The 121,896-nt window shown below is 40.9% G+C and overlaps 1 protein-coding gene across 1 annotated transcript; it reads left to right on the forward strand.

Annotated features, from left to right (window-relative positions):
• The first annotated feature begins 42,898 nt into the window (after positions 1-42,898).
• TBX20 (T-box transcription factor 20) lies at positions 42,899-114,925 on the forward strand. Its single transcript, XM_072598858.1, has 8 exons — positions 42,899-43,611; positions 48,128-48,383; positions 51,443-51,607; positions 63,631-63,739; positions 68,685-68,843; positions 78,374-78,450; positions 106,749-106,861; positions 109,160-114,925. Exons 1-8 carry the CDS (start codon positions 43,482-43,484, stop codon positions 109,498-109,500), a joined length of 1,350 nt encoding a protein of 449 aa, XP_072454959.1. The 5' UTR covers positions 42,899-43,481; the 3' UTR covers positions 109,501-114,925.
• Positions 114,926-121,896: the final 6,971 nt, after the last annotated feature.

Below are 121,896 nucleotides of genomic sequence, written 5' to 3' on the forward strand. Positions count from 1 at the left end.
GATTCTACAAATGTTAAAGTTGCTTTATTTGGAAAGCAACAGAAAGGAACCAGGGCCAGAGAAATCTAAGGCTTCTTCAGCTCATCCAAATTTCCAAACGTTGCGATGATCCCTAGTTCTGAGCATCATGAAGATTCAAGGACACTCTACATTCTCCTTAAGGTGCTCATTCAAGAAGCCTAGTATTTAAACTCTTCAGATTATGGGAACTCTGGCATTTAAGAGTATGAAAGTAAATTGCCTGCACCAGAAAAGACCTTGTCCCAGGCCTATAAATGATTCATGGGAAGTATTATTACCCCAACATGTCTATGATCAATAAGAACAACTTAATTACGTTTGTAAATGCTGCCTGTCTTCTCGGGCCAGTGAGTTCTCCCCCCTCCCCTACACCTGCAGGGACCAAAACAGATTAAATGGGCCTATTCAATACGTCCCATGAAATATTGATTAAAGATCTGGTTGAAATAAGTGTATTAATGTAGTCTCCAAGCACTCAAGTGAGTAAGAACACCCGGGGGGAAACTCCTCCGCAGAACAAGTGAGACCAAAATGGGATACTTTGGAGGGGGTGAGAATGTAACTGAGTGAGCAGATCCTTTTTGCAATGTCACCCGGCTTCCTGGGACTTCGGTGATAAAAGGCTGGACCCAGGAGGGAGGCAGGGGAGTTGGGGGAGAGAATGTAGAATTCTAAGTAAACAGGAACAAAGGTACCAGTCCTGACACTGGCCCCATGCTGAACACTAATGGACCCTTTCTATGCGTCACTTCACTTGATTCTCACGATAGCCCTATCAGATATATTTTCTTAGCCCCATTTTACCAGAAAGAAGATTGAGGTCAAGTGATTTTTCCAAGGTCATACAACACATCAGTGGCAAGTCAGTTGTGTTGACTCCAAGTCCAGTGGGCTCTCCACTACATTATATTGTTTCTTAAATAAAATAGAATGCTTTCCTAAGTTTAACTGAAATCAAGAAACCTCTCCCCTCATCTCTCCCTCCAGATTCACTTAGTTTTTTTTTTCAGCCTTAGGAAAGAAAGACTGAAAATGGGTGAATTGTTGAGGAAAGGTAACAAGTGAGAGGAGAGAACACACTCTTTCCACATCAGGAAGTTTTATCTTGCATGGAGTTTTCTACCTCTATTTTTTTCCTTTGGTGAATACTGTGTGACAATTCCCTTTGTGTTAGCATTTTTGAATCTGGGACTCAAGGTGGGCTCTATCCTTTGTGTGAGAAAGCCTTGAGGCCACTCGCTTTTCTTCAGCTCCTCAAAACTGTTACTCCCCCTGCCCCAATCCCATGATCCCACTGGCTCAGAGGACTGCTGTTCAAACAGGGACTGAAGGGATGAAAGCTTATGTTGGGCAGGGGGCTTAAAGGAGACAACAATTCTGTAGATCCTGTGTGACCTCCAGCAGGTTGCTTCATGTCTCTGGGCTTTAGTCTCTGAAGATCCTCAAAGTCTCTCCCTTGCCCTCCCCAGTTCTACCTTTTTTGTGCTTAGATGATTTCAGTATATAAATATATCTGTTCACAAAGACCTCAGAAAAAAAGCAACCTGGGAAAGGAGGGCAGTTAGTTCCCCTGTAGACCAAAGGAAGAGGTGTTGGTGGGCTCTCCCTGGCTGATATGGGCTCTGGGATGCCACACACATTCTATCATTTGTCAGCTTTGAACCTTAGCATCTGCCACAATACACACCACCCATGGTCATCCCAGCTGCAACTAGAAATTCTTCTCTTGGGACAAAAGACAAAAGTAGTCTGGGATAGGGAATGCAGAGGACAGATTAACTTGGGGGAGAGTCAGAACAGCTGTGGGAAGAGGGGGTGACTCATTTCTCAGAGGATCCCACTCACCCAGGGATTGAGGAAGGGAATGTAACCCCAGGAGAAGGATACTGTAGCAAGAGGACCCAAGGCAAATAGCAGGACCATGAAAATTCTACTTCTCCCATCGCCCCCCCCGCCCCAGGGATGAAGCATGTCTCTCCCAGATATTGAGACCTTGAACACAGCTTCCATCCCTCCTCCCCCCAGTTCTAGGCTCTAGTTGGCATTCAATAAATGTTTAACTGAATGGGATTGAATCGACTTGAAATGAATTGATCTGTGCTGAGTTGAAGTGATAGAATGGCTCCCGGTATCCATTTCCTGAGTTAGAAAATGGAAGTAATATCTTATCTACCTCAATCAGCCAATCAACTTATTAAATGCCTACTTGGAACCTGGCATTGTGCCTCACAGGATTATTGCATCGATTAGACTAATTCAATTCAACAAGCATTTATTAAGTACTTACTGCATACAAGACTTCCAGTTGGTGTCAGATTATTGAAATAGTTGGAAAGTGTAACATATTATGATTATGTAGACTCTACATTGTAGACTATTTGGGAATGGGGAGTTAAAGTATACCCAATCGGCAGTGGTACCTTTGGTTGTTTTACTCATTGAGGGCAAAGGAAATGCAGGAAATACCATTCTGTGGCACCCCAGGGGGTCACAGCTACTTGGCTGTTATTTAGGTCCATGGTTCACATGCTCTTTTTTGTGTGATGCTTCTTGATTTGATAAACTGTTGGACTTTCCAGGAATCCATCCTTCAGTTATCTTGGCCAGAAGTAAAATCTCAATCCAAAGTGTGCTCTAGTTTAGAGATTATTTTGTTGAAGGATAAGATTTCCATTTGAAAAGGACCTTTAGGATCATGTAGCCCAATGCCCTCACTTTTTAGATGAGGAAATCGAAGGCCAGAGAGATAAAATGACATCTGGTCATAGAATTAGATCTGGAAAGAATGAGCTATCTAGTCTAGTCACCTCCTTTTACAGTTGAGTTAAAGATCACAGAGGCAGGAGGTGGCAAAGTCAGGATTTCAACTCACACTTGATTGTCTTCAAAACCACTGCTCTTTCCTTGATAAAGAGGGAGCTTGGTTTAATGGAACAGCTCCAGATTTGGACATAGGAGATGAGTTCAAATCATTGCTCGGGCCACTTGCGTGACCTTGGCCAAGGCAATTGTCCTCTCTGGGTCTCAGTTTCCTCCTCTGTAAAAGGAAGAAGTTGAAGTAAGCTCTCTTCCAATTCTGAATCTCCTAACCCACGCTGCCAAGAGGCCAAGATTGGCCACAGTTGATTCTAATCTCCCAGGATGTTTAGGATGATTTAATTTTCAATAGCAAATTTTTACAGGACATTTTATCCCCTGTTCTGCAGGAAGAACTTAGCCATGGGAGTTAGGGGACCTAGGTAACATATCCTGCTGCTGAAACCTGAGCACCGTTAGCAACATTTAGCCTTTATCAGATACAGACCGGGCATCTGTTGGGCTAAGTAATTATTTTAAACAACAATCAGCAGGGCTGGTGTGGGGAATGTAAAAAAACAAAATGTTGGGCAAAATATTAAAACAAGGCACTCCAGGGACAGTCTTGTTGTTAAAAGCAAAAAATCACTGAATCCTGGCTTACTCTCAATGCTCTATGAATATCTTTAGAAAGCCTGAAAGTGAGTCTGAAAAAACTTTTTGTAGCTACCCTGTCTCAATTTTACTCACCTATTAAAATGGACTTTAAAGAGGGAGTTGGATGTAGTAAAATGGAAATCAGATTTGGAGATGCAAAGATCTGAGTTCAAATTCCTTCTCTTCAACTTGTAAGCTGTGTGAACCTGAAGGTGGGGGTGGAAATGAGTAGGGGGATGGATTAACCTCACTGTGCATCAGGTAACTCTCTAAGATTAAGGAGTTATAAGGCTAAGGCTCATAAGAGAATTTAGAGTCAGAGGTACTGGGTCCATATCTTGGTTTCATCACTTACTTCAACATATGACTGGGAAAATCACTGAACTTTTAAGGGCTATAGTTTTCTCATCTGTAAAATATAGGAGTTAGATTCAATGACTAGTAAGGTCTCTTGCATCTTTAAGTATTAAATTCTATCATCTATTCCGTCATAGATATGTGGTAGTCTGACTTTCTGAGTTGGTAAAGGAACTTCTGACACTGGGAGTTACCCACAATGAGAAAATCACAAATACATAGTACATTCCCCCCAAAAAGATGATGAGGATTGTATGTTTGGGGACACTAGAGGCTGTAGAAAAAAAATGGTTCTTTCAATGAGAATTTTATGCCACGTGACTCTCCAATTTATGGTATCCATTTCAGGTTCTTTGTAAGCTTGAAGAAGGAATCATTACCAGACAGGAAGAATGCTTCTCTCCCACATACTCACTCCCATAACCTCCCCCCCCCCACCCCATCCTTGTGCAGGAACAGAATGGTTCAGAAGGTACACACTTGGTGATGGCCTCCTTGGTATTACATAAGAAGTGATGCACATTGCAAGGCATTCTCTGAGTGACCTGTTGCATAACGTTTCTATGCACCTCCTAAAGACAAGATATTTCATGAGTAATGGCTGCAGGTATACCACACTGGATAAAGGATAATGACTTAACCTGAGAGATGAGGTTAGGCTTGGTGGTTTTTTGCAGAAATATAGTAGGTTAAGGTAAAGCTTTGGTGTCAGGGTTACAGAGATCTGAGAGAACAGAGCTCAGAAGGTATTATCTGTCAAGGATACAATTGTTGCTGGTCCTATGGAATATAGTCATCATTATCCAGCCCTTTGGCAAGGTCTGTACCTGAAACCTCAAATAGCTAATAGAGTAGTCCAACATATGAGTCATTTCCAGTAGATATGTACAATATAGGAGAACACAAACATGGAAACACAAGTAAAGAAGACTATGTAACCAGACTCCTCCTCTCCCTCAAGATCTACCTGGATCTACTGTGAGAAGTTCTCACCAAGTTCTCCTGTCTTCTGTCACATGTAGTTCTGCAGACTTTGTATAATGGCCAGTTTAAGAATACTATCCCTGAATCTTGGGTTGTCTCTGCTTTTCTATGTGACTCTTAGGTCCCTCATTGTAAAGTCAATGAACTTCAACTCTGACAAGAAATATCCTTTGTGGAAATCCCTTTAGTAGATACTCTTTATCAGCGTCATATTGCGCCCCTCCACAGTAGTGCCTTCTATAAACTGTGTTAGGAGAGGAATTATCACAAAGGATGCCTCACTGACCCTCACTGGAAGAGGAGGGAGCCTTGACTAGAAAGCAATGCCATTCATAAAATTTCCCTGTGGATGATGGAATGTGGAAAGGTGATTCTTGAGCATTGAGAAAGATGAGTTTTGTTTCCTTCTATTTTGGCAGATGACACAAAGCTAGAGGAAAGAACTAATCTAAGGGATGGCAGGTTGCAAAAGTTCTAGCCATGTTAGAGTTCCAGCCTCCACTAAATAAAATGAAAGTGAATAGGAATAAATGTCAAGTCTTATACTTGGGTTCAAAAAGTCAACTTCACGAATACAAGATGGGGGAGGGAACGTTAGACATAGTTTGTCTGAAAAAGAACTAGGGATTTTAGCGGGCAAAAAATTCAATATGAGTCAATCAGAAGGATGACTTGGAAGCCAAAGAAATTAATGTCATATCGACCTAAGAAAGGCAGAACTTCCAAGAATAATGGAGTGATAATTCCTCCATGCTCTGGTCCAATCTGATCACAGCTGGAACATTGTGTGCAGTTCTGGGTACCAAGGCTTAAAGGACTTTAATACATTGGGAGGTGCCTGATAAACAACCAGGTTGGCAAAGGGCCTTGAGTTTGTGCTCTATGGGGACTGCTTGAAGAAACTGACCATATTTAATCTGGAGAAGAAGAAGATTCACATGGGACAGGGACGGGAAGACAATGGGGAAGGAGATGTGATGGCTGTGTTCAAATGCTTGAAAGGCTGTTGTGGAAAAGTGTTCAAACATTCTCTGTTAGGCCTCAGGAAGAAGAAACAGGAACAATAGGGAGAAAATGAAAGAAGACAATTTAGATTTTCATATTTAGGACCTGTATTCAAAAGTAGAACTGCAGTATCCAATACCATTCTTAACCATCTGATTTGTCCAACAGGGGAATGAATTGCCTCAGAAGGTGCTGTATGTTCCTTGGGGGTCTCCAAGCAGAGAGTGGATGACCACATGTTGGATATATTGCAGAGGCAATTATTATTATGAGTTGGACAAGGTAGTTGCTGAGGTCTCTCCCAACTCCGAAATTCTGTGATTTAGTTATTCTTTCTTATGTCCATGAGAACCATGAGAGATTTTATCTGAAACCCAAGTTCTGGCTCTGATTTCAAGGTTCTGCTAAAGCAGAAATATGGTCCACCTAATTTTCTATGTTAAAAGGAAAATGACGGGCATGAAAGAGTATTACCATGAATAAAAGACAGCTCTCAGAGCTGATGTTATCACTTCTTGTTATGACATGGTCCCAGCCAGAAACTCAGACATTCTCCTTATAGATTAAGGGGACCAATAAACCTGAGGGGGGCATAGACCACATGGCCCTCTTCCAAGCATCACTGGGCTATAGATTCAAAACTGGAAGAGACCCTGGAAACATGCATGAAACTTGCATGAAAAGCAAACTCAGCAGAACCAAGAGAATGTTGTATACAGTAAAAAGCAGCATTGTTCATGGAATAATTGTGAACAAGCAAGTTTTTTTCTGAGTAAATACTCAAATCAACTATAAAGGACCTATGAAGGAAGATGCTATCCACCTCCAGAGGAAGAACTGCTGAATAGAAGTATGTATAGTATGATTTTGCATATGCTTATAAATCTATGTCAAATGTGTGGGGTGGGGAAGGAGGGAAGGAGACAGTTCAAAACTTAAAATATAACAAAAATAAATAAATAAAATAAAATTAAAAAGAACAGACCATGGAAATCGTTTAATCCAAAACTTTCATTTTACAGAGAGGGAAACTGAGGCTCAGTGAGATTATGTGACATGTCCAAGGTCACACATAGGATCTCAGATTTAGCATTGGAAGTGACATCAGAAGCCCTCCAGTCAAATCTTCTCTTTTTACAGATGAGAAATCTGTGGCTCCCAGAGGTGGAGGGACTTGTACAAGATCACATAAACAATAAGTGAGAAAGAAACAATTAATGCTTGTTGAACTGAATTAGTAATTTCTTAGCCTGTGCTTATCATGAGCAATGCAAGATAAGACGATATTGCCATTGATTGCATGATGAAACCAACTCCTTTATTCTTTCCAAGGAGAACATGTGAGACATCTTTCAATTTACTTACAATTTCCTTATGTCTTTTGGTCTTGTTTATTATGAAAATGTCAATACAGATGTGGCTTAGTTCCTCCAATAGTACATTGACTCATTGGTCATTGGACAAGATCCAACTTATTGGTCATTGGATGTTTAGAGTACCAAGGATGAAATCAGCATTTATAGATGATCTAAAAATAGCAATTCTTAGCACCCTCTGCTTCCTTCTCTCTTATGCCACCATCACTGTGAAAATGGAAACCATAAAGGAACAAGGGCTATTTTGTATTTTTCTTTCTTTCATGAGTCACCAAAACCAAGAGTTTATCACGAGGATGAGTTTTTTTCTACTTAAGTTACTCTGGTCCTGTGGCAGAAATAATCTTTGAGCAGGGTCATAATAGAAGCTTTAAAAAAAAAACATTTGGTAGAACCTGTCAGAGGATGCCATAATGAGTCATTATTGTAGGACTTTGGGGAAGGAATATTAAGAATGTTTGTGAATTATGACTATTGACCCAGCACCAGATAAACAGACTGGATCTTTATACAGGGCCATCTAGGTGGCAGAGTGGATAGAACGCAGGACTTGGAGTCAGGAAGATCTGAATTCAAATCATGTAATTTGGAATACGGAGTCATGCTCTGGAAAATAAATGCATTCTTTACAAAGAAATCTAACCTTCCCCCCAAATAGATGATGCTTCCTGGTTGTCCAAATGAAAGCTATTTCAACACAGAATTTTGATGTTTATGGATTCAATATCTGTGTCTTGGACAACACTGAGAATGGACAGTAAAATGGCCCCAAAGTTGAACAGGAAGAGGAGAGTGAGTTGGATTGGCCTTTGGGAAATGACACCATCCTTTTCATGACCCCAAGCTTCTCCCTGAAACAAAGGCTCATCTCTTTAACAACAATATCCTTCCAGTGATAGGCTTGGCTGCAAGTCCTGGAACATCAGTCTCCAAAGCATTAAAGTCAAGGGTCATCCAAAGGGCAACAAAAAGGCTAATGGGTGGGTGTGAGCAGACTTCAACATATCACCAATGCAGAACTGCACAAGAAGAGTGGTGAAAATGATCTCATTGGAGAGGTGGATGATGAGAAGACAGGGGTGGCTCTTTGTAGCAAAAGTGAAGGATACCTGATGGATAGCCACATGCTGTATTGGCATCCACATCATGGCAAGACATTTAGAGGAGAGCCACAAGCACAAGGGGTGGACTCTCAGTAGAAGACAGACAGGAGAACATGGATGAGAGTGACACGCAATGAAAAGGTATGGTTTGGTTAGATCTGATCATTGGCAGAAGTAACCACATCAGTAAGATCACAAATGGAACAAAATATCCAAATATGGCCAACACCAAATAGAAGACTTCTGTGATGTCCAGTCACTTGAAGAGTTACTTGGAAGTTTGTTTGAAATTGTTTTTAGCTACAATAGCTGTATCTATAGAACATCCCAGATAGTATTGATCAAACACACGGATATACACTGTCATCAGAGCAAACTACCCATGTTGGTTCTCATAATTCATTACCACTTTCTACCTTATTGTATATCTTGGACCTCAGTACCTCACCTGGGGATATTGATTCAGGCTATTTCATGATGTTCCCCATGACAGAGTGTAAACTTCCTGAGAGTAGGGACTACTTAATTTCTATCTTTGAATCCTGGGCACCTAGAAGGGCACCTGACTTATAGCAGGTGGTTAAATGCTGATTCATTGATTGACTGGTGCTCTACAATGAACATCATAGCAAAACTTTAGAAGAAAGTAAGATAGCAGTCATCTATCTTGACCCTTGACAACAAATGTGAATAAGATAAATTACACATTGGTGGATTAGGAAGGAGTTTTATCCAGTGTAAAGTTTGGGGAATTTTGTTTTGGCTAAGAAGATACCTCAGAAGTAAACTCCCCTCTAAGGAGGGACCCAATAGTGAGACTTTAGTATTCAAGGAAACAATTCAGAAAAATGATGACCAAATTGGAAACGAATGACTAAAAACCAGCAGAAAAATCGAAGTATGGGCAGCTAATGAATTTCATTCTGCTCTTCACTCTCAGTCAAATGTCCCCAGGTGCCCATGAGAGCATCAGAAATCCTTCTCTGCTCTTCCCATGGAAAGGGAAGGAGATCAGTTCTACCTTGTTCCTTCCACTATTTTATAACAATTCAGTCTCCTACATGTTCCCCTCCAGTGACCACATCACTGACAGCAGAATCCAACTACTTTCCCCTGTTCTCCCCCAAAGTAAGTCAAATAAATGCTCAGGCTTTCAGTTTACTAAGAGTGCCCAAGGAAAATTAACCCTTAACCCTAACCTTAAGAAAAACAAAAAAGTGTATCTCAGCCCATAGGGCACATAGCAATGTCATACTAGCTGTGTGACCCTGGTCATTAATCTCTTAATTAGAAAGGCCCTTTCTGGCAGAATGAAAATAGTTGGGTATTGTGGTATACTCCATAATCCCAGCTACCAGGGTATCTGGAGCTGGTGGATCTCTTGAGCTCAGGAGTTCTGAGCTACAATGAGCTATGCAATCAGATTTCTCCACTGTTAAGCATTAATGTGGTGAGATCTTGTGAGTGAGTGGGAGGAGGGAGGGAGCTCAGAATGACCATCCCCCTTAGGAGGGAACTTGCTTATCAGAATGCTATTGAGCCCATGAAAAGTCTCTCCCTTTACAGCCTGGGTAAGTCAAGGAGACTATCTTTAAAAATTTCTTCTTTAAGTTTCAAAGAGTATAAACATCTACTGACTACAAAACTTGCAAACATTTGTTGACGCAGCAATTAATTATTGTGTTTTCTAAATGCTGAAATCCTTGACCTCAGAAAGATTTTTAGTAAGAGTAATATAATTTGGGTCCCTAAAGCAGACTTCTACACCCCAAATTTATATTTATATACATTTTGTTGTCACTGTTGTTTAGCTATTTCTGTTGTACATGACTCCTCATGACCCTATTTGGGGTTTTCTTGTCAGAGATAGTGGAGTTTGCCATTTCCTTTTCCAGCATATTTACATATATACCTATGTCTGTATAAAATTATGTCACATACATAAACACGTATCATATATCTGAAATCAGACTGTTGATATGGAAGAATTTATGTTTCCCGTAATTCAATGGACTTGAGACTGATTGCAGGAAAATGGGGATTACTCCAAGGAAGAAGGCAAGCCATGCTTGTGGGTAAGAAGGTACAGATATGGGGCATCTGGCAAGCTGTGGCACTGATCAGTAATGACAGGGCAGAGACAAAGACACCAGCAGCTGGCTCCCCGACAAAGACTGAGTCAGATGATGCGGTGAGAACCACCATGATCTCTTGGTGACAGTGTCAAGTGATGCAGGGCTTGGATCTGAAAAGTGAGCATCTGAACAGGACTTCAGAGGTCATTTCATCCAACTCTCCCATTTTACAGATAAGAAAACTGAGACCAAGAACGGAGAAGCGACTTGTCCCAAGACAGAAAGTTTGTGAGTGGTGGAGTTCAGACTCAATCTCACCAGGTCCTCTGACTCTTGAATCAAATACCTTAGAAATGAATCCCTTTCCAATGTCTCCAGAGAGACTCTCTAGGTGGGGGTCAGGTGCTGTAACAATGTTATTACAAAGGCACTCTTCAAGTTCAAGTGCATGAGTAAATGGGTCTAGGAGCCCTATCTGACACTCAGGTGACATCTACTGGGCCCCAATGGTCTTGGAGGAAGGAGTCCTGGCTCTAACACAAACCAGGGGTACAACCTTGGCTAAGTTATTTATGCTCTCTGGGCCTCAGTTTCTTCATCTGTAAAATGAGGAGATTTGGATTAGCTGATTTCTAGGGTTCCTTCCAGCTACCAAACACTGTGAACTTATACTTAATCTGCCAGCTCTTCCAAGAAGAGGGTGACCCCCTCCCTGGGGCAGCTACCTCAATGCCTCATTCCTTCCCGCCTCAGGCAGGGCCAGTCCTTCTCCTGTGGCTGAGCTCCATGATTCTTGCCATGGTAATAAAACATAGAAATTAAAAAGCTATTAACATTATTGCCCTCACATTGAAGGCATTATGTAAAGTCTGATTATCTCTGCGGCTGAGACTATCATCCATTAAAACCCGTCATTGACATCGGTCTCTCTATGACCAAGATTGAAATGAATGTTTCAATCAATAGTAAATGGGAAATCAACGCCTGATGAACAGATAAATCAGCGGCAGCTTGATTTCTGCCTGGACGCTTTTTCATAAGAAGAATATCCGACTCAATTATAATGACGGTGCAGCCCAATCTTCTTAAAGTAAAACAAAACAAAGTCACTCTGGAAAGGGAAAACCTCATCTTTCTAGCCAGGCAAATCCTTGAAAGGATGCTTTTTATGAGCAACAGAGAATCCACCTCTGAATCCTAATCCTGTTTTTGCTGGTGATAAGTAGAATACAGAATGGCATAGTAAATGAAGTACTAGACTTGGAACAAGGGACACCTGAGTTTGAATCTTGCCTCTGACACTTGCTAATACAAGGCTCCACCCCAATGACTCAGTTCCCTCATATGTAAAATGGCAATTGTACTTGTAGTACCTACCTCGAAAGGTTGTTTTGAGGCTCAGATGTGATAATATAGGCAAACTATAAAAGTTGCAAACTTATAAGTTTCGTTAGTAAAAGATGAATACCACTTCTGGATTCAGAGGAGCTGGATTCAGAACCCATTTTTGATGCTTTCTACTTGTGTGACCTTAGGCAAATTAACCTTTCTGTGCCTCAGTTTCCCCATCTATAAAATAAGAAAGTCAAAACCCATTGGGTCCCTTTCAGTTCTGGATCTACCCTCTTATGAAATGTCAACGATTGTTACTTTTCAATGAAATGTCAGGTCATGACTGGGAAGGCTGCTCTTCAAGCCTCAACCACAACATTCAAGCCTCAATTCTTGAGAGAAAGTAACAGCAATGCATCTGTGAGAGAGTCATTTGAACGATTCCTAGACTGAACGATAACCAACATGGGGCAAACAGAGCTTTGTCCCAGGGCAGAGCCAAAGGAGGGACAAGCTTTGTTCTATTCAAACAGGCTATCATCCCACCAGGATTGCCATCCCCACTCCTCACCTCCTGATCTCCAGCATAAAAATGATATCCATGAGGCATCAGGCTCCATCTGCTCCTACAGAGGTTAGACCCTCTGAGGGAAAAGCGGTAACTGTTCCTCCATTGGATTGGCCTTTCTTGGGCTACCACATCACACCTCACTCATGTCAGTTGGAGTTACTACTAGTTATGGCACAGAAGGGACTGTAAACACTTAATGATGGATAGAAGGAAGAGAATGAAGAGAAGAAAAAAAAGAAACATAAAAATTTAAGGTTTGCAAAGTACTTTACAAATATTATCTCATTTGATTCTTACAACAAGCCTGTGAAGCAAATGCTATTATTACCACCCCTATTTTACAGATGAGAAAATGGAGGCACAGAGAGGTTAAGTGACTTGCCTGGCTATGACGTATATGAGGTAAGACATACTCAGTTTTTCCTGATGTCTTTCCATTCACCACACAACCTAACCAACTGCCTGAGGGCATTGTTAATGAGAATATAGTGACAAGTATCATGACATAATTCATAGACAGCTGGGCTCAGCACCAAGAGACTTTGGGTCTGAGGTCTTCCTCTGACACGTCCTGACTAGGTGATTTTTAAATCACCATGATTTTTTAAAACATTTTTTTCATTAAATATTTCCCAATTACATGTAAAACAATTTTAACAATCATTTTTTTTTAAATTTGAGTTCTAATCTGTCTCTCTCCCTCCCACACCTCCCCTTCCTTAAGAAGGCTGTCATTTTAGTTTTGATTATTCATGTGAAGTCATACCAAACATGTTTTTGTATCAGTCATGTTGCAAAAGAAAACACAAACGAAATAAGACAAAAATAAACTGGACACAGAATTCATCAATTGTCTCTCTGAAGGTATATAGCATTTTTCATCATGGGTCCTTTGGAATTGTCTTAGATCATCGTCTTGAGCAGAGTAGCCAAATCTTTCACATTTGATCAATCTTATAATATTGATGCTACCGTGTACAATGTCTTCTTTTTTCTACTCACTACACTTTGCATGAATTCATACAAGTCTTCCCAGGTTTCTCTGAAACCACCTTAAAATTTTTTTATTCATTTTGAACTTAACTCAAAAAGGCAAAACACCCCACATTTTCATGTACACAGCACAACACAAGAGAATTCAATGTGAAATTATGAATTTTCATTTCACACCATTTACTTTAAAAAGAAAACTATGTAACTAGTACTACACATAATTTCAACTCTACCCTGCTATTCTGTACTTCCTTCTGAATTTTCTTTTGTTCTCTGTCATGCACTTTTTATTTTTATTTTTTTCTCCCTCCCTCCCCACCCGCACTAGAGAAGGTCGCAATTTGACACCAATATGTCTCTGTGTTTCTCTCTCTGTCTCTGTCTGTCTGTCTCTCATTTATCTATAAACCCATACTACGCATTCTTCTATGTGTCAGTTCTTTCCTTGGAGGTGGATCCCATCTTCACTCATGGGTCCTTTGTAGTTGATTTAAGAATTTGTAAAACTTAAAATACAAATGTTCTTTGAACAATATATCTGTTTATATATACAATGTTCTTTCAGTTCTGCTCATTTTACTCTTCATTATTTCATTCAAATCTTTCAATATTTTTTAAAACTCAACCAGCTCATCATTTCTTACTACACGCTAGTATTCCATCATGATCATATACCACAACTTGTTTAGCCATTTCCTAATTGATGGGCATCCTTTCAATTTCTGGTCTTGGACACCACAAAGAGAGCTGCTATAAATATTTTAGAACATATGTCTTCTTTTCCTTTTTCCCTGATCACCTTGGGAAACAAACCTAATGGTGGTATTGCTGAGTCAAAGAGTATACACAGCTTTTATAACACTTTCTACATAATAAAGGATTATTCTCCAAAATAGTGTGATCAGTGCACAATTCCACCAACAGTCTATTAGTATCACAACTTTTCCACATCCCCTCCAACATTTTTCATTTTCCTTTGTATCATTTTAGCCTGTCTGATAGGTGTGAGATTATGTCTCAAAATTGTTTTCATGCATATTTTTCTAATCAATAATGATTTAGAGCAATTTCTCATATGACTACATATAGTTTTTATTTCTTCATTGAAAAACTTCCTCTTCATATCCTTTAATCATTTATCTTGTGGAATGACTCATATTCTTATAAATTTGGCAAAGTTCTCTACATATTTGAGATATGAGACCATTATCTGAGAAACCCTACAAAATTTTTCTTCACTTTTTTTGTTTTCCTTCTAATCTTTGCTATATTACTTTTATTTGTACAAAACTTTTAAATTTAATGTATCCTGCTTGTCATTTTTATGGCACAATTGTATTCCATTATAATCATATAGCATGTTGAGTGATCCCCCAATTAATCAACATCTCTTCAATATCTAATGCTTTGCCACCACAATGTCTAATTCTTTGTTCCCCACAGAAAGAGCTACTATATCTCTATTTATATCTTTTGTATCTATATCTATCTGTACAAATAGAGCCTTTTCCCTTTTCATTGATCTCTTTAGAATACAGACCTAGTAGTGGTGCTGCTGTGTCAAAGGGTATGCACAGATTGATAGTCCTTTGGGCAGAGTTCCAAATTATTTTCCAGATTGGTCGGACAAGTTCACAACTCCACCTACAATGTATTAGTGTCCCAGTTTTTCCTTATCCTCTCCAGCCTTTATAATTATCCTTTTCTGTCATGTCAACCAATCCAATAGGCTTGAGGTGGTATCTCAGAGTTGTTCTAAATTTTCTTTTCTCGAATAAGTAGTTATTTAGAGCATTTTTATGTGACTATTGATAACTTTGATTTTTCTTCTGCTGGCCATGACTTTTAACTTTTCAGTGCCTCAGTGCCCCAGTTCCTCAGTTGCTAGGATTGTAAATTGGAGAGCAGACACTGATCTGCATTGGTGGGCCATTGCTTGTCAGAAGTTGCTTTTATGGGTCTGGTTCATCTCTCCTCACCAAAAAAATAATTAAAATAACAGAAATCTAGATTTAGATCTTGAAATGTCCTTTGAAGTCATTTTTTTGCGGATCCTGAATTGAAAAAGGTAAATTTCAAAAAACTTGTTCTATTTTATTTTCAGTTCCAAATTCTCCCTCCCCCACATGTCTTCCACTCATTGAGAAGGTGAGAAATATAAAACCCATTACAAATATGTATAGTCATACAAAACAAATTTCTGCCTTAGTCATGCTTTTGGAGGGGAAAAAAGAAAGAGGAAAAAATATTCAATCTGCATTGAGTCCATTAGCTCTGTTTCTGGAGGTGGATAACATGTTTCATCATGAGTACTTTGGAATTGTGGTTGGTCTATGTGTTTATCAGTTACTTAGTCTTTCAGAGTTGATTATTTTTGCAATATTGCTATTACTGTGAGAATTATTCCCCTAGTTCTGCTCATTTCACTCTGCATCAGTTCATATAAGTCTTCCCAGGGTTTTCTGAAACCATCCCCCTCATCATTTCTTACATCACAATAGTAATACCTGACATTCATATACCATAACTTGTTCAGCCATTCCCCAATTGATATACATCTTCTCAGTTTCCCATCCTTTGCCACCACAAAAAGAGCTGCTATAAATATTTTTGTACATGTGAGTCCTTTTTATTTTTCTCGTTAGGGTGTAGACCTAAGAGTGGTTTATGTGGACAGTTAAATGACTTTTGGGGCATAGTTCTAAATTGCTTCCCAGAATGATTGGACTTGAATTTCACAAATCAGTGCACTTACTTTCCCACATCCTCTCCAGAATTTTTCACTTTCCTTTTCTGTCACTTTAATCAATCTGATGAGTATGCAGTGATACCTTAGGGTTGTTTTAATTTTCATTTATCTAATTATTAATGATTTAGAGCATTTTCATGTGATTATTGATAGCTTTGATTTCTTCCTCTGAAAACTGCCTGTCCATATCCTTTGACCATTTATCAATTAGGAAAGATCTCCTATTTTCATACATTTAACTTGGTTATCTATATGTGTGAGAAATGAGGACTTTAATAGAGAAGCTTGATGCAAAGATTCCCGTCCCTTTTTCCTACTTTTCTCCTAATTTTAGCTGCATTGGTTTTGTTTGTTCAAACACTTTTAAAATTTATATAATCATAGCAGTGGCAGATAGGTGGTACAGTGAATAGAGTGCCAGATATGGAATCCGGAGGACCTGAGTTCAAATGTGGCTTCAGATGCTTACTAGCTATGTAGTCCTGGGAAAGTCATTTAATTCTATTTGCCTCTGTTTCCTCACCTGTAAAATGAGTTGGAGAAGGAAATGGCAAACTACTCCAGTATCTTTGCCAAGAAAACCCCAAATGGTGTCAAGAAGAGTCAGGTTCAAAATTATCCATTTTATCTCCTATGCAACTTTTTCTCTCTTGTTTAGCCATGAACTCTTCCCTTGTCCAAAGATCTGATGTGGTGATGACTGATGGAGCACCTGTGTTTTCTTGGTGTTAATTATTAGTTCAAAATTAGCACAGGCAGCAGAGAATTGATCCTTACTTTGTTGTATCTCAGCTTCAGAGGCTGCATTGAGTGCACAATAATCTGCAAACAGAAAATCATGCACCAACACTTCCTCACTCCCTTGGTCTTGGCTCAAAATCTTTTCAAATTGAAGAACTTACCATCAGTACGGTAGTTGACCTTGATGCCATGTTCATTCTCATTGAAAGCATTTGACAACATGGCTGAAAACATCACGCTAAAAACAGCATGGGAGCAAGCACACAGCCCTCACTCAATATACACCTGCCAAAAAGACTATTTTATGGAGAACTCGCATGGGGCAGGTGATCACATGGTGGTGAGAAGACGTGAAATAAGGACACTTTCAAGGTCTCTCTCAAGAACTTTGGATTTGACTATGCAACATGGGAGACGCTGGCGCAGGACCACTCAGCATGGTGTGCCCACATCAGAAAGGGTGCTGTGCTCTCTGAGCAAAGCAGAATTAGGACAGCACAAAGTAAACATAGGATGTGCAAATTTGGAATATCCGCTCCAAAAATTCATATGAACTATCTGCACCCAACCTGTGGTAGAACATTCAAAACTTGTATTGGTCTGATCAGCCACAGTTGGACACACTGAAACTTTACTTTATCATAGCGATGTAATTTTGGTCCTCTTTGAAAACAAAGGACAACAACCAAAAACCAATCAAGATCTGATAGCTCATTGTCCTATGCTCCACTAATTTGCTAAGGATATCATCTAAACCATGTACACATATTGAGTTTATCTTGGCATGTGTTGTGAGATATTGGTCTATGATTAGTTTCTACCAGACTACTCAGCATTTCCAACAGTTGTCAAGTAATGAATTCTTTTTGTAAAATTTTGTTTTAGACTCAAACACCAGAACACAAATACAGAATAAACAAAACATACCATAAACTTAAATGTTGGAACTTAAGTACAAAGTAAGAAAGGGGGAAAAAGCATGTCATGTGCATAGCAGAACACGAGAGCATTCAAGATGTGTTACAATAGCATTTTCATTTCAAGAAAACTTGTATAATAAATACTACACGTTGTGTTGAGAGCTGTCCATCCTTGCTTCTTTGTAAGTTTTCTTTCATTCTCTGCTGTACACATTTCTACTTTGTTCTTTTTACCCCTCCCTCCGATCCCTTTTTCTTTCTTTTTTTAAATTTTGAATTTTTTATTTTAGACAAAGACTAAAATTTAAATACGTAATAAGAAAAGAAAAAGAAACATTATAAACTTAAATATTAAACTTGAATATAACAGAAAAAACATCACTTACACAGCAGAACATAGGAGCGAATTCAGAATATATGGCAATAACATCATTTCAAGGAAGTCTATATGTTAAATTCTGTTATGTTGAAAGCTGTCCATCTTTTTTTGTTTCCTTGTAGGTTTTCTTTTGTTTCCTGCTGTACACTTTTTACTTTGTTCCCTTTCCCCCCCTTCCTCTCCCCTACCCACCATCTCAAAGCTACAATTGAACATGGATACATTTATATATAAGTATTGATATACACATACATATATAAACATAGACTTTTCCTAAAATATTCTACTCCTAATCTTGTTTTTATGCTTGTAAATCCCCTTTTTACTATGCTGATTCCTCCCCTTTACTTCTACCTGCTCAACCTTGCCTTCTTATTCCTTCCACTACAGCAGTCTCTCCCTTATCCTCCCATTTCCCTAAATCTAAAGGCCCTTCTATATTCCTCTTTTAACCTATTCTCTCCCTCTCCCCTCTAAAGATACCTCCTTTATTCTTCCCCCCTCCCTATTCCCTTAGAGTTTTATTACTTTTTTAAATATAGAAGACATTTATACTCTTCTAAATGTATACATATTTCCTCTGCTTAAACCCATTCCCAGTGAAAGTAGATTACCAGAACTATCAGCCCTCTTCCCCCATCTAATTCCTCAGCATCAGTTCTTCCTCTTGCACCTCATTTGCATAAGATAATTAGTCTTTTAGCTATTCTTCAATGGTTTTACTTTTTATAGACATATCATACTTAGGTCTACCCCAATCTTTCTTATAAGCTACCTAATTACTGGTAACAATCTTAGACATAGGTTTTACATTTTCTGTATATAAAAGGTAAAGATTCCATCCTTATTTAGTCCCTTATAATTGGTCATTGGTATATACCTTATATTTCTCTTGGCTCTTGTATGTCAAATATTCTCTTGAGTTCAGGGTTTTTTTTTAAAACAGAGTCCTGAAAGTCTGACAGTTGATCAAATGTCCATTTTTTTCCCATTCAGAATTATGCTTAGCTTTGCTGGGTGTATTTTTGACCAGCGGCCCAGTTCTTTTGCTCTTTGATATGTAGTGTTCTAAGACCCATGATCTTTTAGTGTTGCCAAAGCTAGGTCTTGTGTGATTCTAACCGTGGTACTATCATATGTAAATTGGTTTTATTCCTGTTGCTCATAATATTTTGTCCTTGATCTGGGTGTTTCAGAATTTAACTATCACATTCCTATGAGTTTTCCTTGTAGGATCTCTTTCAAGTGATGAGTGGATTTTTTTTTCTATTTCTACTTTTCCCTCTTGTTCTAATGCTTCAGTACAATTTAATTATTTCTTGTATTATTGTATCATTATTCTTTTTCTGATCAGAACTTTCAGATAGTCCAATTATTCTTATGTTTTCTCTTCTTGATGTGTTCTCTAGATCCATTGTTTTTCTTATGAGACATTTCATGTTTTCTTCTATTTTTTCATTCTTTATATATGTTTTTCATTTCTTCATCTCTTATAACTTCACTGACTTCCCCTTGCTCAATACTGATTTTCAAGAAGTCATTTTCTTCCTTAAGATTCTGGATCTCCTTTTCTAATTAGTTGACTTTCTTGTCATAATCTTCTTGTTTTTCTTGTATTCTTTTTATTTTTCTTTTTAGTTTTTTCTTAGTCCCTCTCATTTGATTATTAAAGTCTTTTTTAAGTACTTCAGTGAATTCTTTTTGGGCAGGTGACCATTTGACATTACTCTTGGGGGTAGAAGAAGGTTTCTTTACATCAGTATCCTCCAGATTTGAAGACAAATCCAGGTCTTCTCTATTCCCACAATAGCTCTCAATGGTTGAATTCTTTCTCCTTTGCCTGTGCATTTTTTTTTTTTTGCAATAATTTAGTTTTTATAATCACCTGTGGTCCTGGGGTATGGGAGATGGTGCCTCTGATCCTCTTCAGTTCTCCTCTCTGACCTTGAATTCAAACCAAGACTTCCAGCCTCCTAATAGTGCCCACAGTCAGAGGGGTCCTGCTCCACTACTTCTGCACTCACCTTGTGTGTTCTGGTTCTTTCTCACACCTTTCACTCTCTGCAGCACAGCTGGGTCTGGCATTCCTTGTCAGAGAACCTCCTGGCAGAGGTTCCCTTGGTCTTCCACAGGTCAGATACCCAACTCCCTTCACTGTCCTGGGGTAAAAGTTCCTGTGGCTAGGGATGAGGTAGCTCTGCAACCCAGCTAACCCTAAGGCTTACCACTTATTGTTAAAGTGGACCCTAGCCTGGAGGTGTTTACTCTTTACAGGGAGGAAGTCTAGTCCTGGGATTTTTCTTCAGATATTCTCAGATTGTCCCAGGAGAACTCTTGTTCTGCCCCTACTCTTATTTGCTTTCATCGCTCTATGTTGGCCCAGAGGTGCTATTTTATCTCTTTTGTGGAGGAAAATCTTGAGAGCTTGAAATTTTCTGACATACTCCACCATCTTCCCAGAATCCTCTTGAAAATAGTAAATTCTTGCACCAGTAGCTGGGTTCTTTGGGTTTATCAAACACCAAGTTCCTCTGCTCATTTGCTTCAATGTAATATGTACCTAATCATTTCCATCGATCAACTACTCTATTTGTTGTCCAATTCTAAACTGTTTTGAGGGTTACAGCTTTGTGGTATAATTTGACATGATATTGCTAGGCCCCCATTTCTTCCTTTTTTAAAAACTTGATTCTCTTGATAGTCTTGACCTTTTTGTTTTTCCTGATGAATTTTGTTACTGTTTTTTTCTAGCTCTATACAGTAATTATTTGGTAGTTTAAGTGGTATGGCATTGAGTAAGTAAATTAATTTAGGTAGAATTGTTATCTTTATTATATTGACTTAACTTACTCATGAGTAATTAGCATCTTTCCAATTATTTAGATTTGTCTTTGTGTGAAGAGTGTTTTGTGATTGTGTTCATATAGTTCCTGTGGGGGTGGGGTATAGGTGTGTGTTGACGGGTAGACTCCCAAGTAACTTAAGCTGTTTGTAGCTATTTTAAATGGAGTTTTTCTATCTCATCCTGCTGGATTTGGTGAGTAATATAAAGAAATATTGCTGATTTGCATGGGCTTATTTTATATCCTGTGACTTTACTGAAGTTGTTCATTTTGGCTAGTTTTTAGTTGATTCTCAAGGGTTCTCTAAGTAAATCATTATGCCACTTGGAAACATTAGTAGTTTTGTCTCCTTTCTGTCTTTGCTTATTCCTTTAATTTCTTTTTCTTGTCTTATAGCTAGCTAGCTATAAGACAATAGCTAGCATTTCTAGTACAATATTGAATAATAATGATGATAGTGGGCACCCTTGTTTCATAGCTGATCTTATTGCAAAGTTTATCCCCATTATAGATAATGCTTGTTCTTGGTTTTAGATAAATACTACTTATCATTTTAACAAAATCTCTGTTTATTAAAGCTTTTGTTTATGTGTGTAATATCGATCAGTATTTTTTGCTTTAGAAATAAAAACATCATAATATTATTATGAAAATGGTTTTAATCTCACAGACCTCCTTCAAAATCATTATATCCAGAGTAAATATATGAAACAGGCTTCTTCTGACTTCAGGTGCATCTCTCTATCCACTGTGCCCCTGAGTTGCCCAAGTAATGTGGATGGGACCTGTGGCTTCCTCAGTGTAGGGCAGCAGTTCTCAAGGTGTATTCTGGAGGACTTCAAATGGAGTTGATGAGGTCAAAACCATTTTCATAATAATACTATAATGTTTTTATTTCTAAGGCAATAAAAACTGATAGACATTGCACACATAAACAAAAGATTTTGAGAAGTAATTTTTAAGCACATAAAGGAGTCCTGAGACCAAAAAGTTTAAGAACTTCTATTATTGGGGAACTTCCAGGTAAGGAAAGTTCCTCCCACAACTCAGGTCTCTGCAATTCCTTGTCTTAGAGAGTGGTTTAGAGCCCTGAAAGAAAAAGTGACCTGCTCTCCTCACGCAAGGAGTGTGTCAGAGGCTGGATTTAAGATTTACAAGGTGATTTACATATGGTACTTTGTTTAACTTGGTGTTGCCATTCGAATCCTCATTTACAGATGTGGAAATTGAGACTGAAAGGTTAGGTCACCAGTCCACAGTCATTTAGCTAGCATGTGATTTTGAGGTCTCCCTGCCTCTGTGACTGGCTCTCTGTCTACCGTACCACATTGTTACTCTATTGCACATGAAATTCTGCTAATTCGGAAGATCGTGGGAGCTCTTAAAGATCCAAGGGTAAGGCTTGCCTCAGTTTCCTTGGGCAGTTTTCTGAACCATTGTTGGCTCTCTTTAGTGACAAACACAGTCCTTTGAATTCTGTTCATTGCGTTCCAGTCATTCCCATTCAACAACTTGGAAATGTTCCCTCTAAACTGCTCTTCCTCCTCTAACTCCTTGTCACTTCGAATCAGTCCAAGGGCAGGAATGCTAATGCCCAGCCATTTGAACTCCCCCTCCCCTGACTGAGGAACAAACTAACAATTAGTCCCGGGACGAGCATCAAAAAGAGCAGCCCAGCATGGCGTCTGTCTAATTAGTCATATGAACGGCGGGTTTCCTCTTGGCTTCCTCATGCAAGCATGCCTGTCAGATCTCATACAAGGCGACTTTCTCCTCTGACATATGACCCAAAGGCTAGTGGGAAGAACAGGTAGCCCTGCTTTAAAACCATGATGGTCCCTCTTGGGGCCACCAAAGAGAGTCCTCAAGAAATTTCAGGTATTGTTTTTTCCAGAAGTTTGATTTGCAAATGAATCAGTAGGGAGAAGAATTTTTGGTGATGATTCCCAAAGGTGGGGATGAAAGCCACACTGGCTTTCAAAAAAAATCTACCTGTGATTAATAATTTTTCCTGTATTAATGAAAAACTGAGCAAAATGAGAGATTCAAAGTGAAGGCTGGCCCATTAATCCTGGGAAACTGAGCTGTTTAGGCGGCTGCACTATTTTTCCCCCACTCCAAAGCTTGAATATTGCTGAAGGTCAGCAGACAGATAAAAGTCTGGGGACCCCAAGCCTCCTGCTCCCTTCAGGGGGAATTAGAGGACATTGTCAAAGGCCCCTGCTGGACCATGGCCAGTGAAGTGGTCCATCCCCCTTAGCCAACTACCTGGGCTCTGGTCTCATTGAAGGATTCCAATACAAGAGTGTGATGTTTGGAAGACTAGCTTTTGACTCTCCCAAATGTGCTTTACATAGCCCCAGCCTTCGTTCCTGGGGTTAATTTACCCAGCTGTCAATCTACTCATCAAGAAGATGTGTGTGTGTATGCACCCTTGTGCACACTCATACACATGTCTCTGTCTCTCTTGGATATTGCTCACTCTTAGCATTTTTAAACCATCCTGTTATTATTATCCCTGCTACGTATCATGGAATGAGGTAGGCAGATCTTTTTTTCTGGGGTTCAAATGCCTCCAGGGAGACACGGCTCCATCTGGGTGATCTTGAGATCATAAGTCTTAGAATTGGAAATGATCTCAAGGGTGATTTAGTCCACCTCATTCTCCATCCCTATCTTGGGGCAAAGAGACTTACCTGAAGTTTATAAGTAATTAGAAATGGGGATAGAACCAGCATCAAGGTTTACAGTTTTCCCAGCATTCTGAACTGCTCTTCTTTCTTGGCATTTTGATAAACAGCCCCAGGTAATATGAATAGCCCAGCCCGGATGCCTCAGGAAAGAGAAAAGTATGAAGGGATAACCACATAGATGATCCAGTGTTCTCCCCCAGGCTCCTAGACTGGGCAAGAATTATTTATATGAGCAAAAGATACAGAGATGAGAAGCCCAGGGGAAAGTAGAACCAACAAGAAGAAGTCATGCTGAGGCAATTGAGACAAAGGATTTAGAGAAATTGGAGATGCACCATCATCCTTGATGTCCTGAAGGCCTCAGAAGAGCCTTAGGTGGCACCAAACTTCAGCAGTTGCTTATGCCTTAAGGAGACATTCTCAAATGGGGACCCCTGGGGTTCCCTGAGACCTTCAGAAGGTCTAGCAAGTCATAACTATTTTCATAATAATACTAAGATGTTTCAAACTCTAATGCTGTAAATATCAGTAGTCACAGCCCATATGAACCAAAGACCTTCTGGGCCAGGGGGGTGGGGGGGCAGGTCCATAGATAATTTTTAAGAGTCTAAAGGTGTCCTGAGGCCAAAAAGCACAAGAACCACTGTCTTACAGGGAATTATCAATGGCAGCATTGGTCCAAAGTGAATTACCCTCAAGCAATATTATTTTTATTATCACATGGCACCATGAATGGTGAATCACAGTTCTAAGACAGGAATCCTCAAAATCCATTCTTATATGAAGCACTTTAGAAGGGGCCTGACTTTAACTTACCAATTCCTTCATATTCAATTAAAGATTTTTCAGCGACAACATCTGTATGTTGAAGTCCTGGGGCATTCTCTGGTCCCTTAGAGAGGGGGAATGGATTAATGAACTGAACGTGGAGTCACAAAGACCTGGGTTCAAGTTTCACCTTAGTTACTTACTAGCTGTGTGACTCTAGATGAGGTGTTCAATCTCTTTGGGCCTCAGTTTCTTGGTCTGTATAATGGGAGGTAGGATGGAGCACATGGTCTGTAAGGTCCCTGAGAGCTGAAGCTCTCAATTTATGCTTCTATAAATTTCCACGACTCAAGTACGTTGGTCAGTTCTGGTTTCTGAAACTAGAAAGTGAGTACAGAAAACCTTGAGAAAATTTGGTGGATATTCACCAAAATGAGTCAAAGTTGCACAATGATTGTTGAGGTCTCTTCCAATTCTGTAATTCAATGATAGCCAAGATAAACAGGGAAACTAAGAAAAAACAGTTCAAGTAAGAATCCTCCCAGATGAACTTTGCCTTTTGTGACTGATGAGGCATCACCACAGTCTGGAAAGGAACCACAAGGCAGCCCTGGATGACCTGGTGCTGAGGCTTGCTTCCTCTTTTGTCCACTGGAACTTCAAGAAGCAGAGGAGAATGGAGTGAGTGTAGAGGGAAGAGGCAGGACCATGGGGGCAGCTGAGACAACCAGGGATTCCCCTGAGGCTGGGAAGACCTTTATTTCCCCTGTTAGGCCAGAGAGGCCTCAGTAGTCCAGAAGTGGGCAAAGGGATGCTATCATATTGAGGTCTTTCTGTGCATACACACCTAGGAGTACCTGATGCTTTCCTTTAGAGCAGGGAATGTGTGTGTGTGTGTGTGTGTGTGTGTGTATGTGTGTTTGTGATGGATGCCTTTGGTGGTCTGGAAAAGTTGATGAACACCTCAGAATAATGTTCTTAAATGCATAAAATACGCAGGAAAATAATCATATTGAAATAGTTGTCAAAATTTTTTAGAAATGAGTTTACAGATGTCAGGTTAAGAACCACTGCTTTAGAGGAGCTTCTGTGGCTTAGATGTTTCTTGCCCAGCTCTTTGCTCAGGAATCAGAAGACCTGGTTTAATTGACGCTACCTAAAGTGAAAGTCTAACCACATTGCCTCACCATTGCCCAGTAACTTCCACGGAATCCCTCTTACCTGTGGGATCAAATACAAAATCCTCTGTGGGTATTTTAAGCCCTTCACAAACTGACTCCAAACTGCCTTTCTAGACTCATTATACATGACTCCTATGGTCCAACTGAACTAGTGTTCTCACTGTTCTTTACATCCAACATTCTAACCCACCTCCATGTCTTTGCAAAGTGATGCCCCATTGATAGAGCACACCTCTTCCTCCTTCCCTTTGCCTTCTAACATCTCTAACGTTCTTTAGAGTAGAGCCTGGGCTTTACCTCCCATGTCTTACACCAGACTTTTCCTGACTTCTCCCCCTCCCCCTCCCTTTTCCCCAGCTTTTAGTATTCTCTTTCTCTTGAAATGCTCTTTATTACTCTGAATGTACTTTGTATTTAGTCATGGACAGGCTGCCCCCACAATTAAATGTGAGCTCTTCCAGGGCTGCAAGTATATGCACAGCACTTAGGTTAGTACTAATAGGAACTTTTAATAAGTATTTATTGAATTGAATATGCAATTGTGAAGTTGTCTTCTTGGAACAAATTGGGGTAGTTGGAGATTGGACACTTAGTCTTTCCCTTCCCTAAGAGAGGCATCGTAAAGAGAGGGAGGTGATGACAGAGAGAAAGGCAAGCCCAGTGGGAGACTGGTGAGGAGTGCTTGACCACCGCAAGTTCAGACAGAGTGGACAGGGAGGTCAGGAGGCCGGGATCTATCTTCCCTTAACCCTAGCTGTGTGGGCTTGGCCAAAAGTTTATTTAACCTCTTCCATTTGTACTTGGGCATGGTTTCCTCATTTGTAAAATGGAAATTAAAAGCAAGATGGTCTTAAAGGGCACTTTTGGATCCAGCATTCTGTGATTTTAACAATCCAATGATATACGCCCATTTTGTAGATGATGAAACTTAGGCTGAAAGTTTTGAATATCTCAAAGAGGGTCCTAAAGCCAGGGAGTGCGGACCCAGGACTTTTGATGCTTAATCTAACATTCTTCCTACTCTCCTGAGCTGTGATGTTTTTGAATATAAACCAAATGCAAGAATTTTCTATGTGCCAGGCATCATGCTAAACACTGGAGATACAAAGTCAAAAAACAGGACCTGCCCTGAAGGAGTTCACAACCTAATGAAAGAGAAAACATGCAAACAACCGTGTTCATCCTATGTAAATAATATAAGGATAAACTGGAGATGAAATCAGAGGTAGGTACTAAGCTTAAGCAGGCCTGGAAAAGGCTTCTTGCAGCAGGTGGAATTTTAGTTGGGACTTCAAGGAAGCCAGAAGATGGAGAAGGGCAGATTAGTAATTTTCTGTGCTATGACAACCTCTCCCCAAGTTGCTGAGGCTCAAATGAGATTGTTGTAACATTTTGCAAACTTAAAAAGAGTTCTCAAAGTGTCTGTTGTTATTATCTTTTCCTTTCGTGTTTCGTGTAGATACTAACCTAACCTTGTCTTTTCCACGCTGTAAGATGCCAGAGGGCAGGGAGCATGCCCAGTGGGCTTGCTTTGTGTAGTTCTGCACCCTGGTGGAGCCTGGGGCAGCTTATGATAACTATGCCATCTTTGAAGGTCCTTACTCCTTGGCGACTACTCCTGAGAACTACCAGTGATCTGAACCATGTGTAAAACAGAACTGGGTGGACATTTCTGATCAATAAATCCCACTGTCCCAGAGGCTGCAGGACCCTGGGGAAATGATTCAGCCCAGACTCCACCTTCATACAAATGAAAGGGGGTCATCCAAGACTGATGTGTGTGGATCGTCTGTACTGTCTTTGTGAATGAAAATCAATCAGAGCATTAAGGAAGCTTCCTGGTGATGGGGGGAGGAGACATCTGAAAAATCCAAGTTCCCTGTGTCAAAGGTCAAAGGAGCCAAGAAGGAAATGGGTTTGTATGGGAGGATTTGTTTGAGGCAAATCCACCCTGACTACCACTTAACATCTCATTATCCTGAAGGTGTTTCTGAATGGATTTGTGGACTTCATGGCTCAAAGTCTGACCCCTGACTTAATTGGTCTGTCATCTCCCTCTGCTGCCACATTTTTCCTGAAAAAAAAAAGGGATACAGTTTTATTGTCAATTTTTTCCATTCTTTTTTGGAAGGGAAGAGGGATTTCATTGGTAAGGATGCCCAACATGGAAACTCTCTCCATGGAGGCAGCTAACAACTCTGTTTTAGAGAGTTGCCTGGAACCATTGAGAAATTAAGTGACTAGACCAGGGTCACATATATGGTCAGTATGTGTCCAAGGCAAGACTTGAGCCAGATTTTTCTGATCCCAAGGCTGACCCTCAGATCACTATGCCATGTTGTCTCGTAGAAAATCTTGCCAAAAGCAATAAAATAAAGTCAGTGAAGTAGTCAACCTGACAACTCAGAAGTTCCATGTAGCAGATAAGACTTGGTCTCATCGAGTTTTAGGACTTGGTCTCATCTAGTTTTGCCTGTGAGGAGAGAGCACTTTCCTCTCTTACTGAGACCAGATGGGGCCATGGTTCTAAACCCAACTGAAGCTACTTTTCTTAGGGTACAATATTTCCATGTTCATTTCTAAAAATCCTTGTCTATCCCTCTTTGCAGAGGTGGAGGACTATGTATATGTAATGTACTTTCTGACTGTTGTGTTGGATAATTTTACTGAATTGCCACTTTTTTTCTTTCTTAAAAGGGATGGTTCTATAGACTATGAAGGAAAGAGATACACCTGGAAAGGAAGAAGATGGAAAAACAAAAGATGTTGTGAAAACTTTTTACTTAAAAAATTATTGTTTTATATCCTACATGGGATGTTATTGTAGCACATGTCAAAAGGCTGTGTAACCTCACTTCTCAGAGCATGAGTTTCTTCATCTTTAAAATGAGATCTGTCTTTAAGTATCTGATGGATTGTCACATGCAAGAAGGGTTAATTTTATTCTGCCTGGCCCCAAAGAGCAGACCAGAAGCTATGGGCAAAAGCTGCCCAGAGAAAAAGTCAAGAAAAGCTTGTTAATAATAAGCAAAGCTATCTCAAAGTGGAAGGGGTTGCTTCAGGGGCCAGTGGGAGGTTTATCCTCTTTGATGGCCCTTAGGGAAAGGCTGGACTAAGACATACTTATCAAGTCATCTGCAAAGTGAATTTGTTCATATATGAGGGTAACAGTGTGGGGGTGAGTCTGAGGTCTCTTCCAATATTGAGATTCTGTGAGCCTGGGTTTGGACTCAATCAAAAGGTTGTAGATTTAGATCTGGAAGGGATTTTAGACACAATCTCATCCAATCCTCTCATTTTAGGGATGAGGAAATTGGGGGATCAGAGAGGTTAAAGTATTTGCCCAACATTTCATGGGTAATAAGCAGCAGATCCAAGTGCTCTGGACTTAAAATCCAGTGCGCAAATGATCATTAGGGTCCTTTCCCTTGGCCCCCTTTCTCTTCTTCCTCAATGCTACTTTGCTCAGGGATCTCATCAGCTCCCACGGATTCAATGATCTTCTCTGCATTATTCTCAGATCTACTTATCCAGCCCCTAACCTCTCTTGACCTCCAATCTCACATCTCCAATTTTCTATTGAACATCTTGAACTGGATGTTCCATAGACGTTTCAAATTCAATATGTCCCAAACTGAAATTATTTTTTCTCCTCTCTTCTTGCTTTCTTCCCAAGTTCACTATTGCCGTTGAGGTACCACCATGTTTGCAGTTACCCAGGCTGGTAACCTGGCTGTTATCCTGAACTCCTCACTCCCTTTCACACCGGGTGTCCAATCTGTTGCCAAGACCTGTCCAGTCTAGCTTTACGACATCTCTCACATGTGCCTCCTTCTCCTCAGACGTTGATGCAGGCCCTCCCCACTTCATGTATGGACAATCACCAGAGCCCTGGTTTGTCTCCCTCAGGTCTCTCCTCACTCTGACCAGCTGTCTCAATGATCTCCCTAAAGCACAGATCTGACCATGTCTCACAATGGCTCCCTAATGCCTCCAGGGTTGAATAGAAAATCTATTTGGCTTTTAAAGCCCTTTATAACTTAGTTCCTTCCTACATTTCCAGTCTTCTCACATATTATTCTCCTCAATTCTGACCTCATGACACCAGTCTCCTTACCATTCTACTCCTTTCTCTCTGCATTTTCATGGGGTAGGCCTTGTGCCTGGAATGTTCTCAGCCAAAATTCCACCTTCTAAAAGGGACCTTTCCTGAGCCAATCCCCTCAATACTAGTACCTTTCTTCCAAGGTTATCTCCAATATGTTCTGTCTATTTTTTGTAGGTATATAATTGTTTATATGTCCTTTCCACTCCCCTCTCCCCATTAGATGGTGAATTCCTTGAGCACAGGAGCTAGTTATTGCCTTTCTTTATATTCCTAGTGATTAGCACAGTACATGACAAATAGTAGGAGCTTAATAAATGCTTGTTGACTTGACTTTCATCTTTTAAAATGTTCCACTCATTTTTAGTGTACTTACCCCAGAGAAACTTAAACCTGGAGCAGATGCTTCCTCCCTCAAAGTTTTTCCCCCCACATACAGAGGGTCACAACCAATTCAAAATGCATTTTATTGTGGTTTTCTCTAAGGGATGTGGAGATCAATGACCTTTCCAGTGTCTCTGCTTAGTCCCTCTTGGAAAGAACGCAAACATCTGGGATCTGCTCTCCAGAGCAAAGGGTGTGGGTGGGTTGATAGATGGGGAGTCCAGAACAGAGGTTTTTCTCCAGCAAAGAAAATTAGAAGTCTTAACTAAATTACATATTTAGGCAGGGTAGAGCTAAGGACAGCAGCAGTCTGCTAGTCCAACTTGTCATGGAAGACTTAAAGCACCTTGATAAATACAGTAGAGCATTGTTTTAGAAGTCAGAGAATGGCACCTGTGTGACCCTGGGCAAGTATCATCACCTCTGTGGACCTTAGTCTGTCCTCTATAAGCTGTGTGTGTGTGTGTGTGTGTGTGTGTGTGTGTGTGTGGTGGTGGTGGTGGTGTTGTATTAGATGACTCCCAAGAGCCCTTCTAACTCTGGACCACTTTACATTCTGATGTGTGAATGAAAAAGATCTAGTTCAGTTCCCTGTTAAATAACCAGACCTGTGATTTTACTGGTTCAGGGAACTCTCAATGAGGGAATTACATATTAGCATATTAGCTAATGTACATTAGCCAGGTCATATCAGCACTTTCTGTGCAAGTTTTATAATCTTAGGAAGTTACAGAGAGAACTGAGAGGTGACAGGTGATAGAGGTAGTATTTGGCTAAAAAGGAACTGTCTTTTTTGTTGGTTTTTTTTTTTTTTTGTGAAATCAAGTATTTCCACCAGCATATGCTTGCAGCTCACTTAATTCTGAGTTGTTGATAATGTCCTGTTGACTGTGTTGCCAGCAGCATCACTGAGTGGTAGGCCAGCACACCATTCAAGAGAGGCCTGGACCCTCCACCACAAGCAGAGGATATCAGAAACTGAGTATACTTCTTAGCATGACTGATTTTTAACCTGTGATTGCCTCTCTTTTTACACTGAATACTAATAAAACCAAAGAAGCCTCCATATACTTCTGTGTTTCTTCTTATTTATCCTTAAATGGACTAGGTGGGTATTTCCAAAATTTTGGTTGTCTAGAAATTTTAGGACTATCTAGTATCACAAAACCATAGATTTCAGACTGGAAGTATCTTCAGCACTCCAGGGTTTTAAATTCACGTTTATTGTGCCACTTAGATTCCACTTCACATTATAGACTCCCATAGGTTTTCATGCTTGTTGAAGATAATGTAGTCATTAAAAACAGCAGGGCACAGAGAGAAGACAACAGAATGTGAGTAAAGGACAGGAGGAGACTGAAATGGGTGACCTTAGTTGGGGGTTTAATAAATTGTGATGTAGACTGAGGAAAGGTGCTGGATCTGGACTCAGAAACCCAGTGTTCTGACCTGAATCTATTGCTATTGCTACTTTGTGGGACCTTGGACAGGTAATTTCTTATCTGTAAAATGAGAAGGTTAGAAATGATGATTCCTTAGGTCCCTTCTAACTCTGAGTCTATGATCCTAAATAAAAAATATAAAATAACAGAAATCTTTGCAACAAGCACTATCTGGTCAAGTGGTCAATGAACATTTATTCAGTGCTGACTTATATACTTGGCCCTGTGCTAAGCGTTGGGGATACAAAAAGAGACAATCCCTGCTCTCCACTACGTTATATTTTAGTGAAGGAAGAGAACATAAAAAAGGAAGCTTTAAAAGGAGTTAGAGTTAAATCAAGTTAAGTCAGGGACTAGGAAAGGGACTGACCATGTGGGTACCCACTGGGCTGCCAGGGGACCATGCCCAGGGGACCTGGAGAAGACAGATCCCCTAGTGTTAAAGAAATTGCCTCTTTGAAAATTCTCCCCTTCAGTTTCCACAAACTTTTCCTTAGAGTGAAAATGGGTCTTAGAAAGAGACTTACATTGAGTCATTTTCCTGTGTGTGTAGTTGGCTAAGTCAATCAATTAACTCAAATTCGTTAAGCACCTACTATGTTTTAGGTACTGAGGAGAAAGAAAGAAGAAAAGAAAGAGGAGAGGAGAGAAAGAGGAAAGAAAGAAATTGTTCTTACCTTCAAAGAGTTTACATTCTACCAAAGGAAAGGACATGTACAATATAAGTAGAGGGAAGGCATATACAAAGTAAATAGAAAGACATTTGGCAGAGAAGGCCACTAACTAGGAGCTGAGGTGGGGGTGGGGTTGGGATCAGGAAAGACCTCATATTAGAGGTGGAATTTGAGCCAGTCTTTGAAGTAAACTCGAGATTCTAGGAGGTAGAAGTGAGGGAGGAGTGGATTTCGGGTGTAAGGAACCGTCTGTGCAAAGGCCAGAAGGCAGATCCCACGTTGGATCCGTTCACAGAACTCATTGCGGGTGGAGATCATAGGATCTCCATGCCCTTTGCCCAATCCCGACAGCAGACTGGTGCAATGGAAACTGTTTTGTTTTTTTAATCTTCAGTGTTTGGTACAATGCCTGACATACAGTGTTGTTTGTTGTGTTTTTTTTAAAAATGCTTGTTGACTGACTGAGTGGATTTGGAGTTAAGAGACCAAAGTTCAAATCCAGACTCTACTACTTATTACCTACGTGACTTACAACAGCTCACTTCACCACTCTGGACCTCAGTTTCAAGTTTTGTAAAATGAGGGGGTTACTACCGGATGACGGACTTCCAAGCTCTCTCCCGGACGTAAGTCCATAGTCCTAGTCAGACGATCCCCACTCTCCGTTTTACATTGGGTTGATATTTACAAGTCTTTCATAGTATGACTCTTTTCCCAGCCTGAGCTGATCCCTGCAAGAAGAAAAATGGGGTTTTCGGGTTGCTAGGTTGGGCACAGCTAGGGGAGGAGCCTGCCTGATCGGACGGGCTGCTAGCTGCCCTGGGTGTCTGACACCACTGGGATGTCATTCTTCAAGGCAGCTGCTTCTGCTGCAGGCTGAGACATCTCCAGAGCGGAGTAGGTGGAGAAGGGGGAAGGGGAGAGCAGTTTCTTTGGAAGTGTGAATACTGTCGGTCCCGGAGCCTGAGCAGCGGGAGGGCTTTTAGCACATTCACCCCGCCCCCAAGCAATCCTACTGCAATCTAATTGTCCAGATTGGGAAGACTTTCCCTCTCTGGCCAGGGATTTGAGTCTTATAAATGGTTTCACAAGCCCTAGAGACACTGAGCTCGTGTTAGCTGAAGTCTCTACGGCTAAAAGAGTGGATTTTTCCTGGAAAGGGGCAGAGGGAGAGCCAGGCTCCTTACCTATTCCAGAGAGGTCACCGTGGGAACCGTGGTCTGAGAGAAGCTGACTGGTTGGCAATGCCGAGTCTTCGCCACCATTGTTTGCTCTGTGCAGGGGATCCTTTCCTTTCTTTCCTACTTTCTTTCTTTCTCTTAGAGGAAATGGGTGATGACAGAGCTGGTCTTAGAGTTACCTAATTCTGCCTTGTAAAGTTACTAGCTGTGGAACTCTGGCCAGGTCACTTTTCCCCTCTGTGCCTCAGTTTCCTCATCTGTGAAATGGGGGCTATAATCTTCACGCTACTTAACTTTTTCATGTAGGTTGTGAGAAAAGTGTTTTGGGAGCCTTAGAGTAGTAAAGCAACATGAACTACTACCTTCACTACCACAAGGATACAACGGTTTCCACTGGATTCAACATGAATCCTATTAGGCCACACTCAAACTGGTTGGTAGCAGTTATTTATACTCCAGGAGCCTCTGTCCCTGGGGAAGTTGGCAGAATGGCCAGTGGAAAGCTGGATGTGCCCCTGGATTCCTGGGGAAGCATTTGGAGGCAGTTTGTCTAAACTGGGATGTCTGCCACTGACAAGTTATCCCAGCCAGGATGCTAAGTAGTGAAAGAACCCTACTCCCACCTCAGGGTGAAGTAGGAAAGGGTCACAGCTCAGAGTCGGTGTCTCTGGGAAAATAAAAATCAGAACAAATCAAATCTAATTGCTGCCGTGTCGGGATTAGTGTAGTCTCCCAATTAGAAAGCAACTTCTGGTGGAGTTGGGGATGATAGAAGAGGGGAAGGGGGAGAGTGTAGGGTTTCTTAGCATTTTTGTGTCATGGGACCCCTTGACTGTCTGCTGAAGCTCATGAATTCCTTCTCAGAATAATGCTCTGAAATGCATAAAAGAAAATGCATAAGAAAATTATATTTACATGTAGTTATCAAGAACTTTAAAACAAAAGGTCAACGACCCTCTGAAGTTTATCCAGTGATCCCAAGGAGTTAAAGCCCCTGTTCTAGTTCATTCCCCTCATTTTATGGTAAGATGCTTTCTTTCCCCTTCCCCCATACAGCAAAATACCTAGCCAGCTCCCTGAGATCCTTGAGATAAAGGGCCTCTCCTAGTTTTAATTATGTGTCAGAGATTTCGAGATGGAAGAGACCTTAGAGTCCAATCCCTTTATTATATAGAGGAGGAAACTGAGCTCCTTGGCTCAGTGGATAAGAGTGCTAGACTTGGAGACAGGAAGACCTGAGATACCTAACAACTGCAGTGACCCTGGGCAAGACAATTAACCTCTTTCAACCTCAATTTCCTCCTCAGTAAAATGGGAATGATAATATTAGCACCTCCGAAGTTGTTTAGAACATCAAATGAGAATGTATGTAACGTGCTTTCTAAGCCTAAAGTGCTACGAAATTTTTCCTATGACTTATTCAGAAAATTTCAAGACCAAATCTGCCTGATCTTTTAACCAGGGGGCTGTAAGCAGAGAAACCTTCACCCAAGGGATGTCTCCACAACATGCCACTTTGGGGATGAAAAGACCTGGTTTAGAATGCTGACTGCCTTGCAGATCCTTGGGCAAGTCACTTTGACAAAGCTTTAACTATCAGGACCAGCGCTCGCTGGAGCCCCAGAGGCTAGAGTGGGGTCGGTGGCTCCGGGTCTGCGTGGATGGCTTCCTATCGGACCTTGAAGGGAGGGAGATTAAGGATGGACGGAAGCCTGACCAATGTGCTGCTCAGGGAGAAAACATCCATCCCAGATGAACCAAAACTGATGAACAGGTAAATACTCCCACCTAGGATTTCAAATTCTTCAAAGCGTCTAGACAGCAATCCGCCTTATCTAGGAGTGACGCTAAAGTAGAGAATACCTGGACTGGGTGCATGTGTAGGTGTGAGGAAATGGTTGGGGCAAGGGTGGAGCAAGCTCTCTGGGGTGTGTCATTGGTACACTGGGTTCCCCAGAAGTGAAGATTCTAGAAACAGAACATAACTTCGCTTTATTAAATAAATCTCAGTTCAGTTCCTGAGCTCCCCAAACCTAACTGAAAGCTGTGAGTGTGAGGAGGTCCTGCTTCCCACGTTGTGTTGTCCCTGGACTGAGGAATATTCCATGAAAAGGCCCCAAAGCTGCCGCCTCCCTGGAAGCAGTTGGAAGGAGGAGTTGCTTCCCTGGGTCTCCCAATCCTCTGGTTCCTTACTCAAAATAGGACGGAACTGAGCCTCCCTCAAAGCAGGAAAAAGGCCGGCACTGGTTTCGGCCCGAAGGGCGTTAGTCATCTGGGTTCCTGTGGCCTTTCCCTTCCTCCTCGGCCATACCCCCCACCCCAACCCCCCGCCCCTGGCCCCGACTCAGAGTAAAGCAGAAGCCAACTTCAGGAAACCGTCTTATGCTAGTGAGAAAGAACGACCAATTACAGAAATGAATTGTCCCCCAGGGCTAAGAATTAGAGTTGGAGCCCAAGGTGGTCCTCTTCGGCGTCAGACCTGTCTTCCTTCCCTCTTCCCCTCTTTAACCCGGTCCCATTATCTTTCCTTCCTGCCCACTACCAGCACCTGACAGCCCCAGGAGCCCTCTCTTTCCGTCACCTGACTTTTGAGCTGTCAGAATGACCACCTTCCCGCAGAGCTGGGGGTAGGAAATGGGAGGGTTGATTTCCTCTTTCTCGCTTCAGCATTTGGTATCTCCGAGCCCAAGCCCTACCCGACCCAGAGTCAGCCGCAGCCAGTTCCTCTTGGCTAGAGCATCATAGAGCTAAAGCTGGAGAGGAGTCTAAAGGCCCTGGAGTCCGACCCCTTCGGGTTACAAATGAGGAAAAGGAAGTCTAGAGGCGTGATTTGCTCAAAGTTGTATAGATTCATTGATTTAGAGCCATGGGGTCCAATCCCCCATTTGCAGAGGAGAAAGCCAAGGCACATAGAGTCTGTAACTTGCTTCTAGTCTGTGGGATACCCTCCTTAAACAGCTCCAACTCCGAGATGGGTGGGTTTTCTGTTTCGTCTCGCTACAAGAGGGACCCCAAAGTCTGAAATCTACGTCCTTATCTCTCCAAAACAGGGTCACCCTCCTCCTTCCCCTCCCCTTGCGGACTGTGTGCAACCTCTGGGCTTCTAAACGCTGCGAAAGACGGAGGGCGGAGTAGGAGAAGAGGGGAGTCCCAGTACAAACGACAGTGTCTCCAGCCCTGAGCCCAGACTGGCAATAACCTTGACATTCCGGAAGATGTCGAAATTCTCAGTTCTTTGCCCTCTTGCTCACTCAGCTGCCCCGTTAGCGCCAGCAGTTTGACAGATGTAAGTGTAACAAACTACGTCTTTGTGTATCAGAGGTGACGAATACCGAGCACTGGAAAAAAAAAACTTTAAGCTGTATATTTTATTATCATATGTTATGATAAAGCATAACAAAACGTTAGTATATAGAAATGTTTCTTATTATAGCTTTAACGTTAAACGTTTTATCAGAGATAGGGACTGGGGCTGTGATTTTCTTGGTGAAGGAAACTCCTAAGACAATCCCTCTACTAACGCAGGTCCGCACCTTCTTGGAGACTTGGATTCTTAGCTAGCTGCCCAAAGCCTCCTAAAGTCAAATAGCTTGCCCAGGGTCACAGAGTCAGCATGCATCAGAATCGGGGTTTCCAGGCTGGTTCTCTAACTACTACACAAGGCTGCCTCTAAAGTTAGTATCATTAATCACTATTAATAGAGACTGTGTATATATACATACACACATATATGTATGCATGTATTTGTATTTGCGTGTTGGTGTCTGGGTGTGGGACCTGTGATTTAATTTCATTCAAAGGAAACTCTCTACCACAATATATGGTCTTAAAAAGTTGCCAGGGATTACTAGAGGTTAATGATTTGTCCAGGATTAAGCCAGTGTCTGTGTGTCTGTCTCTTTCTCTTCGTCTCTTTCTGGCTCTTTGTGCTTCCTTTTCTTCCTATCTGTCAATACATCTATCAATCATCTCTCAGGGACTCAGTCTCTTCATCTGTAAATCGAGGGGTTGGATCAGATGACCTCCAAGTTCCCTTCTGTCTCTAAAATGTGATCCCTTGATAATTCTGTAGAGAAAGACAGTGTTCTTAATTGCAAAAGAGCAGTCCTTGCAGTCACAGAATCACAGAATCTGAGACTTGGGAGTGACCTCAGAAAACTCTTAGATCTAGAGAAGCCCCTGTGTTGTCCAGCCTTTAACTAAAGACCTACAAGGAGGAGGAACCCACCACCTCAGAAATAAATTGTGTGACCCAGAGAAGTCACTTAACCTTTCATTAAGTATCCCTTGCAAACACCCTAAGAGTGGAAGTTAACTGTGTGTGTCCCTGGGCAAGTCACTTAACCCAATTGCCTTGCCCCACCTCCCCAAAGTGTTGTCTATCTGCACCAGCGAAGGGAGCTTCTACGCCAGGAGTTCCCTTACACTCAGAAAAGTCAGAATTGGAGGAAAAGAAAAAAGTTTTCTTCTTGCTTAATGGCACCCTGCAATCCAATTTACTTGATCATTTTTTGAGATCGATTCAGTTGTTTGCTGTCTCAGAAACTGGAGGATGGAGAAAAAGGAATGTTAATGCTTTTTTCCACCACAACTATCCAGTCTGTCAAGCACAGCTTTTGTCAGCCCGCATTGAGGCCTCTCACAGGAGACTCCCCGAAACAACGGATGACCCCGGAGTTCTGTCCTCTCTGGTCACGTTTGAAGTTGCCTATGGCAGTAGCGAGAACCCTAAGGCTGATTGCCCTTTTTTGCCTTGAGTAGCCTGACTGAGTTGGATTCGAACCCTTAAGCAGAGCAGAGACTGAACAGGCTGTGAGTGAGGAGTGGAGGGCGGGGGTGGGAGTACTAATCCTGAGTTGTATCTTGCATCTGGCTTCCTTGGCTGGTTCATCTCCAACAAGATATGGAGTTCCTTGCGGGGAGGAATCCCGAAAAAAGCTCCACTCTCCACATTTTCTGGTGCTGTTGTCCCCTGAAGAGTCTAATGACTTTTATTCCTAGGTTCCACTACTAGATTATCCCCTCTCTAGCCGTTAGACCTTGGGCAAGTCATGTGACCTCTTGGATCCTCAATTTACTCTTCTCTAAAATGAGTGTATATTTTGGACTATATAACCTCCAGAGTCCTTTTTTTTTTTTAAATCATTAGCCTCTATGCAGAAACGATTGGGGGGGTGGGGGTGAACAGAGAGAGAGGGAAACAGAGACAGAGAGAGACAGAGAGAGAAAAGAAAGCGCTCTGGAGCCTGGTTCAAGACTAGCCTCTGATAATTGTTACTTGTGTAAATGTAAAAGATTAAGCCACAGTTTCCGTGGACTTCATTTTCCTCAACTGTTAAATGAGAAAGTTGGACGTCAACTCACTTGGGTGTGTTTTGGTGGGGCATTCCTTTAGCGTCTACTTTGGACTGGTTAGCTCTGGGGTTCCTTCCAGCTGCAAGGCCACTATCCAAAGCCACATGACACAAAAATAAGGTTCTTAAAGCTGGGTGTAAATGATGGGGTGTTGTTGTAGTTTAACCACCTGAAGTCACAAAGTGATGAATGAGTTGCATTTAGCCGCAGATGACTGCACAAACAAAAAACTTCCGAAGGAGATGAAAGGCGTAAGGCCGAGCGCAGAACAAAAAGAAACAAAACTGAAGCAATTATCCAGATAATTCCACTACTTTCCATCATTTTCTCCCAATCGCTTTCATCTTTAAAAAATATCCATATAATAGACATGAAAGTATTTTGAGCTAAAATCCCGTCCCTTTGGTAGGCACTGCAGCCTGGTACAGCCTTTTCACGTCTCGGAGGCTGTTTCTCACGACCTTTTGGGAGGGGCGTCCTTGGGTGAGCCCCACTCACACCCGGGTCGTTTCCTTTGCCTGGGAACCAAATTCGGAGGTTTCTAAAGAAATCTTATCCCTCTCAGCTCGGAGCCACCTTTAAGTAGCAACCTTCCATTTAGGGGAGTCGAAGGTGTCCCTTGTCCCTTCCTACTCCCTCTGCTTATCTAAGGGAAAGGGAAAGCCCGGGTTTGTGTTTGAAACTTTCCAATCAAATCCAACCGCTCCGAGTTAGCTAACCCAAGACTTGATGTTTGTAAAGTGTCTTTTAGCAGCAGCACTAGCTCCAGGGAAGAAAAATCTCTCCGGTAGGAGAAGCTACCAGGCTAGAGTCCGTAAAATCCTGGGTTTGGAGTGGGGGAGGGGAAAGGGGGAGAAAGCTGTTGCTGCCTTCCCCAGTGTCCTCTTATGACTGAAGGGGACGTGTTGGTTCTCTGAATCTGCTGGTCAGAGTGGGCCTCTTCTCCTAAGAAGTGACCAGACTATCAAGAAGAGAAATTGATGCTCATTTGTTAAGGATGTAAATACATATCTCTGCACCTCCCCCTTACTCCATGCCTACGCCCAGTCAAGGCTGTCGTCTTCCTTTCAATGTAGAAAGTGTAGATTGACTTTCTTCCTTTAAATCATCAGCCCAGTGAGTACGGTAGGGAAGCGGGAGGAGGGAAACTGAACTCCATTCAGCTGAGACCATCGCCAGTCCCCAGAAGCGCTGGCTCTCCCTTGACCTCTTGGGTAATATAGGAGGATTTATTTCATTTCTCTGGGCCTCAATTTGCTCATTTGTCAAATGGGACCGAAAGTATTGGCACTGGCTTACTGGGAGCGAAGTCCTTTGAAAACCTGAAACTTGCGTCTGATTATAGCTATGTAAAGGGGAGGTGGGGGCTTCATAGATGACTGGTCTCCAAATCGGAAAAACGGGTTCAAATTGTATCTCTGGAATCTACTGGCTGTGTGATCCTCATGACAAAGACCTACCCACTCAGTGCCCCCAGACGGTTCTCTAAGACTCTAAGTTGCAGGGGGGAGAGGGCAATCTCTGTTGGTAGAAGGAGTTCCCTAGACCAGTGAAATTCTAGGTCTGGTCTTTTATTTAAAAAAAAAAAAATCTATCTAGGGTTATGATTTCATTAGATGAGCAAAGTCCTTGGTATCCTATAGAAACATGCTCTATCTATCTATGGAGGCCAGAAGCTCATATATAAATTAGAATCCAATCAGAGATTTGGAACTGGAAAGGATCTTAGAAGTCATCGAAGCCAGGTATAAAGAAATTGAGTGACTTGGCCACAGTCACACAGGTACTAAATATCACGGACAAAATTTGGGGCCAGGTCTTCCTGATTCCAAGTCCAGTATCCTGCCTCTCACCTCCACCACACCGAAAGATTAAGGGACTTACCTAGGAGGAACAGTTTGTTCTTGTCAAAGCCAGGACTGGAATTCAAGTGTTCTAGACTTCGAGGTTGCCTCTGTCCTCTACACTACCGCCTTATTGGTGTTGTTTAGTGGTTTTTTCAGTCGCGTCCGACTCTTTATGACCCCATTTGGGGTTTCTTGGCAAAGACACAGGAATACTTTGTGATTTCTCTCTCCAGCGAGGTAGACCGGGTTAAGTGACTTGTCCATGGTCATACAACCATTAAGCATCTAAGACCGAATTTGAACTCAGGTCTTCCTGACTCTAGGCATGGTGCTATATCCACTGTGCCACCTAGCTGCCCACACCAGGCTGCTTCTGGCAAATTATTATTTGCTGTTAAATGAGGAGGGAGGCGGGGTTGGACTGGCGGCTAAGCGCAAATCTGCCTCTAATATCCCAAGATACCACTCATATGTAATATTCATTTCTCAGAATATTTACCTATGTCGAGAAGAGGCGCCGTGGCATAGGAATTAGGAAGATTGCTCTGGCTTCAGGTTGTGTGATCCTGGGCAAGTCACTTAACTTTAAAACACTCCCAGGAAACTCTCTAAAACGCTTCAGAGAAGGTGCCGACCTGTATTGTCAGACGAAATTTCCTCAAACCGGAATTCCCTCTGCCAATCAAATCAGTCCATACTCTTGGACATCTCTCTGTGTGTATCTCTACGTCTCTGTCTTTGTCTCTCTGTGTCTCTTTCTCTATCTGTGCCTATCTCCCTGTGCCTCTCTGTCTCTGCCACCCCCTCCCTCTGCCCTATCGGAGGTAGTACCACATAGATAACATCATGGATCCATCGAAGTGGCGTGAACGTCTGGAAGGAAGGATGGATACAGGCATGGATGCCCTAGTAATGTGGAGACTGAAATCCTCAGACACCAGTGTCTCAGGCTCCAGGCATTTCAGACTCCGCGGTTTCAGAAGATATCGTTTGTTTCCTCAAACTCCTTCCAAGATGATTTGGAGATTTTATTTCTCTCCTTGGGTTTCTTTATAGGAGAGGAAATGTAGAGGTGTGGAGGAAGGGTGGCGGGGTACCTCTGCACCTGGCTGCTTTTCCTTACATTTCAATCGGGCTCTACTCCTCCACTGAGCGGTCAGGTAGCCAGCGTATTTGCACTTTGTATGTGACCATTGATTCGGGTTTTGAGTCAGTCTGGAAACACCCGTAGATAGAATCAGATCGCGCCAAACGAAGTGGATTATCCAGTACATCTAGAGAATAACAGTTATTTGTATCAAAGGCGGGCCATTTCCTAAAAGGTTCTGATCTAAGCGAGGACTTGAGAAAAACTGCGACTAGTTGGTCCTTCTGACCGCTGGGAGCACAGGTGTGTCCCGGTCAGGCAAGAGACGGACATGGGTCCTTTCGTGACCCCTCTCTGGACTGGCTACGGTTTGATCCCCCGCTTTTCGTCCAGTCTGATCAGAGCCTGCCCGAGGGACAGTCGGACGCCGGCTCAAGTTGCCGGGCCTTAGTCCCAGTCTTGAGGCAAAGGGGCTGCCGCGGAGGTGGCCGTCTCCTCTACAAGGAGCCTAGACTTCTCAAGAAAAGTTTATTTTGCCAGGTGTTTCCCTAACGAAAATCTAGCCCCAGGCCCCGGGAGGTTCATCCGGCATCCCCGCTCATCAAAAAGACTTGGTTTTTTGCAGGTTGCTTTGACTTCGGGACCGTGACTCTGGTTTTTGCTTCAGTACGTCCAAACTTTACTTTGGCACGTTGTTCAGACAAGAAAAAAGGAAGAAAAAAGAGAGGGGGTCACCCCCACGCACGCACACACACACTGGGTTGGTTGTAACTTCCTAGAGTCCCTGAGATTCGACTTCCTTTTTTTCCCTTCCCAATATCCCGATTCTCGGGCCAAGCCAACTCCTTGCCTTTTCCTAAGACGCCCAAGGGAAAATCATCCAGGGCGCTGGCACGACCTTGGTGCCCACTGGCCTGCCACCCTATGCTAGCGCTGCTACTTGGAAGATTTTCATACACAGTGTAATGAGCCGGCTACGAAAGCCCAACTGTGAAGCTGAGATCCCTCTAACGGGCCCAGGATCCTCAGTACTTCCAAGAGCCGGGGTCCTTTCCTCCCCTTCTCTTTCCCTCTCCCCCTCCCAACATGGGGTGAGAAAGTGAACTGCTTCTGAGAGCTTGGGGCTCAGGCACACCCCTCCTCCTCCCTCCACCTTCCAGGTCTCCTCCTTCCCAGCCCCTATCGGCTGAATCAGGAAGCTGGTGACGTCGGCAGGCGCTGACTGGCTGAAGACCGATAGGATCGCAGCCTCCGGCAAATTAAGGTGCAGAAGAGCGTGCGCCTGGGTGCAGTGGCCACCCCCTCCAGGCTTGCCCCGGCCACCGCTGCGGACCCGCTCTATAGCCTGTGCAGGGGCATCTAAACTCGGCCAAGCAGCAGGTCTCGGCAGCTACGGACCATCTGCCTTTGCCCAGGCCAAAGGGCACTAAGGGCCAGAGGCATGCACTAAATCCCTGGTATTTGCGCCCCGGAAGGTTTTCCTCAGTTCGGGAGCTTCCCGACTCCCCCAGGTCACCCTGCCCACCGCCCCCCTCCGCTGGCCTCCCTCGATCCGGCTGCCAATAGCCGAACTGACCCTCATTTCTCACCCAGTGCGGTCTTAGGTCTGCTTAACTGACCTTCAATGCTCCTGAGCTCGGGCAGGGTTTTGAGGGGGCAGAGCTGGGAGGGAAGAGAGCAGAGCCTTGGGGCTTCGGGAAGCTTAGGTAGAGGGCGATTTCTGCTGACAGCGTTTGGCTTCCGCTCTTCGCTTGTCTAGAAACTTTCCCTTATCTCCCTTTCTTTGTTCCCCTCTGATCTGGGGGAAAGCTGGGAGTGAGCCTCGTAGCCTTCCTGCCTGGCTAGGACCGCCGGGTGACAGCATGGAGTACACGGCGTCGCCCAAGCCACAGCTCTCTTCGCGGGCCAACGCTTTCTCCATCGCGGCGCTCATGTCCAGCGGAGGCGTCTCCAAGGAGAAGGAACCTTCCGAGAACACCATCAAACCTTTGGGTGAGTGAACGAGAAAATAGTCCCCAAGGCCCGGAGGCTGGGGCTGTCTCTGCAGAACCCCTGGCGTGCCCCACTCCTGCCTGTGCCCCGCGGGGTTCTCCTCATATCTGTGTTTCTGAGGCCATGGGTCTGCCGGGCAACCCTCCTGGCTCCGTAGCTCTGAGGAGTCTGGTGTGCCTGCTTGCTCTAGGCTAGATGGAAGAATGTCCTGGCTAAGTAAGGGGAAAAGGCAATGTGGAGCTCTAGGGAAAGCGGCCTCCCGTCCACTCGCAGCTCGGCAGAAATACAGAGAACCCGGAGGGACGGTTCCGCTCGGCAATGACAAGGAGCACACTAGGAGCTCTCTGCTCTATGCTCCACGCCCTGGTTCTGCTCAGTTTGCGAAATCCAAGAGGGATTTTCTCTTCTTTGGTTCTCACGGCCTGGAGCTTGACTTTTACCAAGGTTGAAGCTGTCAGAACTGCAGCTCTTCTCTTTCCTCCTCCCCCCCCCCCCCCATTGGGTTCCTAAGTAGCTGACTAGCAAACGTCCCGAATTGGGAGAGAGAATTCCCGGGTCCATTAAGTCCCCGGGCAGTGCCAGAATAGGCTGAGAGAAACCCAAGAGATCTAGCACTCCTCTTCTTGGAAGTGGGCTTCAAACTATCTAAACCAGCGACATTTCTCTGGAGAGTTTGAAAACGCTCGGTACAGAACAGAGTAGACTAGGTTTGGAATTAAAAACCAAACCAAACGACTTGCTTTACGAGGCTGTACCCCTGCTACCCCTGATCTCGGCTCGGCACAGAAGCTTTCCTGTTATCAGGCAGCCATCGCCTTAGAACTGCCTTCATTTTCCGTCGGGCTTGGTGAAAACATTAACCAGTAACCATTTTCGAAATTCCGCCCCTTTTAGTTACAGTGTTTATTTAGAAATCTTGGCCATTTATAGCAAACTTTAGGCCTACCGTGGCAAAGAATGGAGAAGTTTCTTCTTTCACGTGTGTAAGAAAGAGTTAGCTCGGAGGTCAGGGCCAAACTGCTGGAGGTTCCAGGTGGAGAAAAAGGGAGCATCCTTAGAAAGAAATGTTAACATTCTGGCCCGAAATAATTTTAATACTACGTCATAATTAACAGAGCTGGAGAACAGGCAGGAGCAATTGACAGACGGAAGGAAAGCAAATTTCCTTCCTTTTTTCCTTCTGTCCCTCTTTATCTTCCTCTTTTTCCTTTTGGTTCTTTTTCTTTCGTTTTCCAAGCATCCAAATTTAGCAGAAATGAGAGAGGGGAAACACACACACGCACACACACACACACACACACACACATACATATGGAGAGAGAGGGAGGGAGGGAGAGAGGGAGAGAGGGAGAGAGAGAGAGAGAGAGAGAGAGAGAGAGAGAGAGAGAGAGAGAGAGAGAGAGAGAGAGAGAGAGAGAGAATATCACATACTCAATAACTGGGGACCTGGCTGCTTGGTTCCAGAATTTCTGCTATAGGTTGCTGTAGATCCCCCAATTTTTTAGGTTCCATCTTCGGTCCCAGTCAACCATCTTGTCCTCTCTTTTCTGCTCCCTCTGATTTCTCTTTGAGAAACTTCCTTGGAGTTTCCCAAATCTACCAGCGGAAGAAAATAAAAATGTGTGTGTGTGGGGGGAAATATGGAAACCACTGACATCATTTTCGATCATCTTTCAAGGCTGGCATCTACTGTACTTCTCAGAGATATGTTTAGTTTCAGGGGAGTCCATGGGAGGTCTTTTTATTTTTATAAGGTCCTCTCTTATTTTTGATAGGCATCCTCCAAAGAGACCCTGCTGTGCTTTGGTACTATTGCAGACTGCCTCCAGCTAGCAGGTTCTCCGCTTGCCCCATCAGTCTCAACACTGGTTCATTTTTTTTAACCTGAGACATATCACCTTATAGATTAGGAGGTGTTCTCTCTCTCTCTCTCTCTCTCTCTCTCTCTCTCTCTCTCTCTCTCTCTCTGTCTGTCTCTCTCTCTCTCTCTCTCTCTGTCTCTCTCTCTGTCCTGAATTAAGAAGTGACAGAAAAGAAATACAGAGAAAGAAGGGAAAGAAAGATAAAGAACTAAATCATGCACAGAGAAAGGAGACATTCACACTCAGAAATGGAAATCACTGCCAGAGCTTTGGAATAAGGATCCCAAGGGAGAATTACTAAAATTCCCCAAGTGCCATTATACTGGCTATTTACACAGCTCACTGATCTATCCATAGACACCAAGGACTAAGCAGTCAGAAGTTGTTAAGAACTCCAAAATAGACGTGAGAGAGGGGCCTCCTGCTCCAGGATCTTTCTTTTCTCTGGGGCTCTATTTCCCACTATAGAGAAGACAGCTCTTTGGGGATCTAGGCTGCAACAGACTTTCCAAAGTCTCAGATTATGAAATGTTGCTGGATTTGTGGTGTTTGTGACAGTTTCCTGTCCCCTGTAGGTAAAAGTGTCCTGTCCCTGAATAAGGCCCTTGGGCTCAGACCTCCCTCAGGTAGTCAGTCAATGTAGCCCAGCATTCCAGTATAATAGGGAGACGAATTGGGGATCTCTATGGGATATCTGTCACCTATCCCTTAGGCCCAAAAAGGCGGCTTTGTTGACGGCTAAGGGGGAAGAATCCTGCCCTTTCCCCTCCTTTTTAAAGTGAAAGTAATAAAAAAAAGTCCAGTTCACTCCCCCACCTCAATTATATATTTCTCTGGCTTCTTTGGACTTCAAATATTTTTAGGAGTTATGACTTTAAAGAGAAGAATCGAGTTGTCTAGGGTTTCTAACAATAAATGGGGAACAATCGTAGCATTTCCCACCCCAGGCTTGTTGTGAGATGGGATAGAGTGATGTATCTGGAGTCAGGAAGCCCTGAGTTCAAATCTGATATTTTACACTAGTTATATTACTATGAGCAAATTACAACCTCTGTTTGTCATGATTTCCTCATCCATAAAATGGAAATAACAGTAGCACCAATCTTCCCAGGTTTTTGTAAGGATAAAATGAGATACTTTTAAAAGCACGCTGTAAACACTAAAGCATTGCATAAAATGTTAGCTGCCATTATAACATGATCATTACCATATTTAATATATCACAAGATGATAATGTATTACATATATTACAAATTAGTTTATACAACTTGTTATAATATAAACGTTGGAGAAGAGTTGCTGATGAACTTAGTAGAAGGTTATCCATTGGGAGCACCCTATATCCATTAAATTGCAGGTGCAGCTCCGAAACCCCGCAGTTATAGGTTATAGATTTACATAGTATAAAAACACATCTTTTTAAGTTTATTATCAATATTGTAAATTAGGGTTATACCGATATTATAAATTTATCTATATAGACATGTACATATCATGAATAATGATAATACTAGCTTTTATACAGCCCTTTAAGGAATGCAAAACATTGTACACCATCTCCTTTTAACTATAGTAATGTTGTCCATGTATTTATAATATAGATAGAATATATATTAATATAAAACAGAGATATAAGCAAGTGCACATTCTATAGATGAGCCCCTCCCGGGGCTCGACTCCCACGGCGATCTTTATTTGTAACTGGATATATCGTAAATCTGTTTCTGGGGTCTCCTTTCTCTGCTTGACCCTGAGGGCAGGCCTTGGTGGGGAGCTGTTTCGAGATTGCTTCACATTGCAAACTCAAGTAGTTGCTTTTTTAAGGATCGGAAGATTATGGAGACAATTAGGCAGGTCCCCCTGTGTTCTGTCAAAGTGACTGGCGAATTTGAGGACCCTCCTTGTCAGTCCATGCAAGGCTCCTTCCTGCTTGGTCCTTATTCTGGGCGGACGGGCGCTCTGTCCGCCCCCCGCAGCCCTAGCCCCCTGGTACCCGGGATTCTGCGTTAAGTCCCCCCAGCCCGACTCCCTTAGTCTCAGCCGGTATACTCTTACTTCAACCACCATCCTCAGGGCTGTAGGCTGAAAGGTCTATACAGACGTGGCCCTGGGAGCAGCCGGGGTCCCTCTGGGGATGCAGAGAATTGTGCTTTAGGGACCTCCTTTAGTTTCTAGCTGTTAGGGGATGCTGGCATGGGTGAAGGCCAAGGGAAGGCAAGCCTAGGGGTAGAAGTAAAGAGGGCTAAGGGCGGAAACCGGGGCAGGGGCGGGGATTGGTCGCCGAGCCCCCAGGTCTGGCTTTCAGCCTGTCTCTCTCCAAGATCCCGAAAGACTTCAGTCTAGACTTGAGATGGTTTGAAAGACTGACGGAAACATTTGCTGTCAGTCCCTCTCGTCCCCGACCTGGTCCTCCACCTCTCGAGTCCTGTGGCCCAGACGCAGCGCCCGGGAGAGCGAGCTCCCTGGGTTTTTTCGCAGAGCCCGAGTCTGCCCAAGCGGCTGTGTGAGGACGCGGCGCTCTTTGCCCTTGGCTTCCTCGCCTCTCACACTGCGGGCCGGCCCTTCCGGCCTCCACTGTCCTACCGCCAAAGCCGTGCTCCCGATCTGTCCCGGCCCGCAGCCTTCCCGAGTTCACCCACTTCTCTTTGCACTAGAACAATTCGTGGAGAAGACTTCCTGCGCCCAGCCCCTCGGAGACCTCCCGGGGCTCGACTCCCACGGCGACTTCGGCAGCAGCCTTGGAGGTGGCGGCGGCAGCCCTTCCTCTCTGTGCACGGAACCCCTCATCCCCACCACCCCCATTGTCCCCAGCGAAGAAATGGCCAAGATTGCCTGCAGTCTGGAGACCAAGGAGCTCTGGGATAAATTCCACGAACTGGGTACCGAGATGATCATCACCAAGTCGGGCAGGTAGCCGAGGCTCGGGGTATTCGGGGAACACGGGCGGAGGGAGAGCAGGGGCTGAATAAGCAGCCCCGCGGTGCCAGGGCAGGAATGGAAAGGAATTTCAGAGGGTCACAGGAAGGGCCCCCAGGGGCCAGCCACTCCAATCCCCTCATTTTACAGATCGGGAAACTAAGGCCCAGAGACTTGCTCTAGGTCAGTCATCCTGGATCCTAGATAAAGGGATGGAAGGCCCTCAGAGCCTCTCGAGTCTAACTCTCTCATATTACGGAGGAGGAAACTGAGGCACGGAGAGACTTGCTCACAGTCACACTAGTAGACAGAACCCTTGCTGCAGAGCAAGAAAACGCCATTCTCCTAAACATCGCTTTGGGAAAGATTTAAACCGGTCTTAGGCATAGACTCCTTTACAGGCAGGAGGGAGGGGAGAAGGTTAGGAATCTCCTAAAGTGTCTGGATCATCTCGAGGGTGGTAGTTGTTGGGGGTCGCCGACGCCATTCCTGGGGCAACATTCTTGCAAAGCGGAGGCCCAGCTGTCAGGAGGCCCCTGGTATTTCGATCCAGGGGTACCTTGGGGCCTCGATGCAGAAAAGGCAGGGCTCGGGGGGAAAGTCTGAAAGGAGGGAGGGCAGGGAGTTGGGAGCTGAGAAGAAGCTCGAAATCCAGGGAGACCCCAGGCTGGGAGCAAGCCCGGGCCGCCTTAAAAAAACAGACTCTGGGCAGAGGGCAGGCAGAGCTGGCTTGAGACGGGGATTTATCCGGTTGATCACGGTCGCCGCCAGACTGGAATTTCCTCAGTCGGAATGGCCCAGACCCCTTGGGAACTGGGAGCCCGAGGCTTCCCTATTTATCCTTCCTAGTTTGCAGACTACTCCAGAACTTAAAAAAAAAAAAAAAGTTAAAAAAAATTAAGGTAATGCTGGGGGCTGGGCGGGGGGAAGGGGGCGGGGCGGAACCTGCATAGGCGGTTGTCGATATAATATGGATTCTAAATTTAGAGCTCTAAGACATTCAGGGCTATCTAGTACAAAGCCCGCTTTTACCGAGGGCGATACTGTGGTCTAAAGAGGTAAGTGACTGGTCCAGGTTGCTACGTGTAGTACGTGGCAGAGCGAGATTCGAACCACACTGTTTTTATTCCAAGTCCAAATTCTTGCCACTGAATTAGACTTGGAAGGGACCTCCAAAGCATCAGGCCCAAGGATTCTTACTATTTTAGGGGGTCCGTGAACTTGCCCGGGAAAAATACATCTTTATTTTCATTACTCTTTAGTTTCTTTCGTCTTCTTATGAATTTTATTTTTTGCATTTAAAAAAACATTATTCTGAGAAGGGCTCCATAAGTTTCACCAGACTGCCAAAGGGATCTGTGACACACACACACAAAAATAAGATTAAGAATCTTTGATAGAACCCAACTCCCCTCTTTTACAGAGGAGGAAACTGAGGCAAGTTTTCAGTCGAGTAAGCAGGTCAACAAGCTTTTATTAAGAGCCTATTAAGTGCTAAACTTTAGGGGGAGTAATGTGGTCAAGCTCATAGAGCTAGTAATTAGAAGAAGTAGGACTCGAACCCAGATTCTCATTTCCTGCTCGACTCTGGTTCAAACCGATTTAAAAAAACAAATCCATATAAGGAAGAACAGAAAGACTGCTCACTTTTCGGGTGATGATATTAGGCGAAGTGTGTTATGCGAGCTGGCTTGGGGAAAGATGTAGAGAGATTTAGGAAGAACAGGTTTCCAGGTACTGCTGAGTGCACTTAGCGGACCGAGGGAAGACCAGTCGCTTCCACAGGTTGCCCAAGGACCCCAAGCACCAAAGCCATCGCCCTCTCTTCCATCTAAGGACCAGCCAGTTAGAAGTAAACTGGATTTGTCTGTCTTCACATCACTTCCAAAGCCAAGTGTACAGGAAAGAAAGGGAGATTTTGCCGGGGGTGGGGGGTAGCTAAGTACCTTGCCCAGGTTGGGGCACTGCTTGGGTAGCCCAGGGTTAGAGCTATGGGTCAGTGGATTTTGTCCTCAAACCTTCTAGTGGTGGTTGGAAACAGCTGAAGTCATTATCCTGAAGCAACTGTGTCTGAGCCCTAACCCGCAGCCAAAGTTCATTGTAAAAGAACTTTCTTCTCTCCTTGGTCACAAATGCTTACTTCAACGGGTACCCCTAAAAATGTCAGCATCAAAGCATTCTGAGAAATCTGTGCTGGTACTCGGACCCTATCAGTGCTCTGAGTCCCTGGAGCTCGGGAGTCGTGGTATGAGGCGATTTTAGCACAAAAATATTTGTCTTGAGAAGGAAGGAGGCACTCAGTGGGTAGAGAGGAAGCCCTGGAGCCAGGAAGTCCCTAATTCAAGTCTTGCCTCTGACACATACTAATTGAGTAGCCCGACGCAAGTCAATTAAGCCTCTAGGCTCCCAAAGCCAACTACCTGAGACTGTAAATTACAGATTTACCATTCCATCAGCAAAAGAGTTTCCAAGCCTGGAGTTCCCCCCCTGGATGAAATAAAAGACCCTAAACAAAACAAATTGAGGACGTTTGCAGTTTACAAACTATTGGAGGAGTATTTAGGAAAGGGTATGTGACGTTTTTGTTATGTAAATAAAAGCAGGGGTCAGGAGAGACCCCTTAGAATGAAACCCTGGCAATGATTAGTTGGAAAGTCACTTAACCTCTGTCAGTCTCAGTTTCCTCGTCTATAGAGCAAGGATGACAGCACCTGTGGCACCTATCTTACCTGCTGGAAGGATCAAGTGGGATAAAGGTTTAAAGCGCTCTGTAAATGTCAGCTATCACAATAAATCCGGCCCACGTGAGAAAGACAATTCTATCCCAGCCAAGAAATTTAGCCCAGATGGGAATTGTAGGGCGAACTTCGAGAATTTTTGACCTTCCCGATGGGCAACAATGTGCTAGGCAAGGGAATAAGCTGTTAGAACCCCTTGGATCATTTTCTTCACCCTCAAAGCTTTTAATTAAGGAATCAGTTCATTAATCACTTCCCCCATTTCAGCCCAAGTTTGTGGATGCATGTGTGACTGATCCTTTCCTCCGGTTTAAGGCGAATGTTTCCTACCATTCGGGTGTCGTTTTCCGGGGTGGACCCTGAAGCTAAGTACATCGTTCTGATGGATATCGTTCCCGTGGACAACAAGAGATACAGATATGCCTACCACCGCTCGTCCTGGCTGGTGGCTGGCAAGGCGGACCCTCCTCTTCCTGCAAGGTTTGTCCTCCTCGATACCGGTTTTCTCATGTGAGAAATATTTGCTTACAACCTCCCCCCACCCTTAGCTATCTGCAGAATTCCTCTGGACTGCCCAGAGAGTTCTGCATGGGGATTTAAAGTAGTCTGTTTTTAAACCTGCTGCTGCTGATTCTGGGAGGAAAGCACCCAAGCAAACCAGGAGGGCTGACTTTGCTAAAAACCAGAGTTAATCCTGGGTGAGGCTATTTACAGACAGAAAGCAGCACCCTTTCTTTGGATCCTTGATCTAATCCTCCCCCAACCCTCTGTATCATCTGGAATTTGCAATATTAAAATTTACAAGAGATCAGAGGCCAGTGAAGACAGAAAAGATATGATTACTCAACTGGTATTTAATTGACTAATTACAATGAATATTTGTTGCTAGTTTAGTTAGATCACATCATAAACAGATTATTCTATGTCAATCGTTTTCTCATCTTAAGGGAATAGATTTATTGCTATTATTTTAATAGATCGATAATCAATAAACTTTTATTAAGCTTTAGTATGTTCCAGGCAAGGGCAGCTAGTTGTCAAAGTGGATGGAGTGCCCCAGTTTAAAGTCAAGAAGGCTCATCTTCCTGAGTTCAAATCTGACCCAGCTGTGTGACCCTGGGCAAATCCCTTAACCCTTTTGCCCCAGTTTCCTCATCTGTAAAATGAATTGGAGAAGGAAATGACAAACCCCATCAATATCTTTGCCAAGAAAACCCCAAATGGAGTCACGAAAAGTCAGACACGACTGAACAAACACATGTGCCAGGCACTGTGCTAATCATTATTATTAACATTATTATCTTATGATCATCTACTAAGTCATAGAGAAGTGTTGGTCTGAATGCATGTATGTGGCGGGGGGAGGGGTCCAAGAAAGTCTGAATCATTGGGATAAGAATATGATCTACATCCTTAGGTATGGTGGTTTTTTTGTTGTTAGTGGTTGTTTTGGATCTATAGGGAACACCCTCCATCAGTGGAGTTCAGGGAACTCAAGTCTGCCTGGGTTCAAATGATTCCCAGATCAACTTTCTGTCCCCATCCCCACCATTCTGCATCATTGTTGAAGCAAGCAGCCCCTGTGTCCTTTTCTAAGGCACTCTTTCTAAATAGAGTTTTTAGATTGCAGTGTATTTTTTTTTTTTTTTTGGCATTTACTGTTCCAAGGCACCAAATAAGGGAGTTTCTAATGAGCAAGAAGATGCTTCATTAGAGGGAAAGTGAGCAACAATAACTAGGTTATATAGTGCCTTAATGTTTATAAAATACTTTACACATATTATCCAATTCTATCTTCTTAACAACCCCAAGAGACAGATTCTATTATCATCCCCATTTAATGGACCTGAAAACTGAGGCAGAGGTTCAGTGACCAATGAGAGTTTGCCCTCCCTTCCCAAACTGTTGTGTTCATTTTACCTATATTTTGTAAATGCTTACATGGGTATATGTTGCTTCCATGAATCATATACAATCTTCTTGAGGGCAAGAACTGTTCCAATTTTGTCCTTGTATCCCCTGCACCTAGTACGGCTCTTGGCTTATTATAGCTGCTTTATAAATGCTGGCTTATTGATTGGAAACTGAAAGTTCCAGAAGTCAATTGTGTAGTTCAACTGAAACAAAACACCAAGAGTTAACTTGATTCTGCGTAGAGTACTTAAAGGAAGAATGTTCCCAACAGTTGCATGAATATTTGCTCTTTTTGTCTAACTAGAACTTTGTGTTAGAGCTAGGATTTTATCAGAGAACCCACTCTCCCTGCTATTTGGATGCCGTTCTGATGGAACATTAGACATGCTTGGTGTGGGGGAGGCAGTTTGGTGTAGTGGGGAAAATGCTGCCTGGAAAAATCAGAGGACTGGGGAAGTCTTCACACCCTTTCCTCTCCCCCCACCCTTTGCACTTGTGTGATTTGGGGGCAAATAACCCAACCACCCGGACATGAGTTTCCTTGCCTACGGTTTCTGAATAACATACCAATTGTTCTAAAATGTGGAGTTGAATGAAAAGGGCCCTCTCAGCTAGAAATATGCTATTTTGCACTTTCAAAGGACTGTTCCTTCACCTAGAGAAGTTATTCTCTCTTTAAAAGGTGCTCAGGAGGAGGACACTGAGCACTTGCTGAAATCCCACTGACAAAAGAATTGGCTCCAGAGGGATTTCACAGACAACACAGCAGCCCCCCCCCCTCCCCATTGTTAGGCGTTCCTATGGGGACAAGGATAGGATCAATGCTTTTCATTGATCAAGGGAGAAAGTCTCATTGAGGAGATTCTCTTTACCAGCAAAGGTCAGCACCTTCTTTTCAATTCACATTTTTATAAAGAGAATAACCTGGAGTACTGAGGTGGTCAATGACATGTCCAGAGTCACCCAGCCAGGATGTGCCAGGGCAGGTCTTGAATACAGGTCTTCTTGACTTCTTGGCTATACTATATTATAGTATACTATACACTATATAAGATTTCTTGGTCTTCTTGAACACAGATCTTGCCTCACTGCCTTACTCTCTACTCATGTACGCATGCACATACATGTGAATATCATGGATTATAAATATGTGTGAGAGGGAGTTCCATGTAGTGGATAGAGAGTTAGCATTAGAGCTTAAGTGCCACCTTTGACAAATCCCACCTGTGTGACTTTGGATAAGTCAGTGCTCCTGGCACCTAAGGCCATCAGGCGCAGAGAAGGTGCTGTCCTGCATTGATGGAGGCATTTTCCTCACTTAGGAGTTCCATATAGTAATGACAATTATAGATCTAGTCTCTCCCTCTGTCTCTGTCTCTGTCTCTCTCTCTGTCTCTCTCTCTCTGTCTCTGTCTCTCTCTGTCTCTCTGTCTCTCTCTGTCTCTCTCTCTCTGTCTCTCTCTGTCTCTCTCTCTGTCTCTCTCTCTGTCTCTGTCTGTCTGTCTGTCTCTCTCTCTCTCTCTCTCTCTCTCTCCCCCCACACAGGGATAGGGACCAAGATTTTCTTGGTAAGGAAAGGAGAGGTCATTACCTCCTTTGAAATTTAACAGCATTAGAGAGAATTACTTGGGACTCTAAAAGGTTAAATAATTTGCCCGACTCACATAACCAATACGTATCAGAGGCAGAATTTAAACTTCATTTTACATCTTTTCCCTTCCCTTTTCCCTCCCCCCACCTCTTCACACACTCTGAACCTTCTTTGAAAGAGGAGCTGTTTTAGTGCCCCTCTCCCCTACCCCATGAGAGAGACAATGGGGGTAAGTTCCTATGTATGTCTATATGTATGTATATTTTTATGTCATACCCCCCCCCCCACATACACACTCACACATATACACAGCAGCGTCTATAACTACACAGATATTTAAGTGAATGCAATTGACACTCTCTGCTACTGACCGAATCAGGCTATTGGTGGACCAGCAGCTGGCTCTTTGAAGAAAATGATTGTTTGGGAGTCTGTTTTAAGTGGAAAAACCCTATTAGGAGTGCCTTTGCAGATCCCTTCCTTTTCTCCCTCTTCCCCTTTTCTGATCCTCCCTCCCTTCCCAGTGACGCTCTCACTCTATTGACACACACATTTTCTTCCTATCTAAAGGCCTTATGTGTCCTGGTGACAGAGGGTGGCAGACATGAAAGTCAGCAGGTCTCTGGAAATGTGACATCTCTTGTTGATGTTACTGCTTTGTTGGTAACTGTCGAAGGGAAATGCTTCCCAATAGCTACCTAAACTCAAGCATGTTTAAGCTGCTGCTGGAATTTTAAGTCTATCTGGGGACTGGTGAAAAGAAGGGCTTCCTTCATTAAGTTTCTTTTGCCTTCATTCCTCCTTCAACCTACTATTCATCACCAGTTTCTATGAAATGTAAAGATGTCTTGATCCATTCAATCCAATTTATAGAGGTCACTATTCATCCTTAGACCCTGTCCCATTTTGCAGTCCCAGTTGGGTGAGGAATTCGAAATGATCATATATATGTTGTGCTGAGTGAATCCTATTGAAATTCAAAGATTATATATGATTTGGGAGAGATTTCTTTGGTGTGGGGTAACTTCAGATATGAAAATTCCCTTTACCAATGCAGATTGACAGCTCATGTTCATGACTGTTCTAGAGAGCATAAATCTAAATCCTCCATCACAGTTGCCTGGAGCAGGAGAGGGTAAATAACTTGACCATAGTCTCAAAGGCAGGACAAATTCTTCCGAGGTCTTACTTCCCAAGGCCAACCCTTTATGCTCTAGACTATGCTCATCTTTGCAGTACATATAACATCATTTTAAATCTACATTTGCTTTCAAAGTTCCTCCGCAATAATATTCCATCAGAAATAATCTTTTTTTAAAAAGGAAAACACCATTTTGTGTTCACATGAGGCAGACGTTGCCTGGGATTTATGAAAATATGTTACATTTTGGCATAGTCTTTTTCTGAGTTTCCTGACCAGAGAAAATGAATTGTTTGCCCAGATATTGAGGAGCATGGCCAGTAAGCTAATAGTGCTCAGACACCAGGACAAAAAAATAATCTCACCAGTTTCTAGAATCCTAAGGAATCTCTCCTTTCATTTTTTTTCTTTTGGCACTGAAAAAGCCTCTTCTTTCAAACTGACAAGGTGCAGAGAGCTGTCATTTAAAAGCTGCTCTGCTCCTGGATTTGCACACATCGTGAAATCCCTTTCTTCCTGCTGTCAGAGACTAAAACAACTATTTGTTACCAAAGAACATTTTAATCGAAAGCTTTTTTGGACACTCCCCTTTCAAACCCTTTAAAGTATTTCCAGGGGTTGGCTTCCCAGCAAAATCCTTGCTGTTCTGAACCTTTCTGCACAGCATGTTGGTGAGCCATTATAAGTTTCAGCATGCACACCTTGTCTTTCCCTGTCTTCTGTTTTGTCTTTTCCCCCTGTGACAAGCTGTGACCTGGACTCCTTGGCCACCCTCTCAGCTTTCTCTAATTGTATTATAAGAGATTTTTAAGGGTTGACCTTAGGAAGCCAGACACAGCTGCAAGGAGCTATGTTGGAATCGGATTTTTTTCTTTAATTCAATTCAATCCAACAAGTGTTTATGGAGGGTCTACCAAGTGCCAGGCAGCATGCTGGTGATAGAAAGGCAAAAATGAAGCTGTCCTTTTCCTTAAGGAGTTTGTATTATATTTAAGGACATAGGATGGGTACAGATACATATGTATTATGTATGTGTATATATATTTGTATATGTATGTATGTATGTATATATAGACACAGAACAAATACAAAATCATTTCCTGGGTAAGGTAGGAGAATTGTGCTTTGAAGAAAGATAGAAATTCCATGAGATGGAACTGAAAACGAAACACATTCCAAGCATGGCGATGGCCGATACAAAAAGGTATGGAAGTGGGTGATGGAAGGGCATATATAAGGAAGAGCGAATGTGCCAGGTTGACTTTGTAGAATATGTGAGATAGAGTAATATACAGTTAGTCTAGAAAGAGTATTCAGAACCAGATTATGCAAGGCTTTGAGCTCTAAACCAAAAAGACTGCATTTTATCCTAGAGGCAATAGGGAGCCATTGACATTTCTTGAGGGAGTGACATGGCTAGATGTATACTTGGTCATTCTAGCCTAGTTCACAATGTTTGAATATAGTTATAAATAACCTACATAATGTCATAGGATTCAAGCTGGAAAGCACATAGAAGTTTCAACCTTCTTACTTTACAAATGAGAAACCTGAAGCTCAAGCAGGTGGAACCCGTCCAAGGTTATACAAGTGGCAAAGTCATGATTTGAATCTGGGTTCTCCTACTGCAAATTCCAAGGTGCTTCCAATGTACTACATTTATATATAAAAATTTTAAAATTTAACAAGTACGTACAGGAAGAATTTCCCACCTAATATATGGAAAGGAATGTCTTCCCAATTATATTGAGAACCTACCCCTCCCAAGTTTCTAATTTTTGTGAATTCTCATCATAAATCGACTATAAATAGATTGCTCCAAAGTTGAGACACCACAGAAAATCATTTGGTTATTCCAGACAAGCTCATTTTACACTCATCTCACCACAATTACCCACGTGCAGTTTTAAGATGAAATTTCTTCTTTTTAAGTCTCTGGTTCATTTGTCTTCCATGATCCTCCACCCTCACCTAGATAAAATACTCTCACCCTCAGTTAAAGAATGAGGGATCAAGCTTCATTCAAGGTAGTGAGTGATTGTGTAGTCCTGGAATGCAGGCACTCATTTCTATAATCCACTCGTAGCCCAGGAATTTAGGACAAGACCCTGCTGTTTGTGTCTGGTGGAGAGCTCTGGTTCTTACAAAATTTGCATGGCTGTTGAACACCTCAGAGAGTTTTGAATGGCTCTGTTGACTTGACAGGGGCATAAGAGACCCATATGGAAAATGGCTCAAACCTGTCTCTGCCACTTCCCTGCCTCATCAGTGCCCAGTCTGCAGCAAGAACTGAACATTTAAATGGTTTCCTTTCACCATCATTATCATTTATGGAGACGAATATATTAATGGAAACCAACCATTTTATTTAGTTGCAAGATGGTGTTGCACAGCGGTTAGAGAGCTGGCTTTAAAGTCAGGAAGATGTGAATTTAAGTCCTGCCATCTATGGCTGTGTGATGCTGGACAGGTTACTTAAAGGCAACTCTCCTAAGACTGGAATTTGTAGGGAAAGTCCTGACCTGCTTTGGTAGAGGGAGTTTCCTGTAGGGATGAAATGGCAAATTCAGTCCCTGTCACTTTATTAACTTAAACAATAAATGTAATTGATTCTTCTTTGCATTTTTCTGACCAAACCTCTCGACTTCTGATAGGGCAATGCTTTTCATATAGTAGAAAAGCAATGAGGGTTTCAATTCTGTCAGCACATAATACACACCTAAAGTACTGGACAAGATGCTGGGAATTACAAAATAAATGAAAAATAATCTCTGATTTCGAGGAGCTCACGTTAAGTATGCACAAGCGTGCAGATGCACACACCCGCACGCACACACACAGAGTTCAAATACATAAGAGCATTTGCAACTGAGAGGATAAGGAAACACAAGGTATAAGCAATGGTACCTGAGCTGTGTTCTGAGGCAAGTCTTTTTGAGATGTAAAGGTGATCCAGGAATGCAATCGACATTTGAGAAATGCAAAGGGAGGAGGCTGAACATCATTAAGTGCAACGGTTTGCAGGTCAGCTCAACTGAAGTAGAGTCCATGAAAGCGAGTGATGAGGGCAGCTAAGTGATGAAGTGGATAGAGCATCAACCCTGAGGTCAGGAGGATCTGAGTTCAAATCCAGCTTCAGATACTTGACATTTACTAACTGTATGACCCTTAACTTTGATTATCTTAGCAAACAAAAAAGAGGGGGAGTGATGTAATATGGGATTGGAAAGGTAGGTGGGAGCCATTATGAGAAGAGCTTTGAATGCCAGGAGGAGATTGTATTTTATTTGTAGAGAAAAGAGGGAGTTATTGGAGGTTTTCAGGTAAGGAAGTGGCAGCGTCAGCTCTATTTCAGGAATATCAATTAGGAAGCTCTGTAGAGGACGGATGGATGGATGATTTGTTTTTGGTATGCTTCTTTTTTGTTTGGTGCTTAGTTATTCCATATAGTTTTCTTTAGGTTATCATCTTAACACCTTTTATTGTTTTTAAAAAATTTGTCATCCTTCTGTAGTTAGAGTGAGCTCCATTTCTTTCCCCTTCCAGCCATAGACTTGTGCATTAATAATGTTTCTAGACATTGTGGCAGATGCACAGATGGGCAGCACACAGTAACGGAAAGGATCCCTGTAAGGAGGTCCTCCCAGCTGGATAAGTCACTTCTCTGATCTCACTGAGCCTTAGCTAGCTCCTTTGTAAAGCAGGGGCAATGCTGTTACTAAATTATTATAACCAAAATGCTCTGCAAGCTAAAATGTTCCATGTCAGTGTACGTTGTTATTGTTATTATTGCATACTACCTGGCATTAGGTTTTTGAACAAGGCAAAAATGCAAGCGAAGAAAGTGAAATCTTCCCATTGGTCTTTATTGGAGAGCAAAGCCAGCCTGAATGGCTAAACATCTTCACTTCTCCCAAAGTTCCATTGGAGTCAATATTTTCAACTTCAGTATTTTCAATTCAAATGAGCTGTTTACATTAAATGGTGTAGAATGGAGTTTATCTCTCTTTATTTTCCTTCACCCTTCACAAAATGGACACAGTAAATCTGCTGAAAATAGTGATGGTGGAGGGAAGTGGATGATTGTTGACTTTGCAGAGTCAATAGACACCTGAGACCTGAGTTTAGACATCAGCTACTTGATTCTTGAGCAAGTTTCACTAAACCTCTCACCCTCATTTTTCTCACCTGTAAAATGGAAATAAAGATGGCACCCACCTTAGAGGGAGGTTGGGAGGAAGAAATGAGATAAGGTGTCAAGAAAGTGGTTTTCAAATCTTAAAGTTCTACAGAAACGCTAGCTACTGTTATCTTCTTATCGGTCTTGATGGTGTTCAGATGGAAATGTTCTAAGGAGAAGTCACTCTCCTGTATTATTCTTTTATGGTGACCAAGCCCAGGACACAGGTAGAAAAGCTCCAGTGTTCTGGAATTGAATAAGTCTGGGGGTGTAAGCTCATCTTTCATAGGCTCTTGGAAGCCTTCTTTAATTCCCTCCACTAGTGGTCACAAAGACAGGGATGTCATGAGCCTCTTGCTATTAGCACACATGAGATCTTCTACAAAGCCTTTGTGTTGTGAAGTCTTTTCACCTTTGCAATTTGGAGATTGTGAGTATTCAGTATACCAACATCTATTTTAAAAATACCGTTATTTTCAAATTTCTGTGGATTGGTTATTTTTGTTTTGTTTTAGGAGGCAATCAAGGTTAAAATGTGACTTATCCAGGGTCACACAGCTATGGAGTGTCTGAGGCTGGATTTGAACTCAGGTCCTCATGACTCCAGGGCTGGTGCTTTATCTACTACATCACCTAGCTGTCCGCTAGGCTCAGTATTAAATTGAGGTGATTATAGGCAATGATTCTGTCTGTAAGGACATACTCACTCTATTCATTTTATTTACTGAATTTCCAAGGGTACTTGAGCTGTAAGTTGTCTGTGAGCTTATAAACGGTAGTGAGTTTCTGGCATATAGTTCTAGTTTCCAGCTAATGTCTTTTTAGGTATCCTGTAGACATTTTTTTTTGTAATCTTGTCTTTATTATATCATTCTTCTCATCTTTTTTTGATGGAGTCCAGATATAAATAGTCCTTGGAGAGTATTGCTAGCCTACTACTTTTTAATATTTAATATGCCGTGGATCATTGCACAGGTGGTTAAAATAATTGCTTTTAGTAGTTGAATAAAAATATTAGAATGCAAGCTCATCCTCTGTGGGCTCACTGAGAGCAGTCTTGGGACAATTCCAAGAGCAGACAGGATGAGGGGATGGCATACACTTCGTTTGATTACTTCTCCAACATTCATTTGAGAACCTTTGCTTGTTTAGATTTCAAAAGTGTTTTGTTCAAAAACTTGCGTACCTTGTTGGTTCTGAGAATTTGACTTGGTGAAATCTATTAAAAATGTTCTTGAGTTTTTAATGGATATCTTATATCCTAGAGATTGTGGGTAGCAGTGCAGTCTGTGCCAATGGTACACTCCCAGTATCATTTATTGTTTAGCACAGTGCCTGGCACATGGTAGGTACATAATAAATGTTTATCGACTGACTGGTTGAATTCTCTAGGATAAGTTGAAGTCTGTATTTCTTCTGTGGGAATTTGTCATCTGTCAATTCATGAAAGATATCAAGCATTGAATATAATATTTTAGTGACCAGGTCACGTCTGGTGCCAAGCTATTATAGAATGAAGTAATGTATGGCACAGTTTCTACCATTTTTAATATTTTCTCGTTATTGATAGTGTAAAGAAAAGGAAGGTATGTAGTATTGGAATTGGAGTCAGGATGACGAGTTCAAATCCTGTTTCAGACATTTACTTGCTGGGTCACTCCAGGCAAATTAATGAATTGCTGTCTGCCTTAGTTTCCTCATTGGTAGAATGAGAATATTAATGGCACCCACCTCACAAAGTTATTGGGAGGACCAAATGAGATAATATGTGTAAAGTACTTTGCAAACCTAAAGCGCTATATAAATGTGAGCTATTATTATTCCCTACTATTAATATTGTCATCGTCTTCTTACTTTTCCTAGTGATGTTCAGATAGAAATGATCCCAAAACAAGACTATCCTTCTACTCTTTCTTTATATTCAGGGTTGTAGACCCTTGCACAGCTGGATAAAACACCTGTTTTTTATTCATCTTCCATAGGTTTATTGTTGTTCAGTTGTTTTTCTCTTGGCAGAGATACTGGAGGGTTCTCCAACTCATTTTACAGATGAGGAAACTGAGGCAAACAGAATTAAGTGACTTGCCCAGGGTCATACAGTGAGTAAGTGTCTGAAGCTGGATTTGAACTCAGAAAGGTGAGTCTTCGTGACACCAGGTTGGGTACTCTATCCACTGCTCCATCTAGCTGCCTGTAGGTTTATTACTATATTGTTATTATTAAAAATAAGAGTATGTGAAGCATGAATAAGGAAGAGGAGACAAGGGCATAGATGAATCACAGATGGGAAGTTAATTTCTAGAAAAGTAGTGTTCACTGAATTACTGTATTCCAATGATTCTCCCTGGGATCTATGTATACCCAGGCTGAAGCTGTCCAGAAAGCTCTAGGCTGAATAATCTTTAGGTTGAATTAATTGGGTTGTGAAAGTGATTTTCTACTTTAAATGGCTCAGCTTCCATCTGTTTGGAGATGTTAATGGTATTTTCCTTTAAACATTTCGTGGGAAGACCTAATTATTTTTTTATGATACTGACAGGGACTCAGACGTTATAATCATTGGCTATATCTAATTAGCAACTGATTGGAAAGCTAAGCAATAGCTTCCCATCTCTAAAGCAATTATCCAAGGACTTTCCTCACAAGCCAGTAAAATGAGGAGCTCAGTTATTAGTAGTATCCCCATTTTGAAAATAAGGAAATTGAGGCACTGTCAGGTAACATGACCTGTTAGTGGTGATAGGGCTAGCACTGAAGCTATAAGTCAAACCCAAGTCCTAGGTCTCAAATCCAATATTCTTGCCACTGCACCAGATAAATACTTGCACCTATGTAATTTTTTAACTCATTCAGACCATAGAAAGAAACTATAAATCATTTAGTCAGTCAATCAACATTTCTTAAGCACGTAGTAAAGTTGCCAACATTGTGCTAAGCACAGGAGATACAAAGAAAGGCAAAACAACAGTCCCTGCTCTGGAGAAGCCCCCAGATTAATGGGGGAGGCATTGTGTAAACAGTTACGTACACATAAGATATAGACAGGATAGACCAGACATGATCTGAGCAAAGGCACTAAAATGAAGGGGACCTTCAATTTATTTTAGGTTACTGGTTTAGACAGCTACAGTGGATTGAGGGCTGCACTTGGACTTATGAAGACCTGAGTTCAAATCTTGCTCTAGATATTTACTGACTTTGTGACCCTAGGTAAACTGATTAACCTGTCTGCCTCAGTTTTCTCATCTGTAAAATGGAGATATTAATAGTGTCTATTTCACAGGATTGTTGTGAGAATAAAATGAGCTAGTGTTTGTAAAGTACTTAGCCAACCTTAAAGTGCTATGTAATTACTGCCTTTTTTTTTTTTTTTTTTTTTTTAGTTTATAAGAAAACAGGCTTAGAGTCTTTTAGGAGAACCTTTACATCATTACATTGATTTGCATTTAATATTGAACAGTTAAAAAACCCAAATCATCCATGAGTTGAATGTCCCTTCAATCAATTACTAAACATTTACTAAAGTGTCTACTACATGCCAAGCACTGTCCTAGGTTCTGGGGATACAAAAACAAAAATGAAGCCGCCTTTGCTTTAAATCATGATGTATTTTAGCCTGTGAGAGCACAAGTCAAATGTATCTCATTATGAAAAATTTGTTGTGTGATTTCCTCCAGGTTGTATGTGCACCCAGATTCTCCTTTTACTGGAGAGCAGCTGCTGAAACAGATGGTGTCATTTGAAAAAGTGAAACTCACAAATAATGAACTGGATCAACATGGCCATGTAAGTGACCTGCCTTGAATGGTGCAATTCCAAATGTGGAATTTGTTTTTGGAACTGATCCATCTCTATTTCTCTCTGTTCCTTCTCCTTCTATCTTTCTTTCTCCTTCTTCCTCTCTTTTTTCTTCCTTCTTTCCTCCCTCTCTCCTTCCCTTCTTTCTCTTTCTTTCTTTCTTTTTCTTCTTCCCTTCCTCTTTCTTCCCTCCTTCTTCTCTTCCTCCCTCTCTTTTTTCTCTTTCTTTTCTCTTTCCATCTCCTTTCCTTTCCTTTCCTTTCCTTTCCTTTCCTTTCCTTTCCTTTCCTTTCCTTTCCTTTCCTTTCCTTTCCTTTCCTTTCCTTTCCTTTCCTTTCCTTTCCTTTCCTTTCCTTTCCTTTCCTTTCCTTTCCTTTCCTTTCCTTTCCTTTCTCCTTTTCCATTCTCTTTCTTTTCTCCTTTCTCTTCAGAATAACATTTTTTTCTATTGGGAACATGTGTACCATTTCAGTAGGGGAAATAAAACAAGCACACAAACAGCTATTTAGGAAGATAGGATAGGATACAAATAAATGTAGCATAAACTATTATATTTGTTATATTATGGTTAAGTACAGGAGAAATGCAAACCTAATGCTAGGAGAGACTAATGGAGGGTCACTTAGAAAAGGTTACCAATACATTTTAAGCTTTTTTAAAAAGTATGGTAAATGTTGACTGAGATAACTGATTAAATCACTGAATAGATATGATCTCATCAGTGTGCATATTCCCTATTTTGCTGTGGATTGCAACTCATCCATAGTTGCCCATCTTCTTCGACCCCTGTCCATGTTTTTCCAACAGTTTGCCCCTCAAGAGGTTCACTAGATTTTCTAGGGAGCAGTCTGGATATCTCTTAACATCACAAGGATACCTGGAGAGCACAGAGGCAGTCCATGGGCTGTCTATTCCTTTCTCTTGCCTCTTGACCAACCTATCTTCTTTATCATCTGTACTTCCTTTGATGGGACTGTTTTCAATGGTCCTTCCTAATTGCTTTATTGTACTGCTTTACTGCCTCCTCATGGCCACTGGGCAAGATCTCCATTATCCTTTTGATAATATTTATTTTGAGTTCTTTGAAGACCATTGTTCTATGCACTACAATCATGCATTATACATATGAACAGGGTTAAAATAATAATAGAAAAAGTAATCATTCACACAGTGTTTTAAGTTTTGCTAAATGCTTTGCATGTTATCTATTTTGATCCTTACGACAACCCTCTGAGGTAGGTGCTATTATGACCCACATTTTATCAATAAGGAAACTGAGGCTGAAATCAGTGAAATGATTACCTCATATCACAATCTAGTTAAGTGTTTGAAGTGGGATTTGAACTGAGGTCTTCCTGCCCCAAAGTTCAGCATTCTACGTACTGCATCCACCACCTACCCACACTACTATAGGGCAGTCTTTCTTTCTCTGCTGCTTTTATTTTGGTTCATGAAACTGTAGTTATCCACACATCTTGTGTGAGTTCTAATTGAACCATTACAATTTATAATCAGTCAATGCAATTTTTCCAGAGAAGTGGGTGGGTCTGTAATGAACTTTTCCTACACAAGGGCCATGTGTAGATATAAGGAAGGATGTGTGACATCTTATTTTGGAGCAAAGAATGGGATTGTACATTTCCCAGAAGCAGATGAAGCCATTAGTAACTTCTTCATTGGGCAGACCAAAATTAATTTCAATCTGTCAAAAGACTTATGCTGTCTGTATGAGCTGATCAGGAAACCTAGTGCTGGACAGATCTGCCTCATGCCAGGCTTGAACACAAGAGCCATACGTGGAACGAAACATTAGGCAAAGTAGGTAAACATGGTCCTGGGCTCAGTAAATCTTTTCTACTTCATGAACTCTGATTATTTTGACCAATCTGAGTGGCCACGAAGGAAAAAATCATCAAATTTCCAAACTGAACTGGAGATTAACAAAAGTTTTATATATATATATACAAAACACACACACACACACATATATAATACATACATATGTATTATATATGTGTGTGTGTGTGTGTATACCAGAGAAATAGAGATGGATTTTTATATATGTATATATCTGTGTGTATGTATGTATAGCACCTACTTAGGGCCAGGCATGCTAAGTGCCTTACAAATATCTTATTTGATCTTCACAACACCCTCTGTGAGGTAGGTTCTATTATTACCCCCATTTTGCAGTTGAAGAAACTGAGGCAAACAGAAGTTAAATGACTTGGCCAAGATCATCCAATTAATAAGTGTCTAAAGTCAGATTTGAACCCTGGTCTTCTTGTCTCCAGACCCAGTCTCATGTACTAGGTGAGCAACTGTGGATAAGTCATTTAACTTCTCTGACCTCAATTTCTTAACTTGTAAAAGGGATGGGGCATGATCTCTGAGGTCATGTCCTCATCTGAAATGATGAAACTATGAAATAAATCTCTAATCTTGGAAATTCAATCATTTTAGCATATGGAAGTGGAGCTATTTTTGGAGCTATTCACATAGATGATCACAGGACAAAGAATTTATTTTTACCTGAAAGATCAACTCAGCAATGCAAAATTGATGTATTTCTAAATAAAGACTCAAAGTGCAAGAGAAAATTGCTATGTTGACCTATTGAGCATCACAGTGTTAGAATCTAAGATCTAGAACTGAAATAAACTTCTGAGTCCACCTTCTATTTTATGTAGAAAGAAAGTGAGACCCGGAACAGGGAATGGACTTGCCCAAAGTCACACAGGCAATAAGTAGAAGAGTCTAGATTTGAACACAGGTCCTCTAACTTCTGATTCAGAGGTAAAGTAACTTGTCCAGGGTCATCCAGGTAGAAAGCATTAGAGGCAAGATTCAAGCCCCAGCTTTTGAACTCTGTTGCACTGATGTAAGTAAATGTGCTTACAAACTTGAAAGTATTATTTCTAAGTGTGTTAGGAGTGCAGATAATCTGGAGGGGGTAGAGTCCTTCAAGAAAAGGAAGGTGAAAGTATCCAGAAGGAAAGGGTAGTCAACTAATATCTACAACCTCTAAAATATGGAATAACCATTTTCTGAAAACCCTGTAGAATTAGCAAATGTGATCCAGGGAAGAGGCACAGTCCAGCTACATGACTGTAATAACAGAAATAGTAACAAAAATTCATCTCACCCCCTTTGTCTCCCTTCACTTAGGTCCCTTCACTGTAGAAAACATGCCTTTTTGGAAAAGTGATTCCGAATTGCCCTGATTTCATTATATCTTAAAGTATTTGCTTCCAAAAGAAATATGGAAAAGATTACTATGAGATAACCTGGTTGATGAGTGTTGTTGCAATAACACCTATAGCTGGGTAGCTTTTATTAGCATCCAAATGGAAAATGACTATGCCCAACAGCACGATATGATGCTAAAACCAGTGCATGAATGGGCCATGAATTAGGTCAAGATTTCCATGTACCATCTGGTCTTCACCTCCTAGTCTTCCTATATACTTAATTTCTTAATTCAGTCTTTTGGGGCATGGAGCTTATTGTTCATATGCTGAAACAACTCTGGGTCACGACAAACAGGGCAATTTGTAATGACATAATTGATATCAACAACTCAATTAGGTGCTAGCAGTCTTCTCTTCCCCACCACCCCCTCCCACCTCTGTCCCAAATGTCTAAAAAAGGAAACAAGATGCATGTTCTGCTTGAAGAGTTGTTATTATTTTTAGTCTTTAGGGGATTCATGGAGGTGGCCCTTTAATGTAATCCCATGATAATGCTAGATGTATCCTTATGCTCTTAGAAGATGGATATGGGTGAAATTTAATCTTTAAATTGAATTTTAAAATGTAGATTTTATGGTTTTATCTCTTTCCTTTTCCTTCTCCTCCTCTTCCTCCTCTTTTTTCTCCTCTATTTGTTTAACAATGACATTCACTAATGTCTCACTCTCATGCCGCATTCTTGCAAAAAGATTAGCCTTGGGTTCTTCAAGGCTCTGCCAATGGAAGCAAATTATCAGGTTCTACCAAGCTCTGAAGGCTTACAGGGCAGGTCCAGCCTTGTAAAACTTGGAAACAACCAAAGAGAGGAGAAAGCCATCGCTATATACTTGGCCAATAGGCAGTGGATGTTTTTAGTTGCAGCAATTTGGAAAGACTATCTTCCAAAGAGTGGAGGACAAATGCTCTGTCAATAGAAGTATTCACTGTGATGAAAATTCTCAAAATCTTAAGATTTAGAGTCAGAAGAAAGCTCAGTCCACCCAGTCTAACACCCTCATTCTATGGAAGTAGAAACTGAGACCGGTGATTTGCCAATGTTCACACAGGGAGTTAATTACCCAGGCAAAACGGGGACTTGAAGTGAGGTTTCCTGACTCCAAGCCTAGATCATTGTGCCATTCAATAAACATTGATTAAGCACCTAAATGTGTGAGTCACAATGCCAGAAAACACAGATCCTTATATATTTAAAGTGACTATAAATCTAAATACTAAAATTGAAGGAGCAGTGGATTTGGAGTCCTGGGGCCTGGGTTCCAATCTTGGGTCAGATGTTGCATCCTATGTGGCCTCAGACCAATATTTTAATCTTTCTGGTACTCAGTTTCCTCAACTGCAGAATAAGGGAATTGGAGTAGATAATCTTATCACCGGGCTGGATGCAAGATTGTGAATTTTCAACTGCAGCAACTCATAAAGACTATCACAAAACAGCAAAGAGGTTCCGATATGCTTGAGTTTGGGGAAATATGTGTGCTGATGACATGCTTTCACAAAAGCAGTTGAATATTCCCTTGCAACCTGGACACCTAATCCTGACAGTTCAGTTTACAATCCATAATCCTAAACAGGCAAGCTTGCCTATCTTGAACCATAAAAAAAATCTGTTTTAAAATTTGGCTACATTAATTCACATAAGGTCTGGTTGAAACTGATGGCCCAAACTTTCTACTTCTTTTTAGATTATTCTGAACTCTATGCACAAATACCAGCCCAGAGTCCATATCATCAAGAAGAAGGACCATACCGCTTCCCTGCTCAATCTGAAGTCGGAAGAATTCAGGACATTTATCTTCCCGGAGACTGTGTTCACAGCTGTCACTGCCTACCAGAATCAGCTGGTGAGTAGGCAGCATGCATGTTCGTTACATGTGAGAATGATGCTATGGCTTGGAGACGGCCTTTCCTTTATGCTGGATATCAAGGGGTTACAACACGACAAAGATGAGGGGTAGGGAATACTCGTTTCCACCATAAAACTCAAGCCCAATTTGGAGCCAGCAGCTTGTCAGAACCTAGAATACTTAAGGTTATCCTGTGAATGGGGTTAGAAGGCTGTTATGCCTCTGTGTTTTTGTACTCCCTCTTTATCCCATTCTTTCCCCGTGTTTGGTGTTCACAGTCCTTCATCATCGGATCCCTTTCTCCTTTTCCAGTCCTTTTGTGCCTAACCCTCATGCCCTCTGTGATCCAGTGACCCCAGCCTCCATACCATTCATCACCCAAGACACTCTGTGGCCTGACTCCAGGCCTGGAAGGCTCTCCCTCCTCATCTCTGCCTCCTGGCTTCCTGGCTTCCTTCAAGTCCCAGTTAAAGCCCTACTTTTTACAACAAACCCTTCCCCAGCCCATACTAGTACTTTATCCTGCCTATATACCTTGTTGGAGCTCCCTTGTTCCACTGATGGTGAGCATAATCCCTTCATTGGACTGTGAGATCCTTGAGGGCAAGGACTATCTTTTGTCTTTCTTTCTATGCCCAGATCTTGGCACACAGCCTGACACTGTGGCTATTTAACAAATGTTTGGTGTCTGACAGACTGATTCTGCATGGCCCCCTTGTGTGAAAGATCAATGTGTGGCATTATTTTGATAGTTTACACTTCACCAGGAAGAATGACCAGGCTGACTGCCTCTACCATGTGGCTGAGCAAAATTAGGAATCCAAGACTAAACTCAAAACCAAAGGCCATGCTTCCAAAGTCCAACAGCTTTTGTTTAGCACCTATTGTGGTCTAGGCACTATGCCAGGCGCTGGGGATAAAAAGTCAAAAAGGAAAAAGTCTTTGTCCTCAAGGAGCACACATTTTGGGAAGGGATGCAGCATGCAAACAGAGAAACACATATATATTTGTTTGAGGCAGAATCTTAGCAACTGATGGGTATCAGAAGACTCTTTCCATAGGATGTGGCAGGGCAGCTTCATCTTGAAGGAAGCTAAGAGTTCTAAGAGATCTAAATAGAGGAAACTCTATGATACAGTGTGAGGAATACTTATTAATACTTATTTAGCTGTGTGACCTTGCACAAGTCTCTTAATCTCTCTCACCCTCAATTTCCTCATCTGTAAAATGGGGATGATAATAACACCTATTCTCGGAGTTGTTATAAGGATCAAATGAAACATTTACTAAAGACTTTGCAACCTTCAAGTGCTATATAAATGCAGTCATCATCATCTTCATCACCACCACCGCCATCATCATCACCACCACCATCATCATCATCACCACCGCCATCATCATCACCCCCACCACCATCATCATCACCACCGCCATCATCATGATCATGGGAGGAGCATTCCAGGTTTTACGAGTAGCCAAGGGCAGGGAGATGGTGCAATGAACTCTAAGTCTGGGGCAGAGTTGGGGGGAAAGCCTGGAAGGGACACAGGGTATGTGAAGGGGAGGCCTATGAAATCCATGTGGAAAGACCTTCTTATTAGTGATGATGATAACGTCAACGAATGATGATAGCTGACATCTCTATAGCACTTCCTAGGTGCCAGGCACTGTGCTAAACATTTTACAATCATATCTCATTTGAACCTCACATCAACTCTGTGCTATAATGAGGTACTGTTATTATCCCTATTTTACAGGTGAAAACACTGAGGCAAGCTAAGGTTAAGTAACTTACCCAGGGTCCCACAGCTAGTAAGTGTCAGAGGCTGGACTTGAACTCAGGAGTTCTTGACTCCAGATCCAGTGCTCTCTGAACTATGGTGCTACCTTGCTATCCCCCAAATAAGCATAGAGTCCTATGAAAAAAGAGAAATAGAAAAGAAAGGAGAATAATGCTTAATGATATAATTTTAACAAAAAAAAGAATTATATTTAATAATATAATTTAATAATATAATTCTCTCAGCTCATTTTACAGGTGAGGAAACTGAGATAAACTGATCATTTCTCATTAAGCCTACTTTAATTTCATTTAAGCCCCAGGGCAAATGAATGCTTATTTTCATGACTCCTATAAACAAAATTAAACTTCCCAATAGAAATTCTGAAATTGCTTCTAATTTATTGTATGCCAAGAGTTTTATTTATGAGCAATAAAAATGGAAACTTTTTTTGGGTCATTTCTCCCCTGTCTTTTGCAAGGGGCTAATTACATTTCTGTCATTATTAGATAAGAGTTAAATACATTACACTTTCAACAAACTATCTCATAATTTAAGATGTAAAGGTCACTCATTTGTTTGAACAGTCAAACCGCTGCTCTAGAGTTGAAGCATAGGTTAAGTTCCATTGTTTAATGCTTTTGAGGAGATGTTGTCTTCGTGGTTGTGAGACAGTCTCTGGGGAATAGTCTTGCTTTCGATAGCATGTCGTTTATATCTGCAAGACCTAATCAGATTGAGGAGACAGTAGGACTGTACTTACTTACTATAGTAAGATGGGAAAGACCTCAGTGGTTGGATGGAATTTGTATTATAGTCTTTCCTGAAGTTCTTAAGACTCTAAGGTTCTAGGGACCCTTAACACTAGGGGCCCATCAGAGCCTCCAAAGGCTCTGATGGTACGAGGGAATAAGAGGGTTGATTAGTCCACAACAGCCAATAATTCTTTGGCGAAGATACTGGAGTGGGTTGCCATTTCCTTCTCCAGCTCATTTTACAGATGGGGAAACTGAGGCAAACAGGGTAAAGTGACTTGCCCAGGGTCCTACAGATGATAAGTGTCTGAGACTGTATTTGAAATCTGTTATTCCTGACTCCAGACCCAGCACTCTACTCACCACGCCACCTGGCTGTCCCATGGGTGTTAACAACTAGTTTTTCTTAAGCCGAATCAGAATTTCAAAAAATTGGATATTTTATTGATGATACTTTTGAACTTTAACACTTATATATTTAACATTTATCATAAAGTTAAAACAAGTGGACAAAAGTGAAAGATAAATCCACGAAAAGTATTTATTCATGGGAGGCAGTGTATAGTGGATGGAACTGAACATAAGGGTCAAGTTCAAGTTGGGTTCAAGTCCCATCTCTGATATAGATTGGCTATGTGACCTTCAGGGGTTTGGAACTTGTGGCCTCAAGGTCACATGTGACCCTCTAGGTCCTCAGGTGTGGCCCTTTGACAAATTTTGTTCCGTGAAGTTTAGCTTCAGTGAAAGGGCCACACCTGAGGACCTACAGGGCCCCCTGTGACTTTGAGGCTGCAGGTTCCCCTTCTGTGTTGGGCAGATCACTTAACGTGTTCCAGAAAACTCTCTAAGACTATAAGTTTCAGGGGGTATTGCCCCACTGGGAATCTTCCTAAACCAATGAAATCATAGGACTGATCCTCTCCCTAAAGTATTGCTTAAGAACAAATTAATAAAAAGATGTCTGGTGACTGACTTCTTACCGCCTCAGTGCCTCCCATTATAATGTGAGTTCTTCCAAGGTGGGGGATTGTTTTTACCTTTCCCTGCATGATACCTGGTATGTAGTAAGTGTTTAATAAATGCTTTGACTGCCAAATAAATATTGATATAATACAAATACATATCAAGTGGCTGGTCCGTTCGTAGTGTCATGCCAGGTACCGTGGATTATGGAGAAGCATCACCTGCCCCACCAGTCCTCTGTTTCTTTTTCTAATTTTTTACAACAATTTTCTCTCTTTTCTAGCTCTTTGTTTCTAACTAACAGACCTTTATGTGTTCTCGATCCAGTATATTATGTTTCCAAACACAGAGTCCCCAGAATTTTCGCTGGTATTGAAATAATTAACCCTTGTCCAGTATTTTTGAATGAATGGTTTTCTTTAATTTCATTTTAGTTGTACAGAGAGAATGCAGCCAAAGCAAGGATTGGTTTCTCTTTCTGAAATTTTCTATCCCCACCCATGTTAAAAAAGCTAGCATTTACATAACTATTTAAGGTGCATTCAAGATTCATCTTTTCTGTGTCTGGAGATTTCTAGATGGATGTCTAGGGAGCAATAGATAGTTCTATCAAGTGAGCACATGAACGATCTGTGTTTTCATTTATGTGGTCAACTTCCTCCATCAACATGGATCATGAATCCAAGGTCAGGACCCTATCTATTATACCATACTGCTGCTATTGACAGTCTTATTAAAGAATGAATTTTCTGCTGACCTCCACCTCCTCCACAAGGACATGCAGAATGTTTAAATCCCTTGAAGCTAAATTGTATATAATATCAAATCAAGTGATCTAAAACTCTTCCCATTTTCAATAGATCTGTGATCTTACTGATATGGATAGCTTGGCCCCATGATTTTATTAGTATAGGGAATTCCCAGGTATGGAAACTCCTTCTCTTAGTGCATGCTGACTGGTATCTTTTCTGCAACTTGTAGTCACAGAGAATTTTCTGGAGCACTGAGAGGTTAAATGAATTGCCCAAGGTCACACAGTTAGAAATGGGACTTGAATCCAGATCTGCCTATCCTACTGTTAATATGGTTGCAGCTTTTTACATGGTGAAGAACATAACTCATCTCTACCTTTTCATCCGTATTCTCTAAATTCTACCATAGAAAGGCTGATCAATATGCTGTTGCCCTACAAATATTTTTGAACATTAGGTGACCACGTGGTAGAATGACTTAGTCTTGGAGTTGTAGTCAGGAAAGATCCAAGTTCAAATCCTACCTCAGAGACTTACTAGTTGTGTTACCTTGGACAAGTTAGTTAAATTCTCTTAGCCTCAGTTTCCTCATCTATAAAATGGGAATAATGATAACAGCACTTATGTTGTAGGGTTATTTTGAGAATCAAATGAAATAATATAGAAAATACTTTGCAAACCTTAGATTATTATATCAACGGTATTTTTTTAAAAAAACTCTGTAAGGATTGGTGCAGTACATGAACTGGCTTCTATCAACTCTTGCTTTCACTGTATGACTGGCCCTCTGTCAAGAAATCATGTATGATCTTGACATGGGTAATACGTTATTGTAGGAGAGCTTTTAAGGCTACATCTTGTTCTATCATATCAAATTGTAAAAATTCAGTCAATAATAAACACAATGGCATCCTGTATTCTCCACACTATTCAGTCTGTTTTGTGACTATGATGATGCAGATTGTAGATCATTTGTGAAAGCCTGCCTGCTTCCCTCTCATATTTTCATCAAGTATACCCTCTATTTTTGTGCAGGTCATTTTCACAAAGATTTTTATAGAAATGAAAAAGTAAAAACATGAGTAATTATTGTCTTCCTGATCCTCATCCTTTTTGGTAATAAAATCATTTGTTTACTATTCTTCCCCTCTTTCAGTTACTTTGAAAACTGATTCATCAGTGCTATTAAAATTTCATCACCTTCAGGACAAGATTTTTCTGCATATACTTGTTCTGGCCCAAATATTCTTCCAATGTTCACCTTCCTTCATGGTCTTTCCATTGCCCCTATAAAATACTGGTATGAGTGTAGTCTAAATGCAGTGGTTCTGTTCTTATTGATGGTGAAGACAGTTTGCTAAAGATATATTGGCATTTCTGTTGAATTTTTTTGGTCTGTTTGGTATTGTCTTTCTAGCTTCATCCAGAAATACTCTTCTGATAATTTGGTTTATTGGATCTTATGACAAACTTTCTGAAAATTCCCTTTCCTCTTCCCTATTTTCTTTTTTGAGAAATCATTATTGCTCATGGTTTTCCATCACCTTCTTTCATAATGCTTTGAATATGAGTTTATGTTCGAAATTCTCCATCTTTGGTTCTTAGATGTTTCCACTTGGGAAGAAAGTCAAGTGTTTACCGACCAAGTTGTTTTCTTGACTCTAGGTTTCCCTATTATGTCCATTGCTTTCCACCAGTTAAATGTCTGTAGTAAATGGCAGTGATCGGTATCAATATTTTCCTTGTTCCATTTCTCATTTTGTCACAGTGTCTCTTTTTAATAGGTCAGGTAGGGATGGTTCTTATAGCACTCTGTGTCTTATTATTGTTCTCCTTTGTCTTAAATCACTGTTGATTTTGACTTGGCTTTGACAACAGTCTGCCCCTAGAGAAACTGTTTGAATGACTTCACTTTGGTAATGAGTCATTTCCTGTCTTTTAAGATAAGCTCTTTAGTGCTCACAAACCCAGGATCTTCTAACTCTATTTGAAGAAAATGTTCATCATCTTTAGGGATGAGGCTTCTTAGTAGTCCACTAGCCTTTGACCCTTTTGTGTGTTTTAATTCCTTACTGTATAATCCAACAAATCTCTTCTTCCATGTACGGCTTTGCCTTGAGGTTACCAAGTATCAATATTTATATTGACTTGCCTTTAAGGATCTTGTCAAATGCTTCTTAGAATTTCTCTGTCTCATCATTCTTTGTAATAGATGTTGTTCCAGAGCAGCTATCATAACTTTATGGTTATTTCTTTTCATTGCTGGGTGAGGAGGGCCAAGTGTCCCGTAAATGATGTTTCTTGTTACCTTTGCTCATACAAAAAAGCCATTCTGCCCATTCTTGTATTTACTTTTTCAAGGACAATTTGTGATTCATCCTTCAATTTACTTGTAACTTTCTTAGGTCTTTTGGTTTCAATATAATTCAATTTAACAAAGATTTGTTCATTTTCTACTACGCGCTGGTGCTGTGCTAAGTGTTGGATATTAACAGTAAAGAAGGAAAGTCTCTAGTGAGTGTTAGAGGCAGGCAACTGAGTTGGTGAAAACAATCCTAATGGGACCTGGGTCCTTATCTAGCTCTGCCTTTACTTACTAAGCTGTGTTACTGTGGTCAAGTCATTTACTTTATCTGGGACTCATTTCCTCTATTTATCAACTGAAAAAAATTGTACTCCATATACTGTTATATTACCTTCTAGGTTATAAGTCATTTACTTTCTCTGGGACTCACTTCCTCTATCAACTGAAAAAAATTGTACTCCATAGTCTCTACAACCTTTTCCAGTTCTCAAACACTATAGTGTTTGAATGAGATCTTCAGCTATATCCCGAGTTCTAGAGCGGTTTGTGAAGTAGTGTGGGAGCCAACCTGCTACTAACATTTCTTTGGGAGAAGAGTATAAGGAACACACAGACACAGACACAGACAGATGTAGACACACACACACACACACACACACACACACACACACACACACCAGCCACTCAGTCTTCTAGAACTTAAAGATTTACACAGCACATTTTCCTTAACTGCCCCAGGAGGTAGTTTGTACAAACGCTGAGTTGTTTATTTTTGTCGGGACCTGAGATTTACCTAGTTTATGGAGCAACCTCTTCCAGTTAAGTAGCATTTATTATATGCTCACTATATGCCACATGCTGTGCTAATTTTGGGGGATACAAAAAAAGACAAAAGGCAACAAAAAAAAATGCAGACCAGCACTTAGTTTGCAACTTATTGTTCTATAGCATCACCTGGGAGCACTGAAAGGTTAGGTGACATGCCAAAGGTCCCATGGTCAGTGCATGTCAGAGGCAGGAGACAGACCCGTTCTTCCTGACTCCATGGCTGACCCTCACTGGTTGTTGTTTGGTCGTGTCTGACTCTTCGTGACCCCACAGACCATAGCACACATGCCACGCAGGACTCTTCTACCCTCACTATCTCTCCAAGTCTGTCCAAGTTCATGTTCGTTGTTTCCACACACTCTCTGTTCATCTCATCCATTACTGTCCCCTTGCCTTTTTGCCCTCTGCCCTCATGAGAGAAACAAGCTCCCCAGAAAAAACTGAAGATAACAACAGTTCTTTTGAGGGCATCACAAACTGATTGAACTCTTCAAATCTTAAAGGCACTGAGTATGTTTCCAAAAAGTTATTTTTTTTAAAAGCAAGGAGTATTCCACCTTCCAAAGGCTCCCCTTCTAAAGCCAATCCCAGACTAAATGAGAAGAGTCCACTCCCTGCTGCAAATATCCTTAGCCCCTTGACCTTTTGACCACAATATCTACTGAGCATCATGATTCAGAAACACTCCTTGGGGGAGGGCCACAAGTTTCTACTTGGAAGGCATTGGATATTCAGCGAAAAGAGTCAGTCCTTTATCCAAACCAATGTCTGAAGCTCAGTGAGGTCCAGTATGTCCATTTATCAGGCTGACTGATTGGTCATCAAAGACCTTACAACCTCTAAATTTGTGATGCTATGAAGTTTGGAGACCTAAAGTATTGTATCCCAATCTCATTCAAGGGTTGTAATCTAGAAGGTAATATAACAGTGTATACTATCTAACAACATTATTGTTAACTGATGATTCTTTTGAATAAAAATAACTTCTTCATTGTTTAACAAATGAAAAAGAAGTGTGAGTGCCAATTGGTTGATGTTCAGAAAGAGGCTTTATTAGATTTGTACACTCAGCGTATAGAAGAAGCAGTACACTATAGTGGATGGAGAAATCTCAGAGTTGGAAAGACCTGGGTTCATCTCTGATACCTACTGAACTTAACCTTAACTGATTTTAACCTTTACTGATCACTTATTTTCTCACTGATCCAACCAACTCTCTGGGATTCTTCCATTGCCAGGGAAATCCAACTGCTGATCTGCAACAGTAAAGGTAGTTTTCATACTGAGAGTTCCATATGCCAATGAGATCGCAAGTCCAAATGAAAAAAACAAATACAAGGAGATGTAGTTCTTGACTTTTTGAATTCAGTAGGGGTATATATGAGTTCATTTACAGGCTCTAAGGGTTGAAATTCTCTTAGTTGGTGCTTTCTATATCGAGTCTTCTCTTTGTAAGGTAACAGCAATCCATTCAGGTTAATAGATCTGCGTAGATTGGTCTCTCTAGGGGTGTCACAAGCATAAGCCTATATCACAGTTGTATACTTTCCCTAATTTGTGGCAGATCAATTAGTCAAAAAGCATTTATTAAGCATCTTTTAGATGTCAGAGGCAGCTTGGCAAAGTAGACACAGAACTGACCTTGGAGCCAGGAAGATTCTGACATATGTGTACTGTGTCACCTTGGGCAAGTCATTTCTCAGCATTCTTACTCTCTAAGACTATTAATTACAGAGAAGGCACTCACTTGCATTGGTGGAGGGATTTCCCTCATCTAGGAATTCTTGATATCAGTGAAACCACTAGTCTTTACCATGCACTGTTAGTTGCTCAGTATACAAAGACAAAAATTATACAGCCCTGACTCTCAAAAATCTTAGATTATATTGAGAGAAATGACAAACACAGATATAGGCATGTATGAAAGAAATGCAAGACAAGTTGTTTTTTGAAGGGGGGAGATATTTGTTGGATGAATAACTGAATGAAAGGACTTAGTAAAATTATTTCATTCCAGAAACATCATTTTTGAGGTGGGGGAAGAATAGGATCTAAGTGTGTTGAGCTTCCAGGTCCAGGCTGACCAGACGCTCTAATACCTTAACCTTCATCTTTATACTATCATGTACTCTTTCATTTCCAGATAACCAAGCTGAAAATTGACAGCAATCCATTTGCCAAAGGGTTCCGAGACTCCTCCAGGCTCACTGACATTGAAAGGTAATGACGATTTTCTGTTTACTTTCCTTGCAGATAAGATACACAGAAGAGAAAGCTGGTAGCAAAACTCTACTTTCAACCGCAAAGTTGCTGTACATTTTTCCACAATCTAACTGCCAATAGTTTCTCTGTTTTCCCTGAATCTCCCTCTCCGTCTCTTTTTTCCCCCTTTGGGTTATAAGCCCTATAGATATGCAACTGCTTTGAATCTTGACAGCTACCATAGCTGGAGCTATAACATGTGTAACTTTCAGAGGGGGCGTCATCAAGGGTTTACTTTGATGGTTAGGAAATTCTTTCCATTGCATAAACTAGACCTCTTCTTGTTATCACCCATTTTAGTCCTGTTAATGGCTGTGATCTGCAAAGACAAGGAATCTTCACATTCCTTGGTCTCCTGGAGTATGTCTGTTGATGAAAAGAAATTGTGGGAAGGAAAGAGGGCAAGAGGTAGCGTGGTACAGTGGAAAGGTCACTGGGTTTGAGTCACAGAGTATGGCTTCAATTCCCAGCTATATCATTATTTGTGAGCTCAGGCAAGTCATTGTGAGGCCCAGTCTCCAGGCCTTGATTTCCTCATCTGTAACATGAAGGATCAGATGGTCACTCATAGTCCTTTCCAGTTCTAAATCTATGATCCTCTGTAAAGTGGAGGCCTGAAGTGCTACATCCTGACCTTGTTTATGGGGCCATAATTGCAGAGTTGGCTTCATGGAGTCCTTATGTTTAATGGTAGAGGTTCCAGGTCTTAAGACTAGCACCATCCATCTCTCCCCTGTTTTTGTATCTCATCTTCAATTAGGTTGGTTTGCTCATTCAAGATAATAAATCAACTAAACTCTTGTCTTGGCTAACAGATACTTTTTAATGAAAACACCCAAAGCACCCAGAAACACAGAAGTCTTAGTGACTGTGTCATGAACTCCTAACCAAACTTTTGACTCAGATGCCTTGTAGATTGTCACATTTTCTTTCTATGCATAAGGAGTTCTGAGCACATTTGAAGAAAACAGAAACATCTGTTTGTCCAACTTTTGGTCCTGTTCTCACTCAATTCAATTTAGCCAGCACTTATTGAGCACCCATAGGCCTAGAGAGAGTGTAGCAGAAGAGCTAATGGGAATGCTTCCCCAAGATGCGCTGGTCCAAGGACAAAACTAGTGTATACAAGGTGCACACAGATAAGTAAATAGAAAATATACAAACTAGTTTCAAAAGGTAGCAAGTACAATCCAATAAGCATTTATTAAGCCCCTACTATGTACAAAACGTTGTTTTAATGCTGGGGGATCAGGGAGGGCCTTGTGTCGGAGGTGGCAGCTGAGCTCTGTTTTCCTCCATTTCCTTCTTTTCTTGCTTTCTTTTCTGAACTTAAAAACACTCAAACAAAATGAGCATTTCCAGATATGTTACAGAATAGAAGGGGATTATAGGTAAAACTGGGAATCTCCACTATCTACAGCTTGCTTTTCTTTCTAAGTATATAATAAGTTCAATATGTGCATTGAAAAGGTACCTTGCTGATCTGTGGCTCCTTCTGACTTGGATTTTCCTTCTCTTCTTATCTTTTTTTTTTTTTTTTGGTTTGGGAACACAATCCCTATCCCCTTTCTCTCCCCTTCCACTCCCCTCAGTTGAAAAGAAAGAAAGAAAAGGCCTTGTAGCAAATACATATAATCAAGCAAAATAAATCCCCAAATTTTCTTTGTCCAAAAATGTAGGTCTTATTATGAACCTTGAGTCAGTCTTTGGGAATCATGCTTGGACCAGTGTTCTTCAATCTTTTCAAGTTCTTTTTTCTTTATGTTGTCGTTTGTGTATAAGCCATTCTCCTGGTTCTGCTGAGCGGTGCTTTAGATGAGGAAAAGGCACATTTCAGACAATGACAATTTGGGTAGAGGTGTGGCACATCCAACAGATCCATGACCAGAACCTTTGCCTATGGGTGCTCCCATGGGTGTGGATGGCCCATTCAATCAACCAGTCAACAAATGTTCATCAGATCACCGCTGTATTCAGAAAATTGGGGTAGAGATGAGAAGAAGAAAAGATTAGGAAAAACATCATTTTCTGCCATCATGGAACTTATAGTCAAACAGGGAGATAAAAAGCAGGCATAAAACTGTCATCATTATAAATGCATTACAGAATAAAGCAAAGCACCATGCGGGGTCCCAGAATGGTCATTACCAAGAGGAGGAATTCTGGGAGTGTAGGGACTGTGCCTGCCCTAAACTCTGTGTCTCCTCCAGCACCTCAATGTCGCTCTGCAACAGTAAGCACCACACAATAAATATGCATTGAATGAATGAATGAATCAATGTGTAAATATACAAATGTAGACATATCTTTTGGACCATCTATTTCTGCTGCACCAAAGGTATGCTTAGGGCAGTAGAGGAAAGAGGTTCAGCCATGGGGGATGGCGGCTTCCCATTGTACTTCCACACATCAACCACTAGGCTAGCAGGCATTTGTGAGGTGCTCCCTGTGTGCAGGATTGGGCTTCAGACTGGGAATACTCAGACAAAAACAAGGTAAATATGCCTTTATTTGGTATCTATCAAACAGATTCAAGGCGTGTCTAGAGAACACATCTGAGGGTCCAGATGTGGGAAAAACTACTTTTGTGAGAGTCAGAATAAATAAACAGAGACTTGATGGTAAAGAGACAAGTCCTAGCATTGAACTGACAACTGGGGGTTGTTGATGGCCTCATTCGACTTGTTTCAGTGGATCTTTGATCCTTGTTTTACAGATGAAGAGACTGAAGCCCGAAAAGGGCTCAGGGCTCCACAGCTAGTGAGCAGGACAATCAGGATTGGAACCCAGGTTCTCCCACTACAAATTTAGCATTCTTGATAAACTTTACTGCCTCGAGGTCAATGGAATTCTGATGGCATTTTATCGATCTCCTAACTAGTATTTCTAAGGTCATTGCTGGAAACAAAACATCTAGCATGGGGCAGGGGTAAGAGTGCTAGATTTGGGGTCAGGGAACTTGGGTTCAAGTTTGGACTCTGACGCTTCACACTCGTGTGAATCCAGGCAAGTCATGGCATCTTTTTGAGCCTCAGTTTCCCCAAACATATTGGACTAGAAAACCTCTGGGCAATTTTGAGTCTTTTAGGTCTAGGTGCTCATGAAGGTTAAGCCTTAGAGATACTAGTATCCATAGGACTGGTCTTTTCTGATCATTTCCATAGGTGGTGCTACATCTGTGGGAGATGGGGGTACCTGGGTGAATCCTAGTGCTGAAGTTTACTCCTTGGTATGACTTCATACCGTGTTTCTTGCATACGGTGGCACAATAGACAGGGTGTTGGGTCCAGCTTCCAGAAGACCTGAGTTCAAATCCAGCCTCAGATACTCTCTAGCTGGGTGACTCCAACCTCTATCTGCCTCTATTTCCTCAACTATAAAATGGGGAGAGTTTGTGAAGATTAAGTGAGATAATATTTGTAAAGTGCTAAGCACAATGCCTGGCACATAATAAGCACTATATAAATGCTTATCCCCTTTTCTTCTTCTACTCACCATGGGACCTTGGGCGCTTCTAAGACTCAGTTTTCTTATCTGTAAAATGGGAGACCATACAATAGCATACAATGCATAATAGTACAATAACATAATGGCATATAATACACAGTAGTACAATAATATAATGCTAGCAAATAATACATAATAGTACAATAGTATAATAATATAATACATAATAGTATAATGATAGCAAATACATAATAGTATAATAATATACTATTAGCATACAGTACATAATGCATAATAGTAGCTAGCATTTACACAGTGCTTTAAACTTTGCAAAATTATAAATATGACCTCATTTTATCTTTATAACAATCCTGTGAAGTTGGGGCTATTAATATTCCCATTTTACAGATAAGGAAATTAAAGCAGGCAGATGTTAAATGATTTGCCCAAGGTCACACAAGTAATAGGTATCTAAGGTAGGATTTGAACTCAGAACTTCCTGGCTCCAGGTCTTGCTTCATAGAGTTGTTGTGAGGATCAAATGAGGTTATATGGAGAAAGTACTTAGCTTAGAGTGATGCAGTGCATTATGATTTGTAATTTATTGTTATTATTATCTATAAAATGAGGGGGTGACCTCAAAGGTCCCTTCCAGGTTTGAATCCACTCAGGAGTTCCCATTCAGTGAGTGGGCTTCTGGAGCAGAAGCAGCCCCCCAGACACCCCAGAACTAAGACATATCTGGTGTTCCAACCACAGCCCAAGGGAGCCCTCACTGTTGACTATTTGGGAGTTTACAAGATGACCTAAGTCACGTGAAAGCAGCCAAGGTTTCGGATTTCATTTTGAGGCATTTCAGTGTCCTTTTTTTCCCTAAATAGCCTTTGGGGAGGGAAAACAAATCAGATCAATTGATCTTTAGAGACCTAAAGAAATCAAATTAGTCTGGAGTCAGTTACTGCACTAAACCATCTCCTAATTAGATTACTCCTTGTAACTGATTGAAAACAGTCCCTATCTGTCACAATAGAGGCTGCTTCTTTTTAGAGGAGATCTGAGAGAAAAACACATCTTTTTATGAGACGATGACAGAAATTACACTCTTCCAATCTAATTGAATATGATGTTATAAATATGTGACCTTAATGATTTTGTTTCCTGTTCCAGATTTACAGCTATTGGGTAGGAGACTCAAACTTCAGTGCCTTTAGGATGAAATCTCTTTTGATTCATACAAAAAAAGAAAATATGTATTTCGTCATTATTCTGGCTTTGGCTTATTCTAAAGTAGACTAGATGCAGCAAGGCAGCACAATAGGGAGTCTGAACTCGAGAGTCCGAAGCTTGGGGTTCAAATTCTACCTCTGGTGGTTCCTTCATGATGCTCGACAAATCATTCAATTTCTTTTTTGTTCAGTTTCCTCATTTGTAAAATAAGGGGATGGCCTAAATGACTGTGGAGTTTCCTTTCAGCTCTGGCTCTATGATCCTATAATATATGACCTCTCTGTGCCTCAGTTTACCTATATGCAAAATAAAGTGGTTGGGATAGATGGCCTTGGGGGTCCCTTTAATTTTTAGCTCTATGATTCTACTTTCTGAAACAGAGCTTCCTACCCCATATTTTGTTCTGAATCTCTTGAACATTGTGAATCCTATGGATTAAAAAATAAGAAGAAGAAAATGTTAAAATTCAGTTAGAGATTAGTGAAAATAAAGATATTTTTTTCTGTCCAAGTTTATGCCCCCCAGACCGTTGGACCTGGGTTTAAGAATGCCTGGCTTAGATCACAGTGAGATGCCTGAGTGGCCCATAGAACTTATATTTACTATGAGCTTTTATTTTAACCTTCCTATGTTAGATGGGCTGTGATCTGCATCTGTGGAGGGATAGAGATGGAAGGGACATTCAAAGTTATCTAGCACAACTTTCTCATTTTACAGATAAAGTAAACTGAGGCCCAAACTGATTAAATAGTACATTGTCTTCTCTATTAGGTTATACATTTTTTAGGACAGGGACTGTTTTTGCTTTCCTTTGCCTCCCCAGGGCTTAGTACAATGCCTAGCAGGTAGTAGGTACTCCATAGGTGCACTTTCTCAACTCTTGCTACAGCCTATAATAACACTGTACTCAGTTCTGCTTTCTGTTCTTTCTGCTCAGGTGGTTGTTCTTGCTTCATCTTGTATCAGTCTATATGTTTCCTCATTCTTCTCTGAATTCTTCCTGTTCCTCATTTCTCACAATGTGGTGATTTTCTCACAATACCATTATATTCTTTTACATTTATATGGTACAATTCGTTTAGCTTGTAGAGCATTTTCAATGATCCCATCACTGGCTGCAAATGTTCATCTTTTTGACACCAATATTCTCCCACGAACAAGAAACATCTGTGAATTATGTCATGCCACCTTCTCAAAAGAATCACTTTGAAAGTTACCCAAAGGGCAATACAAAGATGCATAGTGGGCAAAAGTCAGCAGCAACACGTCACCCAATGATGTGTGAGGACCAGAAGTGCCACTTACAAGATTTAAAGAAAAAAAGCCACTTTGACCATGGAACAAGGATGAGAGAGAACAGGTGGGCAGCCCTAGTGTCCTACTGGTGTCCAACACACATATTATAGATAGATAGATAGATAGATAGATAGATAGATAGATAGATGAATGGATGGATGGATGGACGGACAGACAGACAGACAGACAGACAGATAGATAGATAGATAGATAGATAGGTAGATGGATGGATGGATGGATGGATGGACAGATAGATAGATAGATAGATAGATAGATAGATAGATAGATAGATAGATAGATAGACAGACAGACGGACGGACGGACGGACGGACGGACGGACGGACGGACGGACAGACAGACAGACAGACAGACAGACGGATGGATGGATGGATGGATGGATGGATGGATGGATGGATGGATGGATGGATGGATGGATAGACAGATAGATAGATAGATAGATAGATAGATAGATAGATAGATAGATAGATAGATAGATAGATAGATAGATGGATGGATGGATGGATGGATGGATGGATGGATGGATGGATGGATGGATGGATGGATGGATGGATAGACAGACAGACAGACAGACAGATATATTAGATAGATAGATAGATAGATGGATAGATAGATAGATAGATAGATAGATAGATAGATAGATAGATAGATAGATAGATAAACTGCAGTAAGACCTCAAGTGGGTTGGACAGATTTCCTTTGAAGATTTACAGAAAGGCAAAGCCAAGGATTAATTAAAATGAGAAGCTGGTGGTTCAGTGGATAGAACACTGGGTCTGGAGTCAGAAAGAATTGAATTCAAATCTGTCTTCAGCTGTGTATGATCCTGGGCAAGTAACCTCACTTGTCTTTGCCTCAGTTTTCTTATCGGTAAGGTGGGGATAATAATAATAACTACCCGTCAAACAAGATAATATTCATAAAGCACTTGATGCACAGTGTTAGCTTACTACTAAACTGCTATCTACTAAATGTTAGCTACAACAACAATAACAATTATTGTTATTTACATTCTGTACTGGTGGAGGAAATTCCCCATCAATTTGGTCTCAAATCTATTAGAAGCATCAAAATCCGGAGCAAACTTGGATGCCTACAAAGAGAAGCATACAAAGTAGCAGTTCGTCAGACAGTCAAGAGATGAAAAGATGCATATGATTTAAGAAGATCACCTGGCAACTTTGTAGTTGACCTACAGACTGAGGAGATTTCTCACAATAGTGAGATTAGGCTTTTATACAGTAGACCACATGGCTTTGAGAAATGTAGCCTCTGGCTACATTTGTGAAATTCAATTGCCTCCAAAGAATTGATTCTAAAAATGGTGCCTGGGTATTTTGCTGACAAATCCCCTGGTAAATAAAGCCTCTTAGCTGATATACCAGAACTGCTCCAGCCCATTAGACACAGTACTACAAGGAAAAAGAGGTCAATATTGATGCACATAATGTCGTGACATTTTAGATGGGCTTTTGTTCCCTCTTGCTCTGGAGGTTTAACTTCAAGCAAAATCACCACCACCACCACTTTATTTTTTCCAGCCTCATATTGCACCCTGCTCCCCCCTCCCTGCTCCAGTCAATGTCCTTCATTAATATTGTTGAAATCTGCACAAAGGGGAAAAACACGTGCTTCTGGAACAGAAGAAGACCAATAATTCTTAGAAGGAATCTTCATGGGTTATCTGCTTCGTTGTCCTGAGCACTACTCCTAAATTATCCCAGATATTTGAGAAGCTGTCTAACTTTAACTCCCCACCTCTCTCTCAAGGGAAATCTACAATTTCCTTTAGAAACAATTTTCAATGTTTAATTAATGTTCATTGTGTGTTCTCCTTGGAGCTAGCATGTCATTCAGACTTAAGGATTTATTCTGAGCAATATGTTTTTCATTTGTATCTTTCAAGGAATCTTGTATTTGGCTTATGCTTGTGAGACACTTATTGGAGAAGATCCATTAGGGACCGCTCCACCAAATCTCCCCTTTTACTGTAGTCAACAAGCAGTTGGTGGAGTGGGATGCTGTGTTGTCTTCACCTGGTAGTTGATCATACAAATGTGGTGTACTATAGAATAACGTTGGCAAGCATTATCTGCCTGTCTGAAACTTTTCCTCTTGATTTCTGCAGTAGTTTTTATAGTTGTTGTCTTTGACTATTGATTTTGTCTGGACCTGAGATTTCATCTCCATATGGGAACTTCTGGTACAGCACCTCCCTTTACTGATGAAGACCACCAGCTCCTCTGCAACTAATGGCATTAGAGAAATATCTGGGGACTTTGAGAGGTGAAGTGACTTTTCCAGGATCACACAGTCGATATATATCAAAGGCAGAACTTGAAGGAGAGGACCCTATCTAACATACCATGCTGCCTCTACACCTTTAACTCCAGCCCCAGTAACAAACTACATCTGTTTTCTAAGGACCAGCCTAGTTAAGTGCAGAGAGATTCATCTCCAGTAGGCCAACCTCTTGGTGATAAATTCGTTGGCTGTGGCAATCCATGAAAAAAGAAAATTACAAAATGGCATTTCACCCTATGTGATCCCTTTATGCTTTTGCAGGACAGTAGGAAAGAACTAGCAAGCAAGGGATTCACACAGTTTTTAGATTATTCATACCCATCCACTTAACTGGTAGTAATTGCCGGTTACTTACCCAATAACCCAGTGTTCCCCATATTAGAGGAAGTAAGTTGTATCCATCCTGAGATCCTCACTATAAATTTATTTCAACAAGCATCTATTAACCACCTACTAGACACAAAGCACTATGCTAGGTGCTAGAGATATAGAGACAGAAACAAAACAGCCCCTTTCCTAGAAAAGCTTATGTTCCATCAGATAGAAAACCAAAAGATATAACGGATTGTACAAGGAAGAATGATTCACAGCAGGTCAGTTCAACTCAGTTAACATTTGTAAAGATACTGATGAGCTGACTTTCTGGTATGTAGAAAAGCACCAAGAAACATCATTCCTTGGGACATTTGGTCATGAGTTTTTTTCTTGTTGTTTTTAAGTTTATTTTTTTCAATGAGGCAAAAATCCATTTTCTCTATTTTCCTTTCTCCATTGGGAAAAATATGCAAATTGTAACAAATATTCAATCAAGCAAAACAAATTTCCACATTGGGCAGGCCCAAAAATATACACACAAAACAAGTATTTTAAAAAGACCATCATGAAAACAAGTGTAGCTTATGCAGTATTTTCTCCAAAGAGTAGGGAAGTACAGAAATTATACAAAGAAATCTGTAAGACATGTCCTTTGAAACTTGAAGATTTCATTGCAAAGGTGGTAATAGGCAAGGGGGCAAAAACAGACCTGGATCATGGAAAAGGAGTGAGACAGACAAAAGACTTATGCACCTCCCACTGATGCACGATAAAGAAAATCAGAAGGTGCTGGTTGTGGGGAGTGCCAAATAACACCACAAAAATGAAGCTGATTATGTTTTAATAGACAGGAAATGACTTGTTACTGACATGGGAATCATTCTTGAATCAGCTGTCTGTGTACAGTCAGCCCACTGACTTGTTGGAGCAGAGATAAAAATCAATACAAAATTAATAAAAACCTAGAAGGAATATAAATGAAAAAAGCTATGGCAAGCAATTAAAACAATTCCAACCTAACTTATTTAAACAGGTTATTGATGCTAAAAAATGGGATGTGGATGGAAGAAAGGGCATCAACACCAATTACAATAATTTTGTACAATAGTTTAACCAATGTAAATCAATTGATATAACTAGGAGGACAAATGTCTCAAAACTGCTTTAGTCAGCAAACATTTTACTTGCTTTCCAAATGGAATAATATGCGAGTCAAGGATAATATCAGTTGATAAAACTGACTTGTTTGTACAGTGTTATGGAGAAAGATGGTGAAACATTATGAGCAGCATTGCTTCATAAAATATAGAAACAGTGTAGGAAAAAATTAAAGAAAGCTTAGCAAGAGATACAACTAAGAAATTGCCACAAGGGCATTTAAGGATGAAACTAGAAAGAGTACACTGAGCAGAAGAAAAATGGAAAAGACCTGCAAAAAAAGTCTTTATAATAAGTTCTTTTAAATATGGACAGTAGAGCCTCTGTATTTGTACCTAAAAACCACAGCTCCAGATTATGTCATAGAGGGAAAGAAAATGACTTGGAAGAACAAAGATAAGGAAAGCCAGATCAAGAATACATAGAGAAGGTCCTTGCTTCTGGTGACTCAACTGTGAAGAATAAATTCTCTAGTTGTATAAGGGAGGTGAAGAGCAGAGGCATGGGAAAAAATCTCAACATTGTTACTGACAAAAGTGGCCAAGAGAACATCATGGTCAAAGGAGAAGAACATTGGGTTCAGAGTGATCAGACCTGGGTTCTTCTTCTGGTTTTGCCACTTACCTTTGGTGTGATCTTAAATAAGTTGCTTCATCTCTCTTGTCTCTGTTTCCTCATTTGTAAAATATGGTCATTGGGCTGGATGCCCTCTGAGGTCCTTTCTAGTTGTAAATCTATGAAACTGCCCACCTGTATGCCTACTCTCTTATCTGTTTATCTCTCCATCCATCCATCCATCCATCCATCCATCCATCCATCTATCTTTTTAATGGAATCATCTGCACACCTTAAGAGCCTCCTTGATTAGGATATTGATATTTCATAATAGATTCCTTTCCATCACATAATTTACTAAAAGATTTAGGAAATAAGAGCTTTCACTATGCTTATAGCTTACTGTCTATAAAACATCTCATTGTGCAGTACAGAATGTCACCTTAAAGCTTTCTGGTAGCAAAATCTCCCATGGAGAAATCAAAATAATGCAGCATCCCTTTACAGACAGGACAAAAGAGCTAATCTTGTTTTCCACTCCTCTATACTCAGTACTGAGAGACATAAAGGGACCTAGCACAGAGTCCAAGTTGAAGAGAGATTCTCTATGGTTGATGAGATTCCCCAAATATTCTAGGTTGTAACGGATACCATGCAGGTTGGAAAATTGTAGAGCCTCCTGGAAGACAGCTGGAATCACTCAGAAGAGTCTGGGTCTAACTACGCATATAGGAAAAACAAGTGAATGAAAAATGATTATTGTCCAGGCTGTGCCATATAGTTAGGTAGATAATTTCTAGTTTTTCCATCAGTATATACATCTTGAATAGACTGCAAACAGAGGATGAGTTTCCTCCAGAATTAAGCAGGAGGAGAAAAGTGCATTAGATTATCTTTGGGAAATTATAGATTTCATTTAACCTCTCCCTGAAACAAAGACACATCTTTGTAATAATTCTATGGGTATGACTGTATGTCATGGAGCACTCCAGAGAATTGAAGGTGAGTGTCACCCAGGGGACAATGGAGACATACATCATAGGTATGAGTAGGCTACAACACACTTGACCAAAGAATTATAAAGGAGAATATGGGCTGGTCACGTGGTAGGATGGTCAATGATTAGCCTGTGTATTTCATTGCTATATTAATGATGACCAGAGAAAATAAGAAAGATTCCCAATGTGTCATGTGGGCCCCCCCACCCCCCAACCCCCCCCTGCAAAGTTATAGGGGATCACGGGTAAGAGTCACACAAGTTCGGCAGGCATGGCTGGGCTGAGCTCCATGCCATTGGAGAGAGCATCCTTCTTGATGAGATCCAAGATGCCCTGGCATTTTTTGAGTTTTTGAGTGCTTTTGTTCTTTTTGTGGTGAAAGTGTTTCTTTTCATCTACTTCTCTGCTCTTGGATCTTGGACAAGCTAGTCATCTTTTCCTTTTAAGCTTTCTTTAAGAATAGTCTTTTCTGCAGTTTATTTTTGCCCATTCAGAGTCTATTTATTCCATCTGTCTTCACCCTACCCTGCTTAGGATGTCTCCTTTAATCTGGGCTTTATTCCAAAAGTACTAACTGGAAGCTTTCAGGACATTAAAATTAAAGGGGGAGAAAAAGAAGCTTTGACATTCTGGAACATGGAAGAACCCTTCTGAGCTGAAAACTTGTCATTCCAGTGGTTCTGCCCATTGCTTCTCTCTCTCATTTTCTCTCTCTCTCTCTCTCTTTCTCTCTCTCTCTCCCTCCCTCCCTCTCTCTCCTTCTCTCCCTCTTTTTCTCTCTGCCTCCCTCTCCCTCTTCCCCCCTCTTTGTCTCTCTATCTCTGTCTCTCTCTCCCTTCTTCTCTCCCTCCCTCCCTCTCCCTCTCTTCCTCCCTTCCTCCCTCCCCTCTCAATATGTTGCCACAGGAAGCCAAGTATAACATAATTCTGGCAGTTTTATTGTTTTCCTTCTATCTGTTTTCTTATGTTGCATCATTTAAAGAAAACAAGCTGCCTGGAGCTGGGAAAGTGGGAGCTGGAGCTGGGTAGCATTGATCTCTGAAACAGCATGAGGCTCCATTAAGATATGAGGCTGAATTGGAGCCAAGGAGATGGACTAGCTGTGGCTCTTGTCTGAGCTATTCTTAATCCTTTTCACAGAAACATAGATTTAGAGATAGAAGACTATGGGGCTATTAAGCCCAACATCCCCATTTTACAGATGAGAAAACTGTGGCATGGAAAAGTCAAGCAACTTTTCCAGCATCATCCAGATAGTAAATATTGGATTTGACCCAGGCCTTCCTGACTCCAATCCAGAGTCCTAATTCCAGCTAATGGATGGAACATTGGGTGGGGAATCAGGAAGACCTATGTTCAAATCCAGTCTCAGATATTTAGTAGCTGTGTGAAGCTGGGTATTTGACTTAATCTCTGTCTTCCTTGGTTTCCTCAACTGCTAATAGGGATAATAATAGCACCTCCTTCACAAGGTTGCTGTGAGGATCAATGCCTGGCACATAGTAGATGCTTAATAAATAGCTATTCTCTTCCCTTCTCCCATGCGCTGTGCTATGCCATCTTTCATCTTTTTGTGAATGAGTTAAATTGTTATGCTAGGAAGAATTTTACATAGTGCATTAGGCATACTAAAGGATGCTTTGCCATTTCTCTTTTCAACTATCTGATTAAAATTAAATTTAGGTTCATAAGAAAAATCATTTGATGTGAGAGTTAGATGGGAATGCACAAGTCATCTCATGTCACTTTCTCATGTTCAGTGGCCCAAAGACTTGGAAGACTACTGAATTTAGAGAAAGTCTAGGCTTGCGGGGTACTGACTTTGCCAATAATCAGGTAACTTTGAGGAAAATGGTAGCACTTGGCAGGGGCTCAGTTCTCCCATCTGGAAAGCAAGGAGTTGAACTGGATGATCTTAAATGTTTCTTCCAGTTCTACCAGTCCAAAATGAAGAAAAAAATAGTCTCCAGTTCAATGTGCTTTCTGTCACTTCATGCTTACTCCAAATAACTTCCACTGGAGTGTTTGTATAGCAAGTCAATTCAATCCAACAAAAATGCATTGAGTACCTACTGTGTTCCAGATACTGTGTCATTTCTTTGGGTAAGAAATGACCTCATTGAAACAGAGCTTGTGGATGAAAAGAAAAATGTAATAGACGAAGAAGTAGAAGGGACCGTGAAAGCAATTTAGTTCAATGCATTCATTTTGGAGAAGGTCAGAGATGCTGTATGACCAGCCAGTGGCAAAGGTAGGTTTGGAAGGCAGAAAGTTTGAATCCAAATGTTCTTTGGGCTCTCCTGTTCTATCTCTCACAATACATACTTAGGCTTAATAATTTTGAATAGCAAAAAGGAATTGGGGATTGTTTAATTTACTTTATCTGTATCCCCACTGTCTGGCACATAGTAGAGGCTTGATTAACTTGGTAACTTTTAATGTGTTTGACTACTGAGGTAGTTGATAGGGATTGTCTTTTACCTAATAAGAATATAAAATCACTTAACTTGGTTTTCAAAGCAGAAAAACAAACTGCCATTGTTGTACTTTCAAAGGAAAATAAAGTTAAATATGTGTGGCAATAAAAAAAGGAAATAATGCCCTTCATGTTCCCTTAAACACAGATTCTAAGCTACAGAGAGGTGCTGGAGGTGTGATGACACATCATAAAGAAGGTTGGGTTTAAATCCCACCTCTGCTTCTGTTGTGGTCTGACGTGTTGACCATCTGGGCCTCAGTTTCCTCCTCTGTGAGATGGTGAAATAAGATGAGATGATCTCTAAAGTTTCTTTCAGCTTCAAATTTATAATCCTATGTCACCTAGTTGACCTATCCCTGAATAATAATAATGTTAGATATACTGCTTTAAGGTTTTGGAAAGACTTTTCCTCATAACAAGCCTTTGAGGGAGGCAGCATTTTTATGTCCATTTTACCGATGAGGAAATGGAAGCAGGATACATTTAAATGACTTGCTAGGGAAACATAGTTAATTAGCGTCAGAATCACAAACTAAACCCAAGTGTCCCATCTCCAGATCTAACCCTCTCTCTTACGCCATGCTGCGTCTCAAGACCAACACTGCCACCGCTTGAAGTCTTCCATCGGGGAACTTTTTGCCTCCCAAGGAAAGCCTCTCACTTTAGGCAGCTTGAATTGTTAGGAAGCCTTTTCTTTCCACACGGGGCAAGTCTGCCTTTTGGCCACTTGCATCCATCGTGCCCAGTTTTATCCTCTTGGTCCAAGTAGGACAAGGCTAATTCACACAGCATGCCCTCAGATCCTCTGACATCCCACTTCAGTCTTCTGCCCTCTAGGTAAAATGTCTTCATTTCTTTAACCATTATCCAACAGCTTGGTTTCTAGTTCTTTCTTTGTCTTGGCTGTCTTCTGTGCAGATCCTGACTTGTCAGCATCCTTCATGATGTCATAAGTCATGACAGCTGTAAATGAACATGGAACTTCAGATGTGGTCTGGGCAGAACAATCCCTGTGCATGTTTCTCTTAACATAACCATTTCTGTTGTGTTCATTGTACATGATCTCATATCATAGCATCCCAGCAGTCTGGTGAAAGGTGATTCTGACACTTCCTAAGGGCTTAGGTTCCATTGTTCTTGGTCTGTACTGAAATTATAAGCTTCATCCTCCTTTATTAACATACTCGAAGGTGAAAGTTGTTCTATCTTTATTTCATCCCCTTCCTTGTGTTCTGCATCTCTTGATGTAACCTATGATTAACTCATTGGCTGCTGACAACATGTGACAACATTGCTGACCCATGTTGAGCTCCTGGTCTACTCAAACCCTTTTCTCTTCCTCTTTTTGGCACTGCTCCTCAGACAAACCTCTCTCATCCATTGGAAGAGTTGATTTTTTAAACCCAAATATTTCTTCTTGTTTAGTTTGTTCCACCGTTTTAATCTGTCAATACCTTCTTGGACCCTGAATTTGATATTTAATATATTGGCTCTCCCAAGCAGCTTCCCATCATCAGCTTTAGACTGCAAACATACTCTCTATATCTTATGTCTATGGCTTCATTTAAGCCATTGATAAAACATTAAATACATTGGGTCAAGGAAAATCCCTGAAGTAGTTCACTAGAAACCTCTCAGCAAATCATCTTTGAGCCCTCTTTGGGTCCAGACATTCAGTTAGTTCCAAATGCCCTTGACTCCACTACCATCCAGCTCACATCTCTCCATCTTGTTCACAAAGACACCATAAAAGACCATCAAGTCTAGGTATGAGTCTCATTACCATTCAAAAAAGGAAATTAGGTTAGTCTTCCATGTCCTATTCATTCTAATGAGACCATATTGACTGTTAGTAACATGGCTTCCATTTCTCAATGTTCAACAACCATGTCCTTAATAACATGGTTCTAGAATTGTGCCAAGAATAGAAGTCAAGCTCATGGGTCTACAATTTACGCTAATAGTCTATTCTCTGATACTTCTTAGAAATAGGGATGACATTAGTTCTTCTCCATTCCTGAGCTACCTCTCCTATTCTCCGATGTCTTTTAGTGATGCCAATGGAAGTAGAGCAATCAATCAAATTGCCAGTTTCTTCATTTTTTATGATAGATCAGTACAAACCTGGTAACTAGAACTCCTGGAGGACAATTAGGTGCTATTTTAAAAATTCACTTTTATGATAAAGTTGTCATGTAAATATACAACATGCATATAAGTAATACAATACAAATATGCAAATATACAATCAAGAACCAGAAACAGAATAATGGACATGCTAACTTTTGTTAATCAGCTTTTAAAGTAAATATTAAACTTACCACAGTAGTGACAAAGTTCCCCTATTTTTGCTTCCCTTTTTGTTTTCTTCTGTGTATTTATAAACATTTTATTGATCCTTCTTTTCTTTTAAATCTCTACCCTTTTGTCTCCCTCAGTGTTTCCCCTTGTAAGAACTATATATACTCAAACAAAACAAACACTTCAGCCGTGTATGAAAATGTACATCTCATTTTGCACCTCCAGTTCATCTGTCACACAGTGGGAGGAATGTTTCATCATCAGCTTTTTAAAGTCATGATTGGTCCTTGTGTTGGTTAAAGTTCTGAAATATTTAAGCACTACCTTCCTTTACTGAGTTCAAATCTGGCCTCAGACTTACTAGCTGTGTGGCTCTGGGTAAGTCACTTAACCCGATTTGCCTCAGTTTCCACATCTATAAAATGAACTGGAGAAGGAAGTAGAAAACCGCTCCAGTATCTGTGCCAAGGAAACCTCAAATGGCGTCACAAAGAGTCAGACATGACTGAAAACGACTCAATAACATAAAGAAATAAAAAGACAAAAATGAAAAGAGTACCTCCCCTCTAGAAACGGACATTTTATTGGGGACAGGGGGACACACCAAAAGTTAACTCAAAATGGGGACAAAGTAGATATAAAGTAATTCCTGGAGGAGAGTACTAATGTTTGGGGTATCAGAAGAACCCTACAGCTGTGCCTCCAAGGCAGCTGAAGATTACAAAGTCTTGCTATTTTTGAGATAACCCATATTGTCCCAGTGAAGGACTGAATGCCTTTTGTTAGAGCTGGTCTAGTTAAGTTTAGAGAGGTCCTGTATCAGGTTGACCACAGGATGAATATTTTGGCCAACAGCAACTTTCTTCTGTTATGGAGGGGTTACAATGTACATTGGTAGAGTGAACCCCATTAACAAAATGCCAGATACTTGAAGAAGGATTCATATAATGACTATAATTTTTAATTCTGCAAAATCTTGTCTCTATGTTTCATGTCTAGAAGATGAAGTTTGGGGGTTAAGAAGTTCATTGTGCTTACTTAAATTGCCAATTATGATGGAAAGTAGAGAAATAAGCATGACTGCTTGAAAAGAAAAAGTAAGACTGGTCAGAACTAAATGTGTTGCCATGGGAAGTATATCCCCCTTGGCATCCAGTGCTCCCCACTGCTTAGCTCATTGACCTTGGTGTAATGACCCAAACTCTCTGAAACTTTGTTTGTGTCACTGGAAAATGGGAATAATCACATGTAGGCTATTATCTACCTCATAGGATTGTTGTCAGGGGCCAAGAAGATAACATATGTGAAAGCACTTTACAGCCATAAAGCATCGTCCAAATGTGAGCTATTAGGAGACAATGAATTTCAGCAGAATAAAGTCAAGTCTGAAAGCTTTTTTAAATGATTAAGTTGAAATTATTTTTCCTTTTAAAAAAAGGACTCATGCAATATCTTGTCAGGTCTTAACAAATAAAAATTAATGACTTTTCAAAACACTCTAAAGCATATTTTATCAGCAGCCTTCAGTTGTTTTGTGTTTTGGGGGAAGAGTCATACCACAGCAGATACTGATTTATTATTTTCCAGTAATTCCTAATATTATCTGCATAAATCTTTTGATTTATGCTGTGACAAGGAGTCATCTATAAAGAACCCTGTTAGTCATTATGGCCTAAATTGAGGATGAAATACAGCATTGAATGTGTGTTTTTTTTCCTTTCCATTAGATGTTTCCTATCAACTTGACCTTTCTCCCCCAGACAGAGTCATGGGCCAGCTCTTTCTCAGGAAAAGGAATTGTCATATGAGTTGAGATTTTGGTCTATTGGGTTTTCCAGTGAGTGAGTAGACAGTGAAATGATGTAGAAGGAACTCTGATGAACCATCTGACCAAAACTTTGTTCTCACTTTGACTGTGCCCAGGCAAACGTAGCCTTGATCTCTAATGCGCTTGCCTAAAGATTCAGCCAAGTGAGAGCACTAGCCCTCACTCAAAACAAAGTCAAGTGCAAGTCATGTCATCGTTTTTCTGATGACATGGTTTTCTTTGGCAGCGAAGGAGAACACAAAACAAATGAGCTATGTGCATAGCACTGTCCTAGGCACGCTGGGTGATAGAAAACACCATACCGCAAAGCTTTTGTATCCTCTGTGAATTTACAGTATATTTGAGATGAAACCTAAGACGCATGAAAACTGTCCTAGGCACGCTGGGTGATAGAAAACACCATACCGCAAAGCTTTTGTATCCTCTGTGAATTTACAGTATATTTGAGATGAAACATAAGACGCATGAAAAGTTAAATAACAATACTAAATAAGACAAGAGATGACTGTATTTATGGTTCAGTAGAAAGAGACCTAAATTTTGAGTCAGAGGAGCTGGGTTTGAATCCTGTCTGCTATTTATGACCTATGTGACTTTGAGCAAGTCACTTTACCACTTTTGGCCTCAGTTTCTTCATCTGTAAAATGAGAGATTGCAGTAGATAGCCACCAAAGGCCCTTCCAAATTTCAATCTATGATCACCATGGTTGAACATCAACTGACTTGTATCAACATGAGAGGCACGGTGTAAGCACTTTTAAAGTATTATCTCATTTGATTCTTAGATCAGTGTGCTTGAAATTAAGAGAACCCAGATTTGAATCCCACCACACTTAATAGCTATGTGACTGGGAGAAAGTTATAAAAAGTTCTTTCATCTGTAAAAATAAAAGGGTTGAATTCAAAAACTTCGGAAATTCTTCCAGCTCCAGCTCTGTGACTTTTTGGGCTATTAGTATTTTAAATGTATTACTTTCATTGTGACTAAAAAATTAGCAAAATAAGAAATCCCCTATGTGGGACTTAGGAGATATGAGAACTGTGCTTTACTGATTTTTGAAAGACAGGCAAAGGATGGTAGAACTATTTCCTGTTCTGGATTTTTTAAAAACCTTCTCAAAGCAGGGAAAAAAGTGCTAATGGCATTGAGAAATTCTTTGAGAGAGACCTATCTGGCCTGTTGTAGAGATATTGGGGATGTCTTCTTTCAAAGAGATTAAAATGACTTTCTTAGAGTCACCCACAACTAGTAAGTTTCTGAGGATAGATTGGAACTCAGGTCTTCCTGACCCCTGGAAGCTCTGTCCACAGATGCCCATGGTGGGAGGAACACATCCAGTTGGGGCTCAATTTTATAGCACCGGAGAGGAGGCAAACTAAATTCCTTAGGAGTGTCTCTAGAAGCTTGAGGTAGAGATTTAAGATCTGGGAGAGTGAATCTGAGCAAATTCACTTTATCTATTTTTTCCTCCAAATCAGTCTACTTGGTAACCTTCACCAGCAAGTATGGTTAAAGCCAAAAGGGAACCAGAATCCAAATCTCCCATTTTACGGATAAGAAAAATGAAGCCAGGGGAGGTGACTTGGCCATTAAGGGCTGTGTTCAAGGTGATTTGTACCTGATTTCTGTTGCTGTTGTTTTCTGTTCTTTGAATGATATTATATCTAGCTTTGCACTAGGCCTTTAAAGACTTTAGTGTCTCTGGGAATGAGCTTCATCACCTAACTTTGGAGATGAGAAGGAGATGATTTTTCGGAATAACCTGCTTTGGAGAGCCACGTTGAAACAGGTTCACTGGTAGAGCAACAGATGTGTGTGTTCTTAGAAAAAAATTCTTTGCATTTTTCATTCTGCTCCCGACAGGGCTGGAGGAGGCCGTAAACAACATGGTCTGCCTTTTCTTCATAAAGTCTTCAAGTAGATGGTCCTGATATGCCCGCTGTTTTCAATCACTTAAAAGGCAGTCATTTGATTATGGCATCCTCTTTGTAGGGACTACTACTGCTTTCAGTCCACATCCAGTTAGGATGACGCAAGTAAATCACTTTGATTAGATACTATATTTTTCCAGAAGACTCGCATAAGTAATGATGCCAGAGTTCTACCCAGGACAAAATGGATATAATGGCTTTTTTGAAGGAAAGGGAAATGCTTGCTCTGGCAATGATTGATGGCACTATTTACAAAATAATTTTCCTTGGGATTTGTCTGTGTGCTGTTTCAGCTACCCCATTGAGTCCTTAAATGGACCCAGCCCAAGGCATTCAAGTCCCTTAAACAAGATTTCAAAATCACAGCCTCCTAAATTTAGGAAACTTATAAATGTCATTTTCCTCTTAAAAGTATAATTTGTTTAATTTCAAGTTCACAACAAAGGAGATGAGTAGAAAGTCCACTAGAAATTAGCATCAGGAGGTCAGTGCTTAGCTTGGCTCCTGACACTTCATAGGTACTTAATAAATGTTGATTGGATGATTGAGAAGGTATGAGCTGGGATCCTAGATCTGCCATATATAAGGTACAACTCACCATGCTGCCTCTGTTGTTATCATTATTATATTTAAAATTATTATTACCAATGCAATTATCCACCAGATTCTTTATTGATAACTCAGCATGGCCAGGTGGTGAACCTGAGTCTTTAAAAAACTAGACTTGTGTGATGTTGAGTAAGTCATCCCAGTTCTCTGGGTCTTCACCTACAAAGGATAAGCCCCCTTATTTTATAGAAAGCACTTAAACAGGGAATTTAAGGGACTTGCTCAAGCTCACCCAGCTAGTAAGTGGCAGAGTGAGATTTGGACTGCCAAGAATCTGACAGCATTTTTTTTCTATTGCCCCATACTTTGACTCAGGTCAGCTACAGTGAAACGAGGCCTGAACCTGAAGTCAGAAAACTGGGGTTCAGTTCTTACATGAGTGATTGTGGGTAGGTGACTTCATCTCTTGGGGCCTCAGTTTCCTCATCTCTAAAATAAGAGGGTTGCATTAGATGGCCTCATACAGCTTTAAATCTATGCTCCTTGGATCCCAAACAAATGCTCCTCCTACCTCATCACACCCGTTATGTGTCAGACCAATGGACAATTTGAACGTGGGTTAGTAGGCACGCGATATTGCTGGTTTTGTGGGCTTATTTGGCTTTTCCCCCCAGAGGCTAATGGGAAGAACCACATTTGTGGTAGATGCAAGAATAAAACATCCTAGCAATTGAATAGTCTTTTGATGATCTTCAATCAGAGGCTTGATGTCTTCTTGCCAATCTATATTGTAGAGGGGATCTGTTTTAGGATTTATATGATAGAGGGGATGTGTTTTCAGGAGGAGGTCACAGTAGATAATCAGTGACATCCTTTCCACACTGAGATTCTGTGATAAGTCAAATTCCCCTGAATACCCAAGATATTCTTAATTCTCTCTGGTGTGTTCCCAGGAATATCACCTGCCTAGATTCCAGGGGTTCCAGGGGCTGGAATCATAATGGCATTGCCTGGTACAGATTCTCAAAGGCTTTGCTTTAATGAAATAATTAGCTGACTTGCATGGAAATAGATATGTATTTGGGCCAATCTAAGGAAAGTGGCAAATTCATTAGAGTTTAATTTGCTGTTTCATGGTCAAGTCCTAATCATTGTTTACACTAATCTCTTATTAAAGTCCTTAGTTTCTTCTAGTGAATGAGATGTGTGCTTTGACAAATCTTACTCGCTTGACTTTTATCTATTTTTGTAGGCTCACTCTACTGAACAAGGGAAATTTACTTAATCTAATACATTTATCTTTTATAATAGCTGCTTTTAGTGTACACACACCCATAGAAAAAGAAGCCCATAATCATACTAAAGCCTCGGTAACTGATATCTATTTTATTTTCCCAGACCTACGACAAAACTTAATTTTCATTCAGTGTAAAAACATGGTTTAAAAAGAAAAGAGGCAGCTGGATGGCTCGCTGAATGCAATGGTAGATCTGGAGTCAGGGAAACCTGAGTTCAAATCCAACCTTGCACACTCACTAACTCTGTGACCCTGGACAAGTCACTTGACCTCTGACTTAATCCACCAGAGAAGAAAATGACAAACCACTCTAGTATTTTTGCCAAGAAAACCCTGTGTGGGGTCACAAAGAAAGAGATTGCAGTTGACAATTGGAGGGATGTGCTACCTATTTATAGAAATCTATTTAAGCATTCAGGCACTTTTAGAAATACGAGTTTTTGAATACTTAAAAGCATTATGTAGCTAGGTGGCCCTGGAGAAGGAAATGCCAAATCATTCCAGTATCTTTGCCAAGAAAACCTCCAATGGAGTCATGAAGAGTTGGCTATGACTGAAACAACTGTACAACAGAGGCGAGGTAGCACCATGGATACAGTGCTGGATCTGGTGTCAGGAAGATAAGTTCAAATACAACCTTAGACCTTATCTAAGCTGCGACCCTGCACAAATCATTTAACCTGTTTGCCTCAGTTTCTTCATTTGTAAAGTAGGGATCATAATAGCACCTACATTCCAGGGTTGCTGTGAGGATCAAATAAGATAATATTTGTAAAGTGCTTTGCAAACCTTAAGGTACTACACCAATGCTGACCGTTAATGTTATTACAAGACATGTTTGTCTATTCATTAAAGTGGATCTTCTGAAAAGCTAACCAGGTAATAATAGCTCATTGATCTGTCTGGGGCTGTATATATGCTTGTAAGAGATCATACAAGATTTCTTGGAAAACTTTTCTACTTGTGCTTTGTAGCACCAAGTCTCCCAGACTCTCTTGTATTTATTATCTTTACATTTATTCTAGATAGACGTGTGTTGTCACCATCTCCCCTGCAAACTCCTTGTGAGCTGGAATTGTTTCCTTTTTAACATTTCTATCCCAGGGTCTATACAGTGCCTGGCACACAGTAGGAGTTCAGAAGTGCGTGTTAATCAAGACGTCAACATTTTTGCTAATTGATCATGGCATTAATTCTAAGTACATATGGAGTTGCCGTTGAACAAGTAGATATGTAGAAAAATTAGTTATCCTAAAATAGCATTGAAAGGAATCTCAGTGAGAGATGTAAGTTGACATGAAAGTTATCCAGTCTGCTCAAATGCTAATTATGATATCCACAAGGCAGCGATTCTTCCCCTCACATACCCAACAGCAGCGGGAAATGTTTTTGAACAATTGCTGTGAGTCTGGTGACCCAGAAGTATAAACATTCCCTGCTCTCAAACTACTTACATTCTTTTTGCAACAAATCAAGGCATAGTCTGCAAACAGAAGAGATTGGGATAGGGGATACCCACCCAAGTCCTGGTACTGTATCTAAGAAATCCCATGGGTGGTGCCAGTAATAGGGGTGGGTTCCTTTTCTTTCTTTCTATCTAGTGCCTCTGTTCCAGAGGGGCAGACAGTGGGAGAAGGGGATTTTTCAGTCTGTTGTGATTTACCCAAATCCAAGGACCAAATACAGTAGAGAAAGAACGGCATTTAACATGTCCAAACCGCTGGTATGAATAGGGTCCAAGTAGGTAAGTTTTAATTTGCCCAAAATGTCATCGTCTTCAAAGCAGAAACTGAGACTTTGCTTTAATAGCTGGTCTAGGAGACTGGTGGAAACCTACCCAAATGCCAGAAGTGTTAGGCTGTACTTTCCAGTTAATAATAGATCTAAAACTGGGTGAGAGTCTCTTCTGGCCGCTCTTGTTTGAACCAATCTTGGAAGTCTGGACAACAGCAATAATGCATGAGAAAGAGCCTAATGGAAAAAACATTGTCAAAGAAGTTCAAATATCTCTCCTTGTACGTGACATGATTGCATATCTAGAAAACCCAAAATAGTCAAACCACAAAAAAGTTCATTGATGTCATAGACAACTTTAGCAAATTCATATCAAATCCCATAAAGTAGTCTCCATTTTTTAACACCACTAACATAAATCAAGGGAAATTGTATTGAGAGAAATTCCCCTTCCAAGAACATTAAAATATACCAAGTATTTGGGTAAAAACTTGGAATCCTAGGTTTAGACCTGGAAGAGATCTTATAGATTGCCTGTCCAACAACTTCATTTTTCAGCTGGTGGTACACTGGCTAGAGAGCTGGGGCTGGAGTTAGATAGACCTGAGTTCAAATCTGGCCTCAGACAGTTACTAGTTGTATGACCCTGGGCAGGTCACTTAATCTCTATTGATCTCAGTTTCCTCAACAGAAAAATGGGGATAATTATAGCACCTACCTCACAGGATTGATGTGAGGATCAAATGAGATCATATTTTCAAAAAGCACAGTAGGCCCTACATAATTGCTTACTCCTTTCCACCAATTCCCCTTTCACAGAGGAGAAAATTAAGTAAGACAATTGGCCAAAGTTCCCACAAGTATCATAAGGAGCATTTGAACCCAGGCTCTCTACCTCCAAATCCAGGGCTTTTCCTCACTGAACTACTCTCTTTCAAGCTACACAAGAAACATATATAAAGGCAATATCCAAATCATTTTGATAGAACTCATGGAAAAAACCAGACAAATAAATGGAGGAGATATCTCCTGCATGCAGATATATGTCTAGCAAATATAGTAAAAATGCCAATACTTTCCAACCTAATTTACAAATTTAATGCAAAATGCCAATAGGCTATTTCATCTAATTAGATAAAGTCATGACAGAATTTACTAGAAAAGTAAATATATAAGAATATTAAGAACTATGAAAAAGGGAATGGTTTGAGGGGGTCGTACCCTTCCAGATTTTAAAGGCTGCTATAAAAAGGTAAATGTAAAATCTGTCTAGTACTATAAAAACACGGAAATAGATCCATAAAAGTAGAAGAGGGCACCTAGAAAGAGAACCTAGTGGATGTGAGTATTATTTGGCAAGCTCATGTCTAAAAACACTAAAGAACAGATTCAATATTCAATAAAAATTGTTGGAAAAATTGTATTGTACTCTAGTGCACTTGGTCTATTGAATTTGGGCGGCACACAATAGACTGAATAGCAGCTTGGCAAAAAATAAAAATAAAAAAGATTTCTACTCATACACCACAATAATCCTAACTGGATTCATGATCTAAATATAAAATAAAAACTTTAAAAAAACTGGAATGAAAAAGAATGATAGATGTGTCTCAACTATGCAGATGAGAAACATTTTTATCAATCATCCAAATGGAAGAAATCACTAATTTCTTGATTATACAAAGATAAAGTGATTTTGCACAACAAAACTCAATATCTCTACGACAAAAAGAAAAGAAACCAATTGGGAAGAAAATTGCAATAAATATTTTGACTAAAGGATAGATGTTCAGAATTTATAAGGAACTGAGATACACATACAAATATATATGATTAATTTTTCTCAATGAAGAATACCACAAAGCAACAGACAGACAGCCTTTGAAGAGTAGGGGCTGTATGTGTTCTTACTGGAGCCCCGAGGTGAGGAAAATTCTACCATGGAAGGTCAACGCCTTCATAGACTTAGTGAGTTACCCAGAGTATTAAGAGGTCAAGAGAATCATGCAGCCAAAACACACCAAAGGCTTTGTGGTTCATAGCATTGCCTTCCATAAAATCATGTAACCATTCTCCGATTCCCTGGGCATTATAGAAATGAAAATCAAGACAACTTTAAGATTCTACTCTGTGTAAACAAAATTGACTGCAAACTTTAAACAAAAAATGACAAAATTCAATTTAGTGGTGATGGGGCTATAGGGAAACTGGAACCGGAGAATAAGGCTAATGAGAGTGTACAGTGGTAAATTCTTTAAAAATGTTGTTCTTTATTATAAACTTAACAAGCAATAAATATGAGCATTCCAACATACAAAGAATGAAAAAGGAGGATTATTTCTAGGCTTTTTTGAGCACATACATTAAAATGGAAACGGTAGGATCCAAACTGACCCACTTGGCTGTGTCCCCAATCCTCATCTGAGCTTCCTTCTCTCTTTTCTGTGTTATCTTAGTGATTAGGGCTTAGCGTTCTTCTCCTAAAAATATGGCATGTGCCATGTGTCTGTGCGGCTTCCTTATTCGGGGTTGCTACTAATCTCTCTGTTTGTGGTGGCTCCCAGTGTGGGAAATCCTTCTGCCACATGGAGCACATCCCATAAAGATGTAGTAGATGTGTATTAGAGAGCTGCCTGAGACCCATGGGTGGCATGGTTAGTCATATAGCTACTGTTACATACACACACACATATGTAGGCAGTGATTTATAGTGGAGAGAATATGTTTTACATATCCTTCCATATGTATGGGTGTATATATACATGTATGCATATACATATAATATATGCTTGGTCAGTTGTTGTCCTTCATTCTTAAAGAGGACCAGAATGATATTACTATGTGGGGATCCGGTTTCAATGTGTCTGACTATGACCGATCAGGCCACTATGAGCCCGGAAGGCTCTGCCACAGGTGAGACACAAATAGTCCATGGGAACGTTTGGGATGGATTCTCTAAATCTGTGCATTTCGCATTTCTTTTGAGTTTTGCTGTTAGAGCACAGGCCTTTTTGATATGGGCTAGCCATGCTGGGCAGTCCTTTGCCAGTGTTTCCTGTGTCACATAATTGATTCCAAAGTTCTTCAGGGACAACTTGAGAGTGTACTTGTATCGCTTCTTCTGACTTCCACGTGAGTGCCTGCCTTGTGTAAGTTCTCTATAAGATAGTCTTTTAGGCAAATGTATATTTGGCATTCAAACAACATGGCTAGTCTATTGGAGCAGAGTTTGAACGTATGACACAATGGATAGAGCACTGGACCTGGAGTCAGGACGACATGAACTCAAATCCATCATCAGACCCTAACTGTACTAATTGTGCAAGTGACTGAACATTTGTTTGCCTCAGTTTCCTCATCTGTAAAATGTGCATAATAATGATTTCTAGTCCTAATGAAGGGTGCCTTGTGATGGGTGTAAGTGACAGAGTTCTTTATATTATCTTCACCTTTGGATCCATAAGCCGTAGTGTGATTTTAATATCCAAAAAGTCTAGGCACCATTTTCACTCTTAAGTCTAACTTTCCTGCCCATATTCTTTAAAGGTTAGCTTTATTGGCCTTTCCACATCTTTTGTGACACTCTTGGACCAGGTATTTCCTGATACAAGGGTTTGTATTTTTTTTTTTTTTTTTGGCGAGGCAATCAGGCTTGAGTGACTTGCCCAGGGTCCTACAGCTAATAAGTATAAAGTATTTGGATTTGAACTCATGTCCTCTTGACTCCAGGGCTGGTGCTCTATACATTGCACCACCTAGCTGCCCATCATATATGAAGCATTTGAGGGGGCAGTGTGACACAGTGGAAGGAGTATTGATTCTGAAGACAGGACCACCTCTGATGTTCCCCTCTGGGCCCTTGATCAAGCCCTTTGCCTTATTTCCCTGGGATCTCTGCTCTTGGAAGGTGGGGCATCATGTGTCCACAGGCAAGTCACTTAGTCTCTTTGTGCCTCAGTTTCCAGTCCTGTTTCATCCGGGAAAACATTTTTTAAAAATCTGTTCACTCATCTACAAGCTTTTCTATTAGTCAACCAGTTATTTTCAGTGTGCTAGTGCAACGTGGCATCAGGAGAATGTGCTAGGTCTGGAGCTTGGCAGACTGGGGCACAAACCTCGCCTCTTAGCTATGTGACCTGGCTTACGTATTTACCCACTAGGAGCTTCCCATCTGTCAAATGTGGGTCATAACAGCACCTTTGTTGTAGAGGTGAACCCAGGCTCATGTGAGAGAATCACTAGAAAAAAAAACTGTTGCAAACGCTTCATAACAGCTGCCACTGCTGCTGCTGCTGCTACAACATTGGAAGCAGCTAGGTAGCACAGTGGGTAGAGCCTTGTCCTGGAGTCAGGAAGACCTTAGCTCAAATCCAGCCTTAGATACTTACTAGCTATGTGACCTTGGATAAGTCACTAAACCATTGTTTGCCTCAGTTTTAAAATGGGGATAACACCAACCTCCCACAGTTGTTGTGAGGATCAAATAAGACAAGCATAGGCTTGACTCATAGTAGATACTATAAAAATGCTAGCTATCATTGTTATTATTACATTAATAGAAGCAATTAGATGGCTCAGTGGATAGAGCCTTGGGTCTAGAGTCAAGAAGACCTGAGTTCAAATCTTACCTCAGACACTTACTAAGCTGTGTGATCTTGGGCAAGTCACTTAACCTCTGTTTGCTCTAATTTACTACAGATGGAAATGGCAAACCTCTCCCATGTCTTTGCCAAGAAAACCCCACGGACAGTATGACTCATGGGATTAGAGAGTTGGACGTAACTGAACACCATTTTTGTTGTCATTATTTCAATACAGGGAAAGTGTCGAGAGTCTGATTCAGAAGCATTCCTACGCCCGTTCACCTATCCGTACCTATGGGGGAGAAGAGGACGTCCTAGGAGATGAGAGCCAGACAGCACAAAATAGAGGTAAGATATTATGGAGGCAGGAGGGGGCATCCCATGAGGATGGGCTTGTTCCCAAGGTGAGAAAGGAGACTCTTTGTAACGGGTGAATGGGTTCACTTGAGATGCTGTGATGGGAGAAACTGATCTTCCAGGTAGCTTGTTGACATTTCCCTTTTTGCTTTATAAAAAAAGAATTGTAGCTGATGAGCCGGAACAGAAGCTAACAAGTGTGGTGATGACTATCATCTAGCACTCCTAGAGTGTATACGCTGTCCTAGTAGATACCAGAGGCTTATTTCAGGGACTTCCTTAGGTTTCACAGGTCCTGGTGCTGAGAGCCAAAACCAGAACAGCACCCTTGGATACAAATAGCAAACATTCAATTAGAAGGACAGAGGTGGAATAGGGTGTTGGATATTCAGTCAGGCAACCTGTGTTCTAATTCTGCCTCATACACTGTCTGGGGGACCATGAACAAATCACTTAGCCTATTTGAGCCTCAGTTTACTCATCTGTGAAGCGTAATAATAGTTATTGCACTTAGTATCTTAGAAATGACAAACCACTCCAGTGTTTTTGCTAAGAAAACCCTAAATAGACTCTTGAAGAGTCAGATAGAAGAAATCCTTTCTACCGTAGCCCTGAGAAGAAATTTTGCATTTTTTTCATTTTAATCATTTCCAGTAATGAGTAACTCACTACCTCAAAAGAAAGCATTGGTGAATGGCTCTAATTGGTAGAAAATTCCTCCCCATATAAAACCAAATCTGCCTTCCTATAATTTTGTCCATTGTTTTTAACTCTGTCCCCTTCTTGAAGTTATCCAGAAAAGAGAAAATGCTTTTTCACATGACAGCACTATAGCAGAATATATTTGGAGTCAGAATGGGCCTCTTTAGTACCGAAGAAAACTGAATCTCAGAGAGTAAAATGACTTGCCCAGGGTCGCAGAGATAGAAACTGTCATGGTTGGGATTTGAACCTGGGTCTTCCTGACTCTGGAACTAGGTCCAGACTCTACCACAGGAGCCATTCTATCCCTCACTTTCACTGTACACCCCATTTTTGTTTTGTTTCATCAAGATAGAGAACTCCCTCCACTAAAACAGGTGAATAATTCACTCATAATTGGTTGTCTCAGGGAGCTGCCTGGGAGAGACTTGCCCAGGATCACATGGCCCGCCTGTGTCAGAATTTTCTTTTCATTCTTTCCTCAAGGTAAACATCCCCATGTCATAGAATGTATGTTCTAAACACTTCAGGTAACCCCATTTTGGACATATTACTATTTGCCAACATCCTCACCTAAAAGAAGTGACCACAGTGCTCCAGTTGTGGTCTGGCCAATGCAAGGCATGATGAGACTATAATCTCCTTTGTTCAGGACTTAAAACTTCTATTTTCATTGCTTCCAGATGACAACCATGGCATATTTTAACCACCTGGAACTTCAAGCCAATTAATTTTGTAGGGCCCTTCGAGGATGAGTTATGAAGAGGATGTTCAAGAGAATCTCATTGAACCACCACTCCCTACTTGAATGACCCTGGGCAAGGCAATCCAACTCTCTGGACCTCAGTTTACTCATCTTTAAATGAGGAATTTAGATTAGCTAGATGGCTTCTGAGGTTCCTCCCAACATTACAATTTATAATTCTACACACTATTGACTCAGAGGGGTCCATTCATACAACTTTAGAGAATCTCAGTGACTCTGGCCACTGGGCTACTTGGTTGAGGTGAAATTTATAGTCGTTAGTACCAGACTGGTCGAATTAAATTCTTAGATTTGCTCATGGTGGTGTTGGCCAAAGATGAGGGCCAATCAATGTCCATTGCTTAGAGTTCCACCATGACTCAGTTGCTGTCTGGAAGTATAATGGCCATCCTGAGATATATTTGTCTATTTAATCAGTAAAATGACTGTGTATATGCTTTGCAATTTCCTATTGTACACATGCATACCCTGCCCTCCCCACAGTAGAACATAAGCTCCCTAAGCTCTCGGACTGTTTTGTTTTTGTCTTTGTATAGCCATTCCCTGGCCTAAAGGAGGTACACCACAAATATTTGTTGAATTGGTTACTTTTCTCAGACTGAAAAAATGTGCCCCTGTCCCCAAGAACATGAATTCATCTCAGTCTGGAGTTGTGTCTAAACACCTCCTCCGTAATACTCACTAGCCAGCTTCAGCCACACTTCATTATTTGTGAGTCCCTTAAAATCTACTTAATAGTAATGTTGTTTAAGGTCATTGTGATAGGCTATCCAGTCCTCGATTTACATATTGAAATTAATTGCCTTGTTTTCTGTTCACAGGATCCGCTTTTACTGCATCGGACAATTTGTCACTCAGCTCCTGGGTATCCTCTTCATCCAGTTTTCCCGGATTCCAGCACCCCCAGTCTCTGACTGCTCTAGGAACCAGTACTGCCTCCATTGCCACATCCATTCCTCACCCCATCCAGGGATCTCTGCCCCCATACAGTCGCCTAGGGATGCCTCTTACCCCATCTGCCATTGCTACCTCCATGCCAGGCAGTGGGCCCACGTTCCCTTCCTTCCACATGCCCAGATACCACCACTACTTTCAACAGGGGCCTTATGCTGCCATCCAGGGACTGCGCCATTCCTCTACAGTGATGACGCCATTTGTATGACTGGCCCAAGCACAGGGCAACCTGGATGTAGACTAGGCAAACTTGGTATGAAGATAAGAGGGTGGGGATGTGGTGTTGGTTGGGACACTCTCCATGAGGCATGGAACCATTTAGAAGGAGAGAAGGACCCATAATCACTTCAATTGCTAACACAATGCATTCACTGTGGGCTAGCAGTCAGTCATCTGTAGAAGGGCTCATTTTTGTCTTGGTAGAATGCCCATCTGGAACATTCAGAGAAAGTTTAGTCCATCATACTTTAGCAGTGTATAAGATGCTCCGTGGATGCAGTCATGGACAAATCCAATGTGGATAGAATTTCTTTCTGTTTTTTCACAGGTTCGAAGAATTTCACAAGAGGCAATACTATAGGCTATAGTTATATAACACCGTCTCTCCCTGTAAATAACAGGAGTCATTACTGAAATATTTGTAATGTGGTAGCTTGAGCATGTTTAGTTTATCTTAGCATTAGTTTGCTGAGAAAGCAACCTCCAAAAGAAGGGTGTCTTTTCTGTTCATGACTAGGCAGTAGCTACTTCCCAGCATCCTTCTGTAATACTGATAGGCCAGAACCATCCAAACCTAGCTCCCATCCATCTTGACTTATTCTTTCCTCTCCCCCCCACCCCAGCCAATTCCTCTCCTTCTCTCTCAACTTCTTGTATTTTGTGTGTGTAGGAAAAATGCTTCTCTAAGTCCAAGTAAGAGACTGTAGATATCACACTCTGAAACAGAAGGTTTACTTTCAGGAGTGGTGTTCTTTAAAAAAGAAAAAGAAGTCCTGCATATAGATTCATTAGTGAGCACTTTAAAACAGTCTCAGGCAGTGTTGGAGGATTTGTTTCACTTGTCATTACAGACATTGAACCTGATCTGGAAGGATAGCCCTGCCACCAATGCCCAAGTTTGACGTCACACTGGGCAAAATTCTCGTCTCCTGAAGGTCAGCTCTTGTATGAGGCAGATGTTACCCAATACCAAGGTCAGCTAGCACCTTTTCATGATTGACATGCACCTTTGGGTGAGATGTCTGAGTGCCAAATTTAGCCATAGTTTAATTCATACCTGACACTCATTGTAGGTTTCTAAATAGGTTGGTGATATCTTCATTGGGTTGTGCGATGCTCAAGGTTCATTTCGCTCTATCTTCCCCTCCCTTCTTCTGCCCCTACCTTGAAGAATACAGAATACCACAAATGGATCATTTGTGGGCTAAGGTCTTCTCACCTGAAAGAGTGATATCCAAATAATCAAGCAAATAACTGGCAAATCAAGGAACTCGGTCTCCATCCTTGCTACCTGTATCTTTGCTTGGTCTAAGGACAGGGACCTGAGCTGTGATTTCATTGGTATAAGGAATTCCCTTACCTGGGAATAAAGAAATCTATTCCTTAAATGACTTGTCTAGGGTCATCCTTGCCCAGCAGGTGTGTATCTCAGGTGACCCTTGATCTTTTTGGCTACAACTCTGGTTCTTCACCCCAACTTGATGCTGTTTCTCATCCATTCTTGTGGTGTTTATACAACAATGTTATAGTAGGCTAACCCATCTAGTACTCCTGAGTAACTCATAACTGAACATCCATGACTTCATCATACTGCCTTGGTTGATGTCTTGGGCTCCAGGTATAGGACAAACCATGCTAATGAATGCCTGCATTTATGTCAACTAGCAAGCATCTTCTCTTGTTGTTAATTGTTTTGGGGGGTGGATGTGATATGCAATCTCATTCTGCTGCATTCTTACATGCAAAGGAGCTGTATAATCTACGTGACATAAATATCACCTCCAATGTGGTAACCAATAATAGAGACATATTTCTGGGGTGGTGTAAAATATTCATTGCCTCAGTACCCACAGTTTCATCAACTTGGTGCTCTCCAAATTTGAATGCTTCCCTGGATCTCCCCCAGCCCATAAGAAGAGGTGATAAGCTCCTAGATTTAGTATCAAAGGCACTTCAGAGGTTACCTAGACCAGCTCCTCCATTCTACAGATGAAATCTGGAGAACAGCATTGATTTGTCCAACATGCCATAGCTAGAGTGTGTCTGAGATGGAATTTGAACCCATGTTTTCTAGACTTAAAGACCAGCTCTGTGTCCCTGGGGCCATGCCGTATAATCTGCCTGCATGGTAACAATACCATGGTGGAATTTCTCACATGAATATCTCCAATATGTTCCAAAAATTAGTTGTTGAAAAATATCTATTGTTCAAACAAACCACTTGAGGAGCCTCTGCCCTCGTGAAGTCCCTGGGCAATTTTAATCACTTTCGAACAAGACACACTTTACAAAGCGTCAGCTCATTTTGAAAGCATTTTTGGTTAGCATATAAAGTAAAGTCCGTCAAGTGTGGATGAATGTGCTGTTATCTCATAGTTCTGTCTATTGCCAATATTTCTTTTAATGTTGCTTGAAGTAGAAATGGACCCAAATAAGATTCCACTTTCACTAATAATCTCCTAGATTGTTAGACTCCTGAGCTGATTGTGTAGAACACCCATCCCTAAACCTTCTCTCAGAGAGACTGGCAGGATTATCTTAGTCCTATCTTGGTGCTTCCAAGATCAGCATATCACTGATAGGTTTGATGCCCCATTTTACAGAAATAGTTATCAGCCTCATGTCTTCAATTTTGATCATGAAATCATTAGTTTAGGTCAAAAGCCAATACATCAGAAACCAATATATTAAAGCCTATTCTTTGGTAAAAATGAGGTTTTAAATCTGTCTTTTAAAAAGTTTTTTAATACTGCTTAAACTGGGAGAAGGGAAACATGAGGTTGGGAGTTCAGCCTGTCGGTAGCCAATCTCTCCTGGAAAACTGGCTCTCAGATGGAAACCCTTCTCCTTTAGGGGTGCCAAATGGCTTTCTCCACAAGCTGGGAATTTATAATCTGAAATTTCCATGCTCTGTAGGCATGAAAAATATTGTCAGAGCTACTCACTACTTTGAAATAATAAGAGGAATGACAGTGGCAATCTGTAAAAAAAAAGTCTAAATTCTACATATTTTTTGCTTTTAAAATGCAGTTCTTTTAAAAATACAGAACTTTGCCCTTAATGGGTACTTAATTCATGCCCATTAAATTGCTGAATTGTAATGCACATGCTAGCACCAATGAGTAGTTAATTTGTGTCCAATAACAGCCAATATTTATTTAGCACTCTTCTCACAAGGAACCTGAAACAGTACAAGTATCACTATATCCCCTTCTCAGAAGAGGGAGCTGTGATTTAGAGAGGGCAAATGACCAATGATTTGTCCAGGGCCATGCACCTAATTTACATCTGTTTAGTTTGTAAGGTTTACAGAGCATTTTTATATACACTATCTCATTGGAGCTTCACAGTCCTGTGAGAGAGGTACTAGAGGAAGAGATTACTATCACCATTGCACTGATGAGGAAACTGAGACTCATATGTGTTGCTCAAGGTCCTGCTAGATGTGGGACTTAAACTAAGCCTTCTAACCTCAAGGTCAATGCTCTAGCTGCCTCACTCACTCTACCACTCCCCACCCCCTATAGTAGTACCTAGTAGATTTGTGAGACACACTCTCATGACTTGGTAAAAATCAGGTATAATCACTACATTTTTTATTGGCCTGATGATTCTCAAAATATTTGTCTATAATATTTTCTTTTAAATAGTTTTGGAGGCTCCCTTTATCATATTCTTTATCCTATTAGTTTGCTTGGCAAACTTTTTCCCCCATAGTCAGTCCAATGGCAAACTTCAGACAAATCCTAAATCAGAGAGATACAAATGAATAGCCTTTACATCTTTATTGCTGAGACCTCTAATGCCATTTTGATTTTAGTGTTTGTTTAAAGCCAAGAGAGAGGGAGAGGGGAAGATAAGAGAGGCAGATAGAGGAGGAGATAGAGACAAAAGAGAGAGAGAGAGATAAAGGGAAAGAGAGAGAGAGAGAAAGGGAGAGAGAGAGAGAGAGAGAGAGAGAGAGAGAGAGAGAGAGAGAGAGAGAGAGAGAGAGAGAGAGAGAGAGAGTTCAATGAGTGAGTTCAGGTTGACAGCTCCCAGACATTGTTATTTGGAAATTTTCTAGCCTCCACCCTGACACAACTAGTTTATTGGACCCTGAACAGGGAGATGAGAGAGGAGACAGCATTGGATATCTGGGTGGCCTGCCAGCCTCCCTAGTAAGAGGTCATTGGATAGGACGTTTGAAAAGCATCCATGAGATAAATCATTGTGGTACTGAAGTGACTATGTAAAGGATTATACCATAAGGGCTACAAGGCCTTCTGAGGAGGTCTCAATAGCTTCCTTCTCAGCCCTGATTTCATGTGGTCCAGATGCCAGAGAAATCAGAGTTCCTTCTTTGAGGTCAAATATAGCCATGCCATTTGCTTAGTCGTTTGGAGAAATGTTCTGGATATCAGGCTATTTAACTCACAGGCTTAGCCCCTGGAGTCATTTCAGACATCACTGTCATGATGGTTCAAGTGGAATTCCCTGGAGAAAATCAACCACAAATAGATATTTTCTTCCTTTTCTTTTGAAAAGCAAGGATTTTGTGTGTACTTGAGTAGGGTACAAAAAACAAAGTTCAAGAAAACTGAAGGAGATAAGAAAATCCTTTAGCAATATGGCAGACATAGAAAGTTTAGGGAGTCATCAGAACAAGGTCTTCCTGCTATCCTACATTACTTAGGAAATAGGTCTATGTCTTTCTTCAGCATGCTCAAAGTCTAAAACTTCCAAAAATTTACTTGGTGGGCAGGTAAACCATGATGGTCTTTGTGTCTTTCTGATCCACCCCTCCCCTCCCTGCCATCCAATACCCCTTCCTTAGAAAGATGTTGCTGTTATCCAAAAAGCTGGTTGCCAAGTCAACACACATTGTGCGTGCATGCGTGCGTGCGTGCGTGCGTGTGTGTATGTGATATAACTTTGAATTCTATCTAGTATCTGGACAAGAAATACACGTGGTTGTATTTCACCTCTGGCACACTTGAATAATAAAGTAGCTTTCTTCTCTCAGAAATCTAAAGGAAGATTTATTTTCACAGAAAGGTAAAAACTGGATGCTGCCCATTCAAGAGAATGTATACCCCCCTTCTACTGTTTGCTGTGTTCATTCGTCATTTATTAATTGTGTGAGAACCGTCACCATGTAATGAAGTGTGTGTATGGGGGGTAGGGCATGGGAAATGTTTTATGAAAAAAAAATAAATTATAAGCATAACACTATGACGGAACATTTAAGGAGTTTCTTTTTAAGTGCAATATATTTATTTCTGCTAGAAATGTAATATCAATAGTATGTAATATTTGAAGCATTAAATGTTATTTGTAAACAGCTTAAAATTATATTTCACCCCAAAATTGTACAGATGTGCAAATGTGTGGATATTAATTTCCTTCATTAAAACATGGTGTGTTTTTGATATATACTTCTAATTTATCCTATCTAATATCTAATATTTATCCTATCTAATTTATCCTAACATTTATCTCTGTTTAGCTACATAGAGTCACAAAATCCCAGAATTTCCGAACTGGACCTTCAGTGGCCATGTAATGCTACCTGTACTTGAAGATACTTTGCTCTATAACCTGCCTGACAATTGGTAGTGGGATCTTTGCTTGTTCTGGTGAGGGAGAGTCCATCTGCTCTGGAGACAGCCCACTGTGCTGTGGGATAGCTCTAATTGTTAGGTAGATTTTAGAGACACCATATCTAGACTGGCTTCTTTTTAACTTCCACCCATCACTCCCCTCTGATACTTGGCATATTTTCAATCAGTAAAAGAAAATTATCATGTTTCCTCCACCTTTCCCCTAGCCTTCTCTTCCACAAGCTTTTGAAATATCCCCAATTCCTTCCACAGGTCCTCCTATGTTAGGCCCTTCACCTCACTGATTATCCTTCTCCAGATACTCTCCAGCTTTTCAATGTTCCTCTTCCAACATGGCACCCTGAACTAAGCACAAGGCTTGTTTCTAGAAGTTAGGTTTCTTATCACCCAGCCTAACTCCCCATCAGATCTCTGGGCTGCTGTATCACATGATTGGTGCCCATTAACCTTGCAGTCTACTAAGATATCTTCCAGTCTCTCAGGTATTTTTGCAAGCTGCTAAACATTTAGTGATTCCTCCTAAACCTTGTAACTGTGTGGGTGATTTTTTTTAAACTTTAGCTTAGGATTACACATTTCTAAGGCTTCAAGCAAGTCATTTATCCTTTCTGAGTCTCAGTAAGTCAGTCATTCAACAAGCATTTATTAGGCTAATATTATATGCCAGGCACTGTGCTAAGGACTGGGGGTATATGTACAAGCAAAAAGACAGACCCTGTCCTCAAGAAGCTGCCATCCATATGGAGGAACGGAGCTGAAAGTCTGGAGGGAATGGAGAAGGTTGGTGCCTGAGCATGGGTATGGTAGCCAAGTCTGGAGATTTAGAAGCAGAGCCAGCAGAGCAAGGAAAGTTGACTGGCCTGGAGGCCCTTCCCTCAAAATGGAGATCCTAGGAGTAACTCATCAATGGGAGTGCCTCAGTTTCCTCATCTGCTCAATGAGAGGGTTGGATTACTTTATCTCCAATGTCCTTTCCTGAACTAAAATGCTATGAATGAGTCAATGATTCTAGCCAAGTGATTTTCAAGAACTTAACTCCCTTCTCTGGACTTCAGTTGCCTCATCTATAAAATAAAGTAGGTGGATTAAGTGACATCTAAACTCCCCATTGTTCTATGATTCTGTGACTGGCTTAAATAAAAGTCATGGGGCACCAAGTTACACTTGAAGAATATTGCTCTGTGCAGTCAGCAGAATCTTTGCTTTCTCCACATGACGAAGGATATTGCTATGTGTGTAGACATACGAATGACTTGAGGAATACCACAGATAGAGACAATGCATCTGACCTGAGCCATGACTAAACTATCTTGTTTCTTGGCAAATTCAACTGAGAGGCAGGGAAATTCAAAGGACAGTCTATTCCATGACCCATTGTCCAGTGACAGCCTCAACAACATGGCTGAGGATTTCTGGAGTATATAACTCTTCAACACTAAGGAGGTGATCGAGAAAGGGATGGAGGGAGGGGTAATGAAGGAATATAGGTCTAGAAGAAGGGAGAGAGACTTGGGGGTTCAATGAAGTTCGCAAGAGGATCCAGGTAACAGACCCACCATGGAGAGGAAGTACCCTCCTCTCAATGAAATTGTTGAGCAAAGTCCCATTTGCCCCAACATAGGTTAAGACTCTCTGCACCTGGAATGCTGTGCCACCACATTCGATCTTCCTTCTCTCTGTGATCTGGGGAAAGAAGCAGAAATACATTCTTTTTTCACTCTGACTGTCTGTGTTTGCCAAGATCCTTCCAGACTAGGTGCTTGGTTTGAAGACTGGTCTCAGTCGTAGTTGCTCTAGGGATGACTGTCTTGAGTTCTGAGTTTTAACTGTCTTCACATGTGTACCTTGGCAACAACTCAGGGAAGTCTCCATGGGGAGAGAAGGTTATAGCTTCCTCTGCTGGCCCACAGGGAACTTACATTTATTCTACTGCGAGTGGGGGACAGCTGGTGCTCAGATAAATAAGTCCTCTGGGGTCCAAACAGAACAAATCCAATCCCTCTTCCATAGGGTAGCCTTTTAAATATTTGAAGATAGCTTCACTCCCATGACCCTACTAAGTCTCATGTGACATCTTGTTTGGTTTCTACCTGCACTCTTCATCTTATCTTTATCCTTCTAAAACAGTGGTGTGCAGAACTGATCACAGTGCTTCAGAGACTATATGGGTGGGAAGAAACAGACTATACTGAAATGACATTTCTGCTGCCTTTGTCTGGAAATCATGCCTCTCAGTATAGACATGATCCCAGGATCACCTGTCACACAGTTGACTCACTTTTACTGAACCTGTCACCATGAAAATGCCCCTATCTTTTTAAAAATTATTTTTATTTCATTAGATATTTCTTAATGACTTGTAAAAACCTTTTTAAAAAATCATTTAAAAAATTTTGAGTTCCAAATTCTCTCCTTCTCTCTTGCCCTTCCTTGCTTCTTGAGAAGGCAAGCAATTTGATTTTGATTATACATGTAAGGTCATACAAAACACCTTTCCATATTAGCTATGTTGCAAACACACACACACACACACACACACACACACACACACAAGAAAGTTTAAAAATTATGCTTCAATCTACATTCAGAGCTCATCAGTTCACTTTGTGGAGGTGGATAGCTTTTTATGTCATGGGTCCTTTGGAATTGTCTTGGATCATCATTGCCTTGATGAGAGGAGCTGCTATATTTTTGTTCAAATAGGTCCTTTTTTCTCTTTTCTTTGATCATTTTGTAATACACACTTAATAACAGTTTTGCTGGGTCAGTGGGTATGCACAGTTTTATAGCCCTTTGGGCTATAAATTGTTCTCCAAAATAGACTAGTTCACAACTCCACCAACAGTGCATTAATGTCTCAATTTTTCCACATTTCCCTGCCCCCCCCCATTATTTGTCATTGTCCTTTTCTGTCGTGTTAACTAATCTGCTAGGTATAAGATATTGAATTGTTTTAATTTACATTTCTCTAATCAGTAGTATTTAGAACATTTTTTTCATATGACTATAGATGGCTTTGATTTTCCCTTTCGAAAATTTCCTGTTCCTATCCTGTGACCATTTATCAATGGGAGAATGGCTCTTAGTTTTATAAATTTTACTCAGTTCTCTGTACATTTGAGAAATGAGACCTTTATCAGAGAAACTTGCTACAAAATTTTTCTCCCAGTTTTCCGTTTTCCTTCTAATTTGGGCTGCATTAGTTTCGTTTTTTGCAAAAGCTTTTTAATTTCATATGATCAAAATTATCTATTTTACTTCCCATGATTCCCTTTATCACTTGTTTGGTTATAAATTCTTCTCTTATCCATAGATTTGACAGGTAAAATTTTCCATATTCTCCCAATTTGCTTATATCACCCTTCATGTCTAAATTATGTACCTTATCTTGTTATATCATATAAGATACTGTTTATACTAGTTTCTGCCAAACTACTTACAGTTTTCCCAGCAATTTTTTTTGTCAAGTAGTGAGTTTCTGTCCCCAAATCTTGGATTTTTGCATTTATCAGACACTAGATTACTATGATCACTTACTACAATGTACCTAATCTTTTTCACTGATCTGCCTCTCTTTTCTTAGCCACTACCAGATTGTTTTGATGATTATCGCTGTGTAATATAGTTTGAAATGTGGTATGGCTAGACTGCCTTTCTTCACATTTAAAAAAATTATTTCCTTGACATTCTTGACCTTTTGTTCTTCCAGGTGAATTTTACTTTTTTTTTCTAGCTTTATGAAATAATTCTTTGGTAGCTTGGTAGATATGGCACTGAACAAGTAAACTAAATTAGTAAACTAAATTAAATTGCTATTATTATATTGACTCAGCCTACCCATGAGCAATTAATATTTCTCCAGTCATTTAAATCTGTCTTTATTTGTGTGAAAAGTGTTTTTGTGTTCATATAGTTCCTGGGTTTGTCTTAGGTAGACTCCCAAGTATTTCATATTTTCTGCAGCTATTTTATGTGGAGTTTTTCTTTCTATCTCTTGCTGCTGAATTTTGTTGGTAGCATATAGAAGTGTTAATGATTTATATGGCTTTATTTTATATCTTGTAATTTTGCTAAAGTTGTTAACTGTTGATTCTCTAGGGTTTTCTTACCATCACATCATCTGCAGTGAATGACAACTTTGTTTCCTCATTGCCTATTTTTATTCCTTCAATTTCTTTTTCTTATTTTATTGCCATATCTAGCACTTTTAGTACAATATTGAAAAATAGTAGTGATAATGGACACCCTTACTTCACTCTTGATCTTATTGGGAATGCTTCAAGTTTATCCTCTTTATAGATAATTCTTGCTGTTAATTTGAGAGAGATGCTACTTATCATTAAAAAAAAAAAAACCTCCATTGGTTCCTATTGCTGGTGTTTTTAGTAAAAGTGGGTGTTGTATTTTGTCTGCATTGTTGTGATGATAAGTTTTCAGTTGGCTTTATTATTGATACAATCAATTGCACTGATAGTTTTCCAAATATTGAACCAGCTCTGCATTCCTGGTATAAATCTCACCTGGTCAGGTATGTGATCCTGGTCATATAGTATTGTAATCTCCTTGATAATGTTTTATTTAGAATATTTGTGTCAATATTCACTACGGAAATTGGCCTACAGTTTTATTCCTTTGGTTTTTGCTCTCCCTGGCTTAGATATCAAAACCATATATCATAAAAGAAATTTAATAAGACTCCTTAACCTATTTATAAAAACACTTTACATAGCATTGGGATTGGTTATTCTTTAAATGTTTGTTCTTTACTTTAAAATCTATCTGGTTTGGGGGATTTTTTCTTAGGTAGTTCACTGATAAGTTGTTAAATTTCTTTTTCTAAGATGGAGGTATTTAAGTATTCTATTTCCTTTTCTGTCAATCTGGACAATTTATAGTTTTGTAAATATTGACCCATTACACTTAGATTGTTACTTTTACTGCCATATAATGATGCAAAACAACTTCTAATAATTGCTTTAATTTCATCTTCATTGTGGTACATTCACCCTTTTTCATTTTTAATATATATTACTTTATTCTCTTCTTTCTTTTAAAATAAAATTAATCAATATTTATGTTTTATTTCATTTTTAATTTTCAGAATTTCCATTTTCCAGTTTAGTTGGGGATTTTAAATTTGTTCTTTTCTAGTTTTCTTTTTAGTTGCATTGATCTGCTCTGGTGTACACATTTAGAGCTATAAATTTACTTTTAAGTTCTACTTAGGCTGCATTCCACAAATTTTGGTATGTTGTCTTATTTTCATTATCTTCAATGAAATTATGGATTATTTCTATGATTTGGTTTTTGATTGGTTCATTCTTTAGGATCTGATCATTTAGTTTCCAATGAGCTTTTAATCTATACTTTCATGACCCTTTATTGCATGTAATTTTTATTTCATTATGGTCTGAAAAGGGTGCGTTTAATATTTCTGCTTTTCTGAATTTGGTTTTGTGGCTCTTGTGCCCTGTTACATGGTCAGTTTTTGAAAAGGTGCATGTGCAGCTGAGAAAGAGGTCTATCATATGTAACTTTTCTAAGATTCTATTCATCTCCTTGACTATTATTTACTTTATGGTTAGATTCATCTAACTCTGAGAGGGGCAAATTGAGGTCTCCCACTAATACAGTTTTACCATCTATTTCTTCCCAGAATTCATTTAATTTTTCCTTTAAGAATTTGGATGCTATGCCATTTGGTGCCTATATATTTAGTATTGATAATACTTCATTGTCTATAGATCCTTTTAGCAAGATGTAGCTTTCCTGCTTATCTCTTTTAGGTAGGTCTATTTTTGCTTTTGCTTTGAATGAGATCATGACTGCTATCCTCGGTTTTTTCCCCTCCTAGCTGAAGCATAGTAGATTCTGCCCCATATTTTTACTCTGTATGTGTCTCTCTGTTTCAAGCATGTCTCTTATTAACACCATATTGTTGGATTCTGGTTTCTAATCCATTCCACTCTCTGCTTCCATTTTATGGGTGAGTTCACTTCATTCACATTCATAGCTGGGATTATTAACTGTGAACTTCTCTCCCTCCTATTTTCTTCTGTTTATCCTTCTCTCTTTTTATCCTGGCCCTTCTAAATCTCTTTTGCATCTTACCACTGCCTTATTTTATCTGCCTTCTCTTTTCTTATCCACTTTCCCTCAAACTTCCCAGTTGGGAAAGATAGGTTTCTATTACCAATGGAGTATGTAGATATATTTTCTCCTCTTTGAGACAATTTGATGTGAAGTTCAATTTTTGCCTGTCCCTCAATTTTTCCTGTACTGTAAAAGCTCTTCCTTGCATACCTCTTTTATGTGAGATTGTTTTTCACAGTCTTTCTCTCCCTTCCCCTGTCTTCCAAGGCATCCCTCTTTTTTGCCTATCTATTTTTTTTTAAATATCATCCCAACATAATCTACTCACTTCCACACCCTTTCCAAAATACTTCCAAAGTTGTATGATCTGGGGAGAGGTGCAGTCACTACCCTCTTGGTCTGTATTTTGTTTCTTACTCAGGAAGGGTCCTTGACCTGTTGGGATTCTCAGAGCCTCTCCTCCCTTGGGACCAAAAATCCCTAGGGGTCAGAAGTGCGACTGCCCCTCATGGCTTCCACTCCCTCTTGACTGAAAGTACTTCTCTTTGCCCTTTCTGACCCAGAAGTAGATATAGGCAATGGGACTGTCAAGCAGTTACTTCTGAGGGTTCCTGCTGCCCCTTGTAACTGAAAGTGCATCTTTCTGCCCTTGAACTGTGACAGAGGCAGAATTAGGCAGAGGCAATACA

Source organism: Notamacropus eugenii, chromosome 3 (assembly GCF_028372415.1).
Source record: "Notamacropus eugenii isolate mMacEug1 chromosome 3, mMacEug1.pri_v2, whole genome shotgun sequence".
Taxonomy (NCBI): Eukaryota; Metazoa; Chordata; class Mammalia; order Diprotodontia; family Macropodidae; genus Notamacropus; species Notamacropus eugenii.

Coding starts and splice junctions, on each gene's coding strand:
- TBX20 (XM_072598858.1), top strand. CDS start 43,482: ATGGAGTACACGGCGTCGCCCAAGCCACAGCTCTCTTCGCGGGCCAAC. Junction 48,384..51,442: donor ATCATCACCAAGTCGGGCAG/GTAGCCGAGGCT, acceptor CTCCGGTTTAAG/GCGAATGTTTCCTACCATTC. Junction 68,844..78,373: donor CTGCCTACCAGAATCAGCTG/GTGAGTAGGCAG, acceptor TTTCATTTCCAG/ATAACCAAGCTGAAAATTGA.